Source organism: Oncorhynchus kisutch, linkage group LG9 (assembly GCF_002021735.2).
Source record: "Oncorhynchus kisutch isolate 150728-3 linkage group LG9, Okis_V2, whole genome shotgun sequence".
In the NCBI taxonomy this organism is placed as follows: domain Eukaryota; kingdom Metazoa; phylum Chordata; class Actinopteri; order Salmoniformes; family Salmonidae; genus Oncorhynchus; species Oncorhynchus kisutch.
Window position 1 is genome coordinate 31,340,431 of NC_034182.2, and position 142,478 is coordinate 31,482,908.

Below are 142,478 nucleotides of genomic sequence, written 5' to 3' on the forward strand. Positions count from 1 at the left end.
AAACCAACATGTACATGATTTGATTTGCCCTAAGTGTCTAAACACTGGACTGAATATCCCCATAGACTTCACCAACCAGTGATTCTGTCATAATAGAATGTGCAGACTGTGAAGGTGATCGTGATGCATTTAGGAGGAGTGTTTACACTTCCTCCAGGCTGCAGGAGAGCTCCAGGGGAGATGTGGCATTTGATAGAAACGTGAGGATGGTTCTTCTAGCCCACAAACTTGGTTATGCAGCCCTAAAGAAAATAAGCAAAGTTGCTTCTCAGCTCATATCAGAGACATGACAGGAGAGTGACAGGTAAATAAAAAAAGGGACAGTAGCCCATTACTGTCAGGTGACTTGCTTTGTAGAAATCATATTTCCTTGCTCCATCAAATGTATTCAAAGTTAAACAAAACAGAGTGATAGGAAACCATAGCTATACAACGAGACTGTCACATGGGCCTACAGTGTCATAGGGCTGTAGCCTAATGCGATTAGCGAGAAATTAGCTTCACATAAAGTAAATGCATGCTGATGTGCTAATATTTACATAGTATAACATGCTGATATTTAGTCCTGCAGTTATGTCTGTAATGTCCACAGATATAAGTACTCTCCCCCCACTTTAGTTGCAGAGATTCAGAGAGGGCTACAGTCAATGGTCAAATCTGTCGTTCTGCACCTGAACAGGCAGTTAACCCACTGTTCCGAGGCCGTCATTGAAAATAAGAATTTGTTCTTAACCGACTTGCCTAGTTAAATAAAGGTTATATAAAATAAATAAAATGGAGTGCGCTGCAAAGATAATTAGAAGAGCGTACGCTTATATAGACATATTCATGTATCCTCAGACATATTCATGTATCCTCATAGACATATTCATGTATCCTCATAGACACATTCATGTATCCTCATAGACACATTCATGTATCCTCATAGACACATTCATGTATCCTCATAGACACATTCATGTATCCTCATAGACACATTCATGTATCCTCATAGACACATTCATGTATCCTCATAGACATTCATGTATCCTCATAGACATTCATGTACTCCTCTCTGATTGCTCCAGTGTCACCAAAGTGCTGTCAAGCCATAATTTGTTCATCACATTTGTTATAGCAGTGGCTCCCCCATTGAACATGGCTACTGCCATACTGGCAGCTCCGTCAATTACATCAAAGTTGGATCAGCCTGTAGTGTGGTTTTCCACTTTAATTTTGAGTATGACTCCAAATCCAGACCTCCATGGGTTGATAAATTTGATTTCCATTGATAATTTTTGTGTGATTTTGTTGTCAGCACATTCAACTATGTAATGAAAAAAAGTATTTAATCAGAATATTTCATTCATTCAGATCTAGGATGTGTTATTTTAGTGTTCCCTTTATATTTTGAGCAGTGTATTTTTCCTCAGTCTTCAAAGGACGTACATTCCCATTATTCCACACTCAGGTTTCTTAGGTCTTATAGTCAGACTTTTACATTGGCTTTTTTTATCTTGTGTCGTTTTGATTTTAAGTGTCATTTTATGTGTAAATATATTCAAAATATGCATCCGTCCTACATGAAGTGTTTAAATAATTCCATCAAATGACAATATTTTGAAAAACTGATCTGTATGTCTGACCATTGAGTGTCTTATCACAATAAAACAAAAACATTCTGCCTTGAAGCAATGTGATGAAAAACAGATTCTCAGAATATGCAAATTAGCACATTTTAAGGACGGTTTGCCTCATTTACATATTTTTAAATAAATAAAAGTTGTAATACAATAATATATTGTATTTATGTATACTTTCAGCTGGTAAAGTTTCAGTCTGATGAGAGTAAAGAAAAAAATCCCTATTAGCCCGTGGTGCCTGGCCTTAACTCCCACACTAAGTGAACAGCCAAACTGATGGGCTCAGCAGTGCCGATTCTCTTATGAAACACTCATTCCATCTTGTCTCTATTATCAAACTAGGTTTCCCCAAGGTGACTTTACGACGGCAAGTTCCAAACTGCGGAAGGCAAGTGGGTCCACATTTCAGATGCAGCGCATAAATCATTGAGATACCAGTGTTTGGATATGCTTCCAGGATGTCCTAAAAAGGGTCTGAGGAGGCGGGCCGTCGCCATGAGGAGGCGGGCCGTCGCTTCAAAAGGCAAAGCGGGAGGAAAAAAGGCTCAAGGGGGAAAAAATAAAAGAAAGTGCTTGTGCAGCAGAACTAAAGGCCAAAATCTATTTAAATCACAGAATAAAAGGACAGTTCAAGAAGTGGCAATGTAATATCAACCTGCATAAAAATTCCCCTGCTTCTCCAGGTGACCTGCAGCCGGCGAACATAGAGAATTTATGACACCGAATACATTTTCGCACAAACCCCGTGACCACCAAACTCAACTCACCTCATCCGGTCTAGCAACAGGCCTAGAAATGAATAAAACCTCAACCACACACTGAGCTAAGCCACCTGAACACTCAGAAACCACCGATGGAATTCAGCCCATGTGCCGCAGTGCGCAAAGTGACTGAATAAACAAACCAACTAAACTGATAATTGAGATAAGTAATAACCTGGGAGAAATGAAGGGATGAAGGTCAGTAATTGCGAGGCGGTGGGAGATTGGATGGTGGCGTGTTTCTTTTTTCTGCCGTGGCGGAGAACAGCGACGGGTCTGTGTAAGCGCGTGCGGTGGGCTCCGGGAAGGTGTAGGACTGTAGGAACACCATTGTGCAGAGGTTAAGAAAAGCAATTATTTGGCGGTTGAGATAGTGAAAAAGGAACCTCCCTTTCCAGACACCTCAGTGTGAAGAGAGAAAGGGAGAGAATGTGTTGTACAGACAGAGTGTGTCATCACAGCAGCAAGATTTGCGACCTGTTTCCAGAAGAAAAGGGCAACCAGTGAAGCACAAACACTCTTGGCTACCCTTGCCTACTTCAAGTCATTTGCACATTGTTACACTGTACACTACATAGCCAGTATCAATATTTCAAATGTCTATTCTATTGAAACTTGTGAGTGTAATGGTTATTGTTAATTTCTGATTGATTATATTACATTTGTTTATTATCTATTCCACTTGATTTGGCAATGTAAACATGTTTCCCATGCTAACAAAGCAGCAAGAAAGCTAGAGAACACTTACAGCTCTGTAAGGACAATCAAAAGCTCAAAGGCAGGCCCTCCTTTTCAGGTGAAATTGCCAACACTTCAGATGCACAGTTCAATGATTGGGAGAGCGCCTTCACCTCCTAGTGAGAAAGCAAGCAAGGATTTACCACCTTTTGTTCTGTTACCTTTCATCTCCACGTTCCATACAGTATTACTGCGTAAAATTGCCTGTTTCAAGGTGTCTACATCAGTGGAGGCAGCAGAGGGGAGAACGGCTCATAATGGCTAGAATGGAGCAAATGTAATGTTATCAAAAACATGCCTATCGCTTTGATACCATTCTATTCACTCCATTATTATGAGCCATCCTCCCCTCAACAGCCTCCACTGGTGTACATGTAAGCCAGAATATCTTTAATTATATGAAGTAGAACCTCAGTATTGAGAAGTCAAAATAAAAACAGAGCTTGACCAGTCTTGATTAGTCAGCTTAGGAAGGTCCTGGATCTTTACACATGCTAATCACCCCTTACACCTTGTCTATTATACTCATATCACGCCACAGTTCAGCTCAGCAGGAAATATACTCCAAACATATATTTAATAGGCCTATAACCAAGTTAATATATTTTAAAAACGTATTTATGAGACAACTTTTTTTTAAAGAGTCTATTCATACAATCATCAATTAAAAAGAGCCAATATCAAATCAAACTTCAATTCAAACTTGATTTCATGTGCATTTAAAATAGCAACACACTTAAATCAGAAAGAAAAAACAAGAACTGCAATATAGATCAAATGTAATCAAACAACATAAAAGCATAATTGATTAAAGGCCAAGATAAAAAGGCAAGTTGGCAGATGGGATTTTAACGCCTCAAGCAGTTTGACAGTACAATACAAAGTTTTATATTAAAATATAAAAAATTGATAATAACGTATAAGAAGTATAATACACTTCATCATTGTTTTATTTAACCTTTTTTTAACTAGGCAAGTCAGTGAAGAACAAATTCTTATTTACAATGACGGCCTACCAAAAGGCCGCTTGCGGGGACGGGGGCTAGGATTAAAAATATAGGCCAAAACACACACACAAGAGAGAGACCACAACGCTACATAAAGAGAAACCTAAGACAACATAGCATGGCAGCAACACACGACAACCACATGGTAGCAACAACATAGCAGCAGCACAAAACATGGTACAAACATTGGGAGATTGGGCACAGGCAACAGCACAAAGGGCAAGAAGGTAGAGACAACAATACATCACGCGAAGCAGCCACCACTGTCCGTAAGAGTGTCCATGATTGAGTCTTTGAATGAAGGGATGGAGATTAAACTGTTCAGTTTGAGTGTTTTTTACAGCTCGTTCCAGTCGCTAGCTGCAGCGAACTGAAAAGAGGAGCGACCCAGGGATGTGTGTGCTTTGGGGACCTTCAACAGAATGTGACTGGCAGAACAGGTGTTGTAAATGGAGGATGAGGGCTGCAGTAGGCATCTCAGATAGGGGGGAGTGAGGCCTAAGAGGGTTTTATAAATAAGCATCAACCAGTGGGTCTTGCAACAGGTATACAGAGATGACCAGTTTACAGAGGAGTGTACAGTGCAGTGATGTGTCCTATAAGGAGCATTGGTGGCAAATCTGATGGCCGAATGGTAAAGAACATTAGCCGCTCGAGAGCACCGTTACCTGCCGATCTATAAATTATGTCTTCGTAATCTAGCATGGGTAGGATGGTCATCTGAATCAGGGATATTTTGGCAGCTGGAGTGAAAGAGGAGAAATTAAGATAGAGGAAACCAAGTCTAGATTTAACCTTAGCCTGCAGCTTTGATATGTGCTGAGAGAAGGACAGTGTACAGTCTAGACATACTCCCAAGTACTTGTACGAGGTGACTACCTCAAGCTCTAAACCCTCAGCGGTAGTAATCACACTAGTGGGGAGAGAGGCAATCACACCGTGGGGACTAGGATTGAGCCTTGGGGTACTCCCTTGGTGACAGGCAGTGGCTGAGACAGCAGATGTTCTGACTTTATACACTGCACTCTTTGAGAGAGGTAGTTCGCAAGCCAGGCCAAAGACCCCTCAGAGACACAAATACTCCTTAGCCAGCCCACAAGAATTTAATGGTCTACCGTATCAAAAGCTTTGGACAAGTCAATAAAAAAAACGCAGCACAACATTGCTTAGACCTTTAAGTTTACAGTGACACATCCATAACCTGAGCGGAAACCAGATCGCATAGAATACCATAGACATCAAGAAAGCCAGTCGGTTATTTACACGTTTTTCCAACACTTTTGATAAACAGTGCAAAATAGACATTTGCCTATAACAGTTAGGATCAGCTTGATCTCCCCTTTATTTAAAGGACACCGTGGCTGCCTTCCAAGTAGTGGGAACCTCCCCAGAGAGCCGACACGTTAAAAAAGGTCAGAGATTGGCTTAACGAGGGGCTGCAACCTTAAAGAAGGGTCTAAACCATCTGACACATGTTTTTGGGGGGGGTCAAGTTTAAAGAGCTCCTTTAGCATCTTGGACTCAGTGACCGCCTGTAGGAAGAAACTTTGTAGCGGGGCAGGGGAAAAAGAGGGAGGAGCATCAGGGATAGTTGCATTTGAAGGGGTGGGAGATGAGGAAATGTTGGACAGGCATCAAATAGGAATCCTGACTTAATGAAGTGGTGATTAAAGAGCTCATCAATGAGCTCCTTGTCAGTAACAACCAAATCATTAACACTAAGAGACATGGGCAGCTGTGAGAAGGAGGGTTTATTCTCCAGGTTTTTAAATCTTTTCCCCAGAACATCTTGGGGTTAAAGTCACTAACTTTGGCATTTTGGATAGCCTGAGTGCACTTATTTCTGATTTGTCTAAACGAGAGCCAGTCAGCCTAAGTACGAGCGTGCTGAGCCTTTCGCCAAATGGAATCGAGGTGGAGTAACTGTGCCAGATTCACGGTCGAACCAGGTGCTGAACCCATTTTTAATTCTCATTTTCTTTATGGGGGCGTTTGTTAACAATACCACTGAAAATAAATAAAAAATAAGCTCCAAGTGTCTTTGACAGAGGGGATCAAGCTGATTCTTTACCATTTTACAGAGAAAAAAAAATCTCAAAGGAAGGCTTGCTCACAAATGTTGTTTTTTTGCAAGCATCTATAACAAATCAGGACAGGTCGTTTCACTGAGCAGCCATTACGAACACAGTGATCACTAAAGTCATTACATCAAACACCAGACTGATACCTATCAGGATTATTTGTGAGGATAATCAAAGAGAGTAGCCTTTTCTGGATGTTTGAAGTCGTACCTTGTGGAATTGGTACACATCTGATTCCCATTGATTTAGGACTTGGACAGGTAGTTTAAGAATGTCCCAGTTTAGGTCACTTAGCAAGACAAATTCAGACTTAGTGTAAGGGGCCAGGAGAGAGTTTAGGGCAGGTAGGGTACAGGCCGGTGTTGATGGTGTACGAACACACGAACACACCATAATGCTTAATCAAATTGTTTGGGGACAGACTTGGAGACAACTGAGCACTGGATGTGTTCCTTGGTAAAGATTGCCACTCCACCACCCTTGGAAGATCTGTCTTGCCGAAAAAGGTTATAACCAGAAAGGTTAACATCAGTATTCAAAACACACACGTCCTTAACCATGTCTCAGTAACGACCAACACATCTGGACTGGAGCTGTGAACCCACACCTTCAATTGATACATTTTAGGTAATAAGCTTCTAGTGTTAACGTGCAAAAAACCCAGGCTTTTACGAGAGCATAAATCAGTGAAATAGATAGAGCCCAAGTCAGAATTGGGGCTAGCAACAGTAGATGGGCCAGGGCGTACATGCACATTGACAGCGATCATCAGTATAACTTGAGAGAGTGGGGGGGGGGGGGGGGGGGGGTGAGTACCTGTACAAGACAAGGGGAGACAGGCCAGGGCAAACGGTGAACAGATCGCCAGGTGGAATCCAAGCAGCAGTGCAGCAGGCAACTGGAGTAGGTGTCACACCCGAAAAAAGCTTCTCCCAAGTGGGAGGCAGATTCCTTGTAGAAAATCCTAGCTTGCTAGCTAACAAGTTTCTGTCCACAACGTGCAAAATGAGGTCGTTCGCTAGCTATTGCTCTTTGGTTTTGGTGAATGGTTCTTTACAACGTCCAAACAAAGTTGTCCTGTGGCTGTGTACTTTCGAGATTGTGAGGAGGATATCTTATGATGTGATCAAAGCAACAATATTGTTTCTTATTGAGGTAATTTACAATTGAAATATCCTGGCAGCATTTCAGTTCAAAATGGAGATGAATCCAGGGGTACTGTATTGTAACGACCTCTGCACAGAGAGAGGGGGATTCAAAGGACTCTGCATCGCAGTGTGGGATGCTGTGAAACTCTACTGCCATTGTTGGGCTCAAGGGCTTTGACACCTCTAACTTCACACCTCAGTGCTAATTGAAGTTGCAGGCGGATCTGTTCTATCCTAGCAAGCTTGATAGCCTTAGCATTCAGTCCATATGAAGTAAAATATATAAATTGTAATTTATTTTTCTTCTTGGCTTTAAAGTAGCTCCACTCTAAACATTACCACTCAGGTTGGTGTTTCCAGGTTTCTGTTATACTTATTTTGCTGGTTGTTGCTTTGCCAGAGCATTAGCTGTATATAGTCCTTGGAATTAAGAATCTTTGGTAGTAGGAATCCTTCCTGGTAATTTTGTCCAAAATCAGGTTGTAGGTTTGGAGTTTTGATTTGGAGTGAATGTTATGTCCTGGTGGGTAGTATCCTGTATATGTCCTTGCGGAAAAATCCAAGTTACTCGAACTCTAAATTTATATTTTTGAAAAAACATTCTGAAAAATGCAGGAGCCCATCTACCCATGATATCTCTACTCATTGTTATCTTGAAAAATAAACAAAGAATAAATCAAACTTCTTTTTTTTTTTTACAGCTACAGTGTAAGAACTGTAGCTTTGCTCTCAAATTCCCAGTGCTAGACCCATTGATTTCTCACAGTTTCACCTCCAAGTAGCCTAATGTCTAAAAAGCAGACCTGCTTGAAACTGGTACTACCACAGTTGCGTTCTCTTTAGTCCTGACAAACTGCCCTTCATACTGGCAATATGCACAGCGCTTCATAATTCTCTGAATTGGAATAATCTGTGCCTTTGATACAAATTCCCATGCCTTGCCCCAAACCTTGAAATTATATTGATTCGGATGTTTCTGAAACCAATTTACATGAGCCATGATATGAGTTTAAGGCACACATATGGGGAGTGGAGCACGGCAGAGTTTGAAGGTGAGTAGTCCCATAAAGACAAGGACTGACTAACATAGTTGTACATCATACAATTTAAGGATTTTGATGCAAATAACCATTGCTAATGTACCACTGACTCTTCAGATGCAGCTGCAAATCAGTATTGACTGCAAGAGAGGCATAAATCAGACACCCCAGACAAAGCAAAGGAACCTAAAAAAGTGAATGCGGCATCACCAGAGAAAGGTTGATTTATAAATGTAAACCAATCCCTACATTTTAAATGTCCATATAATCGATACACAGATTTGTTCCACGGGTTTTAGTGTTCTTTTTCAGCTTTGAGATTCCAGTGTTCCAGACCATTTGTTTATTGGGCAGAATAACTTAGCCTCCTGTAATTTCACAGTTGGTCAAAAGAACTGATTTGCAGGGGCAACTGAAGATGTGCCTGATGTGGAGAGGACAAGGCTACATATTTAATAACCTTCCCACCCTGGTGCTCCCCTGAGTTTGAGGACCCGATTGCATCAGCAGACCAGAGAAGAAGGGCCAAGCGCACTTACGGGGAGAAAAAGTTCTGTCAGAACGATAACCAGAGCAACCATCCACATCCGAGGCAGCCCAACCAGAACATCTTTGCAATAGACCACAGAAAATCACCTTAAGAATGTGTGTGAGTCAGTTAAAATAGTTCCTATTTTTACTAGTCTTTATTCCTTAATGATAAAGGTCTTGAAATGTGTATTGCACTATTGAGAGCTTGCAATTTGGGGGGGGTTGTCATTTCATTCATTATTTTTTGGAAGGGGGTTTGGGAATATTTTTTTGACTTATTATTATTTTTATTTTATTTCCTTTATTTTACTAGGCAAGTCAGTTAAGAACAAATTCTTATTTTCAATGACGGCCTAGGAACAGTGTTAACTGCCTGTTCAGGGGCAGAACGACAGATTTGTACCTTGTTAGCTCGGGGATTTGAACTTGCAACCTTCCGGTTACTAGTCCAACTCTCTAACCACTAGGCTACCCTGCCACCCCATGTCTTGGCGTATCTTGTATATTCATTTGTATTATGTTCCATTTGCTTAGAGATGTTATACATGTAATAAATTTGACTTGGAGAAAAAAAAGACAAATAAAAGCATGTTTATATAGTTTACATTTTTTGTGTTTTGAGGTAATACACCTATAGTACAGTGCCTTCAGAAAGTATTCATACTCCTTGACTTATTCCACACTGTGTTACAGCCGGAATTCAAAATGGATTAAATTTCCATTTAGAACTCATACCACGAAGTCCAAAGAACTTTCCAAGGATCTGAGAAAGAACTGTGATGAGGCATAAATCTGGGGAAGGGTTTAACAAATATAGTGTTTTAAGTTTCCAACAGCACAGTGGTCTCCATCATTGGGATTTTTTTTTTTTTTTTTTTTTTTTTTTTAAATGGGCAAGAAGGACCTTGGCCGGAAAAGTGACCAAGAATCCAATGACGGAACTACAGAATTCCTTGGTTGAGATGGGTGAACCTACCAGAAGGCCAACAGTTTCTACAGAACCTCACCAAATCTGGGCTTTATGGGAGTGGCCAGATAAAATAATATATTGAGATAAATGCACGACAGTGCGCCTGAAGTTTACAAAAATGCATGTGAAAGAGAAGGAAAAAGTTGATGAGACAAAAATGTAAAAATTTGGCATGAATGGAGAGGGCTGTCTAGAGAAAACCAGGCACAGCTCATCACCTGTTTAACACCATTCCTAATGGGAAGCGTGGTGGCAGCATCATGCTATGGGGACTGGGAGACTGGTAAGGATCGAGGAAACAATGAATAGAGCCAAATACAGGCAAATCCTTGATGAGAACCTACTTCAGAGTGCAGATGACCTTGGAATGTATATCTTTGCCCCAGTCTAACAGGACAATGACTCCAAGCATACAGCCAAAGCAACCCTGGAATGGCTTCAGAAAAATAATGTGGAAAGTCCGAGGCCCAGCCTAAGCCCAGACTTGAATGCCATTGAAAAACTGGAAAGATTTTAAGATTGCTGTTCACCACCACTCCCCATCTAACTTAACAGAGCATGAAAAAAAATCTGCAAGGAAGAATGGAAGAAAATCTCCATATCCAGATGTGTAAAACTGATACAGACATAGCCAATACGCCTAGAATCTCTAATTACCGCCAAACGTGCTTCTACGAAGTATTGACTCTGGGGTGTTAATAAGTGTGCAAATTAGATATTTCAAATTTAATACATTTCCTTTAAGTTTTAAAAACATGTTTTCAATTTATTATGGGGTAATTTGTGTAGATAGGAGAGTAAATATACAGTTGAAGTCAGAAGATTACATACATCTTATCCAAATACATTTAAACTCAGTTTCTCACAATTCCTGATATTTAATCCTAAAAAAAAAATCCCTGTCTTAGGTCAGTTAGGATCACCACTTTATTTTAAGAATGTGATATGTCAGAATAATAGGAGAGAGAATGATTTATTTCAGCTTTTATTTATTTCATCACATTCCCAGTGGGTCAGAAGTTACCATACACTCAATTAGTATTTGGTAGCATTGCCATTAAATCGTTTAACTTGGGTCAAACATGTCGGGTAGCCTTCCACAAGCTTCCCACAATAAGTTGGGTGAACTCTGGCCCATTCCTCCTGACAGAGTTGGTGTAACTGAGTCAGATGTGTAGGCCTCCTTGCTCGCACACACATTTTCAGTGCTACCCACACATTTTCTATTGGATTTAGGTCAGGGCTTTGTGATGGCCACTCCAATACCTTGACGTTGTTGTCCTTAAGCCATTTTGCCACCAACTTCGGAAGTATGCTTGGGGTCATTGTCCATTTGGAAGATCCATTTGTGACCAAGCTTTCACTTCCTGACTGATGTCTTGAGATGTTGCTTCAATATAACTACATAATTTTCCTGCCTCATGATGCTATTTTGTAGGTGCACCAGTCCCTCCTGCAGCAAAGCACCCCGACAACATGATGCTGCCACACCCGTGCTTCACAGTTGGGATGGTGTTCTTCGGCCTGCAAGACTCCCCTTTTTCCTCCAAACATAACGATGGTCATTATTGCCAAACAGTTGTATTTTTGTTTCATCAGACCAGAGGACAATTCTCCAAAAAGTACGATCTTTGTCCCCTTGCGTGTTGCAAGCCGTAGTCTGGCTTTTTTAATTGTGGTTTTGGAGCAGTGTCTTCTTCTTTGCTGAGCGGCCTTTCAGGTTATGTCGATATAGGACTCGTTTTACTGTGGATATAGATACTTTTGTACCAGTTTCCTACCGGCATCTTCAAAAGGTCCTTTGCTGTTCTGGGATTGATTTGCACTTTTCGCACCAAAGTACGTTCATCTCTGGGAGACAGAACGCGTCTCCGTCCTGAGCGGTATGATGGCTGCGTGGTTCCATGGTGTGTACAGATGAACGTGGTTGCTCCCAAGGATGAACCAGATTTGTGGAGGTCCACATTTTTTTTCTGGGGTCTTCGGAAAATCAAAAGAAATCAGCCATGAGGTTAAGCAAAGAGGCACGGAGTTTGAAGGCAGGCCTTGAAATACATCCACAGGTACACCTCCAATAGACTCACATGATGTCAATTAGCTCATAAGAAGCTTCTAAAGTCATGACATCATTTTCTGGAATTTTCCAAGCTGTTTAAGGGCACAGTCAACTTAGTGTATGAACACTTCTGAGTGAAATAATCTGTCTGTAAACAATTGTTGGAAAAATTAGTTGTGTCATGCACAAAGTAGATGTCCTAACTGACTTGCCAAAACCATAGTTGGTTGACAAGAAATTTGTGGAGTGGTTGAAAAACTAGTTTTAATGACGCCAACCTAGGTGTGTGTAAACTTCCGACTTCAACTGTAGGTACATGACGTAATGACGCCAATATTTTGTACTACACCTGCAACACAGCATTCCTTGACTTAGCCCCCAATGTCTGCTGTGTGGACCGAGCAGCCAAGTCGAGCAGTCATTTGAAAGAGTAAGAACATTTCAGCGAGACTACAAAGGTGAAATCCATTAACACCAAGATAATGGAATTCATTGCCCTTGACAATCAACCGTTCTCTGTCGTGGGTGATGTTGGCTTTCGCGACTGGTCGAGCACCGGTACACACTAACGTTACCAAGTGCGCTATTGTTCAGATGTTGCCCTGCCGGAGTTACAGTAATAGCGTCACTGCTATTAACTTCACGCCATACTATGGAACGCCATTTGGGTCTTTGCGTGTCAAAAAAGATACATGTCAAATAACACTATTTGACGCGTTAAATAAGCGTTTAATTTGACACGCCAAACACAGTTCTATTTTAGAATGTTGTGTGTTCTGAATTTGCACGTGCAAGCGCCATTACTACTATCAGTAGCACTGTCAAAGCTGTACAAAAAAAGTCTGCAAACACCGACCACGAATGATGTGTTTACAATACCGCGTTGGTAATAAAGCATTATTTGTTCGACCGCAACTTCTGGGGTAGCCAGCTAGCTTTAGCGTGATACCTAGCTAGCACCATTACAACCAACCAGCCTGTAAACAATGACTAGTAGAAACTGCAGTCGTTTATATTATTCTTAGCAATGATTTAGGAAGTATTTGCTAGGTAGCCACTTGTTGTTCACGTATTGAAATTGAACTTCAGTTCATGAAAATAAATAGCTAGCCAGCTACTTATCCCTGTTGCCCAAAGCTAAAGTTATAAGCAGCCAGCTAGCTTCACCTTGCTAGTGAGGCTTGACCTGACTGGGTTACGTGTTGTGAAGCTAGCCACAATAAGGATTAGGCATAATAGTTTTGTTGTTTTCCTTCAAAATAAATGTACCTCTTTGAAAGTGATGCAGAAGGTTACAATTGGTGGAATCATGCCATATTTAGACTAGATAATGTTAAACAAGGTTGGAGTGTGAAGCAATGAAATGGGCTATCAGTCTACTCGGTGACACCCACAGAACACAATTGTGAAGAGTTTACGCAAATATTAGCGTTGTAGCTCTTATCGCGGTACTGTGAGAAATCACCTCCCCAGTCAGCCTATTGTGTGTATTGACATTCATATTGCACGGTACAGCTTTACCTAAGGATTGGGGATCAATGATATGGGGTAACAGTCTACTCAATACCCAAGACATGTTTTCCCAACGTCCTCCTCAGAGTTATCAGACTCCCAAACATCCACGCAGTATTGTTTTTCCACGGGTCGTTCAATACACATAGGCTGACAATAAATGCGGATCAATTCACAGTTGTTTCAGAGTCCCACAATAAGAGCTACGATGCTAATGTTCTCTGGGTGTCACTGAGTAGACGGATACCCCATGTCATTGAACCACAATCCATAGGTAAGGCTGTACAGTGAAATAAGTATGCCCCCAATGCAATTCTAAAGTAGTATACATCCAGTGTGATGAACAGATTTGTCAAATTAACAAATGATATTTTGTTGATTTTATATAAAACATTTCAACCTCGTTTAGCATGATTTATTCAATTATGGCAAATGATACTATTTGTATGCATTTGCAACACTGTCAATGACATGCTTTTATTTTGAAGGCTAACCGCAAAGTCCACTATTGTGGCTAATCCTTAATGTGGCTAGCTTCACATAGATGGGTCTGAACACCATTAAATAATAAGAACGGTCTTTTAAATGAGGGTTATTTTAGATAATACCTAGCTATATAGTTAGCTAGCTGACAATAGCTCCTGAAACATGTCATTTTGCTATGTTATTGGAGAAGAACATTGTTGGCATCCATGAGCTAGCTAGCTTTTTTTAATGACCAGCACTGTAGGTGCACGAGAACTTTACCAGCATCATAGCATACGTATCGATGAAGCGTTGTGACATATGAAATACGAGCGCTACTGTAATCAATGTGTAATAACTACAACAACAAAAAATCTAATTGTGTTAAATTGTGATGTGCAGTCATTCAGGTCCTGAATGGTCAACAAGATAATTTGACACATCAAAGTGTTATTTGACACGTTAAATAGTGTTATTTGACATGCAAAGACCCAAACGGTTTTCCATAGAAATCCTGGTTGAGAATGAAACGATTTAACAAATTAACAACGAAACAGCACAGCAAGTGAAAGAAAAAGGTTTTGATTATGTTTTACTGGTAATGGGAACATACGTAAAAGTACAAATTCTTATTTACAATGACGGCCTACCTCGACAAAACCCGCACGACACTGGGCCAATTGTGCGCCGCCCTATGGGACTCCCATTCAAGGCCGGATGTAATACAGCCTGGATTCGAACCAGGGACTGTAATTCTTATTTTCAATGACGGCCTAGGAACAGTGGGTTAACTGCCTGTTCAGGGGCAGAACGACAGATTTGTACCTTGTCAGCTCGGTGGTTTGAGCTTGCAACCTTCCGGTTACTAGTCCAACACTCTAACCACTAGGCTACCCTGCCGCCCCTGGCGTTAGACCGCCGCGTCCATGTGTGTGTGTGTGTGTAACTATACTAGAATGGTTAAAAAGGCCGCAAAATGTTTTGGGTATCGGTTCTTTTGGCAAGGAAAATATCAGATATCGGTCAAAATGTCATATCGGTGCATCACTAAAAACTATGATATCTAGGCTAAATCACAGAAGTAGTATAATAAAAAGTTTGCTGTATACTGAACAAAAATATAAAACGCAACATGTAAGGTGTTGGTCCCATGTTTCATGAGCTGAAATAAAAGAACCCAGAAATTTCACATATGCACAAAAAGCTTATTGTGCTCACTTTGTGAACAAATTTGTTTACATCCCTGTTATTTAGTATTTTGCCTTAGCCAAGATAATCCATCCACCACTGTAAAATGTGCAGTTTTATCACAACACAGTGCCACTGATGTCTCAAGGGAGCGTGCGATTGGCATGCTGACTGCAGGAATGTCCACCAGAGAATATAACGGTTGCCAGAGAATATAATTTTAATTTCTCTACCATAACCTGCCACCAACGTCGTTTAGAGAATTTGGCAGTACGTCCAACCGGCCTCACAACCGCAGACTACATGTATTGCATGTATGGCATAGTGTGGGCGAATGTTTATATTTTTGTTAATACTTTTTACCCCTTTTTCAAATGGGTTGTTACTGTCTTGTATGGACTCGGGATAGGCAAAGGTTCGAGAGCCATGCGTCCTCTGAAAGATGACCCTTCCAAGCCGCACTGCTTCTTGACACACGGCTCTCTTAACCCAAGAAGCCAGCCACACCAATCCATCGAAGGAAACACCCTACAACTGGCGACCGAAGTCAGCGTGTCATTAGAGCGATGGGACAAGGCCATCCCGGCCGGCCAAACCCTCCTTTAACAATGCTGAGCCAATTGTCCGCAGCCCCATGGGTCTCCAGGTGTCGAAGCCTTGGACCTTGGGAGGCCCTTGAGCGGTTTTCTGATGTCAGCATGGTAAACCGAGTGTCCCAAACACAATTGCATTTTATTGAGGGGAATTGAATGCACAGATATACCATGACGAGATCCTGAGGCCCACTGCCATCCCATTCAACCACCACCATCAACTCATGTTCAGCATGATAATCCATGGCCTATGTCGCAAGGATCTGTACACAATTCCTGGAAGCTGAAAATGTCCCAGTTCTTCTATGGCCTGCATACTCACCAGACATGTCATCTATTGAGCACGTTTGGCAGCGTGTTCCAGTTCCTGCCAATATGCAGCAACTTCTCACAGCCATTGTAGAGGAGTGAGACAACATTCCACAGGCCACAATCAACAGCCTGATCAACTCAATGTGAAGGAGATGTGTTGCGCTGCATGATTAGGGCCTAATGAATTCATTTCAACTGACTGATTTCCTTATATTAACTATAGAACTCGTTGAAGTTGTTGCGTTTATATTTTTGTTCAGTATAATTAGAAGTGTGAAAAAGAATTGAATTGTGAGAATCCTGTTGTGATTTCAGAGACCTTGTTAACTCACAAACAGAAAACCCCTTGCTGAAAAATTACCAACAAGTTTGGGAGAGAAAAAAATAAGACAGCATCAAAAAAAAAAAAAAAAATTACAGGCTCCTCTCTTCATTTGATCTTTGCAGACCAATTAAAGCAGCGAAGTTCTTAGCTAGCTTTCGTGTTCTTGTCTGGGTACTGTTGCCAGTATTGTCCGTAATATCTTGTAAAAGATCCTCAGCAATACTTGTTACGCGTTCAGTCAAACAATGCAGCCTACACATAGCGTGATATAAAAAGGCAGGCAAGTCATTTAGCAGGTCAATGTCGAGTATGTAGTGGCACTTTTATGAAGTCTGATTAGATAATTATCCATCCGTATCATGGCAATATGTTGCAAAGTAAACAAGGTTCTCTCATTAAACCACTAACATGCCTTGCTCCTGTTGGCTTATATGACAAGTAAGATGTGGAAACACTATACTTATTGACAGAAATGGGCCTGCTAACTTACAATAATAAGACTTATTCTCAATAAGTGAGAATTATTCACAATAATGAGGGCAAGCAGGTACCATTTGGACAGATAAAGAAAAAAAAGAAGCTTTTTGTGGAAATAAATGTTTTGACTTAAAGGGGCAATCCACAGTGTAGAAATCTGAGGGTTGGGGCTGGAGAAATTCAGACAGAGCTATAGATGCAAGGACTGACCATCAATTATATAAACTATAGTTGTAACCATATTTTAAGGTTATACAGTATTGGTTTAGTTTACCTTTATTTTATTTTCATTAACCCCTCTTCAGGGGACAAAATATATAATATTTTACAGCTTTCATGCTACACACACACATATACACATATATATATATATATATATATATATATACACATACATGGTACTTTTCTATAAAGCAGTCATAACAATAATATATTACCAAACATAAGCCCTTTAATCCCAACCCTCAGCCAATTTCAATTGCGCTGTGAGGTTTTACATGATTTTTTTTAACCTTTCTAATTGTATAGTATCCACAGATGAGCTAAAGATTATATTAGTATTATATATTGACTGACTATGGCTTTCCAAATTGCCCGACAATGCTATTTGTAAGGTTAATTTGAAATGCATGTTGTGATTTTCCTGAACCTATGACCAGAAACAAGCTCCATAGATCATTTATTCTGGTATTGCTCCTATTGATTCTGTCTCTTCACAGCAAAATCTACAGAGCTGAGATTGTTATATGCCCCATATATAGAGCATTCTGTTGGTGGCAAGAATTGTATACTTGGGACACTAAAGAGGCCTTTCTACTGACACTGAAAAACACCAAAAGAAGATGCCCAGGGTCCCTGCTCATCTGCGTGAACGTGCCTTAGGCATGCTGCAAGGAGGCATGAGGACTGCAGATGTGGCCAGGGCAATAAATGTTCGTACTGTGAGATGCCTAAGAGTGCTACAGGGAGACAGGACGGACAGCTGATCATCCTCGCAGTGGCAGACCACGTGTAATAACACCTGCACAGGATATGTACATCCGATCACCACACCTGCAGGACAGGTACAGGATGGCAACAACAACTGCCCGAGTTACGCCAGGAACGCCCAATCCCTTCATCAGTGCTCAGACTGTCCGCAATAGGCTGAGAGAGGCTGGACTGAGGGCTTGTAGGCCTGTTGTAAGGCAGGTCCTCACCGGCAACAACGTCGCCTATGGGCACAAACCCACCGTCGCTGGACCAGACAGGACTGGCAAAAAGTGCTCTTCACAGACAAGTCGCGGTTTTGTCTCACCAGGGGTGATGGTCGGATTCGCGTTTATCGTCAAAGGAATGAGCGTTACACAGAGGCCTGTACTCTGGAGCGGGATCGATTTTGGAGGTGGAGGGTCTGTCATGGTCTGGGGCAGTTTTTAACCGAATCATCGGACTGAGCTTGTTGTCATTGCAGGCAATCTCAATGCTGTGCGTTACAGGGAAGACATCCTCCTCCCTCATGTGGTACCCTTCCTGCAGGCTCATCCTGACATGACCCTCCAGCATGACAATGCCACCAGCCATAGTGTTTGTTTTGTGCGAGACAGGAATGTCAGGGTTCTGCCATGGCCAGCGAAGAGCCCGGATTGTTATGTTCGTACAAATATTTACACATGTTAAGTTTGCTGAAAATAAACGCAGTTGACAGTGAGTGTGTTTATTTTTTTCCGGAGTTTATATAGCTAGGTGTCATCATCTATAAATGACCCTAATTTATAAGACCTTTCTCATATGATTAATGGTGGTGGGACCCATCTATGTAAAGCTAGTCACAATAAGGATAAGACACAATAGTGGAATTTGCGGTTGGCCTTCAAAATAAAAGTATGGCATAATTCTACTATTTGTATTCATTTGCATCACTGTCAATTACATACTTTTATTTTGAAGGCAAACCGCAAATTCTACTATTGTGCCGGTCCGGTCGAACCTCACTAACCAGATGAAGCTAGCTGATGCTAATAACGTTAGCTTTGGGCAACAAGGTTAAGTAGCTGACGAGCTATTTACTTCCATGAACTGAAGTTCAATTTCAATAGCCAAACAACAATACTAACTCACAAGGATACCTATATCATTGCTAGGAATAATGAAAATGACTGTAGTTTCTACTGTTCAGTTTCAGGCTGGATGTATTGGTGCTAGCTACCCCTGAAGTTGCGGTCGAACAAATCATGCTTTATTACCAACACGGGATTGTAAACACATCATTCGTGGCCGGTGTTAGCAGAACTTTTTGTCCATCTTTGACAGTGCTACTATCTTTCTTGACCTGCAAAGAACCAAACGGCATTCCATAGTATGTCGTGAAGCTAATAGCAGTGACTCTATTACTGTGTAACTCCAGTAGGGCAACATCTGAAAAATAACGCACTCGACCAGTCGGCGAAAGCCAACATCACCCACGACAGAGAACGGTTGATTGTCAAGAGCAAGGAATTCCATTATCTTGGCGTAAATGTATTTCTCCTTTGAGTTGTCTCGCTGAAATTCTCTTTCGAATGACTGCTCGACTTGTTGACTGCTTGATCCACACAGCGCACATTGTGGGCTAGGTTAGGAATGCTGCGTTGCATGTGTATATCGCAAAATTTTATGTGCCGTTATTCCGTCATGTACCTACGTTATATTAGGTATGCACGGTAGCTTTGACATTGGTTTTTAACATTGTGTTAAACTAGACGTCGTCCGATACCGATGTTGGCATTTTTAGCTAATATCGTCCAATTCCGATATGTTCATCAATATATCATGCATCCCTAGTTGTAAATTTGGATATTTGATGGATATCAATGAGTTCATTCACAGATCATTAATTTGTCAAAACAAATATTTAGCATTTGTAGATTGCCCCTTTAAAATGCCATGAACTGACAGACTGGAGTAATAAATTCACAGCAGCTTAGCCATTATAGTATATATCAAATAGTTTACATATAAAAGGGTTTGTCTGTCTGTCTTGGTTTGAGGACTTCCAGGATTGAATGAACTTTATGAAAAACAAAATAAACCTAGTGTTCAATCTACCGGCAGTGTTAGCACTATGGAAAATATAATACTGTCAAACATATAGGTACTTTACCATACACTCCCCTGAAAAAACTATTTGATACACGCTACACGGGACAAAAGTATGGTTCTGAACCTTTGCCTGGAGTGAATGAGTTGGCATTTTCATTTAGCTCTTCAGCAGAGTGGCTACGCAACCTGAACCCACCAGTGATAAAATATGCTGAAGGGGAAACTCAGAACCTACTTTTGAGACCGGAGCTGTGGTACTTGCAGCTTTTTGAAGCCTCTGGATGATAGGCCAGAGAGCGCTCGTGCGCTTTGTCGAGACAAACTGAATACATCGCTTTTGAAGAGCGAAGGGGCCAGACAGGGAGCGAGGATGGAATTTCTAAAAAGGCACGCAGCAGAAATGTCTGATGAAACTTTCAGCACCATGGACAGCCGCCTGAAGAACTCCAGCCAGAGGAAAGGCGTGTATGCTGCCTTTCCTTCAAAAAGACAGAGTTAATTTGGTAAATTAAGTGGACATGTCAACCCTTGTTCCTCATCCACCTCAGTGGTCTCCTTGTCTACTCATTTAGAATTAGAAGCAGTCAACCCACCACAGACACACACTAACCCCCGGCAAGATCCAGCGATTCCACAGTTTACCCCCAGCCTCCGTGTCTCAGACTGAATAATGTAGAGCCTTTACCCAGTGCTCAAGCAAGAGTGGATAATCTGGCCACAAGGACAGACTGTGTCAACATTTCCCCTATTATATATTCTGTAGCAGGAGCCGAGAAGCAGAGGCAATGTGTCCATCTCGCCACATGCAGCAGGCCTGGCAGAAGGGATTTTTTATTGGGTATAAGGTTTATAAGAAGCTTTCAGGCCATATCAGCCTCTCTCCAAGAGGGAGTCCAGCAGGCAGCCCATATACTGTAGCAGGCACAAGTCCCTCCCTGGTATTCTGTATAATCTGTATGGTAAATGTGTGAAATTAGGTAGCTCAGAGTTTTTAATTAATTAGATGGCTTAGTTTGTTTCCCCACACATCTGCACATTTTGAGTATAGCTTGGTTTTCTTAAAGTCTTAATGGTGGCAGAATTATAAGGCAATCACAATTACTTATTAATAATGTTTGGGATGATTTTGTTTTTCCTGCCTAAATACAATAGGATTTTGGAGCATTGCCAATTAAAAGCCTGGTTTAAGCACCTAATCCGCTTTAATTCGCAATTGCTTGTAATTCAAAACAGTTCTCCATGCTAAACTGCAAGTGTTTTGTTTCAATGTGCCCTCCTCCAACTGTATTGGACTTTAATACAATTACATAAAAAGACACCTTTCCAGGAAATGTATCCTTAAGCCAGGGGACAGCATCCAAGTAAATTTGCATCAAGAATTCAAGAAAACGTGCCAATACTTTGGCACCAATCATGCGCCATAAGAGGGCTCAAAGCTATTTAGCAAATTAACATTCACAGCAAATACATTCGCTCCCATTCTTGTTATGGAGATTATTATAGCTTTCACGTCCACAAATTAGAATGCTTGGAATTCGATGAAGACAGATTTCATACCTCAACATAAGTGTCTTAAAGCAGAATGCTTTGAACAAAAATAGGAATAAGGTCCTTAACTCCAAACACTATATGGCTGTCCTCTTTTCTGTGAAAGCGGCAGGCCTAGTGCTGCAGGATGAAAACATTCCAATACTGCTCTACATTAGGTAGGTTTCTTGAACATCAAGTTGCTTCACGTCTACAGGCATTGCATACCAGTCATATTAAAACCACTTAATAGGGATGAAAGGGTTACCGGTTTCACGATAAACCACAGTAAAAACCCTGACGATTAGTATTACCGTTTAATCTTTTTAATTATCATTAAAACCATGTTTGATTACCACGGTTTCAAAAACTCACGGTAAATACTGTCCAGCATCAACCGAAGTTAGCAACAGTCTGCAACGTGGGGTTTGTTTTGTGTCAAAACATGGCGGAAGGCAATGACAGCACTCGGGAGATTTTTCAGCCTTCTAAGAGGACCAAATCTGAAGTGTGGTTGTATTTTGGGTTTTACAAGAGTGCTGAGGGAAACATAATCGAAGATGGTCACCCTGTCTGCAGAACACGCAAAAACAATGTATTAAATCACTGCGAAAGGGGGTAACACTTCAAATCTCTTCATGACCACCACCCACTACTTTATAGCGAATGCAAGGTAAGTTAAGTTATCTCAATGCATGATGTGGGGACTTCAGAATGGGGGAAAATGTCATGGTTTGTCTGTAACTTGCTAATAGCGTGTCAATAATGTAAACTGAAGCTTTCAGTGTTACCTACTCCTGTAAAAACACTAGACGTTCTGCTGCTGTATGTGTCGTGTGTCTGCAGACTCTGTTCGCCCATAATAACACGTTATGTAGTGCAGTCACCCAACCAACATATTTTGTTCATTTAAAATCCGGCAGTCGTCGACTTGGTCGTAAAAGTGTTCCTACAGGAAAAAAACTGTAGACTCCTATACAAGACTCCCGTATTTATGTCAATTGTTGGGTTCATTGCAAATACTATCACTGTCTTCATAAGTCTAATTTGTATTCATGCAAATAGTGCATGGGGTCATTGCATATACTCAAATGCAACACAGAAGATAGACTGTGTGAACAATAATAATTATAATTTAACACAACAATACATTTGCTATTCCTTTGTTTACAGAGGGTGTGCAGCAGGCAAACCCAGTGATGCTACTGGTCCCTCATCATCTACAGTTGTGACACAGACACTCCAGCAAACATTTAAAAGGCAGGCTGCTTATGCGCCCACATCAAAAAAATACTCAAGACCTCACTGCAGCCCTATCATATCACATCGCAAAGGACATGATGCCATTTCAAACTGTTGAGAGGCCTGGCTTTCTGAGGCTGATGAAGGTTGCCGTGCCTCACTACAAAGTGAGTGCTGCTAATTGTGTTAGTTGTTTGTTTATTTGATGTGCTTACTTAAGGTTGTGTTCATTTCAACCTGCACTAGGGAAACTTCTCATGGCCACATGGTGCCATCTTTAATGTTAAATGTTATTATTTTAATGTTTATGTACACAAAGTGTATAGTGCTGCTAATTTTATTTTTTGCTTGTTGGTTTTCAATATAAAACTTGGTGAAATTATTTCAGTGTGTGCATCAATACTTTTTGAACATTTCCTGGACATTTTAACAATACCGCAATAATACTGATAACCGTGATAATTTTGGTTACTATAATTGTGGTATGAAATTTTCATACCGTTTCATCTCTACCACCTAATAATATACAATGAGTCCCAAGTCATAACTCACTTATGATTTCAATACAAAATGTAGTCTATGGAGCATCCAGCCAGTGGCTATCAAATATATCAGATTTATGTTCTTTCAAAGCAATGTTATGTTCCTGTTGGTTCTGACTGACTGATTAACATGACTCCTGGCATAAGACTTATTCTCTCTTTTGGCTTAATTCTATGGATACACAACATAAAAAATTAAATAAATTAAAAACTTGAAGCATATCAGAATTCGGCCAATATTAGCTAAAAATGCCAACATCGGCCAGATGTCTAGTTTAACGCCCATGTGTAAAACCGATGTCAAAGCTGACGTGCAAACCTATATAAACGTAGGTACATGACGTAATGACACCACAAAAAATATAGAGCTTGCATTCCTAACCTAGCCCACATCTGCTGTGTGGATCGAGCAGTCAACAAGTCAAGCAGTCATTTGAAAGAGTAAGAAAATTTCAGCGAGACAACTCAAGGCGAAATCCATTAACGCCAAGATAATAGAATTCATTGCCCTTGACAATCAACCGTTCTCTGTCGTGGGTGATGTTGGCTTTCGCCGACTGGTCGAGCACCGGTACACACTACCAAGCAGGCACTATTTTTCAGATGTTGCTCTACCGGAGTTACACGGTATTGTTGTAGCGCACATCCATGAGCTACTTTCTAAGGGCATCATTGCTATTAGCTTCACAGCTGACATTTGGACCAGCGATGTCAGGCCCATGAGCCTGCAGAGTCTGATAGCACAGTGGGTTGACGAGGATTTCATACTGAGGAAAGCCGTATTGCATGCTCAAGAATGTGCTGGTTCTCATAACGCTGCTACCACTTCAATGGCATTTGAGAACATGTTTGAAATATGAACACACTAGCTAACTCCATTCGAACAACTGACTCGAGAAATAAGCTCATCAACGGTGTCTGCAGCAAACGTGATACCCTCTGTCATGGCCTGCTCAACAAAACCCCAGGGTCTGTGTCGGCAGTTAACTTGGAAAAGTACTCTACTAGAGGATGTGGCGAGTTGGTGGCACTCTCTGAGCCTCTTTACGGTGTCGCCACCATGCTCAATGCTAGGTACGAGGACCGCTACTTCGATGCAGACAAGAAACAGGGTTTACGTGAAATGTTACAGATACAGCTGGACAAGATGTAAACAGACACAGTGTCAGTGCGCACCGAGGAAGAGAGGCTACGGACAGACAGAGCTGAAACTTCACTGCTTGACATGTATGATGAAATCCTGGTTGAGAATGAAATGACCGTACAAATGACCGAAATGGCACCAGTAAGTCAAATGTTTTGATTATGTTTAACTTTTAATGGGGACATACGTAAATTCCAACAAAATAACTTTTGGGTCAGTGTGTGTGTCAACAATTTAACTGCTAGAATGCTAAAAAGGCCGCTCATTTTTTAAATATCGGTTAATCCGTTTTTTTTGGCAAGGCAAATATCGTAATCGGCCAATCATTTCATATCGGTGCATCCCTAATTAATTAATTATTGATTTCAGGGGTGTGCAATAGTTTTTTGATCCCTAACTTTAGAATGGTGGCCTATTTGAGTGAGGGGGTAGCTGTTTCCTGGAGAGTAGGCCACTTAGGCAGTGCATTTCCATTCTACCCAGACGCATCTCCAACTAAACATAAAACCTCACAATTCTTCCCAAAAACAATGACAATGTCTCTACCAGTGGCATATGTGCTTTTTAAGTGAGCGCTGATGCCAACTTTGTTAAAAGCAGGGGCTTTCTCAGCACGCCTCTCCAGGGTGCTGTTGGAGGCACTTCACTTTTACATAAAAATAAATTATCTAACATACAGTACCAGTCAAAATGTTGGACACCTACTCATGCAAGGGTTTTTCTTACATTTTTACTCTTTTCAAAATTGTAGAATAATAGTGACGACATCAAAACTAAGAAATATACTATATTTTGAGATTCTTCAAAGTAGCCACCCTTTGCCTTGACAGCTTTGCATACTCTCGGCATTCTCTCAACCAGCTTCATGAGGTAGTGACCGGGAATGAATTTCAATTAACAGGTGTGCCTAGTTAAAAGTTAATTTGTGGAATTTCTTAATGCATTTGAGCCAATCAGTTGTGTTGTGACAAGGTAGGGGAAGTATACAGAAGATATCCCTATTTGGTAAAAGACCAATTCCATATCATGGTATGCTTTTAAAAATATATATATTTATTAGTTTCCAAATAAATGTAATATTTCCATGGAAATACATGGAAATGGTAGCCATGAGAAAGACCCGCCCCTCCCCCCATAGCAATCGACTATCGCTATGGGGCGCAATCGGGCGATGTAGGCTTGTACACAATCGCCTAACCTTAACACACACACACACTCGCTGTGTGTGGGTACAGTAGGCTAACATATGTCAACGGTTTTAGGAACAGCAGTAACATCAGGCAGGATTTAGGCTACCAACTGCCTAGCCAGTTGTAGCTTAATCTTGGGTGCAATGATCACGTTCCCAAACTTCCTGACTGTGTGGAGGCTCATTGATTTAACATTACGTTAGCCTACATGCTACACTAGAAAAGCTATATATAGCTGTCAGCTATATTAGCCAAGACTTACCGTTCTTTATGCAGCTTCAAATGTCAAACAAAGTTGGAGGTTGTTGCGCCTCCGTCTGTAATTTTCTTCCTGCATGTTTAGCAAGTTGCAATCCGTTTTCTTGACTACTTACTGCGTAGTCTTTATATCCGAAAATAATAATTTTGGGTATCATCTTTCCAAGGGCTCCGTCTGAATTCACCCACCGACATTCCTCTGCACTGCCACACACAACTTTTTCTCAGCTGGCACAATTTGATTGGCTGCTGTCCGATTCAAACTGTAATCCATTAAATGAAGAGTTGATGCGCTGCACACTTTTTTTAATAGCATCATTTTTTATATTTGGGCTTGGGGGGGGGGTATCAAGTCAGTTCGAGTCAAAAGGCTCAAGTCCAAGTTAAGTCACGAGTCATTGGTGTTAAAATCAAAGTCGAGTTGCAAGTCATCATATTTGTGACTCGAGTCCACGCCTCTGCTTTTTACATCATGCAGTTCTCTCTGATCAAATAGCCTAACCATTCAAATAAAAAAAATATGCTGACATGTTAACAAACATGTCCTAAAAACAGGACAGGTCAATGTAAAATGGACAATATGGAATGGATATATACATTTTGGTCAATTACAGGAGCAATTAGAGTTTAGTGCCTTGGTCAAGGGCACATTGACCGATTTTTCACTTAGTCAGCTCAGGGATTTGAACCAGCGACCTTTCGATTACTAGTACAACGCTCTTAACCGTCATATCAGACTACTCACAGCTGCTATCCAGGAGTTTCACCCAGTGGGCTAAATTGTCATTATCAGTGGTTTCAAGTTTGTGTCCGTACATTTGTGATGAGCTGATCATAGTGGGAAAAAAAAATACTTCTGCATTTCCCACTGTGTAAACAAATTGAAACTTATGACAAATAGGCTCAGGATAACTCCTGATAAACTTGGGTAACTCCTGATAAACTTGGGTAACTCCTGATAAACTTGGGTAACTCCTGATAAACTTGGGTAACTCCTGATAAACTTGGGTAACTCCTGATAAACTTGGGTAACTCCTGATAAACTTGGGTAACTCCTGATAAACTTGGGTAACTCCTGATAAACTTGGGTAACTCCTGATAAACTTGGGTAACTCCTGATAAACTTGGGTAACTCCTGATAAACTTGGGTAACTCCTGATAAACTTGGGTAACTCCTGATAAACTTGGGTAACTCCTGATAAACTTGGGTAACTCCTGATAAACTTGGGTAACTCCTGATAAACTTGGGTAACTCCTGATAAACTTGGGTAACTCCTGATAAACTTGGGTAACTCCTGATAAACTTGGGTAACTCCTGATAAACTTGGGTAACTCCTGATAAACTTGGGTAACTCCTGATAAACTTGGGTAACTGATATTCAGAGCTAATGCAACTGCCTGTTTTACAAACGGTAGGCCTACAACATGAATAAGCATTCATAAATTTATATTGGCAGCCACGGTAGGCTACAAGCCAGTAAGCACAGACCACTGTCTTTTTTTGGTGTTTTACAAACTGTAGACCTACTACACAGATGGGCATTCATAAAAATGCCATTTCAGGGTGTCACTGTAAGCTACACCCCAGTAAGCACAGCCAGCCCAACGCCCGATGTCTTTAGGACAACAACAAAAAATATTTCTAATTATCATTCAGAAGGAACCGGATTTCAACATCTGGAAAATACGTACTTTCACCTTTCATTCAGAACCTAAAATCAATCTAACTTCTGGTTTTGCGGGGAAGCAATTGGGCAGCAATTTTTGCTTAGGACAGCAGAAAGAATCAAACCCGGTCCTGGCCTATCAGCATATCACAAGTAGCAAACCGAACCAAAAGTTTCAGATGCCAGCAGATGGAAATGTAAAACTATGTTGTTGAGTGGGACAGAGGCAGTATAGGCCTATTAAATTAAACGTTAAATTAGTAAGATAGACTAACTTTGTATTTAAACTATGCACTCAGACCTATACTGCCCTACCAAGCAAAAAGGCAGCAACTGCTCATTTGGTCGAAAATTTGTTAATGTAATATTTGCTTTCTCAGTTCCACACTGAGCAGTTACTGCCTTTTTGCTTGGTAGTGCAGTATAATTTTGCAATCTCATAGTGATATGTATGACAGTTAAAGATATACTTAAGAGTTAGTGCTATCTTGGATCATTGGGACATCCCTACCCTAATCTTCAATAAGGTAGGGACCTATATTGAAGGGGTGATGTCACCTGTCATGATAATACCTTTATTTAGTGGGATGCCCAAGCACTCAGGCTGTTTGCCTGGAAACCCGTTGAATTGCATTGAATTCTACATTGGGCAGAAATGTGAGTCAGGAAAGTTTCCTCTCATGACCTCTATAAACCAGAATGTTAATTAAAATGATATTTGAATGTACTTTAACAGTTGTCCATGCTGTTGTTCCTTTTGGCGGTAGGAATGTGAAACAATATCCACAGGAAAGTATAAATACATCAACTTTTCAAAGAAATGGTATGCATTCAGATATTCTGAAGCATGGACAGAACCATGTAAACACGTGCATGAATTTGGTAAGCATGCATGCTTTTCCTGCATGTACTCTTATCTTGTGCACATGCTTCAAGTGCTCGTAATCTGAACCCAGCACTTTGAAAAGTTGATGTAATTATACTTTCCTACAACCGGTAAAATACCTTAAAATAATATTTTATTCAACACTGTCTTGTAGAGGTTGTGAGTGGAAACTTTACTCATTCAATTATGCCCGCCATATAATCCAATGCAATGCAATTAAACGTCGGGTTTCCAGGCAAACTGACAGTGTAGTGCAGGGGTACTCAACTCTTACCCTACCAAGTCCGGAGCCTGCTGGTTTTCTATTCTACCTGATAATTAAATTACACCCACATGGTGTTACAGGTCTAAAATCAGTCCCTGATTAGAGGGGAACAATTAAAAAAAGGAGTGGATCTTGCTTCGAGGTCCCGAGTTGAGTTTGAGGGGTGTAGTGCAGTAAAGTAGCCTACATGAGGAGACACCGATGCCAGGATCGTAAAAAAAAAAACACGCTTCAACTGAATTGTCGCATTTGCCAAGAGACACGGTTAAATTGCTTTGCACTATTTCCTACCACAACGCATATTAAGTATACATAAGGGCTATTTACTGTGCTTATCAAGGGAATTGGATGAATCCCAAATCATGCACCTGCACGCGGCAAAGGACAGCATTGATACTTTAACTGAGTCGGCGAGGAAGACTGAGGAGTCACATTCCTACCTGCTCGTAGGAATTCTCCCAGGTGAGATTCGGGAGGCAGGAGGAAAACAGCTCATCTTCTGTCAGCGCATAACCGTCCATGGTCTGTTGTGTCGCAACGAGTGAGTATAATATTTGTTCGGAATAGATTTTATTCTTCTCTCGTCGAGTCTTTCTACCCCGCTTGCTTCTCCGGCGCAGTGTATTAAACGACCGACAGCTGTATTGCAGCCTGGCTCCGTCACGTGGCCACCTTCTCCACAACACCGGGATGCCTTCATTGGACCAAGATTATCGTCAAAAAATATATATATTCACCTGCCTGACAGCTCAAATGTAACCTAAGTTTTAAACTTATTTGCAATTGTCGCCTTAGTCAGTTGTTGTGTCGGCGTGAACTTTAACAGGTCGTAAACTTGAGGGCTTTTCTCCATCATGTTACCTTAGAAACTAGGGACACTTAACCACTTCGATAGTGATTTTCTTAGCAGGTTAGGAAAGCGTTTTAGTTTATAATTTTCCTAACGTTAACGTCAGTCTCCTAACCTGCTACGAAAGTCTCTTCAACATCGAAGTAGCTTAATAAAGTTTTTCCCTTTATAAACTAGGCAGTGGGGGCTGCTGAGAGGACGGCTCATATTAATGGCTGGAATATCGTCAATGGAATGGTATCAACCTTCCTCCCCTCAGTAGGCTCCATTGAAACTAGCTTACATCAGCTGCTCTTGACTTTATACAGTGAAATCAAACAAGTCAGTTTCATTGGTTGAGCTTCATCTATACTGAAAAAATATATATAAATGTCAAGTTTTGGTTTCATGAGCTGAAATAAAAGATCAGATATTTTCCATACACAAAAATATTTTCGCTCTAATTTTGTGCACAAATTTGTTTACTTTCCTATTCCTGAGAATTTCACCTATGCCAAAATAATCCATCCACCTGACGGATGTAGCATATCAAGAAGCTGATTAATCAGCATAATCATTACACAGGTGCACCTTGTGCGGGGAACAAAAGGCCGCTCTAAAATGTGCAGTTTTGTCACAACACAGGAGTGCTGATTGGATCAGGTCCCCACAGATGTCTTACATTTTCAGGAAGTGTGCACTTGGCATGCTGACTGCAGGAATGTATAACAGAGCTGTTGCCAGATAATTTAATGTTTATTTCTCTACCATAAGCCGCCTCCAATATTGTTTTAGCGAATTTGGCAGGACATCCAACTAGCCTCACAACCGCAGACCAGGACCTCCACCACCAGCCTCTTCACCTGCGGGATCGTCTGAGAAGAGGGGGGTGGTGTTGAGTATTTCTGTTGAATAAAGCCCTATTGTGTGGAAAAACATCTGATTGGCAGGGCCTGGCTCCCCAGTGGCTGGGCCTATGCCCTATCAGGTCCACCCATGGCTGTGCCCCTACCCAGTCATGTGAAATCCATAAATTAGGGCCAAATGGATTTATTTATATTGACTGATTTCCTTCTATGAACTGTTACTCAGTAAAATCGTTGAAATTGTTGCATGTTGTGTTTTTATATTTTTGTTTAACCTTTTATGTAATCAGGTAGTTGAGAACAAGTTCTCATTTACAACAGGGAACCTGGCCAAGACAAAGCAAAGCAGTGCGGCACAAACAACACAGAGTTACACATGGGATAAACAAACGTACAGTCAATAATACGATATAAAAATCTATATAGAGTGTGTGCAAATGTAGTAAGATTAGGGGGATGAGGCAATAAATAGGCCATAGTGGTGAAATAATTTGAATTTAGCATTAACCCTGGAGTGATAGATGTGCAGAAGATGATGTGATGGTAGAGATACTGGGGTGCAAAGGAGCAAATAAATAAATAACAATATGGGGATGAGGTAGTTGGGTGGGCTATGTACAGGTGCAATGATCTGTGAGCTGCTCTGACAGCTGATGCTTAAAGTTAGTGAGGGAGATATGTCTCCAGCTTCAGTGATTTTTGCAATTCGTTCCAGTCATTGGCAGCAGAGAACTGGAAGGAAAGGTAGCCAAAGGAGGAGTTGGCTTTGGGGATGACCAGTGAAATATACCTGCTGGAGCATGTGCTACAGGTGGGTGTTGTTATGGTGACCAGTAAGCTGAGATAAGGCGGGGCTTTACCTAGCAAAGGCTTATAGATGACCTGGAACCAGTTGGTTTGGCGACAAGTATGAAGCAAGGGCTAGCCAACGAGAGCATACAGGTCGCAGTGGTGGGTAGTATATGGGGCTTTGGTGACAAAACAGATGGCACTGTGACCTATCACATCCAATTTGGTGAGTAGACTGTTGGAGGCTATTTTGTAAATGACATCGCCGAAGTCAAGGATCAAATCAAATCAAATTTTATTTGTCACATACACATGGTTAGCAGATGTTAATGCGAGTGTAGCGAAATGCTTGTGCTTCTAGTTCCGACAATGCAGTAATAACCAACAAGTAATCTAGCTAACAATTCCAAAACTACTACCTTATAGACACAAGTGTAAGGGGATAAAGAATATGTACATAAAGATATATGAGTGAGTGATGGTACAGAGCGGCATAGGCAAGATACAGTAGATGGTATTGAGTGCAGTATATACATATGAGATGAGTATGTAAACAAAGTGGCATAGTTAAAGTGGCTAGTGATACATGTATTACATAAAGATGCAGTAGATGATATAGAGTACAGTATATACATATGAGATGAATAATGTAGGGTATGTAAACATTATATTAGGTAGCATTGTTTAAAGTGGCTAGTGATATATTTTACATCATTTCCCATCAATTCCCATTATTAAAGTGGCTGGAGTTGAGTCAGTGGCATTGACAGTGTGTTGGCAGCAGCCACTCAATGTTAGTGGTGGCTGTTTAACAGTCTGATGGCCTTGAGAGATAGAAGCAGTTTTTCAGTCTCTCGGTCCCAGCTTTGATGCACCTGTACTGACCTCGCCTTCTGGATGATAGCGGGGTGAACAGGCAGTGGCTCGGGTGGTTGATGTCCTTGATGATCTTTATGGCCTTCCTGTGACATCGGGTGGTGTAGGTGTCCTGGAGGGCAGGTAGTTTGCCCCCGGTGATGCGTTGTGCAGACCTCACTACCCTCTGGAGAGCCTTACGGTTGTGGGCGGAGCAGTTGCCGTACCAGGCGGTGATACAGCCCGCCAGGATGCTCTCGATTGTGCATCTGTAGAAGTTTGTGAGTGCTTTTGGTGACAAGCCGAATTTCTTCAGCCTCCTGAGGTTGAAGAGGCGCTGCTGCGCCTTCTTCACGATGCTGTCTGTGTGAGTGGACCAATTCAGTTTGTCTGTGATGTGTATGCCGAGGAACTTAAAACTTGCTACCCTCTCCACTACTGTTCCATCGATGTGGATAGAGGGGGGTGTTCCCTCTGATGTTTCCTGAAGTCCACAATCATCTCCTTAGTTTTGTTGACGTTGAGTGTGAGGTTATTTTCCTGACACCACACTCCGAGGGCCCTCACCTCCTCCCTGTAGGCCGTCTCGTTGTTGTTGGTAATCAAGCCTACCACTGTTGTGTCGTCCGCAAACTTGATGATCGATAGGATAGTCAGCTTTACGAGGGTATGTTTAGCAGCATAAGTGAAGGAGGCTTTGTTGCGAAATAGGAAGCTGATTCTAGATTTAACTTTGGATTGGAGATGCTTAATGTGAGTCTGGAAGGAGAGTTAACTGTCTAACCAGACACCTAGGTATTTGTAGTTGTCCACATATTCTAAGTCAGAACCATCCAGAGTAGTGATGCTAGACGGGCGGGCGTGTGCAGACAGTGAACGGTTGAAGAGCATGCATTTAAGAGCACGTTGAGGCCACGGAAGGAGTGTTGTATGGCATTGAAGCTCATCTGGAGGTTTGTTAACACAGTGTCCAAATAAAGGCCAGAAGTATACAGAATGATGTCGTCTGCGTAGAGGTGGATCAGAGAATCACCAGCAGCAAGAGCAACATCATTGATGTATACAGAGAAGAGAGTCGGCCCGATAATTGAACCCTGTGGCACCCCCATAGAGACTGCCAGAGGATCCGACAACAGGCTTTCCGATTTGACACACTGAACTCTATCTGAGAAATAGTTGGTGAACCAGGCAAGGCAGTCATTTGAGAATTCCAAGGCTGTTGTCTGCCAAAAAGAATGTGGTGATTGACAGAGTCGAAAGCCTTGGCCAGGTTGATGAATACGGCTGCATAGTACTGTCTTTTATCGATGGCGGTTATGATGTCATTTAGGACCTTGAGCGTGGCTAAGGTGCACCCATGACCAGCTCGGAAACCAGATTGCATAGCTGAGAAGGTACGGTGGGATTCGAAATGGTCGGTGATCTGTTTGTTAACTTGGCTTTCGAAGACTTTAGAAAGGCAGGGTAGGATAGATATAGGTCTGTACCAGTTTGGGTCTAAGAGTGTCTCCCCCTTTTGAAGAGGGGGATAACCGCGGCAGCTTTCCAAGCTTTAGGAATCTCAGACTACACAAAAGAGAGGTTGAACAGGCTAGTAATAGGGGATGCAACAATTGCGGCGGATAATTTTAGAAAGAGAGGGTCCAGATTGTCTAGCCCAGCTGATATGTTGGGGTCCAGATTTTGCAGCTCATTCAGAACATCAGCTGTCTGGATTTGGGTGAAGGAGAAGTGGGGAAGGCTTGGGCAAGTTGCTGTGGGGGCTGCAGAGCTGTTGGCCGGGGTAGGGGTAGCCAGGTGAAAAGCATGGCCAGCCGTAGAAAAATGCTTATTGAAATTCTCAATTATAGTGGATTTATCAGTGGTGACAGTGTTTCCTAGCCTCAGAGCAGTGGGCAGCTGGGAGGACGTACTCTTATTCTCCATGGACTTTAGTGTCCCAGAATTTTTTGGAGTTTGTGCTAAAGGATGCAAATTTATCCTTTGCTTGCCTAACTGCCTGTGTATATTGGTTTCTAGCTTCCCTGAAAGTTGCATATCGCGGGGGCTATTCAATACCAATGCTGTACACCACAGGATGTTTTTGTGCTGGTCAAGGGCAGTCAAGTCTAGAGTGATCCAAGGGATATATCTGTTCTTAGTTCAATTTTTTTTTAATGGGGCATGCTTATTTATGTGGCTTTATGTAGTTTGTTTAGGGATGGACTATTTGCGTTGCACTAGCCATGTTGCCCCCCCCCCCCCCCCAAAGGTGTATCAGAACTCTACTGCAAGGCCTGTACCCATAGAATGGCATTCTATTTCTATCTAAGGTACCCATAGCTTAGGGAAGACGGGGGAACAAGGGCTGCGTTTACACAGGCAGGCCTATTGATATCTTTCCACAAATTGGTCTTTTGACCAATCACATCAGATCTTTTTCCAGAATTAAATGAGTGAAAACAAATATTAGAATTGGGCTGCCTGTGTAGAGACGCAGTAACACGGTGCACAAAGTAACGACTAAATAACTAGTAGAAATAACTTAAAGCTGTTAAACCTAGGAAGATTGTTTTTATTATTTTTTTGTACATATTTTTTTATTTCACCTTTTATTTAACCAGGTAGGCCAGTTGAGAACAAGTTCTCCTTTAACCTTTTTTCTTCCTAATTTTGTGATATCCAATTGGTAGTTAGTTTTGTCCCATCACTGCAACTCCCCTACAGAATCGGGAGAGGCGACGGTTGAGAGCCATGCGTCCTCCGAAACACGACCCAGCCAAGCCACACTGCTTCTTGACACAGTGCTCGCTTAACCCGGAAGCCAGCTGCACCAATGTGTCGGAGGAAACACTGTCCGGCTGGCGATATTGGTGGTTGTTGTCTTGTCCCATCGCTGCAACTTCCGTGCATACTCTATACAGTAGAGATTGAAAAGAAAATAGACCCTATGTGGACAGAAACGTTGCATACAAAACATTGTACAGCGACACTGACAAATATTGCACCAAACATCCTAGTCAGATGCAAAATTGTGTGAATAAGATCTCTGCAAAAATGTCAAAATGAATGACAGATTTCTTGATTCATCTTCATCATAAATTGTCAGAATTAAAGGAAGTGTATACTGGCTGGACAAACAGTACTATTGCCTCTAATTTTTCAACCGAAGGTCTGTGTGGACTTGTCTACTACCAAAGAGGATCTGCCCTGGTTCCGGCAGTCACACGAGGCCAAATAAGATTAGATTTTTGGATTGCTGAGATTAAAGGATATCCAATGTTGCTCATCAAACAAGGGTGATTCTCTTGCCTTCATTCTCGACTCACTTCAACAAGAGCTTGTTTATAGGGCTGTCTTTCGCCCTGTTATCATGACGTGTTGCTGAGGGCAACAAAGCAGCCAAAGCCTTTCATTCTCTCTCCATTTCTCTCTTTGCTCTCCTCCTTGTTTGATCTGACATGTGTTCGCCACGCATCAGCTGTAACCTTTAGAATTTTGAGTGGCTCGATGTTGTGTGTTTTGATTTGCACAAATTGTCAGAGATTCACTTCTGACTAGAGTAATGGAAATATGAAATTGACACTGATTGCTCTTTCCTCCCTCATGTTAATAGCATGTTCACTGTAAAGGGTTTTTCATTCAGCATTCAGATTTTAGCATGGTCACTTGGTTTGGAGTAGTGGTCCGACCGATTAAATCGGAATGGCCGATTAATTGGGGCCGATTTTTATTTATATATATATATACAGTGGGGCAAAAAAGTATTTAGTCAGCCACCAATTGTGTAAATTCTCCCACTTAAAAAGATGAGAGAGGCCTGTAATTTTCATCATAGGTACACTTCAACTATAACAGACAAAATTTTAAGAAAAAAAAATCCAGAAAATCACATTGTATGATTTTTTTATTTGCAAATTATGGTGGAAAATAAACTTTTGTTATTGACCAAATACTTATCTCAATACTTTGTTATATACCCTTTGTTGGGTATATAACAAAGAGGTCAAACGGGGTCAAACTTTTTCTGTAAGTCTTCACAAGTTTTTCACACACTGTTGCTGTTTTTTTGGCCCATTCCTCCATGCAGATCTCCTCTAGAGCAGTGATGTTTTGGGGCTTTTGCTGGGCAACACGGACTTTCAACTCCCTCCAAAGATTTTCTATGGGGTTGAGATCTGGAGACTGGCTAGGCCACACCAGGACCTTGAAATGCTTCTTACGAAGCCACTCCTTCGTTGCGGTGTGTTTGGGATCATTGTCATGCTGAAAGACCCAGCCACGTTTCATCTTCAATGCCCTTGCTGATGGAAGGAGGTTTTCACTCCAAATCTCACGATACATGGCCCCATTCATTATTTTCTTTACACGGATCAGTCGTCCTGGTCCCTTTGCAGAAAAACAGCCCCAAAGCATGATGTTTCCACCACCATGCTTCACAGTAGGTATGGTGTTCTTTGGATGCAACTCAGCATTCTTTGTCCTCCAAACACGACGAGTTGAGTTTTTACCAAAAAGTTCTATTTTGGTTTCATCTGACCATATGACATTCTCCCAATCTTCTTCTGGATCATCCAAATGCTCTCTAGCAAACTTCAGACGGGCCTGGACATGTACTGGCTTAAGCAGGGGGACACGTCTGGCACTGCAGGATTTGAGTCCCTGGTGGTGTAGTGTGTTACTTATGGTAGGCTTTGTTACTTTGATCCCAGCTCTCTGCAGGTCATTCACTACGTCCCTCCGTGTGGTTCTGGGATTTTTGCTCACCGTTCCTGTGATCATTTTGACACTACGGGGTGAGATCTTGCGTGGAGCCCCAGACCGAGGGAGATTATCAGTGGTCTTGTATGTCTTCCATTTCCTAATAATTGCTCCCACAGTTGATTTCTTAAAACCAAGCTGCTTACCTATTGCAGATTCAGTCTTCCCAGCCTGGTGCAGATCTACAATTTTGTTTCTGGTGTCCTTTGACAGCTCTTTGGTCTTGGCCATAGTGGAGTTTGGAGTGTGACTGTTTGAGGTTGTGGACAGGTGTCTTTTATACTGATAACAAGTTCAAACAGGTGCCATTAATACAGGTAACGAATGGAGGACAGAGGAGCCTCTTAAAGAAGAAGTTACAGGTCTGTGAGAGCCAGAAATCTTGCTTGTTTGTAGGTGACCAAATACTTATTTTCCACCATAATTTGCAAATAAATTCATTAAAAATCCTACAATGTAATTTTCTGGATTTTTTTTCTCTCATTTTGTCTGTCATAGTTGAAGTGTACCTATGATGAAAATTACAGGCCTCTCTCATCTTTTTAAGTGGGAGAACTTGCACAATTGGTGGCTGACTAAATACTTTTTTGCCCCACTGTATATGTTACCTTTCCTATTTCGGTAATTATTTAGAATTCCAGTGTGGCCTTATAGCATGTTACACACAGTCTAAACCTTGTTTCTGTGGGAAAAAAATATATAAACACAACATGCAAAAACTTCAAAGATTTGACTGAGTTACAGTTCATATAAGGATATTAGGCCCTAATTTATGGATTTCACATGACTGGGAATATACAGTTGAAGTCGGAAGTTTACATACACCTTAGCAAAATACATTTTAAACTCAGTTTTTCACAATTCCTGACATTTAATCCTAGTAAAAATTTCCTGTCTTAGGTCAGTAAGGATCACCACAATTTTAAGAATGTGAAATGTCAGAATAATAGTAGAGAATTATTTATTTATTTCATCATTCCCAGTGGGTCAGAAGTTTACATACTAATTGAGTGTATTTGGTAGCATTGCCTTTAAATTGTTCAACTTGGGTCAAACGTTTTGGGTAGCCTTCCACAAGCTTCCCACAATAAATTGGGTGCATTTTGGCCCATTCCTCTTAACAGAGCTGGTGTAACTGAGTCAGGTTTGTAGGCCTCCTTGCACACACACAATTTTTCATTCCTGCCCACATATTTTCTATAGGATTGAGGTCAGGGCTTTGTGATGGACACTCCAATACCTTAACTTTGTTGTCCTTAAGCCATTTTGCCACAACTTTGGAAGTATACTTGGGGTCATTGTCCATTTTGGAAGACCCATTTGCGACCAAGCTGTAACTGATGTCTTGAGGTGTTGCTTCAATATATCCACGTAATTTTCCTGCCTCATTATGCCATCTATTTTGTGAAGTGCACCAGTGTCTCCTGCGGCAAAGCACCCCCACAACATGATGCTGCCACCACCATGCCTCACAGTTGGGATGGTGTTCTTCGGCTCGCAAGCCTCCCCCTTTTTGCTCCAAACATAACGATGATCATTATGGCCAAACAGTTCTATTTTTGTTTCATCAGACAAGAGGACATTTCTCCAAAAAGTATGATCTTTGTCCCCATGTGCAGTTGCAAACTGTAGTCTGGCTTTTTTATGGCAGTTTTGGAGCAGTGGCTTCTTCCTTGCTGAGCGGCCTTTCAGGTTATGTTGTTCTGGGATTGATTTGCACTTTTCGCACCAAAGCACCTTCAACTCTAGGAGACAGAACTCCTAGAGTCTCCTTCCTGAGTGGTATGATGGCTGCGTGGTCCCATGATGTTTATACTTGCGTACTATTGTTTGTACAGATGAACGTGGTACCTTCAGGTGTTTGGAAATTGCTCCCAAGGATGAACCAGACTTGTGGAGGTCTACCATTTTTTTCTGAGTTCTTGGCTGATTTCTTTTGATTTTCCTATGATGTCAAGCAAAGAGGCACTGAGTTTGAAGGTAGGCCTTGAAATTCATCCACAGGTACACCTTCAATTGACTCAAATGATGTCAATTAGCCTATCAGAAGCTACTAAAGCCATGACATTGTTTTCTGGAATTGTCCAAGTTGTTTAAAGGCAGTCAACTTAATGTATATAAACTTCTGACCCACTGGAATTGTGATACAGTGAAATAATCTGTCTTTAAATATTTTTTGGAAAGATTACTTGTGTCATGCACAACGTAGATGTCCGAACCGACTTGCCAAAACTCTAGTTTGTTAACAAGAAATTAATGGAGTTTTAATGGCTCCAACATAGGTGTATGTAAACTTCTGACAACTATGTGTATCTCTTTTTTTTTTTATTGGGGCGTGGATCAGAAAGCCAGTCAGTATCTGGTGTGACCATTTGCCTCATGCAGCGTGACACATCTCCTTTGCATAGAGTTGATCAGGTTGTTGATTTTGTCCTGGGAATATTGTCCCACTCTTTCTCAATCGCTGTGCGACATTGCTGGATATTGGCGGGAACTGGAACACGCTGTCATACACGTCGATCCAGATCATCCCAAACATGAGGTGATGGCGGTGGATGAATGGCACGACAATGGTCCTCAGGATCTCTTCACAGTATCTGTGCATTCAAATTGCAATCGATTTAAAACTTCAATTGTGTTTGATGTCCGTAGCTGATGCCTGCCCATACCATAACCCCACCGCCACCATGGGGCACTCTGCTCACAACGGTGACATCAACAAATTGCTCACCCACACAACGCCATACACATGGTCTGCGGGTGTGAGGCCGGTTGGATGTACTGCCAAATTCTCAAAAATTACGTTGGAGGTGGCTTATGGTAGAGAAAGGAGCATTCAATTCTCTGGCAACCGCTTATTGGACATTCCTGCAGTCAACATGCCAGTTGCACGCTCCCTCAACTTGGGACATCAGTGGCATTGTGTTGTGTGACAAAACTGCACATTTTAGAGTGGCCTGTTATTGTCCCCTGCACAAGGTGAGCCTGTGTAATGATCATGCTGTGTAATCATCTTCTTAATATGCCACACCTGTCAGGTGGATGGATTATCTTGGCAAAGGAGAAATGGTCACTAACAGGGATGTAAACAAATTTGTGCACAACATTTGAGAGAAGCTTTTTGTGCATTTGGAAAAATCATTTATTTTTGATCAGTGTAGTTTGTTAACCAATTCAGTGGGAAAAGGTTATACGGACACTCCTGACCGGCAAACCAATATTTCATTTCAGAATTTGTTAAAATTAGGTTATGGTAAGGGTGAAGGATTGGTTAGGGTCAGTTTTAGATTTTGGTTAGTTGTTTTGCAGGTCCGCAGTGTCTATCCCAATTCAGTGTCTTAGAAGTGAAGAGGCCTCGATGAAAGAAGAGATGGGTAAAAAGAGTGATGTAAGCGAAATTAACACCGGGGGGAGCGTGGTATGTTCTTTAGCTCTGTCTCAATCTCAATCATGATCTGTCCTCTACTGTAGATTAATTTAAAGATTGCGGAGCACCGTGCATTTGCACGAAACAGGGGAGCTGCACAGCGAGGGAAATCAGGATAGTCTGAGCAAGCTTTTTCAAAACAAATGGTGTCCTATACCACTCAGGGTCCATTGGTATACTGAATATTTGCTTTCTGTGATCTGTCTAATTGTAGGGACATATTTGTTTCTCAGAGAATCGTATTGACAGGTAGTAATCCACTGTGTCAATGTAGCGATCATATGCGTTTTCAATAATTCCCATGGTTTTTCCATAAGTGGATCACACCTGTGAACAAGCGTAGATATCCTGATATCACCTATCTACTGAGGAAATAAAAAATATATATATTTTCCTGCCAGCACAGATCTTTCTGCACAGATCCCTCTGTGAACATACTTTGGATGGTGTATCAATACACACAGTCACTACAAAGATACAGGCGCCCTTCCTAACTCAGTTGCTGGAGAGGAAGGAAACCTGTAAATTACAGTGAAAAAAAGGAATCCTGTGCAGAATATAAAAAAATATTCCAAAACATGCATCCTGTTTAAGGCACTAAAGGAATAATGCTACATATGTGGCAAAGATAAAACTTTTTGTCCTGAATACATGCAGGTAGCCTCGTGGTTAGAGTGTTGGGCCAGTAACCAAAACGTTGCTGGATCGAATCCCCAAGCTGACAAGGGAAAAAGTTAACCCACTGTTCCCCAGTAGGCCATCATTGTAAATAAGAATTTGTTCTTAACTGACTTACCTAGTTAAATAAAGGGTACATTTATTTGGGGGGAAAATCCAACAACACATCACGGAGTACCACTCTTCATATTTTCAAGCATGGCGGTAGCTGCATCATATTATGCGTATGCTTGTCATCGGCAATGACAATGGAGTTTTTAGGATAAAAAGAAACAGAATAGAGCTAAGCACAAGAAAAATCATAGAAGAAAACTTGGTTCAGTCTGCTTTCCAACAGACTCTGGGAGACACTCACCTTTCAGCAGGACAATTATCTAAAACACAAGGCCAAATATACACTGGAGTTGCTTACTAAGACGACAGCGAATGCTCCCGAGTGGCCTAGTTACAGATTTGACTTATATCGGCTTGAAAATCTGTGGCAAGACTTGAATGTCTGTCTAGCAATGATCAACAACCAACTTGAGAGCTTAAAGATATTTTTAAAGAATGTACAAATATTGTACAATCCAGGTGTGCAAAGCTCTTAGACTTTACCCAGAAAGAGCTGTAATCGCTGCCAAAGGTGATTCTAACATCTATTGACTCAGCGGTGTGTATACTTATCTAATCAAAACATATTACTGTTTTCCATTAATAAAAGTTAGATTTTTTTCTACTTTGACAGTATTTTGTGTAGATCATTGACAAGGAATGACAAAAAAAAGTCAAGAGGTGTGAATACTTTCTGAAGACACTGTAGCCTGTATCTCAGGCCTAACACAGTGGTTCATACGTATATATATATATATGTGTGTGTGTGTGTATATATATATATATCACAGAAAAGGCTGGCAAGCGACTGTCAGATGGCATGATTGAATTGTTCCGTCTCACTGTCACCAGAGAGGCTATTACTTCAAATTAGCATACACATTCAAACCAGAACAGATGGATTTGTCACATTCCAGTCGCCATCTTCCTGTGAGATTGGCTGCTCTTGTGCTGCGTGATGGAGATAAGACACCTGTCTGGGTTTGGATCGGGAGGAAAGGCTAGTGGAAAATACCCCTCCCAGCCCCGCCCAACGCCCGACCTGATGAGGCCTCCATCCAGCGCCCCATGGGAGGTCCAGAAAAGCAGTCGTTCCAATACAAAGTGGTGATTTGTGTGCCGATTGGCTAGTGGGGAACAAAGCCATTCCATCAGTATGTTTGTCTCAGAGTTTGTGATTTTGGGAAGTTATGTTTGAAGACAGCTCTTGAACGGTGCCTGTCCTCTGTCACATTCAAAAGGGGGCACATCAGCAAAGGCTGAGAATGACTGTGTCAGCAGGTGAGGGTTGGGTGAACAGTGATGCCCAGGCAATCTCTTTCCTCTACATAATAATGCATCCATGGCTTCTTATCACCCAAGACTCAAGGTTAAGCCTCTAAAAAATGCATTTGCTGAAATTATACAACTCCTTTTCTATTGAAACATGAGATTACTGAACTTCGATCATGCATAAATGCCTAGGCATAAATGTGTGATTTAATTTATTTATTTTTTAAAGTGAAAATATAAGCTAGTACGTGGACCGGCCGTGTTGTCATGCAATTACAATTCAGACACAATCAAAGAAAACACCTGTGTTTACCTAAAACATATTTCACCATTGGAATGAACTGTACACACCATTGTCTTCCGATTTGATGGCGTCACTCTAGCGCAACAAACGTCTGACTGACGTAAGACAATGCTGTACACACTAGAAAAAGGAGATACAGTGGATGGGTCTAAAAAGGAAATTGGTTAAATATATACATTTTGCTTTCACTGTGATTCATTAGCCACTCACTAATAAAATGATTTTTTTCGATTTTTCTTTTGTAATTATGTATGACAGAATGGATCAATTGGAAATATTGAGAATGAAAAATGCTCTTAGCTACCCGAGGATCAATACCATATAATTTCCAGATCAGCTTAAACTAATGGGTTTTCTATTGGCTTCAGTTAAGGGTGATAATCTCCCTGGCACCATTTTCATGGTTACATTTACATTCCTTTGCAAAAAGCAGTCAATTTAAAAACTGAACCGCTTGCCTCCTAACAGTCTGAAAATATCAAAATAAACATGCTAATCTCCTGCCTTGCATATTGCGCAAGCCATAGCAACTCCTCCCTCAGTCGTACATAGGAAGCCATATTCCTCTCCTCTCGCTAATAAAGACAGCTCAGAGAACACTTCAATTGCTCCTCCCCACTTAGTTGACTTCGCTTTGAAATGTCAAATCGGGGCAAATGTTAAGGGCCGCTTATGAAGTTCCCATGTCCTTCTCAGTCATGCCTCATCGTACAAGACTCATCCCTTCTCGGGCACGCATGGCCGAGATATATATTATGCCATAGGTGGTCCTCATCTACGATTAATGGATCAACACAGAGTTAAAACAAAAAGACCCCCAGGGTGCCCTGGAAAATCGTGTTCTCTTACAGTCCGCTGCATAAACATCAACTGTGACTCTGCAAACGCTTATGTTTTGGCCCAGCAACAAGACACAAAGGCAGACTTTTTTCTTTTTTTTAAACAAATGGACAAAGTAACTGAAATGGCAGAGGTGAGCCGGTGGAAACTAGACCACCTACGCAGACCAACTGAGAATATGCAATGAGGGACAGGAAGATAAATGTCACAAGCGAAATGTCCCGCAACGGCCAGAGTGCATAAAGCACCATATTTGGAAATAAGCACTAAGTTTCAAAGACCAAATCCACAACCATTGACATTTTTCTTAAAGCATAATCCACCATGGGGAGACAAAAACGCTAAAGTTCATATAACTGTCAGGAGGCTTTAACTCTGAATAATACTGAGATTTTATGGAAGTCAACGAGCTCAGACAGAGCCAGTCGAAGCTGCCTTGAACACACGCTGTGAAACGTCCCTAACCCAAAGCAACCATGAGGGAGCCTTCAGGGGTGAAAGGACCCAAGATGCTCTCCCAGTTGGGCTAGCCTTATTTGGGACTTGGGCTGACCTCAGCCTGTGGGACAACCCCGGCTTCATGGCTGTCTTCTTTGAGGAGTCCTTCTGACGCCCAATTCCTTGTGGCTTTATGCTCTGCCTCACACTGCAGTGTGCTTTATTTAGGCTCCTGACCCATAGGACGACAGGGGAGCTCTCGAAGAAACTTCTCCAGGGCTCATCCAACTTCCTTGGATAGGGAAGTAAAGAAATGTTTGGTTCATTTCTGTTCAAAGTTTGATCATAAGAACTAGTTGTCCAATCCTGATGACAAATCCTGAAGAATGTTTAGGGAATGTTTATGGGTCATACTACAGCTCGCGGCTGGGCTTCCCTTTGTAGTCTGTAATAGTTTGCAAGCCCTGCCACATCTGACAAGCGTCAGAGCCGGTGTAGGATGATTCAATCTTAGCCCTGTATTGACGCTTTTCTGTTCAAAGTTTGATCATAAGAACTAGTTGTACAATCCTGATGACAAATCCTGAAGAATGTTTAGGGAATGTTTATGGGTCCTGTTTTTAATGATTATGCAGCCTCGTCAGTGGCTTGCCAAAAACGTGAAAAATGTTATGCACCCTATGATCCTACCACTCCGAGAGAGAAATACATTTTCATATCGATTTTGCTTTCAAACATTTTTAATTAACCCGACTTTCAAACTAACAACGATCAAATCAAAGTTTGTCACGTGCGCCGAATACAACAGCTGTCAACCTTACAGTGAAATGCTTACTTACAGGCTCTAACCAATGGTGCCAAAAAAAAGTTTGTGTGTGTGTGTGTCGGTAAGTAAATGAAACAACAGTGAAAAGACATTTGAAAAAAGAGTAGCAAGGCTATATACAGACACCTGTTAGTCAGGCTTATTGAGGTAGTATGAACATGTAGGTATTGTTAAAGTGACTGTGCATATATGATGAACAGAGAGTAGCAGAAGCGTAAAAAGAGGGGTTGCGGGTGGTGGGACACAATGCAGATATCCCAGTTAGCCACTGTGCGGGAGCACTGGTTGGTCGGGCCAATTTAGGTAGTATGAACATGAATGTATAGTTAAAGTGACGAAGCATATAAGATAAACAGAGAGTAGCAGCAGTGTAAAAGAGGGATTGGGGGGACACACAATGCAAATAGTCTTATGGCTTGGGGGTAAAAACTGTTGAAGCCTTTTTGTCCTAGACTTGGCACTCCGGTACCGCTTGCCATGCGGTAGTAGAGAGACCAGGTCTATGGTTGGGGTCTTTGACCATTTTTAGGGCCTTCCTCTGACACCGCCTGGTGTAGAGGTCCTGGATGGCAGGCAGCTTTGCCCCAGTAATGTACTGGGCCGTACGCACTATCCTCTGAAGTGTCTTGTGGTCGGAGGCCGAGCAATTGCCATACCAGGCAGTGATGCAACCGGTCAGGATGCTCTCGATGTTGCAGCTGTAGAACCTTTTGAGGATCTCAGGACCCATCCCAAATCCTTTTTAGTTTCCTGAGGGGGAACAGGCTTTGTCGTGCCCTCTTCACGACTGTCTTGGTGTGTTTGGACCAATCTAGTTGATGTGGACACCAAGGAATTTGAAGTTCTCAAACTGCTCCACTACAGCCCCATCGATGAGAATGGGGACGTGCTCGGTGCTCCTCAGGATCCAGTTGCAGAGGGAGGTGTTTAGTCCCAGGATCCTTAGCTTGGTGATGAGCTTTGAGGGTACTATGTTGTTGAAAGCTGAGCTGTAGTCAATGAACAGCATTCTCACATAGGTGTTCCTTTTGTCCAGTTGGGAAAGGGCAGTGTGGAGTGCAATAGAGATTGCATAATCTGTGGATCTATTTGGGCGGTATGCAAATTAGAGTGGGTCTAGGTTTTCTGGGATAATGGTGTGGATGTGAGCCATTACCAACCTTTCAAAGCACTTCATGGCTATGGACATGAGTGCTACAGGTCTGTAGTCATTTAGGCAGGTTGCCTTTGTGGCCTTGGGCACAGGGACTATGGTGGTCTGCTTGAAGCATGTGTTACAGACTCAATCAGGGACATGTTGAAAATATCAGTGAAGACACCTGCCAGTTGGTCAGCACATGCCCGGAGCACACGTCCTGGTAATCCATCTGGCCCCGCAGCCTTGTGTATGTTGACCTGTTTAAAGGTCTTACTCACATCGGCTACGGAGAGCATGATCACACAGTAGTCCGGAACAGCTGATGCTCTCATGCATGCCTCAGTGTTGCTTGCCTCGGAGCGAGCATAGAAGTGATTTAGCTCGTCTGGTAGGCTCGTGTCAATGGGAAGCTCGCGGCTGGGCTTCCCTTTGTAGTCTGTAATAGTTTGCAAGCCCTGCCACATCCGACGAGCGTCAGAGCTGGTGTAGTATGATTTAATCTTAGCCCTGTATTGACGCTTTGCCTGTTTGATGGTTCGTCGCAGGGCATAGCGGGATTTCTTGTCAGCTTCCGGGTTAGAGTCCCGCACCTTGAAAGTGGCAGCTCTACCCTTTAGCTCAGTGCAAATGTTGCCTGTAATCCATGGCTTCTGGTTGGGGTATGTACGTTCAGTCACTGTGGGGACGACGTCCTCAATGCACTTATTGATAAAGCCAGTGACTGATGTGGTGTATTCCTCAATGTCATAGGAAGAATCTCGGAACATGTTCCAGTCTGTGATAGCAAAGCAGTCCTGTAGTTTTGCATCTGCTTCATCTGACCATTTTTTTTTACTTTCACTGGTGCTTCATGCTTTAATTAGTGGTCGGATTTACCAAATGGAGGGCGAGGGAGAGCTTTGTACGCGTCTCTGTGTGTGGAGTACAGGTGATGTAGAATTTTTTTCTCTCTGGTTGCACATTTAACATGTTAATAGAGATTTGGTAGAACTGATTTAAGTTTCCCTGCATTAAAGTCTCCGGCCACTAGGAGCGCCACCTCTGGATGAGTGGTTTCCTGTTTGCTTATTTCCTTATACAGCTGGCTGAGTGCGGTCTTAGTGCCAGCATCTGTCTGTGGTGGTAAATAAACAGCCACGAAAAGTATAGCTGAGATCTCTCTAGGCAAGTAGTGTGGCCTGCAGTTTATCACAATATACTCTACTTCAGGCGAGCAAAATCTAGACTTCATTAGATTTCGTGCACCAGCTGTTGTTTACAAATATGCACAGACCGCCCCTCCTCATCTTACCGGAGTGTGCTGTTCTATCCTGCCCGTGCAGCGTGTATCCCGCTAGCTGAATATCCATGTTGTCATTCAGCCACGATTCCGTGAAGCATAGGATATTACATTTTTTTATGTCCCGTTGGTAGGATATTCGTGATCTCGTCTAGTTTATTGTCCAATGATTGCACGTTGGCGAGTAATATTGACGGTAACGGCAGCTTTCCTAGTTGTCTTCTGTGGGTCCGGACGAGGCATCCGGCTCTTCATCCTCTGCGTCGCTTCCTTTTGCCAATAATTGGGATGTCTGCCCTGTGGGTTGTTTGGAGAATATCATGTGAGTCCTGCTTGCTGCTGTTGTTGTTGAAAAAATCTTTGTCTGATCCGAGGTGAGTGATCACTGTCCTGATGTCCAGAAGCTCTTTTCTGCCGTAAGATACGGTTGCAGAAACATTATGTACAAAATCATTTACAAGTATTGTGAAGAAAAAAACACATAATAGCACAATTGGTTAGGAGACCGTAAAACGGCGGCCATCTTCTCCGGCGCCATCTTGTGTGTGATATCTGGAATTATCTGAAAAAAATCTCATAATCATATTCTTGTTATTCATTAGGGATAATGTCTTAGCCAGATAATTAAATTAAAACAAAAATGTGTAATTTTGGTATATCATTCTGAAAGTTTTGTTTGTACAAATCCAGGGATATGCATGTTCTTGGAACCATTTGAAAGGAAAAACTTAAGTTTGTGGAACTGTGAAAGGAATGTAGGAGAATAACACAATAGATCTGGTAAAAAGATAATAATTACCATCTTTGAAATGTAAGAGAAAAGCCATAATGTATTATTCCAGCCCAGGTGCAATATACATTTCGGTGGCAGCAATGTATGTGGAAAGTTTTAGACTGATCCAATGGACTATTGCATTTCTGTTCAAAGTTTTGTATCAAGACTGCCCAAACAGGCCTAATTTGTTTATTAATAACTTATGTTCAAAATTGTGCACTCTCCTCAAACAATAGCATGGTATTATTTCACTGTAATAGCTACTGTAAATTAGACAGTGCAGTTAGATTAACAAGAATTTAAGCTTTATGCCAAAATCAGATACAGTTGATGTCGAAAGTTTACATACACCTTAGCCAAATACATTTAAACTCAGTTTTTCACAATACCTGACATTTAATCCTAGTAAAAATTCCCTGTCTTAGGTCAGTTAGGATCACCACTATTTCAAGAATGTGAAATTATTTATTGCAGCTATAATTTCTTTCATCACATTCCCAGTGGGTCAGAAGTTTACATACACACGATTAGTATTTGGTAGCATTGCCTTTACATTTTTTTAAACTTGAGTGAAACATTTTGGGTAGCCTTCCACAAGCTTCCCACAATAAGTTGGGTGAATTTTGGCCCATTCCTCCTGACAGAGCTGGTGTAACGCTGTCAGGTTTTTAGGCCTCCTTGCTCGCACACACTTTTTCAGTTGTGCCCACAAATTTTCTATAGGATTGAGGTCAGGGCTTTGTGATGGCCACTCCAATACCTTGACTTGTTGTCCTTAAGCCATTTTGCCACAACTTTGGAAGTATGCTTGGGGTCATTGTCCATTTGGAAGACCCATTTGCAACCAAGCTTTAACCTCCTGATGTCTTGAGAGGTTGCTTCAATATATCCACATAATTTTCCATCCTCATGACGCCATCTATTTTGTGAAGTGCACCAATCCCTCCTGCAGCAAAACACCCCCACAACATGATGCTGCCACCCCATGCTTCATGGTTGGGATGGTGTTCTTCAGCTTGCAAGCCTCCCCCTTTTTCCTCCAAACATAACGATGGTCATAATAGTTATATTTTTGTTTCATCAGACCAGAGGACATTTTTCCAAAAAGTACGATCTTTGTCCCCATTTGCAGTTGCAAACCGTAGTCTGGCTTTTTTATGGCGGTTTTGGAGCAGTGTCTTCCTTGCTGAGCGGCCTTTCAGGTTATGTCGATATAGGACTTGTTTTACTGTGGATATAGATACTTTTGTACCTGTTTCCTCCAGCATCTTCACAAGGTCCTTTGCTGTTGTTCTGGGATTGATTTTCACTTTTCACACAAAAGTACGTTCATCTCAAGGGGACAGAACGCGTCTCCTTCCTGAGCGGTATGATGGCTGAGTGGTCCCATGGTGTTTATACTTGCGTACTATTGCTTTTACAAATGAACGTGGTACCTTCAGGCGTTTGGAAATTGCTTCCAAGGATGAAGCAGACTTGGAGGTCTACAAAAAAAAATGTTTTGGCTATTTCTTTTGATTTTCCCATGACATCAAGCAAAGAGGCACTGAGTTTGAAGGTAGGCCTTGAAATACATCCACAGGTACACCTCCAATTGACTCAAATGATGTCAATTAGCCTATCAGAAGCTTCTAAAGCCATGACATCATTTTCTGGAATTGTCCAAGCTGTTTAAAGGCACAGTCAACTTAGTCTATGTAAACATCTGACCCACTGGAATTGTGATACAGTGAATAAGTGAAATCATCTGTCTATAAACAATTGTTGGAAAACTCACTTGTGTTATGCACAAAGTAGATGTCCTAACTAACTTGCCAAAACTCTAGTTTGTTAACAAGACATTTGTGGAGTGGTTGAAAAACGAGTTTTAATGACTCCAACCTAACTGTATGTAAACCTCCGACTTCAACTGTATCTCTATGTCCTGGGAAATTTCCCATGGAAGGGACACTGATCCTGAAGAAGATAAAGTATTTGGCAACAAGAATAAATAAAAATCACAATTTCAATGGTCTTGTTATTTCAATAGTAACATCCTTCATGTCAAAAAAAACATAGGTAGTGTTCATAATGCTAAATAAGTATTCTGCAAGGTTTTTCCAAAATTCTAACACAAATTTACATTCAAAGAACAAGTGAAAACGCATATCATCAATAGCCATAAATTTAGACAACATTAGATATCAATGTAATTCTATGTATAAATTTAAAGTACACTTCCTTAAATTAGTTTGATTTAGAATATTTGTAAGGCCTTAACCAAGCTTTTTTCCAGACAGTGTCAGGAATAAGCATGTTCCCGAAAATGTTTCCTCGAGGCATAAGCTGGTTCCGTGAATGGAGAATTTGTTTTATATATTACAACAAGATTTCTCAACTAAGCCCACGCCTTCCAAACAAAGTTCTGGTTAAGCTTTGTGATCATCACCAAAGCTAAGATGAGTTTTCATTAGTGTAGTTAGACCACTGGGAATGGCTTTGATCACAGAAATAAACTCTCTGAAAGGTATTGGAAACTCATTAAATGTTATAAATTGTTCATATGTATGAATTTCACCCCTGTTGTCAAAAACCTCAAGAACAAAGTCAAAATTCCTCTCAAGATAGATTGGGTAGAACAATGACTTATTCCTTAGAGTTATGTCTGAATTATTCCACAAAAGAGCTTTCATTTTCCAGGCCATTAAAGCTTGTTGGTGAAACCTAGCCAATTTTGCAGGTAATCTTTCAGGAATATAATTACATTACAGTACAAATCTAAGACCTCCCAATTTACTAAACACATTATTTGGAATGAAATACCATATTGATCAAACATCTTTTCAACCAGTTGATCTTGAAAGTGTTATTTTATGTCAACAAAATCCAACACTTCCAGACCGAGTCTTGTTGATCTCTTTACAAGTAGAATGATTTACAAAAAAGATAATGAGGGGTACACAAAGCGAGACAGTCCCTCTGCCTTGGACAGAAGTACTCTTCCAAGTATAGAAAGATCCCGTTGTAGCCAATTATTATTAAATATATTTTTGGTTTTCTTAATTTTAGGAGAGAAATTCATATGTTGTCTAAGTGTTTTTTTGACAGAAGTATTCCTAAATATTTAACACAGTCCTTTATAGGTATATATTCTATTTCATCAGGCTCAAACTCAGCAAAAAAAGAAACATCCTCTGTCAACTGCGTTTATTTTCAGCAAACTTAACATGTGTAAATATCTGTATGAACATAAGAGTCAACAACTAAGATATAAACTGAACAAGTTCCAGAGACATGTGACTAACAGAAATTGAATAATGTGTCCCTGAACAAAGGAGGGGGGGGGGGGGGGGGGGGGTTGTTCTAAATCAAAAGTAACAGTCAGTATCTAGTGTGGCCACCAGTTGCATTAAGTACTGCAGTGCATCTCCTCCTCATGGACTGCACCAGATTTGCCAGTTCTTGCTGTGAGACGTTACTCCACTCTTCCAGCACCTGCAAGTTCCTGGACATTTCTGGGGGGAATGGCCCTAGCCCTCACCCTCCGATCCAACAGGTCCCAGACGTGCTCAATGGGATTGAGATCCGGGCTCTTCGCTGGCCATGGCAGAACTTTGACATTCCTGTCTTGCAGGAAATCATGCACAGAACGATCAGTATGGCTGGTGGGATTGTCACACTGGAGGGTCATGTTAGGATGAGCCTGCAGGAGGATGTCTTCCCTGTAACAGACAGCATTAAGATTGCCTGCAAACAAGCTCAGTCCGATGATGCTGTGACACACCGCCCCAGACCATGATGGACCCTCCACCTCCAAATCGATCCCACTAACTCTCATTCCTTTGACGATAAACGCGAATCCAACCATCACCCCTGGTTAGACGAAACTGCGTCAGTGAAGAGCACTTTCTGTCAGTCCTGTCTGGTCCAGCGACGGTGGGTTTGTGCCCATAGGTGACGTTGTTGCCGGTGATGTCTGGTGAGGACCTGCCTTACAACAGGCCTACAAGCCCTCAGTCCAGCCTCTCTCAGCCGATTGCAGACAGTCTGAGATGGAGGGATTGTGCGTTCCTGGTGTAACTCGGGCAGTTGTTGTTGCTATCCTGTACCTGCACCGCAGGTGTGATGTTCTGATGTACCAATTCTATGCAGGTGTTGTTACACGTGGTCTGCCACTGCGAGGATGATCAGCTGTCCTTCCTGTCTCACAGTACGGACATTGAAATGTATTGCCCTGGCCACATCTGCAGTCATCATGCCTCCTTGCAGCATGCCTAAGGCACATTCATGCAGATGAGCAGGGACCCTGGGCATCTTTCTTTTGGTGTTTTCAGAGTCAGTAGAAAGGACTCTTTAGTGTCCTAAGTTTTCATAACTGTGACCTTAATTGCTTACCTTCTGTAAGCTGTTAGTGTCTTAAGGACACTAACAAGTGCATGTTCATTAATTATGGTTCTTTGAACAAGCATGGGAAACCAGTGTTTAAACCCTTTACAATGAAGATCTGTGTAGTTATTTGGATTTTCAAATTATCTTTGAAAGACGGTCCTGAAAAGGGGACGTTTCTTTTTCCCCCTGAGTGTATAAACACAAGATTTCACATATAGAAGCATTCATATCATTAAGGGCATGGGCGACCTGGTCTTTGTCTATTAAAAAAGAGCAGTATCATCAGGCAGTTGGGAAATGTTGATTTCTTTGTTAAAAATGGTTATGCCATGCAGATTTGCATTATTCAGAATATCTAGAGATTGAAGTTCCACAACCAAAATGAATTAAAATGGCGAAATTGGGCATCCCTGTCGTACACTTCTGTTGATATTGAATCTTTTGGATGTATTAAGGTTTAGTAACACAAAACTATTTATATATGTGTAAAACATGCAAATTACTTTGATAAACCTTTTGGTTTCGGTGAATTATAAGTGACCTAAAGAGAAATTCATGTTCAATTGTGTCAGGCTTTACACAAGTCCAAAAATAAGACAACCACATCTGAATCAATTGCATCTGAATAATCTAGAAGGTCCAAAACTAAATGAATGTTAAAGGTTATGTGATGGCCCTTCATAAATCCCGTTTGAGTCTAATTTATAATGGTATCTATTCCATTCTTTAATCTTTTGGCATAAACAAGAGCAGTCGATTTGTAGTCAGTATTTAATCAAGTAATTGGTCTCCAATTGTCAGAGAAGGGGCTTTATTGGGCTTTGGAATCACTGCAATAATAAGGCCCTGTTTCATAGTGGAGACCAAAAAAGCAATCTTGAAACATATAAATTCAGAGCCTCTTTCTTCAATTGACACAGGTGAATGGCAAACTGAGTGGAAATCATCAATTACAGGGACATAATTCTGAATGTGGCAAATGTAGCTTTCACAACCATCTTCCTGAAATTGTGAGTTGTAAAGGTTTTCATAAAAGGAATTGAAAAATGTTGATTGTAATGGGGTCTTTGCATTACGCATCCTTCATTTTGAGTGCAGTTAGACTTTCTTTTGTAGCTTCTCTTTTCAAGTACAAAAAAGTAACTAGTGTTTCTTCCCTCTTCAATCCATTTTGTTCTTGATCTGACAAAGGCATCCTTTGCCAGATCTGTGTAAAGCTGTTCTAATTCTAGTTGTAAAGATTTAAATACAGACTCTTCTTCTTGAGATAGATTGTCTTGCTTTAGAAAACTGGCAAGTGTGCTCATCAACTCTTTTTCTCAAAGTGCAACAGCTCTTTGGCACATTTAATGGCTACAACTCAGACTTTATATTTCAACATTTCCCAAGTCTTTTCTTGCAACAATATCTTTGGCTAACGATGTGATGTTTCCAATAAGAATAGGATCTTTAAGAAGTGTGTTGTTTAATTTCCAATATCCTCAAGTACCTTTTTTTTTTAAATAAATTTACTAGCTTGTAAATTCAGGGATATCAAGTGATGATCAGAAAAGGGAGCCAACTGGTGATCTATAACTGAAGCAGTTCATCCCCTAAAGTCTCGCTGCGCGACTTACGTCATAAACTTTGGTCACCAGGCGTGTCCGTGTTGCCTCTCCCTTGCGGAAACAAGCAAGATGTTGTAGCAAAGTCTTTTGTAGCAAAGTCTTTGGTTGCCTAGGCAACACCTCCCACAATGCAGCAGTAGCATACATTGAAATAGAATGGCTTGGAACCTCTAACCCTGACAATTTGACTGGTAAACTCATGGGTACACTCGCAATCATTTCCATGGTAATGTAGAAGGTTCCTTTAAAATATGCTAACTGCTGCCGCTCAAGCAATGGACGGTGCGGTTGAAAATTCACTCCGATTTCAGAGCACTCTCGCCTGAGTGTAGAATAACTGATTCATGAATTTACGAACGCTCAACACCGGTTGAATATGGCCAGTGTCAGTAAACATCGACAAAAAAGTGTAAATAAATTGTTGCCAGCAGCAGTTAGTCACCAAGGATCTGGATAACATAAAAACAGCCTAACCAGCTCTGCTAGGGCAGGTAAAATGGTCAGTCAGCTGTTCTCTAATTTGTGTCTGGGAGTAGCTAGCCAACATTAGCCAGTTAGCGCTAGTCAAGCACTCAAGCTGAGGTCAGAACACTCGGATCAACCCTACTCCACGCCCAGAGTGTCCAGTGTGCGTTCTGAATTTACCAACGGGCAATCTGCAAAGCTCTGAATTTAAGAACGCCCAGAGCGCACTCTCTGGCACTCCAGATTAAATTTACAAACACACCTGGAATGTATTTTTTGTAATGTCATTTGAGTTGAATCATACGATCACAGCCGATATTGATGGGTACACTTCCTTCTTTTACTTCCTGCTTTGCTGCTATTAAAATACATGTAATATTTCAACCTTCTGAGCTCACCCCCCCACCCAATACCAAAGTTTGGTAGCTGTCTGAACAAGCAAGAGGGTAGGTTCTAAACCGTCAAAGCTGAGATGTATTTTTTTCCATTAATTGAAGTCAAAGTTTGTTCAATGAATTAGCATGGACATTCTGTACCTAAGTACATTTTGGTAAGAGTTGACACGTTCTAAAAAGGAAAGTCAACATCTACATAAATGGTTATGCTTTAACATGGTCAATGACGGTAATGGTGTTGACCGCTCACTCCCAACCCGGATCAACCGCAATGCCAACCACCTGTTAATCACAATGACCACAGGTGGTAAAAAATAAACAAAATTCAAGGCTCAGATGAAGAGTTCAGAGTTCCTTAGTGCTGGTGGTGATGGTATTGTTCTCGTGCACACTACAGTGTTAGTACAGAGTATTCCTTGGTTGAGAGTTTAGCGACGATGCGCTACAACTGTCTCTTGGCTTCACAGTTGGGGAAGTTATCCATCTCTTAGTACTGCGGGGCGATTTTCACCAGCCTGGGAAAGGAGACAAGTAAACATATTAGTCATGACGTGTGTGTGTGTGTGTGTGTGTGTGTGTGTGTGTGTGTGTGTGTGTGTGTGTGTGTGTGTGTGTGTGTGTGTGTGTGTGAGAGAGAGAGAAGGCTTTCTCTCCCGCATTCGCACACAGAGATTGCCGCAGACACTTCATCCGACACATAAATGTGCAAGCACACACAGACAGATGAACAAACACCCACGTAATCCAACAATGTGCACACGGTCTCTCTCACACGCGCGCACACACACACACACACACACACACACACACACACACACACACACACACACAAGGAGCAAGCTGACTGCTTGTCTAGAGGAATATCGGAGCAGGCGGGTTGACTGCAGGCAAGCACATAGACACACACCTAGCAGAATGTAGGAGAGGACTGACTATAGGCCTGCACACTCACTAGACAAGATGGATATAGGGCTAGGCAGCCAGTAAGCTGCTGACAGCTTACCAAATCTAATTTTATTGGTCACATACACATATATTTTACAGAAAGGTGCAGTGAAATGCTTGTTTCCAACAGTGCAGTATACCTAACAATGCAAACAATACACATTTGTTTTCTAAATACCACTCTGGTTTGATGTCGGTGCAGGTGAGGATGTAGTTCTTGGTGGTCAGCACAAACTCATTGTATATCGCACACAGGACTGGTGCAGCTGGACCACCTGGTTGTCCTTCACCATCAGGTACTGGCCTGTGTGCTCCAAATGGGCTACCTGGTAGACACACAGACAGACAAGAAAAAGTAGGCTAGATATTAGCCAGACAGGGCACACAAGACAAACTACAGTACATGTCAAAATCAATTCCACAGACCTGTATTATCAAAATCCAACCCATACAGTATCATAAAGTCCATACGCATTTAACACGTTTCCTGACCCAGTGCTCCTCTTATGTAGGTTTGTTTTCTAGCCTGGAGTGATGCAACAATCGAACAGTTATTACCATGTAGGATACTTGATGCCAAATGGGACTAGTATGGTTGAACAACACTGACCTCATGGAATGTAGTGCCTTCCTTAATGTACAATGAACATCAATTCCACAGAAAAGGGGTGGGGAAGCGGCAGCTCTGGGCATTGGCGATTTTAAACTTCGCCAAGTTATGAGGGCGGTGACTTTTGTTTCCTTTCATGGTACTTTAATATGCAGACGACGGCTGTTGCGATTAACCAGGGCAATCAGTCTCAATAAAGACCTCTCCGAACAAAGAGGTGCGTTCAAACGCCCCTAAACTGCAACATGAGCTACAAATTTGTCTTTGTGATAAAGGTTAATGTTGACAAATATTTAAATATTAATGTCGTAATTCAACTTGTCAGGTCGCATGTTTTCAGGTTCCCTCCGGAAATGGACTTTCAACAAAATGTCATTTATTTTCCCTGAGTGGGCAGCAAATTGACTTGATTTCTTATTATGTGTTTAACTGGTAGCGCCTGTGTGTGCACACCTAGGGGAGGCTATCCATTACAATAAGTATCTTGACTTGTTGTGTTTCAACGACTGACATGCATTTTTTTTGCAGGCTGATACCGATTTTAAAATAAAGAAATTGGGGGGGGGGTCAAGGAGGCCGATGTCGGTCTGATATTTTATGCCGATATTCAATATCATTACATTAGAACATTTTGATAAATTGGTCCAGAGATTTTTTTTTTTTAAATAAACCAAATGTAACTTTGTCTTACCTAATCTAACAACATAATGGTAATAATTAGATTTCAATGGTAAATCTCTATTGATAGACACTGTACATCCTGATTTACCAAGTTTAAGGAAAGTATTCAGACCACCTTAACTTTTTCCACATTTTGTTACGTTACAAAATAGCTTTTTCCCTCAATCTACACACAATACCCCATAATAACATAGCAAAAACAGGTTTTAAAATGTTTTGCTAATTTATTAAAAATAAAACTCATGTCACATTTACATAAGCATTTAGACCCTTTATTCAGTACTTTGTTGAAGCACCTTTGGCAGCGATTACAGCCTCGAGTCTTCTTGGGAATGTGGCTACAAGCTTGGCACACCTGTGTTTGGGGAGTTTCTCCAATTCTTCTCTGCAGATCCTCTCAAGCTCTGTCAGGTTGTTTGGGGAGCGTTGCGGCACAGCAATTTTCAGGGCTCTCCAGAGATGTTTGATCGTGTTCAAGTCCGGGCTCTGGCTGGGCCACTCATTGGACATTCGGACACTTGTCCCGTAGGCCACTCCTGCATAGTCTTGGCTGTGTGCTCAGGGTCATTGTGCTGTTGGAAGGTGAACCTTCGCCCCGGTCTGAGGCCCTGAGCGCTCTGGAGCTCTCTGTACTTTGCTCCGTTCATCTTTCCCTCGATCTTGACTAGTCTCCCGGTCCCTACTGCTGAAGAACATCCCCACAGCATTATGCTACCACCACCATACTTCACCGTAGGTGTAACCGATGTGAAATGGCTAGCTAGTTAGCGGTGGTGCGCGCTAATAGCGTTTTAAATCGGTGACGTCACTCGCTCTGAGACCTTGAAGTAGTTGTTCCCCTTGCTCTGCAAGGGGCGCGGCTTTTGTGGCGCAATGGTTAACGATGCTTCGTGGGTGTCAGTTGTTGATGTGTGCAGAGGGTCCCTGGTTCGAGCCCAGGTAGGGGCGAGGAGAGGGACGGAAGCTATACTGTTACATAGGGATAGAGCCAGGTTTCCTCCAGACGTGATACTTGGCTTTCAGGCCAAGGAGTTCAATCTTGATTTCATCAGACCAGATAATCTACACTAAGTTTCTCATTGTTTGAGCGTCTTTAGGTGCCTTTTGGCAAACTCCAATTGGGTGGTCATGTGCCTTACTGAGGAGTGGCATCTGTCTAGCCACTACCATAAAGGCCTGATTGGTGGGATGCTGCAGAGATGGTTGTCCTTCTGGAAGGTTCTCTCATCTCCACAGATTAACTCTAGAGCTTTGTCAGAGTGACCATCAGGCACTTGGTCACCTCCCTGACTAAGGCTCTTCTCCCCCGATTGCTCAGTTTGGCCGGGCGGCCAGCTCTAGGAAGAGTCTTGGTGGTTCCAAACTTCTTCCATTTAAGAATGATGGAGGCCACTGTGTTCTTGGACCCTCAAAGCTGCAGAAATGTTTTGCCACCCTTTCCCAGATCTGTGCCTCGACACAATCCTGTCTCGGGAACTCGACGAACAATTCCTTCGACCTTATGGCTTGGTTTTTGCTCTGACATTCACTGTCAACTGTGGGACCTTTATAGACAGGTGTGTGACTTAACAAATCATGTCCAATCATTCACCATAGTCACCATAGGTGGACTCCAATCAAGGTGTAGATACAGCTTGTCTCATAGCAAAGGACCTGAATACTTATGTAAATAAGATTTTAATATTTAATAGATTTGCAGAAATTTCTAAACCTGTTTTCAATTTGTCAATATGGGATATTGTGTGTATATTTCTTTAAGACTGTGTCATGACGTTGCCCTCTTTGGGTGTGGCGAGCCCCCCCCCCCCCCCCCCTCTGCCTCCCCCTTTCCTCCTTCAACTAGACTGCTGTGGTCAGAGACGTCGTACATTCCTGATGATCTCCTCATGGACACACAGTATAGAGAGAGTAAATTTTCATAGAGCACAAAGGAATTTCTTCCACCTCACAGAACTTGAGGTACGAACAAATTTCATGTTCCGGAGAAAGTATAAAAGATCGGTGAAGAATCCAGCTACGAAATGGTCCATTTGTTACAACTTGGGGAAGCTCATAGGAGACGGTGTGGCCACATTACCATAACGCTGTTTATATAATAGCCTCAGATATGAGGTTTACATCTAATTGTTGTATAAGATGAATGAGTGAGTATGATACTGTTTACACAATTTTACAATGTGATTTTGGATTGTTTAACGAAGGAAAACTCAAAAAGGGAATTGGAGTTAACTAAATCAGAGGACCGCCCTTGAGCCCAGTTAGGGTCAGGCACCCTGGGACAGCCCCTTTTCTGTAATTCCGAATAAAACCCAACTTTGAGAAATGATCATCAGACCATGTTTTTCTCCATTAGGAGAGGACAAAGGTTGTAGACCATTGCTGAATCTTTTAACCATACCACGTGGTTAATTAAACTCTTAAGACTATCGATACCGACAGAATAAGAACAAGTCTTTGATATTAATTACTAGTCTGCAGCTAGGAATTCGGTATCATTGAACACGAAGAACAACCACCGCCGACACATCCATTCCAAAACGAAAATTATGAATTGTCACTCTGAACTATTCACTATAACCATGACACAATTCTACAAAAGAAACAAACTTTTCACCAGCGATCAAGACAAGACACACTGAGCGTAAATATATATATATTGATTGCAATTGTTCCCGAATGAGTGAGCGTTCATGTGCAAATGATTAGCATTTAAATTGTTATAATTATCACTTTGTAGTGACTTCTTAGTCGACCCCCACTTCCCCTTTTTGTCTAACAAGCCGCCATGCCGGTTTAGCCCACTAGGGCACATTCTCCTATCATTTCTTGTAACCATATTTACTGTTTGTTTATGCATTTCTGTGAATTACTTAGTTAGTAATAAATCACACGCATTGGTTTGTCAAGAAAGTGAGATACCAGTCATGGAACCCAGTTAACGTTTTTGCAGCCAATCAGCATACTTTGCGTTATGGTTTGCATTAAACAAAAGGTTTTAGGGTGACGTGATAAGCCAGCTAGCAAAGTTAGCTTTCTGTGACTGAATGTAACCTATTTAACTTACTTCATACTGGATGCAAATACATAAAAATGGTATCCGTGAGTTCATCTGACTCTGGGGAAGTAGATAAAGGGCTTTATTGCCAAAATTCCAAAGTATCCGGTATCTTGTTTTGTTAAGTGCTATAGCCTGTGTATGGGCATTTTTGTTTTTCACCAAACAGTACAGTTAATAAACACTGTCTATTTCTACATGGTGTGTTATTATTCAGCTGTTCATAAGCTTAACTAGACGCACCAGCTAGTTTATTAGATTCACTACACCGTTCACGAAAATGGATCACTTATACAGTCAGTGAGTCATGTGGACATGGCTTGCTACATAAAGCTGGCAGACTGGCATCGAGGCATTCAGTTACAGTTCGATTGAACATTAAACTGGACAAAAAGAGTGACCTAAGTGACTTTGAGCGTGGTTTGATCGTCGGGACAATTTGAGGAGTGGAAAAATATCGCCTGACATCGAGGTCAGTTTACTTGGGTGGCCTGCGCAGTCCCCAGACCTCAACCCAATAGAGCATCTTTGGGATGAGATGGAACAGGCTGTTCACAGCATGAATGTACCGCCGTCCAATCTGCAGCAACTGCATGATGCCATCCCGTCAGCATGGACCAACATCCCTGTGGAACGTTTCCGACACCTTGTTAAATGCCCTGAAGAACTCCGGCTGTTCTGGAGGCAAAGGGGGGACTGACCCGGTACCTAGACAGGTGTACCCAATAAACTGAGTGCGTATCTAACAAGATGCAGTCTCCAGCCAGAGGTTCCTCATCAGCTTGCAACAGTTTGTGACAAGAGGCAAGGGCACTCGTACTACAAGTTGTCGAAAGCATTCCAAAGGGATATTGGCCCATGTTGGATGGATGTCTTTTGGGGTGTGGACCATTCTTGATACAAAGGAAACTGTTGAACGTGAAAAACCCAGCAGCTTTGCAGTTCTCGACACACTCAAACCAGTGTGCCTAGCACCTATTATAACCATTCAAAGGAACTTTTATCTTTTTTCTTGTCCATTCACCCTCTGAATGGCACACATAAACAATCCATGTCTCAATTGTCTCAAGGCTTAAAAATGCTTATTTACAGACAGGTGTCTCCTCCCCTTCATCTACACTGATTTGAAGTGGATTTAACTAGTGACATCAACAAGGGATCGTAGCTTTCACCTGGATTCACTTGGTCAGTCTGCAATGGAAATCACGTGTTTTGCACACTCATTGACTAGGGCTGTGTTCGAATACCCAGACTAACATACTACATACTTAATGAGTTTATACAGTATCTACTATATACTATTAGTTAATTTTAGTATATTGTAAACAAACTATCAATTCAGTTGAGCATACTAGCGCTATGCTTGCCTACCGGAACTTGATTATGTTGCTATGCAACCTCTTGTGAGCATAACAAATTACTAGCTAGACATTTTTGTGTTCATAAATTCAACCCTGAGTGTCAGAGTGTGCTCTGGGCATTCTTAAATTCAGAGCTTTGTCAGATTGTCCATTCGTAAATTCAGAGCGTTTCCCCTTTCAGAGCGTTCAGTGCGCACACTGGCCGAGGAGTAGGGTTGAGCCGAGCGTTCTGACCATCACAACTGCACTGAAGTCAAGCACACAAGCTAACTGGCTAGCTACTTTCAGACACAAATCAGAAAATACCTCACTTTGACCATTTTACTCACCATAGCAGATCTGGTTAGGCTGTTTCCACATTATCCAGAGCGTTGGTCACTGTAACTGTGCTGCTGGCAACAATTTAATAACTTTTTTTTTTTGCTGACGTTTACTGACACCGGCCATATTAAACGGGTGTTTGTAATAACCGACGAGCGTTTGTTCGTCGGTTATTCTGCGCTCTGGCACAGTCAGACGAGAGTGCTCTGAAATCGGAGTAGATAGCCAGAGCAAATTTATGTCCATTGAACGCACAACGACTATACCACTGAGCTAAGAATGACATGAATATTCAAGTCAATAAAAGTTGGATAGCTAGTTAGATAGCATATAGTTAATATACTGGCAAGTTCAATGTATTAGTAGCCAACTAACGAGGTAGCTAGCTAACATACCAGTAGTACCTACTGCTGTAATGATATGCTATACGGTTTGTAAGGATAGCGTAGCCAACACATTGTCAGCCAACATAACGTGAAGCGTAACTTATTTGAAAGGAAATACTTTATTACATTTCTTAACATTTGTCATAATTAGTTAAAGCAATTAATTTATGTACATTTTTATTTTATTTTACTAGGCAAGTCAGTTAAGAACAAATTCTTATTTTCAATGTCTGCCTAGGAACAGTGGGTTAACTGCCTGTTCAGGGGCAGAACGACAGATTTGTACCTTGTCAGCTCGGGGATTCGAACTTGCAACCTTTCGGTTACTAGTCCAACCCTCTAACCACTAGGCTACCCTGTTGCCCCATATCTCTTCATCTTTGGCTGCATATTTCTTCAAATGTGGAAATATTGTGAAGCTGTGCCCATTTCTTGAAGAATTGCATTATGGGCCCTAAAAGTACAGAAATAGTGTCCACTGCGTGTATACTTCATATTTTGGTGAATTTAGTACGACATCCGGGAACATTTGGCATACAAAATCGATCCATACTATGACCAATAAGCATACTCAATTTAAGTCACAAATAGTATGGCTAGTATGGTTAGTATGAGTATTTGAACACAGCTATGATGTAGCTGACTAATCTACATACTCCACTCTGGTCGGTGATGTTTTAGGAACAAGGGACGTCTGCCTAAAGGTCAAAACCAAGTGCTGTGTTGTTTGGGAACATAATGGCACCGTCGAGCATGATGACACATACTGAGACAGAACCCTCTGGGCACTTTCTCTGTTTGACCGGTGAACACTGACCTGCATGAAGAATCCGGCAGGGCAGGTTGAAGAGGTCCATGATCCGGGACAGCTGCTGGTGCACGTTGTCAGCGACCGGTAGTTCACAAAGTTGTCGTAGCACCACTGCGCCAACTCGTGGTCTGTGAGAGTCGAGATTTATGTTAGGTGACATTAAGGTTGGTTTACCGGAGACAGATTTAGTCTAGTCCTGGGTCACAAAGCATGCTTGATGGACATTTTAGTGAAGGACACATACTCTGTTTGAAGGTGTGATAGACGTTGAGGAGGGTCAGGTGATTTCCATCAATGTGGGTGAACCTTATCTTGGACTTCTCGGCCGTCTTCCTTGCCTCCGTGGGTCACACGAAACACTGTGGGACTAAACGAGGTTGGTATGTACTCCAACACAGCCACCCATAGGTATGATTTAATCAATTCCCATAGAGAGGAAGAAGGTCAGAGAGCACTTCACAGGGCATACATGTGCATATTGGAACAGGAGGTGAAGGGAGGTGGGAGAGTGTGAAGGAGGGATGGCTTTCTCCTGCTTTGCGCAGGACTGAGTTTGGCTATTTGATGAGCTGTGTACTGCATAACCGAAACTCCCCCCCCCCCCCCCCCCCCACAAAAAAAAGTATATTTACTCAGTTGTTGGCAAAAGGACATCTATGAAACTAGCCTGCATCTGACTGAACCTCTTTAAGCGGTGGTGCAGAAAGAGACCAAAGGCAAAGTGTCCTCCTAACCACTCAATCTGCGCCTGAGCAGTTAAGAGAGGGAAAACCCTGATCTTGCACCCAAGCGGAAAAGCACTCGTACATCAAGATTGCATCAAACACCTCCCGCAACTTGCTAGGAGCCGCCTCACGTCAAAGCATGCTCCGTCATGGACTTAACCGGTGAAAGCTGAGTGTTTAACGAACCCCTGCACTTGGTTGCCTGTGCGACGCTAGGCCTAGGTTACACTGCTGACTCAGTAGTGAACTCAGCAGAAAACTGGGTTCCCTGACACACCCGTTATAAATGTGTGGTGTGTCCAAACAGCTAGCTAGTTAAATTCCCTTTCCCCCCATTCAAAAGTATCGGATTAATCTCAATGAGGAGCATTCTGCTTTGGCAAGCCTAAAGTGCAATTACTGCCAGAGCACATTGGTCCTGCTGAGACTAGCCTATAAACTCATTAATTTACTGTAGACACAAATGTTTCCTGCCTGACAAATATTAACTGACTGACACCTCTAGCTCCTTTTGCTATCCCTCTTTTCAATATAGTGCCTTGCAAAAGTATTCACCCCCCTTGGCGTTTTTCCTATTTTGTTGCATTACAGCCTGTAATTTAAATAGATTTTTATTTGGATTTAATGTAATGGACATACACAAAATAGTCCAAATTGGTGAAATTGAAATGGAGAAAAAAAATCATGATTTTAAAAAATGTATTAAAAAACAGAAAAGTGGTGTGTACATATGTATTCACCCCCTTTGCTATGAAGCCCCTAAATCAGATCTGGTGCAACCAATTACCTTCAGATTATTCTCCCAATAATTAGTTAAAGTCCACCTGTGTGCAATATAAGTGTCACATGATCTCAGTGTATATATATACACATGTTCTGAAAGGTCCCAGAGTCTGCAACACCACTAAGCAAGAGGAACCACCAAGCAAGCGGCACCATGAAGACCAAGGAGCTCTCCAAACAGGTCAGGGACAAAGTTGTGGAGAAGTACAGATCAGGGTTGGGTTATAAAAATATCCAAAACTTTAAACATCCCACGGAGCACCATTAAATCTGTTATTAAAAATGGAAAGAATATGGCACCACAACAAACCTGCCAAGAGAGGGCCGCCCACCAAAACTCACGGACCAGGCAAGGGGGGCATTTAATCAGAGATGCAACAAAGAGACCAAAGATAACCCCGAAGGAGCTGGAAAAATCCAAAGGACCACTTTAAGCCGTACACTCCACAGAGCTGGGCTTTACGGAAGAGTGGACAGAAAAAAGCCATTGTTTAAAGAAACAAATATGCAAACACGTTTGGTGTTCGCCAAAAGGCATGTGGGAGACTCCCCAAACATATGGAAGAAGGTACTGAGATGAGACTAAAATGTAGCTTTTTGGCCATCAAGGAAAACGCTATGTCTGGCACAAACCCAACACATCACCCTGAGAACACCATCCGTACAGTGAACCATGGTGGTTGCAGCATCATGCTGTGGGGATGTTTTTCATTGGCAGGGACTGGAAACTGGTCAGAATTGATGGATGTCGCTAAATAGAGGGAAATCCTTGAGGGAAACCTGTTTCAGTCTTCCAGAGATTTGAGACTGGGACGGAGGTTCACCTTCCAGCATGACAATGACCCTAAGCATGCTGCTAAAGCAACACTTGAGTGGTTTAAGGGGAAACATTTAAATGTCTTGGAATGGCCTAATCAAAGCCCAGACCTCAATCCAATTGAGAATCTGTGGTATGACAAATATTGCAGTGCAACAGCAGGAACGCATCCAACTTGAAGGAGCTAGAGTAGTTTTGCCTTGAATGGGCAAAAAATCCCAGTGGCTTGATGTGCCAAGCTTATAGAGACATATCACAAGAGACTTGCAGCTGTAATTGCTTCAAAAGGTGTCTTGTTTATTTCACAAATATTTAGCATCTTCAAAGAGTTAGGCATGTTATGTAAATCAAATGATACAAACCCCCAAACTATTTGAATTCCAGGTTGAAAGGCAACAGAATAGGAAAAATGCCAAAGGGGGTGAATACTTTCGCAAGGCACTGTACATCACTGTGCCCAGTGGGGTCGTGGGCGAACCTTCATGCCCTCTCCCTTCTACATGCAGGGAGCAAAGACTAGTCTGTCTGTAGTAGGCAGATCTAAAGCACCATGAGATTACATTTGCTATCAGCTGCAGTCAAATCACATTCATCAACATCGTTACTGAGATTACACCTCCTTTAAACCGCTCTTGTTGGCGCTCATTGTAGTCTCAGTGCTAGAGAGATGGTATTGCTACACTGACAAAGAGGCATGGTTTTCCGATCTTTCCCAGACAAATATATGTTTTTCTAATGAAACAACTGGTGTGAAATGGACCAGCTCTAGACACCATACAAACAAATTGAGTGTCAACAAATGTTGTTTGCAAACCTAAGCACATCAAAATATTAGGTTTCAGGAGAAGTTCATTACTTGAACATTCTAAATTATCTCCAAAAACTGTCTGGTCAAATAGACTAAACAAGAAAGGGGTCAAGGTTGAAAGGGAGCATCATCTGGATAACTAAGGGGAAAAGTAGCAACAGGTGCAGTTCACTGAATCTATATTTTGTGGGGGATGGAGGGCAAATTTGCCATGAATATACAACTTTTCACAAGACAGTGTATCGCTTACAATAGTGACGGACGGAGGCTTGTGATTGGCATAGCGCACTTTTCTCCCTGACCATTACCGGACAGCATGGCTGTGATGGACAGGATCTCATTGGAGCAGTTGAATACATTTTGAAATTGGAGAATAAGGAAGAAGGAAGAATAAGGGATGGCAGAGAAGGTAAAGAAGAACAGAAGGAAAGCACCTCTGTGTGTGTATATGATGGCCGTTACCCTGGATGCCAATTTTGTAACCGTGGCGGGGAGGCTCATTTTTAATCCTCCGCTCCCCCGATTCAAAACAACTAATGCAATTACAGGGGAACGCTTAACTTAATGCATCAACACAAGGCTCCCAATGTTTGGTTAAAAGATTTTTCCCCAAGATGCAATTATTGACCTTTGGCTCGGGAGAATTGAAGCCTAATGACCAGTTGCATGTTAACTGAAAATTAGCTTCAGCTGAGGGCCATGTTGTTCCCTTTCATCTCTCTCAAATAAGGAAGAAAAAAGCCTCTTTCAAAATGCAAGGGGGTATATTCTTATGATGAACAAATATTGATTTGGGGCATCAACCCTACTTTTTATACTAAAGGTGAGAGCTAGCTGCATCACTGGGCACAGACGTCAATTCAACGTTGGTTCAATTTAATTGCTTTTGTCAGTTAAGAACAAATTCTTATTTACAATAATGGCCTACCGGCCAAACCCGGACGACGCTGGGCCAATTGTGTGCCTCCCTATCACAGCCGGATGTGATGCAGCCTGGATTTGAACCAGGCCTCTTGCAGTGAGATGCAGTGTCTTAGACCACTGCGCCACTCGGGAGCCAATGTGAGTTTAATGATGTTGATTCAACCATGTTGATGCCAGTGTGTTACTACACCAATGGCTTGTGGCTCACCCACTCCTTGTCGACGAAAATCAGATTTTACAGATTGTGTGGAAATGCAATCTATGGCTCACCTCATCAGAAAGAAACTATTGACCGCCTCAATACACGAGAATCCAATATATTAACCAAGGGCCAAATCAATGGGACTAAAGGCTAAAAGGTACATTAAACTCACATAGGCTTTGAAATGTACTACTCTGCAAATGTCACGAAGCAAATGAATCCCACCCAGGGCTGGTCCTTCCTGTAAATAGCTACTGATTTCTCTTAGATTTTCCATATGGGTTCACGCCACGGTACTTTTTGAGTGTGGCGCGAGGCAGGTCAACAGAGAAATAGACAGGCCGTTCATGTGCTCCCTGGTTACAACGAGGAAACTAAATTCCACCCTAAGATTCAGGCCGAACTCCAATCTAGCCTAACACAGACTAAAGGCCAATGGCCTTCATGCCTGGGTTCTTTGATAACCCTTGATAATCCTAGCCCACTTCTAGGTATCAGCCTGCCTGTTCCGTTTCATGAAATACAGCCACAATGGACAGCAGCTCCATAACAATATTCCCACTTTGTCTTAATAACAGTAGCACAAACCCAAGTCATAATTAAATCCTTTTAATGTGCCCAAATGAATGACAAATTAAAACAAAAGGCTAATGTGAAGCATCCCCCACACCATTATCGAGCAACCAAGGTTTTCAATTGTCTCAAGGAAGCATTTCTTCTCTCAAGCCCTTTGTTGAGCAGACGCTTTGTTTTGTGCGCGTGTGTGTGTGTGTTCCCATTCCCATTCCCATTCTAATGAAGCGAACACCTGGACAATCAAACAGGCTAAGGAGAAAAACATGTTCCAATCATGCCCCTCTACCTGGAGATCCAATTCCATGGCTCTCTTTAACCAGGTCCAGAGATACACTTGGCTGAACCCACAACTCTGGCGTAGCCTTTCAGGGAGTGGTTCTTCTGCACCGCATGTCAAATTGACCTGTGTGCCAGCGAGATACAAAGGCTTTTCTTGGAGAAGCTTTGCAGTGCGTTGGAGCGATGGCACAGCCTCCTCCGGCTCTTTATCTTTCTATTCCAATCAGCTTGTGTACCCGGGGCGCTGAGCAGCTAGTTAGACAGACCCAGCGCCTCCACTGACAGCGTGTACAACTTCCATATATTCCATAATATAAACGCAACGTGGAAAGTGTTGGTTTCATGAGCTGAAATAAAAAAATCCCAGACATTATCCATATGCACAAAAAGGCTTATTTCTGAGGACTATGTGTGTCTGTAAAAAATCACTGATTGGCTGGGCCTGGCTCCCCAGTGGGTGGGCCTAAGCCCTCCAATAGCAAGTCATGTGAAATCAATAGATTAGGGCCTAATGAATTTATTTCAATTGACTGATTTGCTTTTATGAACTGTAAAGAGTTTTATGAACTCTGTAAAAAAAATATTTAAAAAAATGTTGCGTTTTATATATATTTTTCAGTATAGATGAATAAGGTCATCATTCCTTCCCCTCATTTCCAATTAGACTTAATGGACAGGGCTTGAGTGGGCCGGCGGGGGGCTAAAGCTTGCGTGCTGGGAGACGTATAGCGGTGGGTGAGGGGGGTGGGTGGCGGAGGTAGGGAGAGTAGGTCAGTCACGTTTCATTGGCGGAATATAAAGAGAAGGCAATAGCCAAGGTGATACCGGGGCTATTGATGTAACCAATTTCATTCTCAAAATGGCGTTTGCCGCAGCGGATGGGAAGAGATGGGTTTAATCTCGGAGGGGAGATGAAAACTGTATTAAGGTGGAGAGAGAGGGGGAGTGTGTGTGGGCTTAAGGCTAGGTAGAGAGAGACCGAGGGAAGGTGGGTTCTCCTTGGGGAGAGTAAGAGAACACACGGCGCATTGGCTCTAGGGCTGCTGGGAAGGGAAGGAAGTTAGTGGCCTGGCTTAGTGTCTCTCGAGTGTGACATTGGGATGAGACAAAGTGCCTCTGTGTGTTCTGTCCAGGCTCTGGCCCAGTACGGATGAACTGGGGGAGCGCCTGGAGAAGCGGTAGCCCAAACACACTGACCGACCAACCACAAACTACACCATGTACCCACAAAGAGGATAGAAACAGACTTCTTTTGACAGTGGAGTTTAACCACCTATTCTGACAAAAGAGCAAAGAACCACAAGGTCCAATCCCACCACTCTGCTCAACTTTCAAGACTTCTAAATTATAATTTATTTATTATTATCTACTCCAGAATGTGATTTATTTTTTTATTTTTTAAGATTTAAGCTCTCAAGTGACCTAGCTGATCCAGATTGCGTGTCATACATCAAACATCTACAGCTAAACAAAAGGTTCTGTGGACATCAGAGCAACAGTTTCTACCGGTCTATGTCTGTTCATTGGACCTTAACAGATGGTTCTGTGGACATCAGAGCAACAGTTTCTACCGGTCTATGTCTGTTCATTGGACCTTAACAGATGGTTCTGTGGACATCAGAGCAACAGTTTCTACCGGTCTATGTCTGTTCATTGGACCTTAACAGATGGTTCTGTGGACATCAGAGCAACAGTTTCTACCGGTCTATGTCTGTTCATTGGACCTTAACAGATGGTTCTGTGATCAGTGAGACAAATTCACCATGATGTCATTTATCAAAGCCCACAATATACAACTTCGGGCCAATTCAATCAATCTCCGTAACAGGGTTTCCAGGATGAGTCAAGAACATTCACCTTTTTTTCTGTGAAAGAAATGCATGTTTGGCTTTGTGATTTCCACTGTGAAACAAACTGTCAGCAACGTATGCAATCACACTGTATACACGCAATGCACAACAAGAATGTTCATTTAGCGTCGACTGAGATTGACTGGATAGGGCCCCTAGTATCACAAAAACAAAATGGATCCCTTTAGTCTAAATGCAATATAAGACCTCTTACCTGGTGGGTCCATAAAGTCGAAATGTACCAAGTCGTCGGTACCTAGCTTCTTGAGCTGCAGCACGACCGAATCCAGGTTGGACCTCAAAATATCTGGATACGTTTTGTCCTGTCATAGAGTAAGAAGCGGGGAAACCGGAGGGGAGGGGTTCAAATCAAAACGAATTAGTCAGGGTGCCGATTATCTCGTACGTCAAAGTGAACAGAAAATGGAAGTCTGGGGCTGTTTTGAAGGGCTATTTAACTTGTTTTCAAATCCCTCTGCCAGTCGGTGTGACGTGAAAGAATTACCCTGTTAAAGTGGAGGACTGGGTCTTTCACGTGTTAATTTGTCACAGGGGGGGGGGGGGGGGGTCCGTGTCACTGGCGCAGGTTATTAAAAAAGGCTGTGGGTGATTGGTGGGGAAACCAGTTCTCAGAGTGAAAAGGGCTGAAAAAAGAAAAAGGCGACTTTTAGTTCTGGGTGGAAATACTGGATAACTGGGAATGGAGATATTTCTATGTACATAGGCTTTTTCTCTGTATAGCCTAGAGGTACAAGTGCACTACGCTTATATGAATCACGGATGTGAGTCAGCGATAAATTAAAACTCTGGAAATAATGTATGATGTAGGTATGGCTAAACCACCGGATATTAGCATTCCTATGCCCTAAGCTTTGAAGAATCAATCGGTTGTAGACATCAATTCATCTGGGAACAATGTGATTCTTCTGGCCGTGCCACGACGAACCTGCATCTCAGTCTTGTAGGCCTTTTCTGTGTTGGGCCGATGCTTTGCTGATGGCCCTCACCAGGAGGGACTCCACTCCGATATGAGGATTATACACCTGGCAGAAACAGCAAGGCAGACAGGTGCGGCATAGACTGGATTCAAATCACTCTTTCATAAACAAACACAGGTAGAGAGGGTAGCAGAAATCTGGGAACTTTTAAAAAGTTCCCTGGTTTAACAGAAATCCTGGTTGGATAATTCCGGATTTTCTGCTTATTCCCTCCTGATTCGAGGAATTCTCCAACAGGGATTTTGGGGAAAATCAGGGAATCTTTTTGCAACCCAAAACACAGGTACACTAACATCTAGAAACGGGATGCGGCATAGGGAGCATCAAGGTTACGAGGTGGAGAAATAGACCAGCGTTTGTGTGCAGGATACAGGGGGATTTGAGTTTCACACACAAACACACATTCCCAAATCACACACGCACAAACACGTACACAAACACACAATCTGCCGGGTGCATATATCAACTCTGATTGAGCCACATGTATGACTTGGCTCCGTGCTGGAGAAATGTCAGCGGAATTAATAACTGGCTTCTCTATCTCTGCCGCTGTCAGGTGCAGCGCTGCTCTGTTTATCTGGGGATTTTCAGGCAACAGAGGCAGACGATCGGAGGAGATTAGGCTGGGGAGGGTGGATGGAGAAGGGGGGGGGGCAAATCCGAGATCAATAACAAACACCACGCCGTCGATGGTCAGGGAAGTCTCTGTGATGTTTGTCGACACCACGTCCTGCGGAAATGAGCACAGCTGGGTGTAGTCAGTCGTTAGGGGAGGGGTTGTGGAAGAGAGTGTAACTTGGGTTGAGGCCCTGCAATGTAATGGCACTATTCACTCATACAGTATCTTATGAGATGGAGAGAGCAAAAAAATTTTTTTATAAAAGGAAGAAGGATCATTTGTGGCCCTATACATCCTTTAGTGGATAGGTGACTTGAAGCACTGCTCAACACTCACTAGACACTACACTTCCGTAACGAGCAAGCTGCAACATCAAAATTAATTAAGTCCTGCAGATACAGCTGTGGTCTATCGCAGGCTCACTGTTTAATAGATCCAACAGGAGAGTACCGTAACAGTTGCTGCAATCAAGTCGAATGAGGCGTCTGCAAACTGTGGCAGGCTGCCTCGCCGCGGAGTGTCCCTTCCGCATGCATTAGCGCTGCCCGTTTTTGAGGGGGTGCCGCTGTCGACTCGCAGCATGCTATCCGTCTCCACGAGATGTCATCCTCTCTCTTCTAAAAAGCCCTTCCCACAGGTCTTCGAAATTAGAACAAATCATTTATGTAATAGTTCCTTTTCCAGCAGGTGGTCTGCATTTAAAGTGCAGTCCTTTCAGAATCACTGTGTGCGTTCATCCTCCGTGATGATAGTTTGACAAGACTGGAGGAATTTGTTTTAGGTGAAAAAAATGAAAGGAAATTCAATTCTGCTTCGCTTGTGAGTAACCGTGCCTGTCGACTTCGACAAACAAAGCAAAACACGCGGATGATTCATGCGCCCCAAGGTGCAGGCATCGTGTGTCAGCGCGAGAGCGCCCACCAAATTAAAATCCCTGACAGAGTGCTCCAAACCCACCTCGAAATAGGAGTTAAGTTGCATTAAAATTAATAAGCTTGGAGGATTGCTGCAATTATGTTTTGAGTCACAATAAAATGAGTCACGACAAATGAGGCTCTAAACTAGAGCGGATGATGCGAGCAGAGGGTTTGTTTTCAACTGCCTCAAAGACAAGGAGGAGACTTGTTTCCTACATCTTTTTCTATGAATCACCATTTCCGAGTATAATTTTGGAAACATTACGACTGGGTTTGCCAGTAGTTCTGAAAGTAGCACTCACAAGCCAAAAGTGGTCCCTGTACCGCGTCACATAATGTGCAGATGTGTGTGTCTGTCTCTCTCTCTCTCTCTCTCTCTCTATTGGATAACACTGGGCAGGCCTCTTGCTGTCACTCAAATGCAAGGGGCTGAAGCTCATTGGCTAGAACTCTAATTGCTAAGGGGCTGGCCCACGTCGGGGGAAATGTCAGGAAAATGGCCCGGCACAGCTTAAAGAAAACAGTCGCTTACAAACTAGGGATTTCGTGGCTAATTTAGGCACTTCTGCTCATAGATTATACATGTATGAACTACACATTGACACATTGTGGGAGGTTTAAAAAAAGACTTTCTTAGTTGCCAAAGTACCAGAGCATGTCTTTAAGAGGCAGCACATAGTAATACAGAGCTGAGAAGAAGAAAAAAAACCACTCCTCAGCTGTCAGAAAGGTGCGTCGGTCGATCAAAGCATCATGGCCGGCTGCAACATTCATTCTTTCTCAAATGTAATAGGGCCTAGACAAATACTGCATAAGGGATGAGAGAGGGGGAAAACACTGAAATTAAAAGCTGTTTGGGTTGTGGGAGAGACGTGAGCCGCGAAGCTGCTGTGGAGTCGCGCGTCTCCCAGTCCCATATCTTTTTCTATTACAATTATCCCCTGTAGCAAGGCTGTCTATGAGAAATGACAGCTGAATCAGAGCACCCGAAATAATAAAATGAGTCATATCACCCTATGGGTCTCTGTCAGCGTTTACACAAACGGGGGAGAGGGAGGAAGACAGATCTGCAGCTGCTCTCAAGCGAGCCTTGACCGCCGCGGGGGGGGGTTCTCGTTATGTAACGGCGGAGCCTGATTGGCCCCAGAAAGCATCGGAGTATGTTGTGCACCATGACACTGTCGGACAGTCTGAATCCTACTGTAGTGGGAACTTCCACTCCAATGTCTCAGCATAATGTAAAGGGGTGTTAATAAAACTGCCTCGTCACTGTCCCTTACATATATAGAAAAGCAAGACCAATACAACTGCAAGCACAGGAAAAATGCAAATGAAGGTAGGTATTTGTATTATATCTGCAAAAGCGTTGAACAGACACTTCCTTGCAAAGGAAGGATAGGCGTGAAAAAATGTCTCCAAAGAACAAAAAAAAAAAGAGTATCCCTTTTCTCTAAACAAAGTGATCACAAAAGTGATAGTATTTTTCCTTGGGAAAAATATGCAAAATTCACACACACAAAATTCACATCTCTTGATCAAAACACTTCTCTGTGAGTCGTCATCCATCGATACATGTCCAGAACAGATTCATAGCTCGGTTTCTATTGGCTGTCTAAAGCTGTGAGCCTCAAAGGCTTTTTAAAATCCTACCTTTTTAAGTGTGGATTTCTCTCCAGCCAGAAAATACCTGACTGTTTTTTAGTTATTAATGCCTTGGGAGTTTTATTTCTGCTCAGCCCTTGGCCTTGTGTAATTCTGCCGTCAGATGTAGAACCATTCTGTTTTGTATTCACGCTGAGGAGCGAGGCAGCAGTCAAAGACGGCCCATTTCAAACCTGTCAACAGGCAGCCTGCTCAAGCCAATGGTCGCTTTGATTATAGGGCCGGGACGACACCAGTATCGCAGTATATATTTTTTTTCCATAGCAAAAATGAAAACACGAAGCAGACCAAACTCTTTGTTCCTTTGAAAACCTACTGTATATAAAATATTGTGTGCTATAGCTTGTATCGCGGTACTGGTAACGTCCCGGACCTAATTGATTTGTTTACACCTCCCCCACAGGAGGGATGTACATCTTGATCTGAGTGAACACTAGAGGTGTCATCCAATAATATGTTTGAGTGGATCTCTTTGAACTAAGAGAATCAATCTACTATTACAAATGTACAAATGTAAACGCTGAAGACCAAAGCCAATTGCTTGGCAAAGTGTTCAAGACATTAAGAATGCTCAGCCACACTCAGTGTCCCGTAGGTGTTTCTGGAACAAAGACGGCTAGCCTAGCAGATACAGGCAGCTTGGGCCATCGCTCAGAAAATGTCTGCCAACATTTTCCCCAAGAGGAACGGTTGGCAAGGAGCAGCTCCCTGTTCAATGGGACAACCCAGCTCCCTGTTCAAAGGGAGCTGGGAAAGGTTCAATGGGGTGAGTCTTAGTGATGGGGGCAATATTATTTTGGGACCCAATAATATATCAATACTTTGACTCCAAGTAAAACATTTGTTTTTGCTAGGTAGCGTTAGCATGCGCCAGTCGGATATACCCGATGCTAAAATGCAGGTATTTGTCATCCTATAGCTTGTTTTCCATCTTTTTAAATAGCAGAGCCAACGTGTTTTCAGCACCTTTTTTTTTATTTCCATGACTGATCAAAGCAAATGTTCTCATTCTCTCTCGCCTCTCTGCAGCAGACATGGTGATCAATATGTTTGGAACATTATCACAATAAAATCACAGTATCGAATCCTAATACATATAGAATCGTGAGAATCACAATACATATCATGAGGTCACTGGCGATTCCCAGGCAATAACCTGTATGTCAGGATTCAGCCAGTGTCCTAGCAGCTGCCAGAGTAGCTAGCCTGCCTCCTCACACGTCATAACCATATAGGAGGGCCTCTCATTGACTGCATTGATTCAGAATGTGTCTGGAGGCTGGGACCCAGTTGAGCGCAGGCCCGGCTCCTTCCTGTCTGTCTGCCGGCTGTATAGAGCTTTCCAGACTTTTCATCAGAGATATCATTAGAGCATCATCTCTGCACATTATTTCTGGGTTATTAACCTGCAGGGGGTGAGCACTGTGGCTAACACAGGCCATATTTCACGCCAACCCTCTGGGAGGAGCTGCCTGTTGACAAATAAAGCATTCCTCTGATTGGTAGAAATGGAGGGCACCTCGACCAATTTGGGCCCGGCCACATCAGCGGCTCACTGCTATGTTCAAGACCCTTGGCCAATCGAGCTTAGCGAGGGACCAGAATTGATGGTATTCATGAACCTGGCCATTGAGTAAAGGCAAGCCATATGGGGTTCAAGGATCGTTGTGACCAACAGGGTCATTCTAGCCTCAACTCCCTGTTTGTAATGTAGGGTTGAGACACCGACACCTCAAGCTCACCTCCTGAGACAACTGGGTTAAATGCAAAAGACACATTTCAGTTGAATGCATTCAGTTGTACAACTGACTAGGTATCCCCCTTTCCCTTCTCTCTTTTCAGGCCAGGCAGACGGACAAGAAAAACAGGCTACATGAGAGGTAGCATGCCATTCAGACACAGTCTGCAATCACCAGATAGGAGAGAGCTAGCACGTTGGGGAGAGGTCCAGTGTTAGGACTTCAGAGAATTGTTGGATGCAAATTTATAGCCGCTTACCGGTCCTCTCAACCACGCAAAACACCCTGTCACAATCTATCAAGATGTGGAGGTGACATCTGCTGGGACCAGGCGGTGTCCAAACAGCTCCCTGTGATACCCGTGCCCCTCTTTCATGTCAACATCCCTTTGAACAGCGAGAGCAAACATGGGGATCATGTTTGAACTTTGGAAAAGATCCCCGGCCCGGCTTAGGCTAATCAAACTGTTGAGAATGTTGAGCCTCCTTTAAACACTCACTCACACACCACACACAGCGTTGGAGGAGAGAGATGAAATGCTGCCAGACTGGGAGAGAGAGGGAGGGAGGGAGGCCGGAGTGAGCAGTTCACCCGCCTCGTCACGTACCACAGGAAAAGAGGGGCCTGTCAAAACGCTGTGGATCAAACCACAGTGGTAAAAAGAAGGTTGAGGCAGCAGCCTGGCTTGACTAGGCATTAAACATTGTGAAAAAAAAATATATATATATTAAAAAAAATAACTCTCGGGCTGTGACTTCATTATTCCAAATAAGTCATCAATAATCTTTCTGGGCTCCATAGAGGCAGCACACGATGAGTCATTCATCAAATCCCTGTCAGATGTTGAGGCAAATGTTTGCAAATTTACTGGCGGTGTGACGGGGTTTTGATATTCCGTCAGATTCCTTGCCAACGCCGTGGCCATCCAGGTGGTTCCACTGCTGTGATTATAGTGCGCCTGTTTGAACGCCGAGCTATAAACAAAACGCTGGACGCGTTTGCGGTCCGCATTAATAACAGAAACAGTACATTGCTGTGTGGGACCAGTTCAGGACAAGGGAACAAGAGGAGAGGAATGTTCACACATTCTATAGACAGGTTGGTTGTTTAGCAATAAAACCGACGCTTGTGCAACTACGGAGCAGAACCGACCAGGTTGGCTTAAATCAGTGTTTCCCAACTCCGGTCCTCAAGTACCCCCAACAGTAAATATTTTTATTGTGGCACCAGGTAAGCACACCTGATTCTACTTGTCAACTAATCATCAGGCCCTTGACAAGTTGAATCATGTTTTTTTTTCTCTGTGTCTACAACAAAAATGTGTTCTGTTGGGGATACTAGCTGACCGGAGTTGGGAAACGCTGGCTTACATTGTTGACATGTCAACTATATTTAGTCTCTAAATGTTTATTGAAAACAAATACAGTTGAAGTCAGAAGTTTACATACACTTAGGTTGCAGTCATTAAAACTCGTTTTTCAACCACTCCACAAATTTCTTGTTAACAAGCTATAGTTTTGGCAAGTCGGTTAGGACAAATCTGACTTTGTTACACCAGCTTTGTCACGAGTTATTGTGGGAAGGTTGTGGAAGGCTACACGAAACGTTTGACCCAAGTTAAACAATTTAAAGGCAATGCTACCAAATACTAATTGAGTGTAAGTAAACTTCTGACCCACTGGGTATGTGATGAAAGAAATACTTCTCTCTCCTATTATTCTGACATTTCACATTCTTACAATAAAGTGGTGATCCTAACTGACCTAAGACAGGGAATTTTACTCGGATTAAATGTCAGGAATTGTGAAAAACTGAGTTTAAATGTATTTGGCTAAGGTGTATGTACACTTCCAACTTCAACTGTAAATTGGTAGATATTTTTGCCATATTAGCATAGACGTGATGGTCAAAACATCTCAAAACAGACATGGTATGAAGAAGATTTTGAAAAACTAGCTAAAACGAGTCACCTATGATTCCCCACATGGCAGCTTCTTGTCATTATTGCTAGCTAGCTATCTGGCCATCCAGAATCACAACAAGTAAAGGATACACATCGTTTTCATGACGTTGTCCGCTAACCCATCTATTGTAGCTGAGCAATGAATTTTTCCCCCCTGCTCTGGTAGAGCATGCTGCCTTACCCTGGCACTGAGAAGACCAGATGACTAAGCGCGAGAGAGGCTGTGCCAACCAATAGAGGGGAAGAGGTGAAAAGACAGTGGTGCCGGTGCCTTATGCGCGAAGGGCATGAGTAATATCCACACCAGTTATAATTTAGAGCAGGGAATCGTATGCTGACAAAAGCAGCATATGGTGTGTGAGTCAGTCCTGCACCAAAGCTGGGAAAACAACAACTTTTTCTAACCCCCCCAACCCTCTCCATATCCATCCACCCCTCCCAAACCTCTCCATATCCACCCCCCAACCCTCTCCATATCCACCCCTCAACTGTCTCCATATCCACCCCCCAACCCTCTCCATACCCACCCCCCAACCCTCTCCATACCCACCCCCCAACCCTCTCCATACCCACCCCCCAACCCTCTCCATACCCACCCCCCAACCCTCTCCATATCCAACCCTCTCCATACCCTGTCAAGTCTCTCTGCATCTCTCCATTTCTCGCTTTCTTTAGCCCTCTTGCTTTCTAACTCTCACTCTCTCCTTCTCTGAAAGGGAGCTATTGAGTTGCTGGGATGCTCTGTGCTTCTGAGGAGTGATTGGGCGGCATTTACCTTCCTCCCAATAGCTCCGTTGGGCTTGTGTGGGTGGGGGCGGCTCAAAGAACCTCTGCTGATGCTGGGGCAGCAGCGTTGAGTACAGCGGGATGATTTTGATGTCCCCCACATCGGGTCCCAGGTCGTCGATTTCCTGAAAGATGAAGCGGAACCATTCAAAAGGGGCAGGCAGGTGATGGAAGGCTGCCGAGCAGCAGCGTTTGGGCGCACAGTCAGTCACCTGGGGCTTGGTCTGAATAACACCAGGAGAGAATCGGGAGAAGAACGTCTGAAGAGTAGAGTGGAGGGGTAGAAAGGAGAAAGGGCCAGGGAGATGGTGGTTCCCGCCACAGTACATTTGTTCTGCCTATCACTCCATCTGACTGAGGAAATTAAACCTGGACTGCCGCGTGCTTGGGTGAGCTCCCCATGGCTCCGTTGTCAAATGCAGCAATCAGGAAAACACACACACACACACACAGTTCATTATTCCATACTGCAATATTGTAGGAGAAATGTGAAATGAGGATGCTGCACTGATGCATAAACCAGAGGCAAATCATGGCAGATCAGTTTAGTGGAGCTGAACATTATAGAGCCAGTGGGCTCTCAGACAGAGGAGAGGAGGACCTGAGCAGCCAGGGAAATATGAAAACATGACAGTAGACAAGGCTAGGTCTCCGACTGAACTAGCCAGCCTGAACATAACGGACTACCATAATGTGACATTTGCAAATGCTACATATCAACTCGGTAAACGGCCCATGTATATTTAAGACAATTACATTGCTATCAACCATGTCCATGGGACCCCTAAGTGACTAGTCTACATTCTAGCCTGATAATAGTCTCGAATTCCTGGAATCTCTACACTAAATGACCACGCTTGACTTTTTTTCATCTCCAGACATTGGACAATGTTAGCTATGACAAGACCAGAAAAGGTACTGAAGCGATAACCGCTGCCTGATTAAGTCCATGTTTATGTCCTACTTAAACAAGTAGCCTAAGCCAACTTGTAAAAGGCCACAGCCTATGTTGTTGCACCACCTTCAGGCCCAAGTGAGCAATGCAGCTCCTTCGATAGATTGGCTGAGTGTCACGTGACACATACATGTACACTCAAACTCATTCCATGGAGGGCTGAGTGTCTGTGAGTTTTTGGTTTTTCCTTTCAATTTAAGACCTAGACCAAGAGGAGAGCACTTTACAAATGAGTGACCTTAATTCAATCAATCAAGGAAGGAGCAAAAACCCAGACAGTGACTTACAGCTTAAAATCATGTTTTATTGGAGTGCGAAGGGGGCTGGGACAGAAAGGGGTATTGGCTTGGCCTATTCTGAAATGAAGGGAACCATTTTTGATACGGTCATGTCAAGGGCACAATGTGACACCGACTGCAACCTACAGCTCCCCAGCAGAACGACTGCCCTCCTTTGTCCCAGAGCGTTTCCTCTTGACGTGGTATTTACTTTACTCAGGGTAAGAATTGGCAAGGCTTTGCCTTAGTTGAATACAGCACAAAAACAATGGCAACCTCTGTGTGTGTTTGCAGACAGTAATGTATTCCCAGACCAATATTTTTCCTGCTGTGTTCACTCAGTGCACATGTCAAATCCATTCCACCGATGGCTATGTACCTCATAATCAACACATTGACAAGTTAGAGTGGAAAATAGAAAATATGAATGGATTGATAAAATTAGCCTGGTTATTAATAGACCATCAACCCTCTGGATACAGCAGCTGTCATGAAAAATGGACGTCGTTGCCAAGGTGAGCTGGTGCGCCTGCGTCTGAAGGGAAATGGAGCACGTGCACAGCGGGGCAGGCGGCCAATGGGGGGAACCTGTCCACCAGCCGGTCCCCGCGACCCCAGGAGTGATGCGGTTGGGTGCCAGGCACCTAACCAGATGCAATGAGGCACTCGCCTCGGTCCACTTAATTAGCTGAGGCCTGGGCGTTTTGAAGTGAACCGCTGAAGGGCAGCTTAAATGGTAAGGCTTATCAGGGCGAGGCAGCGGTGATAAGCCTTGCCTCTCTTTTATGGGGAGTTTGTGTCTGTTTGTTTTTAATGGTTTGTGGCAGGAAAATATCCCCCAAATACTTGAGGGAGGGAGGGAAAGAATCCCACCCCCTTCGCTTTTCATTTGTCATGAATTAAAAACGGCTTAATCTCAAAGCCATATAAAAATGGGCCGTGCTTCGCAGCAGATCTGCGTCCCCGATCATTAGTCGACAATCAAAGTTGCGGGGACACTAGAGAGGTTAAGATACGCTCCTTTGAACGCTCATCTCCTCCAGACCAACCTCACATTAACTTCTTTAAACCAATTAGGAGTGTTAATGAAGTCGCCCTGGGAGTGTTCTCTGACTGTACTGTTTTGCCTCGGCAGCTTGACATTCAGAATTATCGAACTGGGAGGTGAGAAGGGAGGGGCATGCTCATCAAATGACGTCCACCTCCAAACAATGTTTAACACAAGAGGTGAACGTTGTTCCCTGGCCGTCAGTGCCTGGAAGGAGACCACTTCAAATACAATGCTCCTCTGGGACTTCATCCCTTCCCGAACCAGCCGGGCATCAGCGAATGAAAACAGATGTAAGTGCGCGGTAGCGCCGTCCCACCCGGCCGCTGAATGATGAATGACCACCGTTAATGAATAGGCTAATTGGGTGGGTGTTTGACGGATCTGATTTTGAAGATGGCTATGCTGCATGGCGACTCGGCTCTAACGCGAGGGAGAAGCGCGTTGACCCTATGAAATAAAAAAATCTGGACCAAAATCCATGCATTCCAAATGAAAAGCTCCAGGCACATTAACAGTCAAGCTCGGTCTTAAACTCAGTCTGGGGTTGCGTTCATAGTTCCCATGGCACAACCGTAAACTACACAAACTGTTAAATAGGGAGAGAATGGTGAGAATAGTAGTGTGGCGCTGCAGCAGTGCTGAGTCAGGAGACCGGCTGCCTCTCCCACTCATGATCTGAGGCCGACAGACGTTTCTGGGGGAAGGCAGGCAGAAGTGTGCCGCCCAGCTGTGATTAACCTAAGGTTGATGTCCGTGCCCCCGCGTATTCTAATTAGCATAATACTAAAATCCCCATCTATATCATTCAGATTAAGCGAGCGAGATCTTTTGCATTGTATACGTCTCAATACACCGCATCTGTCGATGTCGCACTTCCGCGTCTGCAGTGAAAGGTGCCAGCTAGAGCGGTGCTTGTCAGATCACGAGACATCCCGAAAACCGGCCTTCTCACCTGTCGTGTCTGAACGGTTTGGCCTACAAACTATTGTTTGTGGAAAGATGAGACGAACACGAAGGTGTTCTCCGTTGTGCTCTACGACCTCCACAAGTAAAGTTGATCTGCCAAATTCTGTCTGTAGTGTCCAAACCGTTTGGGCTACACACTAATACCCCTCTGTGCAAAAGTGAGACTCTCATGAACATGTACAGTACCCGTAAAAAGTTTGGACACACCTACTCATTCCTAATTTATTTGTACTATTTTCTACATTGTAGAATAATAGTGAAGACATAAAAACTATGAAATAACATATGGAATCATGAAGTAACCAACCATGTGTTAAACAAATCAAAATAGATTTTATATTTGAGATTCTTTCAATTAACAAGGTACACCTTGTTAATTGAAGTGAATTCCAGGTGACTTCCTCATGAAGCTGGTTGAGAGAATGCCAAGAGTGTGCAAAGCTGTCATCAAGGCAAAGGGTGGCTACTTTGAAGAATCTCAAATATATAAAATATATTTGGATTTGTTTAACACTTTTTTTAGTTACTACATGATTCCTTATGTGTTATTTCATAGTTTTGATGTCTTCATTATTATTTTACAATGTAGAAAACTCTTGAATGAGTAGGTGTGTCCAAACTTTTGACTGGTACTGTACATGTCGGATGTTTTGCTCAAGGACGCTCACAGGTCTCACAAGAATCATCTGAAGGTCTCTCGTACCAGTTAAAAATATTTATGGAAGTATATATGGAGACTGTTTAATGCCAAAAATATGGGGTTAAATACATGTTTTAAAATAATACAAAAATCCTGATCTTTCTTATATCTCCCAGATATAGGATGGACACTTCAGAACAAACTTCATTTTTTGATATATTTTGGGGACTATCTGTTCCATGTAGTGAATCTGTTATTTAATGCGTTTGTATGGGTTAATTGCAGGCCCAAAATAGTTTATCAAATATTTATTTTAGATTTTTTTGTCAAGGTCATTCCAAGGATAATTTAGCTTTCTTAAAACAATTCCAGATAGCTTAGTAGAACCCCTCCCCTCGGTTAGACAGGGTTTAGACTCTGATGGGTTAAATTAATCATTTTGAGCATGAACCTCGCCCTCCATTACACATCAGTGGACAATATTTGCAGGATCGAAACAAATAATAAATTACTTAATTTCAGGGATTCATGAGGGCAGAATCTGGGTCACTGTCTTTTTTCCCCTCCAACCTGGTAGGTTCCAAAAAGGCAAGCCCACATGCATGAAATATCTATTAATCTAAGCATTGATCGTCTTGGTCGTGTGTGTGTGTGTGTCTCTTTGGAAATCTGGAATAGTGACAATGAGTACAATGTGTGAGTACAACACAATGGGACAAGATGGGTGAGTGTGTGTGTGAGAGACTGTGTGTGTGTGTGCACGTCATTAGCACTACACACGTTTATATGCATTTGTATAGTACTGCTACCCAACGGTATTCCGTATATCAGCGTTCCGTACACTTGACCTAATTTTAGCACCAAAAAAATGTACTACTTCCAGGTCAACTGTAATATTAATACCATTGTAAAGCACAAGCGAAGGCTACTGAGCAATAGTGAAAGGGGCAGATATGTCGTGTGGGGAAACAGCTTTTATCACCTCTAAAATGTCAATAAAACACTATAAAGAGTTTATATTATGTCTCATTACATACCTATTTGAAGGTGGGTGTCAAATATGAATATGGGAGTTAGGGAGGTGCTAAAGTTAACTGTGGCTGTCACGGCTTTTGAGAGTCATGACGACTCGCAGTGACGACGCGAAAAATTAACTATTGGTTAACTCACAAGTAATTCACTTTACACTCACCATTGATAATGTCTTAATAAATAAATATTGTTCAATATATGAGTTCCACAAAGTAGGGAACTTTTTATTTTCAGAGTCGAAGGATGTGATTCTGTTCAAAGTGAGAGATGAAGGACAATGTTAATGAGATTGATTAGGGTTAATATTATAACTTCCAACAGCACAAGATGAATACTTAACATTACTATATAAAGCAACAATGTTAATATATTTTTTTTAATCGAACAGTTGTAACAACAACTCACCTCTTGTCCTCTCACTCTATCATATAGTGTGTGTACATGAACAACTGCTCTTTCCATGAAATATACAATAATGTCATGTTGAATTACACAGAAATCATATCCACATTGGTGAGTGCATTTCCTGGGAACTATCTTAAAATGTTACATACTTTTTTTAAATGTAATATAATAATTGAATTATGACAGGAAAATGTCTGGGAAGGGAAAGACCCAACGAGAGCCCAAGAAACGGCGCCTCCACACCTGTGAACAGCGGCAGGCTGCTAACGAGGAGGTGAATGCAGGGAGGAGCCTGAGGGAGGTGGCTCGTGCATCCTGTCAGTAGTTGTTTACAGGGAAACCAAAATGGTCCAAAAACATTCCACATAGTTCCTAACTATTGCAGTTTGGTTACAAGCTGTCTTTTAGGGAGTCCTGTTCATTTTCTTAACCTGGGCACAATCAAGAGCAGTAAGAGAGGCACGCAGGAATGTTGCGTCTCAGTTTGCGTTAGAGCATGTTTTTTGCAAACAAGTTGAATAGATATCCTACATTTCTTACGTGTGCTATACATTATTGGCATATGTTATTGTAACACAGCGATGTATTATTCACAGAGCTCTCGTGAATCGGGTTGGCACGGCAAAACAAAAGCTCTGTCAGCAGGTGACGGGTTTGCTTGTTTAAATGCAGATCAGAGGATGGCGCAGTGGTTTTCTTTTTAAGATTCTGCACATCAAAGTCTTATGCAATTCATTATTGATTGATTCAGTGTTTGTTATTGATGACCACATTGCTATTAGCACCCAACTCATGAAAAATGTGTTTAATATTAGCCATAATAATACTAATACTAATGCTCGTTTAAATGAAAATCATGAATAATTAAGGTTTCTTACAAGTGTATTTGGTTAAGTATGTTTTTTATCTGCGAGAGAAGCACTACCCCTGATGGGAAGACGCTGTACGGCCACAATGAGTTGCATAATGCTTGCCGTATGGTACGTCGTGACACGCCACGGTGTAACGTACAGTGTCGGAGGGGTGCGTTTTTTCATATTTTCTCGAATACTATTGGTCTAGTAAATCAAATTTTATTTGTCACATGCGCCGAATACAACAGGTGAAATGCTTACTTACTTAAATGCTTACAGTGAAATGCTTACTTACAAGCCCTTAACCAACAATGCAGTTTTAAGAAATTGCCTAATAAAAGTAATAGATAAGAGAATAACAAATAATTAAACAGCAGCAGTAAATAACAAAAGCGGGCTATATACAGGGGGTACTAGTACAGAGTCAATGTGGAGGCTATATACAGGGGGTACTGGTACAGAGTCAATGTGGAGGCTATATACAGGGGGTACTAGTACAGAGTCAATGTGGAGGCTATATACAGGGGGTACTGGTACAGAGTCAATGTGGAGGCTATATACAGGGGGTACTGGTACAGAGTCAATGTGGAGGCTATATACAGGGGGTACTAGTACAGAGTCAATGTGGAGGCTATATACAGGGGGTACTAGTACAGAGTCAATGTGGAGGCTATATACAGGGGGTACTAGTACAGAGTCAATGTGGAGGCTATATACAGGGGGTACTGGTACAGAGTCAATGTGGAGGCTATATACAGGGGGTACTGGTACAGAGTCAATGTGGAGGCTATATACAGGGGGTACTAGTACAGAGTCAATGTGGAGGCTATATACAGGGGGTACTAGTACAGAGTCAATGTGGAGGCTATATACAGGGGGTACTGGTACAGAGTCAATGTGGAGGCTATATACAGGGGGTACTAGTACAGAGTCAATGTGGAGGCTATATACAGGGGGTACTAGTACAGAGTCAATGTGGAGGCTATATACAGGGGGTACTGGTACAGAGTCAATGTGGAGGCTATATACAGGGGGTACTAGTACAGAGTCAATGTGGAGGCTATATACAGGGGGTACTAGTACAGAGTCAATGTGGAGGCTATATACAGGGGGGTACTAGTACAGAGTCAATGTGGAGGCTATATACAGGGGGTACTGGTACAGAGTCAATGTGGAGGCTATATACAGGGGGGTACTAGTACAGAGTCAATGTGGAGGCTATATACAGGGGGTACTGGTACAGAGTCAATGTGGAGGCTATATACAGGGGGTACTAGTACAGAGTCAATGTGGAGGCTATATACAGGGGGTACTAGTACAGAGTCAATGTGGAGGCTATATACAGGGGGTACTAGTACAGAGTCAATGTGGAGGCTATATACAGGGGGTACCGGTACAGAGTCAATGTGGAGGCTATATACAGGGGGTACTAGTACAGAGTCAATGTGGAGGCTATATACAGGGGGTACCGGTACAGAGTCAATGTGGAGGCTATATACAGGGGGGCACCGGTACAGAGTCAATGTGGAGGCTATATACAGGGGGTACTGGTACAGAGTCAATGTGGAGGCTATATACAGGGGGTACCGGTACAGAGTCAATGTGGAGGCTATATACAGGGGGTACCGGTACTGAGTCAATGTGGAGGCTATATACAGGGGGTACCGGTACAGAGTCAATGTGGAGGCTATATACAGGGGGGTGCCGGTACAGAGTCAATGTGGAGGCTATATACAGGGGGTACCGGTACTGAGTCAATGTGGAGGCTATATACAGGGGGTACCGGTACAGAGTCAATGTGGAGGCTATATACAGGGGGTACTGGTACAGAGTCAATGTGGAGGCTATATACAGGGGGGTACCGGTACAGAGTCAATGTGGAGGCTATATACAGGGGGTACTGGTACAGAGTCAATGTGGAGGCTATATACAGGGGGTACTGGTACAGAGTCAATGTGGAGGCTATATACAGGGGGTACCGGTACAGAGTCAATGTGGAGGCTATATACAGGGGGTACCGGTACAGAGTCAATGTGGAGGCTATATACAGGGGGTACCGGTACAGAGTCAATGTGGAGGCTATATACAGGGGGTACTGGTACAGAGTCAATGTGGAGGCTATATACAGGGGGTACTGGTACAGAGTCAATGTGGAGGCTATATACAGGGGGGTACCGGTACAGAGTCAATGTGGAGGCTATATACAGGGGGTACTAGTACAGAGTCAATGTGGAGGCTATATACAGGGGGTACCGGTACAGAGTCAATGTGGAGGCTATATACAGGGGGGCACCGGTACAGAGTCAATGTGGAGGCTATATACAGGGGGTACTGGTACAGAGTCAATGTGGAGGCTATATACAGGGGGTACCGGTACAGAGTCAATGTGGAGGCTATATACAGGGGGTACCGGTACTGAGTCAATGTGGAGGCTATATACAGGGGGTACCGGTACAGAGTCAATGTGGAGGCTATATACAGGGGGGTGCCGGTACAGAGTCAATGTGGAGGCTATATACAGGGGGTACCGGTACTGAGTCAATGTGGAGGCTATATACAGGGGGTACCGGTACAGAGTCAATGTGGAGGCTATATACAGGGGGTACTGGTACAGAGTCAATGTGGAGGCTATATACAGGGGGTACCGGTACAGAGTCAATGTGGAGGCTATATACAGGGGGTACTGGTACAGAGTCAATGTGGAGGCTATATACAGGGGGTACTGGTACAGAGTCAATGTGGAGGCTATATACAGGGGGTACCGGTACAGAGTCAATGTGGAGGCTATATACAGGGGGTACCGGTACAGAGTCAATGTGGAGGCTATATACAGGGGGGTACCGGTACAGAGTCAATGTGGAGGCTATATACAGGGGGTACTGGTACAGAGTCAATGTGGAGGCTATATACAGGGGGTACTGGTACAGAGTCAATGTGGAGGCTATATACAGGGGGTACCGGTACAGAGTCAATGTGGAGGCTATATACAGGGGGTACCGGTACAGAGTCAATGTGGAGGCTATATACAGGGGGTACCGGTACAGAGTCAATGTGGAGGCTATATACAGGGGGTACTGGTACAGAGTCAATGTGGAGGCTATATACGGGGGGCACCGGTACAGAGTCAATGTGGAGGCTATATACAGGGGGTACTGGTACAGAGTCAATGTGGAGGCTATATACAGGGGGCACCGGTACAGAGTCAATGTGGAGGCTATATACGGGGGCACCGGTACAGAGTCAATGTGGAGGCTATATACAGGGGGTACCGGTACAGAGTCAATGTGGAGGCTATATACAGGGGGCACCGGTACAGAGTCAATGTGGAGGCTATATACAGGGGGTACCAGTACAGAGTCACTGTGGAGGCTATATACAGGGGGTACCAGTACAGAGTCAATGTGGAGGCTATATACAGGGGGTACCAGTACAGAGTCACTGTGGAGGCTATATACAGGGGGTACCAGTACAGAGTCAATGTGGAGGCTATATACAGGGGGTATCGGTACTGAGTCAATGTGGAGGCTATATACAGGGGGGTACCGGTACTGAGTCAATGTGGAGGCTATATACAGGGGGTACCGGTACAGAGTCAATGTGGAGGCTATATACAGGGGGTACTGGTACAGAGTCAATGTGGAGGCTATATACAGGGGGTACTGGTACAGAGTCAATGTGGAGGCTATATACAGGGGGTACCGGTACAGAGTCAATGTGGAGGCTATATACAGGGGGTACCGGTACAGAGTCAATGTGGAGGCTATATACAGGGGGTACCGGTACAGAGTCAATGTGGAGGCTATATACAGGGGGTACTGGTACAGAGTCAATGTGGAGGCTATATACAGGGGGTACTGGTACAGAGTCAATGTGGAGGCTATATACAGGGGGGTACCGGTACAGAGTCAATGTGGAGGCTATATACAGGGGGTACCGGTACAGAGTCAATGTGGAGGCTATATACAGGGGGTACCGGTACAGAGTCAATGTGGAGGCTATATACAGGGGGTACTGGTACAGAGTCAATGTGGAGGCTATATACGGGGGGCACCGGTACAGAGTCAATGTGGAGGCTATATACAGGGGGTACTGGTACAGAGTCAATGTGGAGGCTATATACAGGGGGCACCGGTACAGAGTCAATGTGGAGGCTATATACGGGGGGCACCGGTACAGAGTCAATGTGGAGGCTATATACAGGGGGTACCGGTACAGAGTCAATGTGGAGGCTATATACAGGGGCACCGGTACAGAGTCAATGTGGAGGCTATATACAGGGGGTACCGGTACAGAGTCAATGTGGAGGCTATATACGGGGGGCACCGGTACAGAGTCAATGTGGAGGCTATATACAGGGGGTACCGGTACAGAGTCAATGTGGAGGCTATATACAGGGGGGCACCGGTACTGAGTCAATGTGGAGGCTATATACAGGGGGGTACCGGTACAGAGTCAATGTGGAGGCTATATACAGGGGGTACCGGTACAGAGTCAATGTGGAGGCTATATACAGGGGGGCACCGGTACTGAGTCAATGTGGAGGCTATATACAGGGGGGCACCGGTACTGAGTCAATGTGGAGGCTATATACAGGGGGGTGCTGGTACAGAGTCAATGTGGAGGCTATATACGGGGGGGCACCGGTACTGAGTCAATGTGGAGGCTATATACAGGGGCTACTGGTACAGAGTCAATGTGGAGGCTATATACAGGGGGGTGCTGGTACAGAGTCAATGTGGAGGCTATATACGGGGGGGCACCGGTACTGAGTCAATGTGGAGGCTATATACAGGGGGGTGCTGGTACAGAGTCAATGTGGAGGCTATATACGGGGGGCACCGGTACAGAGTCAATGTGGAGGCTATATACAGGGGGGTGCTGGTACAGAATCAATGTGGAGGCTATATACGGGGGGGCACCGGTACTGAGTCAATGTGGAGGCTATATACAGGGGCTACTGGTACAGAGTCAATGTGGAGGCTATATACAGGGGGGTGCTGGTACAGAGTCAATGTGGAGGCTATATACGGGGGGGCACCGGTACTGAGTCAATGTGGAGGCTATATACAGGGGCTACTGGTACAGAGTCAATGTGGAGGCTATATACAGGGGGTACCGGTACTGAGTCAATGTGGAGGCTATATACAGGGGCTACTGGTACAGAGTCAATGTGGAGGCTATATACAGGGGGTACCGGTACTGAGTCAATGTGGAGGCTATATACAGGGGGGTGCTGGTACAGAGTCAATGTGGAGGCTATATACGGGGGGGCACCGGTACTGAGTCAATGTGGAGGCTATATACAGGGGGGTGCTGGTACAGAGTCAATGTGGAGGCTATATACGGGGGGGCACCGGTACTGAGTCAATGTGGAGGCTATATACAGGGGGGTGCTGGTACAGAGTCAATGTGGAGGCTATATACGGGGGGGGCACCGGTACTGAGTCAATAGTGAGGCTATATACAGGGGGTACCGGTACAGAGTCAATGTGGAGGCTATATACAGGGGGGTACGGTACAGAGTCAATGTGGAGGCTATATACAGGGGTTACCGGTACAGAGTCAATGTGGAGGCTATATACAGGGTGGGGGTACGGTACAGAGTCAATGTGGAGGCTATATACAGGGGTAACGGTACAGAGTCAATGTGGAGGCTATATACAGGGGGTACTGGTACAGAGTCAATGTGGAGGCTATTACAGGGGGGGTGGGGGGTACCGGTACAGAGTCAATGTGGAGGCTATATACAGGGGGGGGTACCGGTACAGAGTCAATGTGGAGGCTATATACGGGGGTACCGGCACAGAGTCAATGTGGAGGCTATATACAGGGGGTACCGGTACGGTACAGAGTCAATGTGGAGGCTATATACAGGGGGGGTACCGGTACAGAGTCAATGTGGAGGCTATATACGGGGTACCGGTACAGAGTCAATGTGGAGGCTATATACAGGGGGGGGGGTACCGGTACAGAGTCAATGTGGAGGCTATATACAGGGGGGTACCGGTACAGAGTCAATGTGGAGGCTATATACAGGGGGTACCGGTACAGAGTCAATGTGGAGGCTATATACAGGGGGGTACCGGTACAGAGTCAATGTGGAGGCTATATACAGGGGTGGGGGTACCGGTACAGAGTCAATGTGGAGGCTATATACAGGGGGTACGGTACAGAGTCAATGTGGAGGCTATATACAGGGGGGTACCGGTACAGAGTCAATGTGGAGGCTATATACAGGGTGGTACCGGTACAGAGTCAATGTGGAGGCTATATACAGGGTGTTACGGTACAGAGTCAATGTGGAGGCTATATACAGGGGGTGGTGGGGGTACCGGTACAGAGTCAATGTGGAGGCTATATACAGGGGGTACCGGTACAGAGTCAATGTGGAGGCTATATACAGGGGGGGGTACCGGTACAGAGTCAATGTGGAGGCTATATACAGGGGGTACCGGTACAGAGTCAATGTGGAGGCTATATACAGGGGGTACCGGTACAGAGTCAATGTGGAGGCTAATACAGGGGGGGGGTACCGGTACAGAGTCAATGTGGAGGCTATATACAGGGGTACCGGTACAGAGTCAATGTGGAGGCTATATACAGGGGTACGGTACAGAGTCAATGTGGAGGCTATATACAGGGGGTACCGGTACAGAGTCAATGTGGAGGCTATATACAGGGGGTACCGGTACAGAGTCAATGTGGAGGCTATATACAGGGGGTGGGGGGTACCGGTACAGAGTCAATGTGGAGGCTATATACAGGGGGGTACCGGTACAGAGTCAATGTGGAGGCTATATACAGGGGGGTACCGGTACAGAGTCAATGTGGAGGCTATATACAGGTGGGGGGTACCGGTACAGAGTCAATGTGGAGGCTATATACAGGGGGGTACGGTACAGAGTCAATGTGGAGGCTATATACAGGGGGTACCGGTACAGAGTCAATGTGGAGGCTATATACAGGTATTACGGTACAGAGTCAATGGGGAGGCTATATACAGGGGGGTACCGGTACAGAGTCAATGTGGAGGCTATATACAGGGGGGCGGGGGTGGGGGTACCGGTACAGAGTCAATGTGGAGGCTATATACAGGGGGGGTACCGGTACAGAGTCAATGTGGAGGCTATATACAGGGGTACCGGTACAGAGTCAATGTGGAGGCTATATACAGGGGGGTACCGGTACAGAGTCAATGTGGAGGCTATATACAGGGGGGCCGGTACAGAGTCAATGTGGAGGCTATATACAGGGGGTACCGGTACAGAGTCAATGTGGAGGCTATATACAGGGGGGTACGGTACAGAGTCAATGTGGAGGCTATATACAGGGGGGGTACGGTACAGAGTCAATGTGGAGGCTATATACAGGGGGGGTACCGGTACAGAGTCAATGTGGAGGCTATATACAGGGGGTACGGTACAGAGTCAATGTGGAGGCTATATACAGGGGGGGTACCGTACAGAGTCAATGTGGAGGCTATATACAGGGGGGTGGTACGGTACAGAGTCAATGTGGAGGCTATATACAGGGGGTACCGGTACAGAGTCAATGTGGAGGCTATATACAGGGTGTTACGGTACAGAGTCAATGTGGAGGCTATATACAGGGGGGTACGGTACAGAGTCAATGTGGAGGCTATATACAGGGGGTACCGGTACAGAGTCAATGTGGAGGCTATATACAGGGGGTACCGGTACAGAGTCAATGTGGAGGCTATATACAGGGGGGGGGGTACGGTACAGAGTCAATGTGGAGGCTATATACAGGGGGTACCGGTACAGAGTCAATGTGGAGGCTATATACAGGGGGGGTACCGGTACAGAGTCAATGTGGAGGCTATATACAGGGGGGTACCGGTACAGAGTCAATGATGGAGGCTATATACAGGGGGGTACCGGTACAGAGTCAATGTGGAGGCTATATACAGGGGGGTACGGTACAGAGTCAATGTGGAGGCTATATACAGGGGGGTACCGGTACAGAGTCAATGTGGAGGCTATATACAGGGGGTACCGGTACAGAGTCAATGTGGAGGCTATATACAGGGGGGTACGGTACAGAGTCAATGTGGAGGCTATATACAGGGGGTACCGGTACAGAGTCAATGTGGAGGCTATATACAGGGGGGGGGGGTACCGGTACAGAGTCAATGTGGAGGCTATATACAGGGGGTACCGGTACAGAGTCAATGTGGAGGCTATATACAGGGGGTACGGTACAGAGTCAATGTGGAGGCTATATACAGGGGTTGGTGGGTTGAGGGGGGGGTACCGGTCGGTACAGAGTCAATGTGGAGGCTATATACAGGGGGGCCGGTACAGAGTCAATGTGGAGGCTATATACAGGGGGGGGGCGGTACGTACAGAGTCAATGTGGAGGCTATATACAGGGGGGTACCGGTACAGAGTCAATGTGGAGGCTATATACAGGGGGGTACCGGTACAGAGTCAATGTGGAGGCTATATACAGGGGGGTACCGGTACAGAGTCAATGTGGAGGCTATATACAGGGGGGGTACCGGTACAGAGTCAATGTGGAGGCTATATACAGGGGGGGTACCGGTACAGAGTCAATGTGGAGGCTATATACAGGGGGGTACCGGTACAGAGTCAATGTGGAGGCTATATACAGGGGGGGTACCGGTACAGAGTCAATGTGGAGGCTATATACAGGGGGTACCGGTACAGAGTCAATGTGGAGGCTATATACAGGGGGGTACCGGTACAGAGTCAATGTGGAGGCTATATACAGGGGGGGGGGTACCGGTACAGAGTCAATGTGGAGGCTATATACAGGGGGTACGGTACAGAGTCAATGTGGAGGCTATATACAGGGGGGTACCGGTACAGAGTCAATGTGGAGGCTATATACAGGGGGTACCGGTACAGAGTCAATGTGGAGGCTATATACAGGGGGGGTGGGGGGGGAGGGGGGTACCGGTACAGAGTCAATGTGGAGGCTATATACACAGGGGGGGTACCGGTACAGAGTCAATGTGGAGGCTATATACAGGGGGTACCGGTACAGAGTCAATGTGGAGGCTATATACAGGGGGGGGGGTACCGGTACAGAGTCAATGTGGAGGCTATATACAGGGGGGGTACCGGTACAGAGTCAATGTGGAGGCTATATACAGGGGGTACCGGTACAGAGTCAATGTGGAGGATATACAGGGGGGTGGGGTACCGGTACAGAGTCAATGTGGAGGCTATATACAGGGGGGTACCGGTACAGAGTCAATGTGGAGGCTATATACAGGGGGGGTACCGGTACAGAGTCAATGTGGAGGCTATATACAGGGGGTACCGGTACAGAGTCAATGTGGAGGCTATATATACAGGGGGTACCGGTACAGAGTCAATGTGGAGGCTATATACAGGGGGGGTACCGGTACAGAGTCAATGTGGAGGCTATATACAGGGGGTACCGGTACAGAGTCAATGTGGAGGCTATATACAGGGGTGGGGGGTGGGGTACAGAGTCAATGTGGAGGCTATATACAGGGGGTACCGGTACAGAGTCAATGTGGAGGCTATATACAGGGGGTACGGTACAGAGTCAATGTGGAGGCTATATACAGGGGGGGTACCGGTATGCGACAGAGGTAATGGTAGGGTAGGTATACAGGGAGGGAGGGGGGGGGGGTACCGGTACAGAGTCAATGTGGAGGCTATATACAGGGTATTACGGTACAGAGTCAATGTGGAGGCTATATACAGGGGGTACCGGTACAGAGTCAATGTGGAGGCTATATACAGGGGGGTACGGTACAGAGTCAATGTGGAGGCTATATACAGGGGGGGGTACCGGTACAGAGTCAATGTGGAGGCTATATACAGGGTATTACGGTACAGAGTCAATGTGGAGGCTATATACAGGGGGTACCGGTACAGAGTCAATGTGGAGGCTATATACAGGGGGTACCGGTACAGAGTCAATGTGGAGGCTATATACAGGGTATTACGGTACAGAGTCAATGTGGAGGCTATATACAGGGGGTACCGGTACAGAGTCAATGTGGAGGCTATATACAGGGGGTACCGGTACAGAGTCAATGTGGAGGCTATATACAGGGGGTACCGGTACAGAGTCAATGTGGAGGCTATATACAGGGGGTACCGGTACAGAGTCAATGTGGAGGCTATATACAGGGGGTACCGGTACAGAGTCAATGTGGAGGCTATATACAGGGGGTACCGGTACAGAGTCAATGTGGAGGCTATATACAGGGGGGGGGGGGTACCGGTACAGAGTCAATGTGGAGGCTATATACAGGGGGTACGGTACAGAGTCAATGTGGAGGCTATATACAGGGGGTACCGGTACAGAGTCAATGTGGAGGCTATATACAGGGGGTACCGGTACAGAGTCAATGTGGAGGCTATATACAGGGGGGTACTGGTACAGAGTCAATGTGGAGGCTATATACAGGGGGTACCGGTACAGAGTCAATGTGGAGGCTATATACAGGGGGGTACCGGTACAGAGTCAATGTGGAGGCTATATACAGGGGGTACCGGTACAGAGTCAATGTGGAGGCTATATACAGGGGGTGTGGGGGAGGGGGTACCGGTACAGAGTCAATGTGGAGGCTATATACAGGGGGGGGGGTACCGGTACAGAGTCAATGTGGAGGCTATATACAGGGGGGTACCGGTACAGAGTCAATGTGGAGGCTATATACAGGGGGTACGGTACAGAGTCAATGTGGAGGCTATATACAGGGTGGTACGGTACAGAGTCAATGTGGAGGCTATATACAGGGGGTACCGGTACAGAGTCAATGTGGAGGCTATATACAGGGGGTACCGGTACAGAGTCAATGTGGAGGCTATATACAGGGGGGGCCGGTACGTACAGAGTCAATGTGGAGGCTATATACAGGGGGGGTACCGGTACAGAGTCAATGTGGAGGCTATATACAGGGGGTGGTACGGTACAGAGTCAATGTGGAGGCTATATACAGGGGTACCGGTACAGAGTCAATGTGGAGGCTATATACAGGGGGTACCGGTACAGAGTCAATGTGGAGGCTATATACAGGGTATTACGGTACAGAGTCAATGTGGAGGCTATATACAGGGGTACCGGTACAGAGTCAATGTGGAGGCTATATACAGGGTGTTACGGTACAGAGTCAATGTGGAGGCTATATACAGGGGTACCGGTACAGAGTCAATGTGGAGGCTATATACAGGGTGGGGGTACCGGTACAGAGTCAATGTGGAGGCTATATACAGGGGGTACCGGTACAGAGTCAATGTGGAGGCTATATACAGGGGGGGTACGGTACAGAGTCAATGTGGAGGCTATATACAGGGGGGGGTGGGGGTACCGGTACAGAGTCAATGTGGAGGCTATATACAGGGGGGGTACCGGTACAGAGTCAATGTGGAGGCTATATACAGGGGGTACCGGTACAGAGTCAATGTGGAGGCTATATACAGGGGGGGTACCGGTACAGAGTCAATGTGGAGGCTATATACAGGGGGTGGGGGTACCGGTACAGAGTCAATGTGGAGGCTATATACAGGGGGGGTACCGGTACAGAGTCAATGTGGAGGCTATATACAGGGGGTACCGGTACAGAGTCAATGTGGAGGCTATATACAGGGGGTACCGGTACAGAGTCAATGTGGAGGCTATATACAGGGGGTACCGGTACAGAGTCAATGTGGAGGCTATATACAGGGGGTACGGTACAGAGTCAATGTGGAGGCTATATACAGGGGGGTACCGGTACAGAGTCAATGTGGAGGCTATATACAGGGGTTACGGTACAGAGTCAATGTGGAGGCTATATACAGGGGGGTACGGTACAGAGTCAATGTGGAGGCTATATACAGGGGGGTACCGGTACAGAGTCAATGTGGAGGCTATATAGGGGGGGTACGGTACAGAGTCAATGTGGAGGCTATACAGGTGGGGGGGGGGGTACAGAGTCAATGTGGAGGCTATATACAGGGGGTACCGGTACAGAGTCAATGTGGAGGCTATATACAGGGGGGTACGGTACAGAGTCAATGTGGAGGCTATATACAGGGGGTATACGGTACAGAGTCAATGTGGAGGCTATATACAGGGGGGTACCGGTACAGAGTCAATGTGGAGGCTATATACAGGGGGGTACCGGTACAGAGTCAATGTGGAGGCTATATACAGGGGGGGGTACCGGTACAGAGTCAATGTGGAGGCTATATACAGGGTATTACGGTACAGAGTCAATGTGGAGGCTATATACAGGGGGGGTACCGGTACAGAGTCAATGTGGAGGCTATATACAGGGGGTACCGGTACAGAGTCAATGTGGAGGCTATATACAGGGGGTACCGGTACAGAGTCAATGTGGAGGCTATATACAGGGGGGTGGGGGTACGGTACAGAGTCAATGTGGAGGCTATATACGGGTATACGGTACAGAGTCAATGTGGAGGCTATATACAGGGGGGTACGGTACAGAGTCAATGTGGAGGCTATATACAGGGGGTACCGGTACAGAGTCAATGTGGAGGCTATATACAGGGGTTACGGTACAGAGTCAATGTGGAGGCTATATACAGGGGGTACCGGTACAGAGTCAATGTGGAGGCTATATACAGGGGGTACCGGTACAGAGTCAATGTGGAGGCTATATACAGGGGGTACCGGTACAGAGTCAATGTGGAGGCTATATACAGGGGGTACCGGTACAGAGTCAATGTGGAGGGATATACAGGGGGGGGGGTACAGTACAGAGTCAATGTGGAGGCTATATACAGGGGGGGGTACGGTACAGAGTCAATGTGGAGGCTATATACAGGGGGTACCGGTACAGAGTCAATGTGGAGGCTATATACAGGAGGGGGGTACCGGTACAGAGTCAATGTGGAGGCTATATACAGGGGGTACCGGTACAGAGTCAATGTGGAGGCTATATACAGGGGGTACCGGTACAGAGTCAATGTGGAGGCTATATACAGGGGGTACCGGTACAGAGTCAATGTGGAGGCTATATACAGGGGGTACCGGTACAGAGTCAATGTGGAGGCTATATACAGGGTGTTACGGTACAGAGTCAATGTGGAGGCTATATACAGGGGGGGGTACCGGTACAGAGTCAATGTGGAGGCTATATACAGGGGGGGGTACCGGTACAGAGTCAATGTGGAGGCTATATACAGGGGGGGGGGGTACGGTACAGAGTCAATGTGGAGGCTATATACAGGGGGTACGGTACAGAGTCAATGTGGAGGCTATATACAGGGGGTACCGTACAGAGTCAATGTGGAGGCTATATACAGGGGTACCGGTACAGAGTCAATGTGGAGGCTATATACAGGGGGGTACCGGTACAGAGTCAATGTGGAGGCTATATACAGGGGGTACCGGTACAGAGTCAATGTGGAGGCTATATACAGGGGGGTACCGGTACAGAGTCAATGTGGAGGCTATATACAGGGGGTACCGGTACAGAGTCAATGTGGAGGCTATATACAGGGGGTACGGTACAGAGTCAATGTGGAGGCTATATACAGGGGGTACCGGTACAGAGTCAATGTGGAGGCTATATACAGGGGTTACGGTACAGAGTCAATGTGGAGGCTATATACAGGGGGGGGTACCGGTACAGAGTCAATGTGGAGGCTATATACGGGGTACCGGTACAGAGTCAATGTGGAGGCTATATACAGGGGGTACCGGTACAGAGTCAATGTGGAGGCTATATACAGGGGGGTACCGGTACAGAGTCAATGTGGAGGCTATATACAGGGGGTGGTACCGGTACAGAGTCAATGTGGAGGCTATATACAGGGGGGTACCGGTACAGAGTCAATGTGGAGGCTATATACAGGGGGGTACCGGTACAGAGTCAATGTGGAGGCTATATACGGGGGGTACCGGTACAGAGTCAATGTGGAGGCTATATTACAGGGGTGCCGGCTACAGAGTCAATGTGGAGCTATATACAGGGGTTACCGGTACAGAGTCAATGTGGAGGCTATATACAGGGGGTACCGGTAACAGAGTCAATGTGGAGGCTATATACAGGGGTGGTGCCGGTACCAGAGTCAATGTGGAGGCTATATACAGGGGGGTATCCGGTACCAGAGTCAATGTGGAGGCTATATACAGGGGCTACCGGGACAGAGTCAATGTGGAGGCTAATATACAGGGGGTACGGTACAGAGTCAATGTGGAGGCTATATACAGGGGGCACCGGTACTGAGTCCAATGTGGAGGACTATATACAGGGGGTCTCGGTACAGAGTCAATGTGGGAGGCTATATACAGGGGGTACGGTACAGAGTCAATGTGGAGGCTATATACAGGGGGGTATCCGGTACAGAGTCAATGTGGAGGCTATATACAGGGGGTACGGTTACAGAGTCAAGGTGGAGGCTATTACAGGGGGTACCGGTACGAGTCAATGTGGAGGCTATATACAGGGGGTACCGGTACAGAGTCAATGTGGAGGCTATATACAGGGGGTACTCGGTACAGAGTCAATGTGGAGGCTATTATACAGGGGTACGGTACAGAGTCAATGTGGAGGCTATAACAGGGGGTCACCGGTACTGAGGTCAATGTGGAGGCTATATACAGGGGGTACCGGTACAGAGTCAATGTGGAGGCTATATACAGGGGAGTACCGGTACCAGAGTCAATGTGGAGGCTATATACAGGGGGTACGGTACAGAGTCAATGTGGAGGCTATATACAGGGGGTACCGGTACAGAGTCAATGTGGAGGCTATATACAGGGGGTACGGTACAGAGTCAATGTGGAGCTATATAAGGGGGTACCGGTACAGAGTCAATGTGGAGGGCTATATACAGGGGCCGGTACAGAGTCAATGTGGAGGCTATATACAGGGGGGTACCGGACAGAGTCATGTGGAGGCTATATACAGGGGGTACCGGTACAGAGTCAATGTGGAGGCTATATACAGGGGGTACCGGTACAGAGTCAATGTGGAGGCTATATACAGGGGGGTACCGGTACAGAGTCAATGTGGAGGCTATAGTACCAGGGGGTACCGGTACAGAGTCCAATGTGGAGGCTATATACGGGGGTACCGGTACATGAGTCAATGTGGAGGCTATATACAGGGGGCTATAGGTACAGAGTCAATGTGGAGGCTAATATACAGGGAGTACCAGGTACAGAGTCAATGTGGAAGGCTATATAAGGGGGTACTGGTACAGAGTCAATGTGGAGGCTATATACAGGGGGTAGACTGGTACATGAGTCACATGTGGGAGGCTATATACAGGGGGTAACGGTAACAGAGTCATTGAGCTATCAGGGTAGCGGTACAGAGTCAATGTGGAGGCTATATACAGGGGTACCGGTACTGAGTCAATGTGGAGGCTATATACAGGGGGTACCGGTACAGAGTCAATGGGGAGGCTATATACAGGGGGATCCGGTACAGAGTCAATGTGGAGGCTATATACAGGGGGTACGGTACAGAGTCAATGTGGAGGCTATATACAGGGGGTACCGGTACGAGTCAATGTGGAGGCTATATACAGGGGGTACCGGTACAGAGTCAATGTGGAGGCTATATACAGGGTATTACGGTACAGAGTCAATGTGGAGGCTATATACAGGGGGTACCGGTACAGAGTCAATGTGGAGGCTATATACAGGGGGGGTACCGGTACAGAGTCAATGTGGAGGCTATATACAGGGGGGGGGTAGGTACAGAGTCAATGTGGAGGCTATATACAGGGGGGGTACCGGTACAGAGTCAATGTGGAGGCTATATACAGGGGGTACCGGTACAGAGTCAATGTGGAGGCTATATACAGGGGGGTACGGTACAGAGTCAATGTGGAGGCTATACAGGGGGTACCGGTACAGAGTCAATGTGGAGGCTAGGCTATACACAGGGGGGGGGGGTACGGTACAGAGTCAATGTGGAGGCTATATACAGGGGGGTACCGGTACAGAGTCAATGTGGAGGCTATATACAGGGGTTACCGGTAGGTACAGAGTCAATGTGGAGGCTATATACAGGGGGTACCGGTACAGAGTCAATGTGGAGGCTATATACAGGGGGTACCGGTACAGAGTCAATGTGGAGGCTATATACAGGGGGTACCGGTACAGAGTCAATGTGGAGGCTATATACAGGGGGTACCGGTACAGAGTCAATGTGGAGGCTATATACAGGGGTACCGGTACAGAGTCAATGTGGAGGCTATATACAGGGGGTACCGGTACAGAGTCAATGTGGAGGCTATATACAGGGGGTACCGGTACAGAGTCAATGTACCAGTGTTGAGGTATTTGTGGTAATATGTACATGTAGGTAGAGTTATTAAAGTGACTATGCATAGATAATAAACAGGGAGTAGCAGCAGCGTAGAGGGGGGGGAAATAGTCTGGGTAGCCTTTTGATTAGATGCTCAGGACTTTTATGGCTTGAGGGTAGAAACTGTTTAGAAGCCTCTTGGACCTAGACTTAGCTCCGGTACCGCTTGCCGTGCGGTAGCAGAGAGAACAGTCTGTGACTGGGGTGACTGGAGTCTTTGACAATTTTTAGGGCCTTCCTCTAACACCGCCTGGTATAGAGGTCCTGGATGGCAGGAAGTTTGGCCCCAGTGATGTACTGGGCCGTACGCACTACCCTCTGTAGTGCCTTGCGGTCGGAGGCTGAGCAGTTGCCATACCAGGCAGTGATGCAACCCGCCAGGACGCTCTCGATGGTGCAGCTATACCATGTCAACGTTGCTAACACCCCGGATTTTGATGCCAACACAGTCGCTACATTCCCATTCGTTTTCATTGCAGCTTCATTTAAATGCTCCAGTTACGCAAAATGTGTACGGAACACCGTTAGGTAGCAGTAGAAACACACTTACTTTTCATCATGATTCCTGCTAATTACAAACTAATTGTGAAAAGTGTCAAATCGGCCTACCTCGTTTGTTGAGGAAGAGATCTGGATGACCGTGCTGATGGCTGCCTCCAGGTAGTCCCTCTCAGGCTGGTCAGCAGCAGACAGCTGTCTAAGTACACCTAGAACTTGCCGGCGTCCAGCGTGACTCTCATGACGATGACCTGACCAGACGAGACGAGGGAACAAAGAGAGAAGACAGTGAGACGTGGACTGGGAAGAGAAAATGGCTGCCGATGGGGTTATAGGATAAAGTCGCCCCTAAACACTGATCTGAGTTCTAGATTGTAGTTCGCTCCTAGTGGTTCAGGTAAGGATTAGCTTTATCTTAGATCGGTGCCTAAGGGCCAATCAGAAACAGCAGCTCAGAGCAGGAGGGAAGAGCTGACAGACAGGCATGGGAGAGTGACGTTAGTATAGTGCAAGTAGATAAGAGGTATTTAGAAGTTGGAGAATGGTATGGTCTGGTGTACTCTCACCACAGGGTTGTTCAGAGTGACAGCCGATGCAGGTGACAGATGAAATAAATCATTATAAACTGGGTGGTTCGAGCCCTGAATGCTGATTGGCTGACAGCCATGGTATATCATTAATATATCATGTGTTTTTACTACTCTAATGACGTTGGTAACCAGTTTATAACAGCAATAAGGCACCTTGGGGGTTCGTGGTATATGGCCAATATACCACGGCTAAGGGCTGTATCCAGGCACTCCGCGTTGCGTCGTGCTTAAGAACAGCCCTTAGCCGTGGTATATTGGTCACATACCACACCTCCTCGGGCCTTATTGCTGTTATAAACTGGTTAGCAACGTAATTAGAGCAGTAAAAATACATGTTTTGTCATACCCATGGAACAGATCATAGACAGCATGAGCCAGAAAGAGGGTGTAGATTGGACACAGGCCAAGTGAGAGGAGCCAAGATGGTGGATATATCACAGGAGGACAGAACCCCTGACACATGAGGATCATGGCGCTCAACGTCCGAATAAGTCTGGGCACACCATGTTCTCCCCAGGGCCCATTAGATCAGAAGCACATTAGGATTCTGATGGGAGGCGGCACGCCTCTCTGCTCTTCCATTTTCGCTCAAATAGTTCGGCCCAGCGTCTCGCCACCATTTCGCTTTATGCACTGCGAGACATAATTGCTCTTAATCAAGGCAAATTAAACTTCAAATTTGGGAGAGGGGGGGCAGGGGGACATGAGCGGGGTCGGGCCAGGAGGATGGATGCCAGTAACCTAGACCTTATTTAACAGTCCCTTATCTCTTGTATAACCTTCGATGCCATTCCTGACAACAACTAGTCATTACCCATCTGCTTTATGAGAATTGTGTCCGGCACATTCGGCCTATAAAAAACTGCATGCCTCTGGTCTCCTCCCACTCCCAACCCCCTCCCATCCTTGGCTGATTACCTCAGAATGGGCTGACCCGGGGAGCAATCTCGGTGCTGCTGCAGAGGGGACTCGCTGTGCATTTCTGAGCTGAATGGCTGCCGTTTGTCTTTTCCTCAATAGACACTCCGCTGTCAGCCCGTGGAGAGACTGTCAGCAAAAGGTGAAAAGATGAGGAGGAAAAAATGGGGAGGGAAACTAACACTGTCTGCCACCAAAGATTTTTTTAGAGGGGAGTGGGAGTGTGTGTGTGTGTACTCACGCAAGTAGGAATGTGCACACAGAGAAGCAGACTCTCGTATAGGATAGAGCAGGAGTACCTAGTGGAAGGTAGTAATTGAGTCTAGGAGAGTGGACAAAGGAAAGATGCGCTGGTATGGTAACATGTAGCAAAGGCAGGAGAGAAGCCAGTAGGATCAGACAGTACAGACAGAAGCAGTAAAGAACACCGTATGACTCTATGAGATGATGTGGAATGTAGACTGGCGAGTGGGAACTGTTGGCAAGGCCAGGGTTCCATTCAGCAAGCACACGCGTGAAAGCCCAGATCGCTTTCAGTGGGGCACAAAGTTAACGAAACGTTCAGATAGAACTGACATGTTCCTCTGACAATTAGAAATCAGGTCTGCTCTATTCAGGACATTTGTACCCACACCACTCAGTACATTGCACCCGGGGGTATGGAGGTTTGACATGTACCTTGAGGTCGGACTTCTGCGGACCCACCTCTTTGAGGACGCCCATGAGGGTGTCTGTGGCCCGTGTTCATGAGGGTGTCTGTGGCCCGTGTTCATGAGGGTGTCTGTGGCCCGTGTTCATGAGGGTGTCTGTGGCCCGTGTTCATGAGGGTGTCTGTGGCCCGTGTTCATGAGGGTGTCTGTGGCCCGTGTTCATGAGGGTGTCTGTGGCCCGTGTTCATGAGGGTGTCTGTGGCCCGTGTTCATGAGGATGTCTGTGGCCCGTGTTCATGAGGATGTCTGTGGCCCGTGTTCATGAGGATGTCTGTGGCCCGTGTTCATGAGGATGTCTGTGGCCCGTGTTCATGAGGATGTCTGTGGCCCGTGTTCATGAGGATGTCTGTGGCCCGTGTTCTCTCGTGGGCCTCGTCCCGGATGACGCCGTAGCGCGCCAGCAGGGGGTCGTTCACGGCCTCCCGCAGCAACATACCATCTGTCATGTGCATGCACCGAGGGAGAAAACACAACACAAAGTGGACATTTTAATCAAACAACTGAAATACTGTGTCCTGCTATGTTAACCAGGTCTATCTTGTTAAAGATATTTAGAATTTGACTTTTTGGCTAACAGAGAGACAAGACAGGGAGGTGCTTTCTGAACTTCTCCAATAAGAATGCTCATTTTGGTTTTCCGTTGAAAATGGTTATTGCTACGATGTGCCCCCACTGAACAACCCCAGTTTTTGGCTTCAGTAGACTAGCTCTTACTTGAGGAATGTCTTGGCCGAGCTGCAGTCCTTAAATCTAATTGAGTAACCCACCTCCTTGCCACCCCCTGGGCCACGCTCATGGCTTCCTCCCTAATGGGCTGGGTACAGGTCACTGCCTTCTTAGGGCCGCCCAAGAACTTCACCTTCTGAGGAGGGGGGAGAGGGACAAAAGGAGATGGAGAGAGGAAGAGGTCATTCAAGCACCCTCATTTGTACTCTTTACCTTCCCCACCTTCCACAAATCAGGAGCCAAACCAATACCATTCAAAAGCACTTTACAAAATGATACTGACGATAGCTTTGAGTAAGAAACACAGACGTTTTGATAGCACAGATGTTTTGAAGAGCAAAGCATTAATAAACTACCATTTACTGTCTGTAAACCCCATGGCAGCATCCCCGATTGCCCACCCCCCTCTCCTATAAAATAGACAGCGAGCTCCAGAGATGCTGCGATGATAGCTTGTATTAGACAGAGTCTGACAGCTCTCTACTGATGTGCACGCCCGGTGGGGATCCCCCTACTTGCTGTTCAAAACACGAGGAGACCTAAAGTTAGAAACTGTTCCTTCCGCTGGATAGCCTTGGGCTCGGATGAGTTCCCGTTAGTAGCAACCAACCTCTTTGCCACGGTTAGGGAAAACACACACTCTGCATTTAACATGTCAACAAATCAAGATGGGGGGGGGAAGGAGATGGGTTTCAGCGGCAGGATGAGTCTGCAGTAAATAAAGAGTGGGAGAGTGTGAGGACACCCAGGCATCTCATTATTGAGTTATCAGTTGGCTTTTCTTAGCTGTGGACACGATTTGGAAAGGCACACACCTGTCTATAAGGTCCCACAGTTGACAGTGCATGTCAGAGCAAAAACCAAGCCATTAGGTTGAAGGAATTGTCCGTAGAGCTCTGAGACAGGATTGTGTCGAGGCACAGATCTGGGGAAGGGTACCAAAACATATCTGCAGCATTGAGGTCCCGAAGAACACAGTAGCCTCCATCATTCTCTAATGGAAAAAGTTTGGAACCACCAAGACTCTTCCTAGAGCTGGCCAACCAGCCAAACTGAGCAATCGGGGGAGGAGGGCCTTTGTCAGTGTCACACTGTATAATGATAGGAGACAGGCGCAGTAATATGTTTTTTATTTCTCCACCCAAAATAAAGTACATCATGAAAACTATGGGGACGAAGACCAAAACAAACACTTATAAACACTACCATTCAAAAGTTTGGGGTCACTTAGAAATGTCCTTGTTTTTGAAAGAAAATCACTTTTTCAAATTGATCAGAAATACAGTGTAGACATTGTTAATGTTGTAAATGACTCTCGTACCTGGAAATGGCATAGTTTTTTATGGAATATCTACATAGGCATACAGAGGCCCATTATCAGCAACCATCACTGTGTTCCAATTGCACTTTGTGTTAGCTAATCCAAGTTTCTAATTTTAAAAGACTAATTGATCATTAGAAAACCCTTTGCAATTATGTTAGCACAGCTTAAAACTGTTGTCCTGACTAAAGAAGCAATAAAACTGGCATTCTTTAGATTAGTTGAGTATTTGGAGCATCAGCATTTGTTTGTTCGATTACAGGCTCAAAATGGCCAGAAACAAAGAACTTTCTTCTGAAACTCGTCAGTCTATTCTTGTTCTGAGAAAGTAAGGCTATTCCATGCGAGAAATTGCCAATAAACTGAAGATCTCGTACAACGCTGTGTACTTCTCCCTTCACAGAACAGCGCAAACTGTCTTTACCCAGAATAGAAAGAGGAGTGGAAGGCCCCGGTGCGCAACTGTGCAAGAGGACAAGTGCATTAGAGTGTCTAGTTTGAGAAACATACACCTCACAAGACCTTAACTGGCAGCTTCATTAAATAGTACCCACAAAACACCAGTCTCAACATCAACAGTGAAGAGGGCGACTTGGGGATGCTGGCCTTCTAGGCACCAAATACAGGTGTATTTATTTATCGGTACGTTACTACACTAAAGATCACTGACAAGGGATTGAATTTGAAATATTTTTTTATTAATAGCAAGGCAAGATTACAGAATTGTACATTAAATTTAGCTAATTTTAGCTAATCAGCTGGCTTGTTAAAGATGCACTATGTAGAAATCGTTTCGCCATTTCCTGGTTTCTAAAATTCTAAGAGTTTGCATAATTTCAGTTTATGTGACAAAACAAGCAATTATAGTGTAGAGACACAGGCACCTTAATTGGGGATTACGAGCTCATAGTAATAGCTGGAGCGGAATCAGTGGAATGGTATAAAATACATGGTTTCCATTCTATTCGCGCCGTTCTAGCCATTATTATGAACCATCCTCCCCTCAGCAGCCTCCACTGGTAGAGAATCATTGTACCATGTAAACCACTGAAATATATTTTCCATAACCAAAGATATAGTATTTTCAGCTGTTTGAAGCTGGTGTACAAAACCCAAAGTAAAAGATGCAAAAACAAAACTTAACGGGAAGCATAGAAATAGTGATCTACTGCTTCTTAAGACTTGCTTTCATTGAGAATGACAGATCTATAACTCACATTTCTATGTGAATTTGGTCAGGTCGCCCAAAAAGTTACTTATTGCAGCTTTTAAATAGCAACTTTCGTAAATTTACATTTTGACCCAAAAATATGCAGAATATTTTTTTTCTCTAGCTACAATAACTAACATATTCCTCTTAACTGTACTTTTTTTTGCATGATTCATTATGAAGTTCTAATTACTTACAATTGCTTACATCCTAGTATTTTTGGTAGAAATCTTTCTGAAGCAATTTGGGTCGCCAAGCTTTATGGGAGTTTTGATAACCACTCGATAGGAAGTCTGCATGTCTAGGGCCAACTAGAGGGCTGAAATTGAACTACCCCACGTTCAGAGTTGAATTGGAACACCACTTCTGATGCAGGATCGTGCAAAATGGAGGGTGAGGGTTACAACTCATTTCATTTTATTTGAAGGGGGGGGCGGGGGGGGGTATTAGGATTGAGCCTTAGTAAGTAACTAAGTAAAAGACTGTGTGTGTGTGTACCCCCATGCACGAGTCTACCCCTTTCCCTGCTTACCTGTGTGGTCTTGCCCGAGCCTGTTTCTCTGATGAAAATGTAGCTCTAGTGGCATGCCAGGACTTGTTTGAATTGATCCTTGTACTCCCACATGGGCAGCTGCAGACTCTTCTTCAGGATCTCATAGTAGCATGCCGTGTGGGCCAGGTTGGTGAACGAGTTGATCTGCTGCTGTATGGCTGTCTGCTTGATGGAGAGAAGGACCGCACTGCTGCCGCAGACAGCTGGGTTCAGGGCCATGCCAAAGTGCTTGACGTCCCGGTCGGTCTCAGTCCCTGTCCTTCGACAGCTAGTCTCGGTCCCTGTCACGGTCTCACCTGTGGTGGAGGTTACATGTTAGTAGTGTGTCAGACAAGCTTTTTTACATCAGCCAGGCCCCATTCCCATCTCCTACGTCTTACATGCTAAGGGCTAGAGTAAGGGGTATGGAACAAAATAGAATGACGCCAACACAGAAATAGAACTCCGATCCGAGAGGGTAAAAGTGCACCGCGGTTCGGCTATGACGTGTCCTTTTCCTCAAATAACATGAAAAGGTTACTGCGCATTTCCCTTTCACGCTACAGAAGAACGTAATCAAGTGTAGCATTCAAAGGTCACATTAATGAAGAAATTAAGTCTAAAATATCACAAGTCAAATGGTTAACACTTTCCTTTCACAAATGGGCGACATCTTTATTTCCTTTTTATCATGCTACAATGCATGTCTGGCCCCAAGAAGTCTTGAATTTCCTTCTTTGACAAAACCAATGTTGAAAACAGAGTGATGCTGACACTCAGATGTGTTCCTTTAGAATGTATGCCAAAAAATATAAAAAATGACTGCAAACCATACAAATTTGTTCAAAAACACATTTATTGAAGAACAGTGCAAATGCAGTTTGGTAACAGAATGATGGGTTGAGCTGTTTGTTCCCATTTTGTTACCAAACTTTGCATCTGCACTGTTCTTCAAGCAAATGTGTTTTTGTAAAAACACGTTCAGTGTAAATTGTTAAAAGTAGTCCTTGTTCAGAGTGAAACGGTTTGTTAACTTGGCAATCATTGGTTTTTGCTTGAAATACATTTTAAAGGAGAAACATCTGAGTCACGCTGTTAAAATGGAATTGCCCCCAATGTAGCCTATGTCATGTCTCTTGAGCAATGCACTATTTCCTATAGCTACTGAATTGTAAAGGGAAATATGATGCTCCAATACAGTTTAGCTAGTGTAAAGCCTCAGAAGAGATTTCTGAACTAACTTGTTCTTGGCTGACCTTCTTCGTTCTCGATTTGGAAGAAAAGTGTATCTTAGGGGGGATTTGATTTGAACTTTCTGAATATTCTCTGGTTTTCGGTGAACCACCTGCAACTGGACAATTATAAGATACACTTATTCGGAATCGAGAACAAAGAACGTGTCACGAAGAACAGGTTAGTTGAAATATTCCTTCTAAGGCTTTACACTAACATAGCTCAACTGTAACGGATAATGGAGCATCACATATCCCGTTACTGCAGCTAACTAGTTATATTTCCTATGAACATCAGCAGACCATCGTGTTGTCTTGGGTACACCACCTCAGAACTCATGTCCTTATGGGCCTGGAATGTTGGCATGACACTCGGTACCCAATTCCACGGAAGGATTTCAAGAATGTCTGTTCTGCCAACAAAGTTGGCCATGTAGTTTTGACGTCCACTGACTGAATCATTGGGTGACATGCAAATGAGACATCTTGGTTATTGGTTTGGTTATTTTCCTTTTCAGTTGCAGAACGTTAATGACAACGCTGTGATTTAGCTAGCTATCGGGCCAAATAGTTCGCTAACTAGCTCGTAGTATCTACAGAACAGAGCCAGCTTCAGATAGTTTCAATGAACTAGTAATGAGCTAGCTAGCTAGCATGCTAACGTTAGTTGCAGCTAAAAATCTCCTGCGCTGTAGTGCCGACAAAACACAAATCCAAAGGATCCTCTCTCCATATTATTCCATATACATAACCATTAGAAGACGTTATCGTTTAACTCGATGAATCATCATCTCCCAAATCCAACCAATATCGTTTAGACATATCTTTTTTTTACACGTACATAACTATCCAAAATAAGGAACAAAAGTAGGTTGATTATGATTTATGCCATGCAATGTATGCACAGTGCTGCTAAGCACCACAAATATGGCGACCGGAAGCACTTACCTCAATCATTGTTAGATATATTCAGTATTTGTGCCACCTGAAACTGTAAAGGACAGCTGCTGCCGTGGAGTCGGTGGTTGCCTGTCTTGGGGATGTTCTGGCTGACCAAATGCAGCCTCCCCCTAATAAAAAAAGAGGGTCCATGTGTAATACCAAATTGGCCTATGGTGATAACATAGAAAAGATAAACAGAGTTGTAGAATCCATCCCAAAGCCAAAAATGTGAGAACTCACATTTGTTTATAAATAACATGTATATGATAAATATGTATTTGAAGAGGGCTGTCCTTTTTTTTGTTATGCCAAAATGTGGATGTCAGTGATTATTTCAAACCATGTCAATCTTTCAAGAACATATGAAAAACCCCATCCACATGAGACATTTTCAGTGCATAGATCTCTTCCAAGAGATTTCTTGAATGTTTCAACCTATAATCAAATCAAATCAAATCTAATTTTATTTGTCACATACACATGGTTAGCAGATGTTAATGCGAGTGTAGCGAAATGCTTATGCTTCTAGTTCCGACAATGCAGTAATAACGAACAAGTAATCTAACTAACAATTCCCCCCCCAAAAAAACTACTGTCTTATACACAGTGTAAGGGGATAAGGAATATGTACATAAGGATATATGAATGAGTGATGGTACAGAGCAGCATAGGCAAGACACAGTAGATGATATCGAGTACAGTATAACATATGAGATGAGTATGTAAACAAAGTGGCATAGTTAAAGTGGCTAGTGATACATGTATTACATAAGGATGCAGTCGATGATATAGAGTCCAGTATATACGTATGCATATGAGATGAATAATGTAGGGTAAGTAACATTATATAAGGTAGCATTGTTTAAAGTGGCTAGTGATATAAGAGTGATATAAGATTATGTAGTGATGAATCAGCTGACACTGGAAACAATAATTTTCATCGACAGAGGTAATTACAAGCTAACAAGCATCATCATGGCAAATGGCTCATTGCTTGTAACCAGGGATTGATGGTGATGGGGAAGGAGAGGTCAACGTTACAACAAAGCCTCGCTAATGCTCTATATCCAAGGCGAATTTAAAATACCAGGCTGTTTTCTCCCTTTCTTTCACAGGCAATTAAATAACAGTCCAATTGTGTGTGAAATAGGCCTGCCAAGCAGAGCTGCTGACAGACATAGAGAAGACCAATACCATACTGACACAGGAGAGGAATAGCCCTTTTATCTAACTGTGAAAAGGGACAATAGCCTGCTACCTGAATGGAAAATCCTCTCGATAATATCAAGATGTCAGGATTGCAGGGCTGCACTCTAAACATCAAGTAACTGTATAACAATTGACAATAAAACTGGTATTGTTCAAAATAGTTATTTCAACAGATGTGCAAGATCTAGAGTGTATTTTAATTTATTTTGCACCTCAGCTGTTCAAGTCACCAAAATGAACATTGACATCTTAGAGTAGAATCAATAGAACGTAAGTGGACGAGGTATTGAATGCATGTTTATCTGGTTCTAAATATAGATTATTATTGTTGTTGTTATCATTGTGTCTGTAAAAATGACAGAAGATAGCATCAAGCCAGTTACAGAAATCTATTTACAAACTATTCCTTAATCTAATGCTGGTCTCAGGAGACAACTGGTCTCCTGCTGGTCTCGTGTTTGCCTGCTGTGTCATCGGAGTGAGCAGTCCTACTCTTTGGGATAAGACAGTCGAGCCGGAATGGGAAAAGCCCATTAACTGCAATCGATCCCTAACAGAGAGTCAACTACAGACAATGAGAAGTGTTGGATCATGATACGGCATGAACGTTTGAATGATGTAGTAGGGAATCACTTAACTCATTCTTACCTTACACAATTTATGTGATTTCATGACAAAAGTTGCTGCTTTTAAGGAAATTGATGTCTTTTGATATTTTGAAATAGATTCTACAAACACTGAGATCTGTGAAAATGTAAAAGCTGCAAATAAATGATTGAAATAAACATGTATTTAATGTAAACATATAGTATTTTTTGATGTATAGTCCTGATATGTTTGTTTAGTATCTGAATGCATTCATACACTCTTAAGAAACAACAAAATATCAGCATAATATACAATTAAATAACAAGAACATTATCACAATATCACAGTACCACTGAAGGAGACAGACATCTTTGGGAAACAACTCACAGATCACAGTTTAAACTGCATGCCTTGTGAGCTACTCACTTTACAATAAATGGATGTATTGTACCTAGGGTTAGTTAAAGCACTTCTTTAGCCAATCATAAGTTATAAACATTTAATAAGTCCAATCACTGTGGAAAATAAGTCACAGTTTGCCCATACACGAAATACACCATTATTTGACAAAGTGGCAGCGATATTTAGAGCCATGGTTTAATCACAAAGTTAGACACGTGGAATGTTAAAGGTCAGTGCTGATGACCATCTTAGATGGGGAAAGCACAGAAATTTCCAAACTGTCAATTAGCATTTTTCACCCCTTATCCTTTCAGATCTAGATAGAACAGGTTTTTATATGCTGGTGTCCCGACTCCCCTCATAATTATAGACACACACATTGTTGATGCTATAAGTGAGCTAAAGCTGGTTGACTCATATACATTCACTGTTTCTCTCTCTCGGCAACTGTGTGGTCTGGAATGATGTGGTCGCTCAATGTGTCGCCCCCTAACCTGCTTTTAAAGGCTTAATGCTCATGCAGGTGTGTCATTTCAATCAACAGAAATAGCTCAACCATTACCCACGGTTGAAAAATAATATTTTCCCTGTAACATTTAGCTTAAGCTTTAGTTATCCAAGTCTTTTTTCCCCCTATGGGATAACAAAGCGAGTGACTAACCAGGTTGTTGGATGGCTCATTTTGCCTGAGTGAGACAGCGGTGCATTGATCAAGAGGGAGTGTGTGGGAGTTGGAGATGACAAAGCTGGCAGTTTCTAAAGATGGTTGTCACACACTGGAGTAATGGGGACCCTACAGGTAGTGATGCCCTGAGGTGATGCACTGGAGCAGCCAACTCCAACTTGAAACGCTCTTGACGACAATTTGCATGATGGGGCTTCTCCCAGCAAGGAGAGGCACACAAACAAGCACAATTCACCATTTCAATAGTTACGCCCAAGATTGAGTAGGAGTGTTGGAGGATGCTCCATCTAACAACACGTCAATTGACTATCATGCAAACACTCCAAACATTTGAGTAAATGCTTTTAACTGAAGACGACCTCATTACTATCCAGACCTGGGTCGAATGCATATTGTGTGCTTGATTTAGCTTGTCAGGCACAATGGAACCAATAGAATAGTCCCAAAACTGCATACTCCGGGAGAGCATAATCAACATGCCAGGTGAGCTAAATCAAGAGCACTTTAAGTATTTGAAAGAAAAGAAAATACGTATTTGACCCAAGTCTGTTACCATCCAGGAGAGGACAACTTTACCCAAGGTACAAGCCTGTCCAGAACAGTAATGTCTATCCCCTTACTGCATATATCAGTGGCTCCTGTCTCTTCTTATCTCTCCGGCCCACCCTGTTATCTTAATAGAGATCACACTGTACACCTCGACAGTGTGCTGACCCCCGGCGTGGCCTCTCTGCTTATCGGCCCACCACAACTCTCCATCCCTCCCTCCACAACATCATCTGACGCCGGCTTCACAAGGGGGCCTCGGGAGCCATTTTGGTGCAGCGGTAGATTGTTTCCTCAAAGGAAAAGCGGAATCTGTGAGATACACTCTTAGGAAAAAAAAGGTGCTATCTTGAACCTAAAAGGGTTCTTCAGCTGTCTCCATAGGAGAACCCTTTGAAGAACCATTTTGAGTTACATGTAGAACCCTTTACACAGAGGGAGCCTAAAGAGTTCTACCTGTAACCAAAAAGGGTCCTCCTATGGAGACAGCCGAATAACCTTTTTGGAATCCTTTTTTCTAAGAGTGTAGGTCACAACGGACAAAGAACCATCAACAAAGTGGAATAGTGAACCGGATGTAGGTGTCTGAACTCGACTCAACGCGAGTAGCTACTCAACTTGGGTGATTTTACACAAAGTATTTGCATGACTGCCCACGGATTCTCCACCTCAATTCCCTGTGCATAAACAAATCAAATGGAATATAAATAAGGCCATAAAAAGCAACAACCCGAGTGGTTCCGCATGTTGTTTCCCCCGTGACTTTGCCCTTGTGGGGAAGCACAACACGTAATTGGACGTAGTAAATAACAGTGAAGAGATGTAACTCTACCATATATCTAGGGCCTTTGTGGAGAGGAGAGGTTGTTTGATTGTTTGCTGTTGGGTTCAGGTGATTGATACTAACGCTAATGCTAGCGGGCGGCAGCTTTATTTGCTTCTTTAATCAAAGATAGCATCATCAAAAACATTGCACTGACATATGGGGATCTGAACGTATAGACACAATGCAATAATCACAGCATCATTCAATAAGCAGACGCTCGCACAAGGGTGGGAACGAGTTGAATGGCTCATCCATGAGTGGGTGTCAAACAAACAGGAAACACGATATCCGACAAGACATTTCACACAGTTTTTTTTTTACCCTCCCCATCAGAGATAATGACAGACCTGTCACCCACTGAACAGAAAGTTACACTTTCAAATCACAACACCAGGCAACGACCCCGTGGGCTCGCTCGGTGCACTCTGATTGGCTCTCTCGCCCAGGGATTGCTGATAGAAGTCAGGTAACGTAAAGAAGAGAGAACTGAATGAGACGTGGGACACAGACACACTGCCATTGGCCATCGGTGGCCAGGACACCTGGCTGGTAAAGTAATTAACCCCGCCGAGTGGTTGGCATGGAAACCGCTGACTCCAAGTGTCCCCCCCCACCCTCTGCTCTCCCCCTAGTTCCCTGGCGATGATGGAGTGTCAAATCCCACCACATCCAGCTGCCTCCTGCCTCCTCCAATCACACCTATTAGAGCTGGCAGGCTCCGTGGTGACCCGGCTGGGCCACTGTGTCTGTTTTTCCAGGGTAGTGTGTGTGACGGTGTGTGTGTGTCTGTCCAGGGTAGGAGATGAGGGGGGGCTAGGCTGAAGTGTTTGGAGCAAAGCATCTCACTGTCGCTCCCTATGTGAGAATGTGATTAGATTGTAGTGCTGCCAAAATCCCCACACTTGATCTCAAAACAAATTTACTGACAGGTACATATAATAAGGCACAACTGTACACACACACACACACTCACAGTTTTTAACATATAGTATTTTAAACAAAACTACGTAACTATTCTAAACAAATTCATACTTACTAAAGAACCCAGGCAGACTCACAAACTGACACCCACACATGAACACACACATCCACACACACTCCCTTTCACACTCTCTTGCACACACACACAGAGTGGGGTAGTGGAGGGTATACGCAGGTTTACGCCATATACCCACATGTTTTTCAGTGGGCATTGCCTATACTCACTTCTTAATCCCCAGGATGCGTATCAAAGTAGTGTAATGGAGGTATCCTCCATATCAATTAATAAGGCTGATGGAACAGATCAGAATGCTTAAAATAAGCTATTGATAAGCTATTATTTCTTCACATTCTAGGCACAGCAATGTGCCCATGGCGGTAGGACTACGCGTGAATGTTCAAAAATGCAATTAGCTGGAAAACACCTTTCTAAAATGCATATCGCACATGTAAGCGGTTTTATGGACAGAGATGGAAATATCTGTTGGAAATGTGGAAAGAAAGGAGCTCTAAAGATGCAACAACTATCGTGGGTTGCTAATATAATTAGTATAATGTCTTTGGCTGCTGGACCATGAAAGAAAGAAAACCAATCGAACAGGAGAATGCACATGAAGAAGTCTTTGTAAAACAACTGCCTCCACGTTTCTATGGTGAGATTTTGGCTATAGGCTACTTTGAAGCAAGGTAAGATATGGTCATAATATGAAGGAAAATGTCCAGCTTTCAAACATTTAAGGAACTGGAAAAATATAGCCATGCTAATGACTGGCCTAACCATACTCTGGTAGATGGAAAGGCTTTCCCAAAAACCTTCTCAATTAAATGTTAACTAGCTACAAAGTAGACTATGCCTGCCTGGCAGAATGATATCATGATTATTTGCATCAATCCAGTGGCCATCTGTAAAGCAAACTCCATCTCATGTACAACAGAAACACCCCTAACCAATCAACAGTACTAGGTGTCTGTACTACAGAAACACCCCTAACCAATCAACAGTACTAGGTGTCTGTACTACAGAAACACCCCTAACCAATCAACAGTACTAGGTGTCTGTACTACAGAAACACCCCTAACCAATCAACAGTACTAGGTGTCTGTACTACAGAAACACCCTTAACCAATCAACAGTACTAGGTGTCTGTACTACAGAAACACCCTTAACCAATCAACAGTACTAGGTGTCTGTACTACAGAAACACCCCTAACCAATCAACAGTACTAGGTGCCTGTACTACAGAAACACCCCTAACCAATCAACAGTACTAGGTGCCTGTACTACAGAAACACCCCTAACCAATCAACTGTACTAGGTGCCTGTACTACAGAAACACCCCTAACCAATCAACAGTACTAGGTGCATGTGCACTTGAATTATGGGTAACTACATTTCTGAGACAAAGTTGTCTCCTGATGTGGTTTAAGTGTTGTTATGGACTTAGAACATCCAATGTTATTTTTCTATTAAAAAAGCAAAAACCTGAAAAATATTGGGAAAATTAGAAACCTGTGAATTTCTGACTCAGTTGACAGCCTAATTTATCTGTTTCAATAGTAAGCCTACTATTAGACTAGTTGCACAGTACAGCTTGGGTTGGTCTGACTGAAAGACCAATATGGGATTTAGAATTTTAGGTCATTCAGAGTGTGTCACTGTTTCTCATAGACTTTTTCCCACAGGGAGCCTTTTCCTTAGCCGGGGCGGGCTGCTTGGAAAATTATTGGCAACATTAGAGTATACCCACTTCTCCAGGCACCACTACACCACTAAAGCGCACTGCACCACTACACCGCCTCATCACTACACCGCACCGCACCACTACACCGCACCGCTACACCGCACCGCACCACTACACCACTGCACCGCACCGCATTGCACCACTACACCACTACACCGCACCACTACCCCACTGCACCACTACCCCACTGCACCACTACACTGCACCACTACACCGCACCACTATACCACTGCACCACTACACCACTGAACCACTACACCGCACCACTACACCACTGAACCACTACACTGCACCACTACACCACTACACTGCACCACTACACTACTACACCGCACCACTACACCACTGAACCACTACACCGCACCACTACACCACTGAACCACTACACCAATGCACCACTACACCACTACACTGCACCACTACACCACTGAACCACTACACCACTGAACCACTACACCGCACCACTACACCACTGAACCACTACACCACTGAACCACTACACCACTGAACCACTACACCGCACCACTACACCACTGAACCACTGCACCACTACACCACTGCACACACACACACATTTTTTTTTTGCTGGCTGGCTGGCTGGCTGGCGATTGGGTCGTGGATGTCTCTGTCAGAGATGTGGGGCTGAGATTAGTTTTGGCAGTGGTGACCATGGCCTCATTTTACAACATGCCCATTCACAGGGGGCAATATCAAACTAGCCTGGTAGCTCTCTGCTCTGAGACCACCACCTGGCAACCACCTGACAACTAATGGGAGTCTCCTAGGTAATTCTGTCACAGAGAGTGGAGGAAGAAGAACATGTCATTGGCCAGCAGGTTTTTGCTCTAACATACCTGATTTAGCTGCAGAACATTGATTAGCTAAATCAGGTGTGTAAAAGCAGGGCTGGAGCAAAAGCCTGCATACCGGTTAGCTTATTTACATTAACGTATCTGTCAGAAGGGGGAATGGGGATGGCAAAGAAAGTGAAATGTCACCAATCCATGTCAACTCAAGCAACCCCATGAGAGCTGCTGACATTGCTCACTTCTTCCCAATGCCCAGCCGGCTGGGCACAGACACCAATTCAACATATATTCCACGTTGGGTCAATGTAATTTCATTTAATTACGTGGAAACAACGTTTATTCAACAAGTGTGTGCCCAGATGGAGGTCTCTCTGAGCGGCAGTCAGTTTGGTTGACTACCAAAGGGCAAGGCTCACATTGTAGGCTCCCATCTCACTTCTAGAACAAGACAACAATCAACTCTACACCACTGCCCTGAATTGAACAAAAATGCTAGTTTCAACTTTTTTTCTGTCCATTTGTTCATTTCAAACATAGAAAAAGTCCAAATAGGCGAGACACCTGAGGATGTCATTAATACACCCCCTTATCGTGGTGAACTGGCACGCTGTTCGGGCGTTTTGCTAAAGCCCAAGGCGCCACGTCGCTTCACAATTTCATTAGCGACAAATCCCATCTGCTTTATAAAGTCATCAGACTCCTCGAAACACCTCGCCAATATTCCAAATCAGCTGGCTGGCAGCGGGCCTACACTCTGTGTGTACGTGTGTGTGTGTGTGTGTACGTGTGTGTGTGTGCACGCCAATGCTTCTATTTTACACCAAAGATTTAAAAATAGCAAGCAGCCTTCTGCAGAATAAGCACTTCATGGATTCTGGCTTTGATGGTATGCTTGCATGGAGAGGCCAGCTGCCACCTGAATGTGGAGAGAACTGAATCAGAATACCGTAGCAGGGTCTGGACTTTTGTTTTAAGACAAGCGAATGTGTGTGTGTGTGTGTGTGTGGTTATGCAGCCAGTATACAAAGCTTGTATAAGAATAGACAACTATGATAATCAGTTAATTGTGAAAACAAGGACTTTGACATTCCTCGTGCAGCACTGATGCCCATTTTAATCACAAGTCTATGCTCCTACGCAACAAGTTGGACACGTGACATTGAAAGATAGTCATGCAGGTTCATTCAAACAACTATCGCAAAAAAAATATACAGCATATCACGTGTTGGTGTGTAAGGTGCATGCAGTCACAGGTCATTTTCTATTTGTCGATTAGACAAAATGATGTGTAAATGGCACCAAAGCTGATCTGTGACTGGAACCATCATCTATATACATAAACATATATCAATACAGAACAAATGCATTCTTCTGTGTTTCCAAACTCTGGAACAATATCTTTCGCAGATTTCCGTACAAATCTAATATATTCATCACATTGGGGCTCCTCTATGTGGGAACGGTAAAAACAACCAGCTCTCATTTTACTAGCAACCCTTAGGAATAAGCAGGACGCAAACAAATGGGATTATCGTATGATGGGAGATGGTTTGGGGGGGGCTTTGTTATCTTCATTATTTTCTGTAGGGCATTAGGCTTGCAACTGGATTGATTTCAAGATTGTCTGCTCTTTTCAGAGCAACAGCACTGTTTAGATGCTCTGACTGTGAATGGGAAGCTGAGGGAGAGTTCTCTCTATCCGTTCTATAGACTCACGCAGATAACGGTTGGGAACACAAACGGGGGTGTGGTCTACGTTGCAGAAACGTCGCTAGTGAGTAGTAAAGCAACTGCCAAGATAAACATCACTTTTCAATGACTGAATTGACTCTCAATGAATCTTCTGAATTGCAATGAATGTAGGGTCAACCCTTGTACCTGACTATGCCAAGCTATCGCCATGGCCTGATTGACAGTGCAGGTCCCACCCCTCTCTGACGCCCCAGTTTTGGTTCTTGAAAACGGAAGCTGGCTTAGAGGCATCTTCTGTCTCAGTTCGAATGACCTGCCTCAAGGGTGTGGTCTATGGTAGCTGTGGAAGGTTAACCAAGTGTGAGTCCTCCTCTAAGGGTGGGGTGTTAAGTGCCCAGTACATCCTCCTCCACCACTTCCACCTCATGCCCCTCATCCTCCACAACCCCCCCCAGACGCAGTTAGGCCCCGCCTCTTTGTTGAACCCGGGGGCGCCCTCCCCGCTGCTGCCATCTGCGCCAAAGGTTGCCGCCAGCTGTGGCCCGTTCCCACGACGACGCTCCTGAACTTCCCGTTCTGTCATCTGGTCACATTGGGAGAAGAGGTCATGGTGAGAGTGCACTTATAATTAAGTTGTAACTCCCTCTAAACCTCTGGAGTGGTCAACCGTCCTTCTGAAGAGCTACTTGGTGTGCAGGTTTTTACTCAAATACATTTGTATTCATACTCCTGCTCTGCTCTAACACAGCTGATTCAGCTAATCAAGGTTCTGATGAGCAGCCGAGGAATAGTCTAATCATAAGAATAATTGAATCAGGTGTGTTCGAGCAGGGCTGTAACAAAAGTTCCCCAAAGCCCATTGGTGAACTAGGTTGAGCTGTTCCTACTGCAGTACCTATACCTGAACAGTCTCAGGCAGCTAGTGGTTACTTTTGTACAGGGTAAATGTCCAACTGATATTTGTATGTCGCAGGCAGCAATGCTTAATAGTGGTCAAAGACTCTGGCTCTTTCTCAATTTATCTTTCTGCAATCTCCTCGCCTCCTTTCAATTGTATTGGAGGAGAAAGTCCAAGGTCCCTCCCCTCAGACCTTCTCATCCAATGCCTTTTGAGAAAGAGGTGAGGGTAAAGGATGGGAGGAATCGGGAAAAATGACTTGAGAAAGAGCCTATGAGTCATGACCCAACCAAACTCCTGTTGATCGTTAAGCCACATGCTACATCCAAAACAGTCTCGGTGCATGTAGTGCTGTGTAAACAGATAACGTATCAGTGTAAGCTTTGAAAATCACTCAAGAAAAGTGAGTGAGTCAATTTGAACGCTACAGACATTCAAAACACAACTCCACATCATATCATTCTCTCTGAGCGTCTGTAACAGTTCCTTGCTTAAATCCTCACTTTCAATTGAGAGAATGAAGATGACATTAGGGCTTTGCGTAACTAACTATTTCTCTTTGGAGTTGGGGGGCGGTGTCAATTGACAAAGTTATTTTGATTACTTATGTGAATGAAGCACTTCCATGGCAACAGGCAAAAACTAGTGTGGCGGTGATGAGCGCCCAGACAGGGGACAGGGAAGCGTGAAGCCCCACTATCCCAGCGATGGCAACAGCTTAGTTCTGCCACCTCTCCAAAATATGCTCCCATTCCGCGGATTACTGACCCATATTTGTGAATGTTCATCTAAAAAGGTTAGAGACAGCACACAGAGTACACCTGCCCCACCCAAAATAGGAAAATAACATTCACACTGGCATCCATATTTATGGGGCCCCTCCTTCCAAAAACACGCCCCAACTTTTTGAATGTTAGCAGGCGAGAATCGTGCACGCATTTCCAAAATGCCATGGCATTTGAGGAGCATTGGGTTCTTATTTGTCAGCACCAATGAGAGGCCAGGGCTGAGGGAGAGGCGGGAAAGGGGTCAAATATAGAGGGGTGTGGGGGGGGAGGAGCTAATTACAGCGTTTTAGCTGCTGGCCAAGGGAGCTGTTTAACAAACAGTGAAACCCAGTTACATGATTACATACTTCCCTTTGGGTGGCTGTGTTGTGGCGTGAACGTGGGGCTGAGGCAGGCACGATGTGGCAGTGGGCGAAAGGAGCTCGGGTCGCTGGCTCTCGCCCAGCATAATGGGGTATTTTTCTTCTTAACCAACAACTCCATTGGGAAGAAGAGTTACCTTCCACTAAGTTTTCCCCACAAAGTCACAAAATACAAAATACCCAACAGACACAGAAGCTAAAAACAGAATGACACGAGGGGGGGTTTTCAGGTGTAAGCAGGTAAGGACGGAGTGTTCTCCTACACACAGATAAAGTCATATTTATCCAAATGCGTGCGCACACACACGCAGAACTGTGCTCACAGGAAGCGGCTGCAGTTCCCTGTCATCCGTCTTCATTAGTGATGGCTGCACGCCTCCTGGGCTGACGCCATATGCTACTCATAGGGGACCGTGCACCGTATACCAGACATCACACACGCACACACATTGATGCGCAGACAAACACACACAATCACTGGACGCAAGACAAAAACCACTTCTAGGTGCACTGAAGTGTGAAACACAAACAAAAACAGAAGAATGGAAAAAAGGATGATGACACGTTTCAATATCATGTTTCAGTATCAAGTTTCAGTGGCACCTTTCAATATCATGTTTCAATGGCACATTTCAATATCATGTTTCAGTGGCACGTTTCAATATCATGTTTCAATATTATGTTTCATGAAGGGCAACCAAACAGTTATGTTATGAATGCAGGGCACTGCTCATCTTTATCAGGGGTTGGAGTCAATTCCACTTCAAATCAATCTGCTGTATGGCAATGGTTGCAGACAGTCCCTCGAATTTCTTGTACAGTTTACCCTTTTTCTTTCCTCTAAAGATGTTTATAGACGAAGACTCACCGCAATCCCTTTTCTGTACTCATTTCTTATGTTAGCATATTGAAACACCCATTGGGATCCTTGCAATGGCAAGGCATATCCTACATTTGACATTTATAAAGAAAAGGAATTTAGCAGACGTGCTTATCATTAGCGACAGAGTAGAGAGTACATACATTTTCAGACTTTTTCATACTGGTCCCCTGTGGGAATTGAACCCACAACCCTGGTGTTGCAAGCACCATGCTCTACCAACTGAACCACGTGCTAAAAACACCTCAGCATTACTTCAAACTTTTCTTGTGACAATATCCATTATACTGTCTGAGAGATTTTCTCTCTCTGAGTTGAAAGGGCCTTTGGTGACTTGTAAGTTGTTCAGGATGCTTTTTAAATCAGTAATAAGGTGGTTATTATGTATGCAGAGCAGAGCCCGGGCTGAGCACAGCAGGTCTTCAGCACACGCCGTGCTCAGGAGGAGGTGTGGAGGATTGGCTTTATACCCTCCTGACAGCTGCCCATCCATCCGTCCATTCCTCCTCACACACACACACTCACACACACACTCACACACACACACACACACACACACACACACACACACACACACACACACACACACACACACACACACACACACACACACACACACACACACACACACAGGCAGGCAGATACCCACACACTCTCGCATCTCATACACACACACACACACACAGGCACACACACACACACACACACACACACACACACACACACACACACACACACACACACACACACACACACACACACACACACACACACACACACACACACACACACACACACACACACACACACACACAATCATATACACAAACACACCAGGCATGCAGGGACACACTGAGACAGATATCCCACCAGTACGCACTATGCATCCAGATATGAATGTACACGCTCACAAAGTCGAGTGTCTACACTGACACCGCATCCTGCTTCTGCCCAAACATATCCTACAGCTCAAACAGGGATCTGTAAACACCCAGAGGCACCTTCTCCTGATACTGTATACAAACACATTCTAAAAGAAAGACAGCAGAGAGGTAAGTACCACCTCCACAAATAGCCATGTATCCACCTTTGAACTGACAACCAAATGATAAAACCCCATACTGTACGCCTATATCCCTCTTATTTTGACAAGGTGGCAGGTCTGTCACAACCGAGACACCGTCTTCACGAGACGCCGGCCCGCACCATCCCTGACGTTGATCCGCGGAGAGGTCGGCAGCAGCGACGGGGCAGAGAGAGGGAGCTCGGTTCAAATAGACCCTGGTAATGATATGTCGATCTATCAGGGCATTGGACCCTGTATCTTCTTCTCCAGTGTGGTCGGCTATGAGTCTCGCCCCGTTTTGCCGTCGAGTCTGGCTGATGCGCCCTGACAGGCTTTCAGTGTGTATTCCAGCGCTCCTTCAACAGGGGATCGCTCCCAGGGGGGTTTTGGGTAGTCGAGTCAATCACGAGTCTATTTGAGTGAGTCGCAGTGTTTCTTTCCTCCCTTTTTACTTGTCGTTCGGAAACAACGCACTGCACCTCTAATGTTTTGACTCAGGGCGTGCCCCCAATCGGCACCTCTAATGTTTTGACTCAGGGCGTGCCCCCAATCGGCACCTCTAATGTTTTGACTCAGGGCGTGCCCCCAATCGGCACCTCTAATGTTTTGACTCAGGGCGTGCCCCCAATCGGCACCTCTAATGTTTTGACTCAGGGCGTGCCCCCAATCGGCACCTCTAATGTTTTGACTCAGGGCGTGCCCCCAATCGGCACCTCTAATGTTTTGACTCAGGGCGTGCCCCCAATCGGCACCTCTAATGTTTTGACTCAGGGCGTGCCCCCAATCGGCACCTCTAATGTTTTGACTCAGGGCATGCCCCCAATCGGCACCTCTAATGTTTTGACTCAGGGCGTGCCCCCAATCGGCACCTCTTTCGTTTTTTATTTTCGCCCTGTCGTCTGTCCATCTTGACACGGCCACTCTCTCTTTTCCTCTCTCTCTCTCTCTTTATCTCTCTCGCCATCTCTCCCTCCCTCTGCCCCACGCCGACTGTGGTGGTGGACAGAGTCATGTGGCACTTTGGGCCTCGTCTCCAAATTCCCTAATAACAGCACATTCCCCTAAATGTGTTTGTAATGTGGGCAATCATTTTCAGTAATGGATGCTTGTCAGTTTTATGGCGGGGAGAATGACAGTCTCATGACAGGCGAGCTTCATCGAGCCGCTGCTCGCCACCTAAATCTTGCCAGTGGCACTTTAAATACAGACCAACACCCCCCTCTGGTGCATGCTGGACGTACTGTCTCATAATCTCAGGTCTGGCTGCCTTATCTCTTAATGGCACTATGTATTCCTGACTTGAGAACAGTTGTGTTAAACTAGTTCAGGTAGTAATCATGTTATTAAGAATTAATGTTATTAAGAATTAAGCTGTTGGTATTTGAAATATTTAATGAGCAGCGGGAACGACCCCTTCGACAGCCCTGACTTGATGCTGTTATGGGACGCGTCCTTACGGGGGAAATATCTCCCCAAATTACCTTTGCAATTCATCACAGGTAGTTTTGGGAACGCATCCCAAAGTTACCCTAATGCATGAGACACGGACAAATGCAGAGTTCCACAGACCATCCATCCTTCCCATATAAGTGAATGGATCTAGAAATATCCTGTGTAAATCCTAACACACTGAAACACCTGTTGCTAGAGGCTAATCTGACATTCAATGATCATCGACACTGCTCTAGCCGGGCGGCAGGTAGCATAGCGGTTAGGAGCATTGGACCAGTAACTGAAAGGCCACTGGTTCAAATCTCAGAGTCGACTCGTTGAAACATCTGCCGATGTGCCCTTGAGCAAAGCACTTAACCCTAACTGTTCTAGGGTCGCCATCAATAATGGCTGATCCCTGGCTCTGACCCAACTCTCAGGGGGAGTGGGATATGCAAAAAATGTACAATTCCAATTAGGACGTGTGACATAGATAATTAGGTGGGTGCTTCCATTTGTCCTATCTCAGCATATGGATCTGACTCATCCCAGTATTGGAGACTGTATTTGTACTAACATTGAAATATACACAAAGATGGATTCCCCCTCTAATTTTGATAAAAGGGAGCAGTAAGTAGACTCTCTCGACAAACTGTTAACACAAATGTTATGTATTGAGTAGCCAAATTGAGTAGGTGGACAGTGGGCATGATGTTGTTGCTCTGGGTTCAAAAGTTAAGCAAGTGACTACATACAGCCGGTGAGAAGATCCCAACAGTTGAGGTGAATACACAAGGTGTGAGCTGGCATCAGGACGGTGGGTATGAGCTGGCATCAGGATGGTGGGTGTGAGCTGGCATCAGGACGGTGGGTGTGAGCTGGCATCAAGACGGTGGGTGTGAGCTGGCATCAAGGCGGTGGGTATGAGCTGGCATCAAGGCGGTGGGTGTGAGCTGGCATCAAGGTGGTGGGTGTGAGCTGGCATCAAGGCGGTGGGTGTGAGCTGGCATCAAGACGGTGGGTATGAGCTGGCATCAGGACGGTGGGTATGAACTAGCATCAGGACGGTGGGTGTGAGCTGGCATCAGGACGGTGGGTATGAGCTGGCATCAGGACAGTGGGTATGAGCTGGCATCAGGACGGTGGGTATGAGCTGGCATCAAGACGGTGGGTGTGAGCTGGCATCAAGACGGTGGGTATGAGCTGGCATCAGGACGGTGGGTATGAGCTGGCATCAAGACGGTGGGTGTGAGCTGGCATCAAGGCGGTGGGTGTGAGCTGGCATCAGGACGGTGGGTATGAGCTGGCATCAAGACGGTGGGTGTGAGCTGGCATCAGGACGGTGGGTGTGAGCTGGCATCAGGACGGTGGGTGTGAGCTGGCATCAGGACGGTGGGTGTGAGCTGGCATCAAGGCGGTGGGTGTGAGCTGGCATCAAGACGGTGGGTATGAGCTGGCATCAAGGCGGTGGGTGTGAGCTGGCATCAAGGCGGTGGGTGTGAGCTGGCATCAAGGCGGTGGGTGTGAGCTGGCATCAGGACGGTGGGTGTGAGCTGGCATCAGGACGGTGGGTATGAGCTGGCATCAGGACGGTGGGTATGAGCTGGCATCAAGACGGTGGGTATGAGCTGGCATCAAGACGGTGGGTGTGAGCTGGCATCAAGATGGTGGGTATGAGCTGGCATCAGGACGGTGGGTATGAGCTGGCATCAAGACGGTGGGTGTGAGCTGGCATCAAGGCGGTGGGTGTGAGCTGGCATCAGGACGGCGGGTATGAGCTGGCATCAAGACGGTGGGTGTGAGCTGGCATCAGGACGGTGGGTGTGAGCTGGCATCAAGACGGTGGGTATGAGCTGGCATCAAGGCGGTGGGTGTGAGCTGGCATCAGGACGGTGGGTATGAGCTGGCATCAAGACGGTGGGTATGAGCTGGCATCAAGACGGTGGGTGTGAGCTGGCATCAAGACGGTGGGTATGAGCTGGCATCAGGACGGTGGGTATGAGCTGGCATCAAGACGGTGGGTGTGAGCTGGCATCAAGGCGGTGGGTGTGAGCTGGCATCAGGACGGTGGGTATGAGCTGGCATCAAGACGGTGGGTGTGAGCTGGCATCAGGACGGTGGGTATGAGCTGGCATCAGGACGGTGGGTATGAGCTGGCATCAAGACGGTGGGTGTGAGCTGGCATCAAGGCGGTGGGTGTGAGCTGGCATCAGGACGGTGGGTATGAGCTGGCATCAAGATGGTGGGTATGAGCTGGCATCAAGACAGTGGGTATGAGGTGGCATCAAGACGGTGGGTATGAGCTGGCATCAGGATGGTGGGTATGAGCTGGCATCAGGACGGTGGGTGTGAGCTGGCATCAGGACGGTGGGTGTGAGCTGGCATCAAGGCGGTGGGTGTGAGCTGGCATCAAGACGGTGGGTGTGAGCTGGCATCAAGGCGGTGGGTGTGAGCTGGCATCAAGGCGGTGGGTGTGAGCTGGCATCAAGGCGGTGGGTGTGAGCTGGCATCAGGACGGTGGGTGTGAGCTGGCATCAGGACGGTGGGTATGAGCTGGCATCAGGACGGTGGGTATGAGCTGGCATCAAGATGGTGGGTATGAGCTGGCATCAAGACGGTGGGTGTGAGCTGGCATCAAGGCGGTGGGTGTGAGCTGGCATCAAGACGGTGGGTGTGAGCTGGCATCAAGACGGTGGGTGTGAGCTGGCATCAAGACGGTGGGTATGAGGTGGCATCAAGACGGTGGGTATGAGGTGGCATCAAGACGGTGGGTATGAGGTGGCATCAAGACGGTGGGTATGAGGTGGCATCAGGACGGTGGGTATGAGGTGGCATCAAGACGGTGGGTATGAGGTGGCATCAAGACGGTGGGTGTGAGCTGGCATCAAGGCGGTGGGTGTGAGCTGGCATCAGGACGGTGGGTATGAGGTGGCATTAATGAAATTAAATAAAAATGTATTTGTCACATGCTCTGAATACAACAGGTGTAGACTTTCCCGTGAAATGCTTGCTTAAAAGCCCTTAAGTAACAATGCAGTTCAAGAAAGAGAGTTAAGAGAATATTTACTAAATAAAATAAAAATAGTAAAATAAAAAGTAACATAATAAAAATAACAATAACAAGGCAGGCATGTCAATGTAAATAGTCTTGGTGGTCATTTGATTAATTGTTCAGCAGTCTTATGATTTGGGAGTGGACGCTGTTAAGGAGCCTTGTGGTTCTAGACTTGGCGCTCCGGTACCACTTGCTGTGCGGTAGCAGAGAGAACAGTCTATGTTAATGGGGCCTGTTCCAGCTGCCTTTTCCTGTAGATGAGCCAATCAGAAAGAAAAGGACATAGTAACACAATAAAATAACAATAAGACTATATACAAGGAGTACCGGTACCAAGTCAATATGCAGAGGTATGAGGTAGCTGAGGTAATATGTACAGTATTACATGTAGGTAGAGGTAAAAGTGACCAGGCAATCAGGATAGGTAATAAACAGTAGCAGCAGCGTATGTGAAAGTGTGAGTGTGTGTGTGGCGTCAATATGCATGTGTGTGTGTGTGTTGTGTGTTTGTGTGAGCGTATGTAGTGTGTGTGTGTGTGTGTGTGTTTGGGTAGAGTCCAGTGAGTGTGCATAGAATCAGTGCAAGAACGTCAGTGCAAAAAAAAATCATAAGGGGTCAATGCAAATAGTCAGGGTGGCCATTTGATTAACTGTTCAGAAGTCTTATGGCTTGGGGGTAGAAAGAAGCTGTTCAGGAGCCTTTTGCTACCAGAATTGGCGCTCCGGTACCGCTTTCCGTGCGGTAACAGAGAGAACAGTCTACGACTTGGGTGGCTGAACAATTTTTAGGGCCTTCCTCTGACACCGCCTGGTATAGAGGTCCTGTATGGCAGGGAGCTTGGCCCCAGTGATGTACTGGGCCGTACGCACTACCCTCTGTAGCGCCTTGCGGTCAGATGCCAAACAGTTACCATACCAAGCGATGATGCAGTCAGTCAAGATGCTCTCAATGGAGCAGCTGTTTAACTTTTTGAGCATCCAAGGGCCCATGCCATATCTTTTCAGCCTCCTTAGGGGGAAGAGGCATTGTCGTGCCCTCTTCATGACTGCGTTGGTGTGTTTGGACCATAATAGGTCCTTAGTGATGTGGACAACGAGGAACTTCAAGCGCTCAACGTGCTTTACTACAGCCCCGTTGATGTGAATGGGGGCGTTCTCAGCCCTCCATTTCCTGGAGTCCACGATCAGCTCCTTTGTCTTACTCACATTGAGGGAGAGGTTATTGTCCTGGCACTACCTTTCCAGGTCTCCTCCCTCCTCCCTGTAGGCTGTCTCATCATCGTTGGTTATCAGGCCTACCACCGTCGTGTCGTCAGCAAACTTAGTGATGGTGTTGGAGTCGTGCGCAGCCCCGCAGTCGTGGGCGAACAGGGATTACAGGAGGGGACTAAGGGCACACCCCTGTGGGGCCCCCGTGTTGAGGGTCAGCGAGGCGGATGTGTAGTTATACTCTCACCACCTGGGGTGGCCAGTCAGGAAGTCCCGGATCCAGTTGCAGAGGGAGGTGTTTAATCCCATGGTCCCGTGATGATTGGAGGGCACTATGGTGTTGAATGCTGAGCTGTAGTCAATGAACAGCATTCTCACGTAGGTGTTCCTTTTGTCCAAGTGGGAAAGGGCAGTGTGGAGTGCAATAGAGATTGCGTCGTCTGTGGATCTGGTGGGGCGGTATGCAAATTGGAGTTTAAAAAGTGCTTTGTAAATGAATTTGATTGACTAAGTGGGTCCAGAGTGTCTGGGATGATGGTGTTGACATGAGCCATGCCCAGCCTTTCAAAGCATTTCATGGTTACAGATGTGAGTGCTACGGGGCGAGAGTCATTTAGGCAGATTACCTTTGCATTCTTGGGCACAGGGATTATGGAGGTCTGCTTGAAACATGTAGGTATTACAGACTGGGTCAGGGAGAGGATGAAAATGTCAGTGAGTCCAGCTGGTCAGCGCCAGGACAGTGGATATGAGGTGGCATCAGGACAGTGGATATGAGGTGGCATCAGGATGGTGGGTATGAGGTGGCATCAGGACGGTGGGTATGAGGTGGCATCAGGACAGTGGATATGAGGTGGCAGTTTTGGGAGAATACTCAGGTTTGTACTAGCATGACACAATGGTAGGTAATATGGGTTAAGGGCGCAATACACAACACATACTCCCTATTCCCAGAGACCAGCGGTAGGTCAAGCATCCGCAGCCAGGGAGGGGATACACCAAGTTAATAAAACTGCATTTCATTGGTCAGTTCATTGGTTAGTTGAAGTGTGTACACTTCAACTAACCAATGTACAGTCCTATTGTCGCTGGCATTACAGTTGTTTCCAATTGCTAACACACTAAAATGACATGCACAGCACAATTATTTAAACTGACGCACAGAGAGCAAAACCTCTTCTCAAGTCTCCAAAAGTCTAAACACATTTTCTGCTTTACACACATTTTGCAATTCAAAATGGCACTTTTTAAATGCACTGCACACGGCTCTCTGCATAAGACACAACAATCTGACATAAAGTCACATGTTTGCCATTTCAAAACACTGCCATTCAAAATGACACTTCATGAGCTAATTGGCCAATACATGTGCCACCTGGCCAAACACCTCTGGTTAAATGTTACCACTTCAATCAGGAAGTAAGCACTATGAAAAGACCACAGTTTTACAACAAGAGTGGAAGCCGTTGCAGAGAGAGGAAGAGGGAGGGTGAGAATGAGAGGGGGAGGAAGAGTGAGAGGTAGGGGTAGAGCTGGTAGAAGAGTTCATGGCTAAAGGAGACAACAACTTTCAAATGAAATCAGAGCAACCTTAGTTGATCATGTCATCAACCATGGACTGACAATGCGAGAGGCTGGACAGAGAGTGCAGCCCAACTTGAGCCGTTTTACTGTCGCCTGTGTCATCCGGACATTTAGACTGGAGTACAGGTATGTAACCAACATTTCTTTCACACTATGTAGTACACCCCATGTCATAGTGTATCAGTTGGGTGACACCTGTTTACTTCATGAATGGCTGATGTCATACACTAACTGCACAAATTTCCTGTAGAATTTACTCTACTGTGGGGGAAATATCTTTAGGCTGCATTGTCCAAGCCCTATATTTTTGTTTTATTGGGCTGAGAGAAGCAACCATGGTGGAGGAAGGGGCCAAATGTTCACCGGGGTACAGGAAGCTGCCATTGTAAACTTGGTTTTGGAAAATAATTAAATCAGATGACGAGAAATTCAAAGCCACATCATCCAAGACAACACCATATTCAACAACATTCAACGAGTCAGTCTGTCCACATTGGCTCGCATTCTCAAGCGAAACCAAATCAGAATGAAACAACTTTATAAGGTGCCTTTTGAGAGAAACTCTCAAAGAAACCAAGAGGTCAGACGAGCATATGTGGATGTAAGTACAATATTGACTGCAGTACACTACACTCAACATTGTTTCCCAGTGTACTGGATAACACCATATTGACTGCAGTACACTACACTCAACATTGTTTCCCAGTGTACTGGATAACACCATATTGACTGCAGTACACTACACACAACATTGTTTCCCAGTGTACTGGATAACACCATATTGACTGCAGTGCACTACACACAACATTGTTTCCCAGTGTACTGGATAACACCATATTGACTGCAGTACACTATACACAACATTGTTTACCAGTGTACTGGATAACACCATATTGACTGCTTTTGTTCTTTGTTTTCAGGGAGTACTGGAAATGGATGCTCATGCAATCCCACATGAGTTGATCTTTATAGATGAGGCTGGGTTCAACCTAGCAGAGACCAGAAGAAGGGGGTGAAACGTCATTGGCCACAGAGCCATTATAGATGTTCCTGGCCAACGTGGTGGGAACATCACAATGTGCGCTGCCATCTCCAATACGCATGGTTTCCTCCACCATCATGCCAACCTTGGACCATACAACACAGCCCATATTCTCACATTTCTGGACAGACTCCACAACATTCTCATACCACCAGAGCGTATCAATGATGCAGACCATCAAAGAACCCGGTACGTTGTAGTATGGGACAGCGTGAGCTTTCATCGTGCAGCTCCAGTCCAAAACTGGTTTGCTGACCACCCACCATTTCTCGTGCAATACCTCCCATCATACTCACCATTTCTGAACCCCATAGAAGAGTTATTTTCGGCACAGCGGTGGAAGGTATACGACCCCTTTGTGCGCAGGCCTCTTGTGCAGGCTATGGAAGAGGCATGTGATGAGATTGATGTGGGTGCGATTCAGGGATGGATAAGGCACTCAAGGCACTTCTTCCCTCGATGTCTGGTAAGGGAAGATATTGCCTGTGATGTGGACGAGGCGTTGTGGCCAGACCCAGCTGTGCGGCAAGATGCTGCCTAATTATTTTTCTTGCCTCTTTTTTTCTATATATTTTTTCTGCAATTTTCTTTTTCAGTTTACAGTTTTTTTGTGAGCATATTTTTGTTCAGTCCAATGTAAATATATCTGATGTGAATATGTTGCACTGACTTGTTTGGAGAAAAATAAAATGTTTCAACAGCATGTGTGTGTGTCTGCAAATATTTCTGTGCATCTGAAGAATTTTCTATAATTTGAACTATTTTAGTATTATGGCAAAAGCAGACTAAAGATGAGAATGCTTTTCATTATTTATGTATTTATTTATTTAACCTTTATTTTACTAGGCAAGTCAGTTAAGAACAAATTCTTATTTTCAATGACGGCCTAGGAACAGTGGGTTAACTGCCTGTTCAGGGGCAGAATGAAAGATTTGTACCTTGTCAGCTCAGGGATTTGAACTTGCAACCTTCCGGTTACTAGTCCAACGCTCTTGGCTACCCTGTCTACCCTGCCGCCCCAACAGTGTGTAGTTGGTTAGACAAAAATCAGGTAATATGAATGAAGTTTCTGCCATTTCGTGCAAACGTTTGATTTTGATAATGCTATCTGTAGTTTTGGTTGCAGTGCTTCATGTTGCAGGATATATGAGGTATTTTGCAGTTTGGGGGTGTGGTTTTGGTTGCAGTGCTTCATGTTGCAGGATATATGAGGTATTTTGCAGTTTGGGTGTGTAGTTTTGGTTGCAGTGCTTCATGTTGCAGGATATATGAGGTATTTTGCCGTTTGGGTGTGTAGTTTTGGTTGCAGTGCTTCATGTTGCAGGATATATGAGGTATTTTGCCGTTTGGGTGTGTGGTTTTGTGAATTGTGTTAAGTATTTTGATAAAAACCAGCCAGAATTGACTGTAACTGGGCATTTGCATATAAATGTTGGTAGACACAGTGTGTTTGCTCATGGTGTGGTGCTGTGTTCTCTGTAGAGTTAGCTAGCTGCTAGATCTAGTACTATCAAACCAGGCAGAAGCCCAATGTCATGATTTAAACTCATTATTGCAACCAACTAGGAGGAGGGGAGGACATTGTGTGGCGTGGTATATGAACTTGTGTTTGGACTGTGGTGGAGTGTGTGTCTAGGCCGCTGTGTACTATAGACGTGTGTGTGTGCCTGTCGTTGCGTCTCTGGTGCTGTGGCCAGAGACTTGAGGTCAGAAATGGACTGGGGCGTGGCCAGGAGACTGCAGGCCTGATCCTCAGACAACCACTCCTGCACTGCAGACAGAGAGAAAGACAGACACAGAGAAACAAAGAGAGAGAGAGACAGAGACAAAAAGAGAGAGACATAGCGACAGAAAGACAAAGAGAGAGAGAGACAGACAAAAAGAGAGAGACAGAGAGGCAAAGAGAGAGAGAGACAGACAAAAAGAGAGAGAGACAGAGAGACAGAGACAGAGAGGCAAAGAGAGAGAGAGAGACAGAGATAAGCTAAAGAAGGGGGATAGGAACATAGAGAGAGAGACAAGGGGTAAAGAAACCAAGGTAGAGAGAGGGAGGAAAGGAGTGAATGGGAGAAAGTCGCCAGGGCAAAGATACAAGAGGAAGGAGGTCAAATAGAGGAGAGGGGGAATAAGAGGGAGATAAAGAGACAGAAGTGTAAAAGAGTGAGGAGGAAGAGGTATAGAACAAGGGAGACCAAACAGATCGCAAGAAAGCAACAAATATTATAGGAGAAACAGTATATAGACAGGAGTGACACACAGGTCTGAAAAAGAAAGCAAGAAAGCAAAAGCGAGAGAGTGAGTGAGTGAGTGAGTGAGTGAGTGAGTGACAGAGAGATAGAAACAGCTGTCTGTACAATATACTACCTCACTGCTCCCTCTAGCTTTAACTGCTGCCCTATTCTGCTGGCTCCCCCGACACCTGTCAATCAAGACCTCTGATTTGTCTCACTGCCAGAACTCAGAATACAAATTAGGACGAGGATCAGGTGTTATTTTTTTTCAAAAGTTAGGCACCGGAGTCTTAACATAACTCTAATGAAGAATGTCTGCTTAATTAAGACAGAATAGGGATTACAGGTGCTTTCATGTATGAAACTGGAATCCTGGTCTGGTTGAAAAAATAGGATTTGCCTTCACAAGAGCTGAAAATAAATTGAGGGTGCCCTTAGAATGGTATGACATCTATACAACATCAGCATGCTATTGTAGACTGTAATGCAACCTGCACTACCACACTACAATACCTCCTATACAGGTCCTCGAATAGATCCTTCAGGTATCAGGGAAGGTGACATCATCGCAACTCAGTAGCCGTGTTTATACTCACTGTTATATGCATCACCTAGCTGCAATGAAAGACGGACAGAGGAGATCACTTAGATAACTCCTCATTTCTGTTCTGGGATCCGTTGCTCTGACCAGCCTCCTTATCTTATTCACCGCAGAGCAAGCTGCCAGTCTGAATTGGGACCTGCCATGTGGTCGCTGGATGTATCTGTATGTGAGGGTGGTGTACCTTGTCTGGCAGAGATGACTCCTGTTAGAGCACTGCTGTTGGACTTCACAGACACTTTGGATTTCTTCCTCGTCTCCGACACAGTCTGCAAAACAAACCCCCCCCCCCCCCCCCCCCCCTTATCAGCTGTCACCTCTATCAACTCTAACTCTCTTTGGGACTGTCAAGAGACACTGGCTAGAATTCAATGTAATTGCAATGCAATGTTGACACAGCACCATTGTTTACTGCCTACACACACACACACACACACACACACACACATACACACACACACAAACAAACAAACAAAGTATTGAACCATGAGGGAGTCTACCTGATGGTAAAAAAAAGTTACTTGTTACTGCAATGCGGGTTGGATCGAATTGAGTCCACTGTCACAGACAGACAGGATGATAGACAGGATGACAGACAGGATGACAGACAGGATGACACCTCTACCTTGTATTTCATGATATTGGACTTGTACAAACAGTTTCATACACTGCGAGGTTGGCACTACTTTAGTGTCATTCTATTCCAGCTAGGGTGTTCTGTGTGTGTTTGAAGTTGAAGAATTGTTTCTTGTTGTGGTTAGCTGAAAAGATGAAGGCTATTTTAGCCCTTTGTCAGATATTTACATGAGAGGTTCAACCAAGTCCAAAAGGAGGTCACACACAACACCCTATGGATAGCTGGAATAGCATGATATTGAAGCAGTGCCAACCTTGCAGTGTATGAAAATGTCTCATTTTATAGTGTACAGTAGTTACATTGTTTGTCTGCTGGGGCTCATTTCATTCTGTTTAATACTGTGTTGTGACATTGTATTAGTTAATGTGACTGTTGTTCATCGAATGATTAAAAGTTTCTAATTGCGTGATTAACTGAATCAAGCCATTATTAACTCATTAACCTGGGGCACCATGGGAAAACTAGTTTTTATTGAGTTTCTATTTCCCAAATTAACTCAAAGAATATCAGAATATCGATTTTACAACAGCCGCTAATTAACCAGTTACCTCTACAATCTCGTTCTGAAAGATGTCAGTGTCCTTTTGGCTTAGGAGTCTGTTCCCTCACCCTTTGCTCTGGAAGGGGTCTTTTGAGGACAGACAGCTCTGTAGCTCAGAGCTCACAGCATAGGAATGAAACGTTTTAGATACCATGATTCACTGAGATTGGATGCTATGGGGTCTGGCTTGAATTCACCCGCTTAGACACAGCTACTCATCTGTAGTTTGGGTAGAAAAATATTTCTTTGTCTTCAAACTTGTGTTGCATTCTGAGTTCGTTTACTTTTTAGACCTTGGCTGCAGCTTGGGTCACGTCGTCTAATCTGTAAATTCTTTACTCACAGGTTTTATACCCTTGGGTCAGAAGTGGGCGTAACCGCCTTTAGGGCAATTCTCTGGGCGTACCAAGTTAAGAGCAAGGTCTAGGTTTTTCTCAAATCCAATTTTAGACAACTAACTTAACATTTCATCTTTACCAAAACATTCCCTTTGATTTGGACATTTTCCACACAACGTACAATGTATAAATATCAAACATATACTAGGAAAACTCTTCACGTTACAATGTTTTCGTAATAACGTCCTCTATTAACCTTTAATAACAAAACAAAAATGACATACATTTTCATATTCAATCTATCGTCATGACCACCATTGTGGCTGACAGAAACCATTGTTCCAAAGTCCCTTTATTTCATGTTTAATGTTCTGAGGCTTGTTCTTCATAGTAACAGGACAAAGGAATTTATCTGTGGCCTGAGATTTACCAGGGGCATGAAGGGTCATAAAAAACCCACATTTTCAGACCCCTAGATCTCTCCTCCTCTGTTGGGGTTGAGAGATAATCTGTAGGGTTGTGGTCTCCTGTAACCTGACCTGATCATGACAGTCATGACAACTGTGTGATATGTGGCATGCTGTTGTTTTTACCTACCTTAGTTGAATGCACTGATTGTAAGTCGCTCTGAACAGGAGTGTCTGCTAAATGAATCAACTGTAATGTCAAATGTAATAATAGCAGAGAAGAGTCCACCACCTTTGACCCCCTCACCTGTTCTCCATACAGAGGGCGTCCACGGCAATGATGCGCGTCTCGTGGCCACCCAGGATGTGGTTCAGCTCCAGGTTGAGCCGTTCGGCCTCTGCTGTGCTCCGCCTTAACATCCTGCAACTCGTCAGTCAGCGCCGTAACACTGTACTCCAGCTCCTCCATCTGAACACACAGACAGAAAGAGAGAGAGAAGAGAGAGAGAGATAGAGAGAGAGAGAGAGACAGGAAGACAAGAGGAGAGAGAGAGACAGACGAGGTTACAGTACATGCAGCGGAGGCCTCTCCTTATCAGCCTTCTCAAAGTGCTGATGAAGGAGAGGCACTGGGTCGTGTTCATCAGGGCACGATTTAGCATAAAGTTTTGAAAACGGAATATGAAAAAGAGCAGTCTCATTGGACAAGGTCCCATCCCCCCTGTAACCTTGCCTTCTCCAGTTGATGGACCAGGTTCTCTCTCTCATAGGCTGGGAAGTGGTGTGCCCCCACCTCCGCATCCCCCAGCCTCTGTCTGGTGATGGTCATCCTCAGCAGCTGTGGACCAGGGAGAGACGGGTGAAACAGAGGAAGGAACAAGGGACAGATTCACTTACAAGTTTGAGTTCGCCTGAGAGAGAGATGCATGTTTGTGTGAGAGTGTGTATTGTGTGTGTATATGTATGTGTGTGTGTGTGTGTGTGTGTGTGTGTGTGTGTGTGTGTGTGTGTGTGTGTGTGTGTGTGTGTGTGTGTGTGTGTGTGTGTGTGTGTGTGTGTGTGATGCCCCACCTTGTTATCCCCCTGGGCATCGGCCATTCTCTGATGCAGCTCCTTCCCTCGCGTCTCTCAACAGCTGAGCCAAGTTTACCTGGGGAGAGGAGGGAGAGATACACATACAGTGTATACATACATACATACAATCCCATCCCTTTTTCCACATTTTGCAGCCTTATTGTAAAATCTATCAAATTATTTATTTTTCTCATGAATCTAAACACAATACCTCATAATGACAAAAACAGGTTTTGCAAATGTATATAAAAAAGAAATAACTTGTTTACATAAGTATTCAGACCATTTGCTAAGAAACTTGAAATTCGGGGGAGAAGGGCCTTGGTCAGGACGGTGACCAAGAACCTCTGTGGAAATGGGAGAACCTTCCAGAAGGACAACCATCTCTGCAGTACTCCACCAATCAGGCCTTTATGGTAGAGTGGCCAGACGGAAGCCACTCCTCAGTAAAAGGCACATGACAGCATGCTTGTATTTGGCCAAATGGCACCTAAAGGACTCTAAGACCATGAGAAACAAGATCCTCTGGTCTGACGAAACCAAGATTGAACTCTTTGGCCTGAATGACAAGTGTCACATCTGGAGGAAACATGGCACTCTCCCTACGGTGAAGCATGTTCGTGGCAGCATCATGCTGTGGGGATGGTTTACAGCGGCAGGGAGTGGGAGACTAGTCAGGATCAAGGAAAAGATGAACGGCGCAAAGTACTTGATGAAAACCTGCTCCAGAGCACTCAGGACCTCAGACTGGGGTGAAGGTTCACCTTCAAACAGGACAAAGACCCTAAGTACACAGCCAAGACAACACAGGAGTGGCTTTGGGACAAGTCTCTGAATGTCCTTGAGTGGCCCAGCCAGAGTCCGGACTTGAACCCTTCTAACATCTCTGGAGAGACCTGAAAATAGCTGTGGAGCTACGCTCCCCATCCCTGACAGAGCTTGAGAGGATCTGTAAAGAAGAATGGGAGAAACTCCCCAAATACAGGTGTGCCAAGCTTGTAGCGTCATACTCAAGAAGACTCAAGGCTGTAATCGCTGCCTAGGTGCTTCAACAAAGTAGTTAGTAAAGGGTCTGAATACTTATGTAAATGTGATATTAGATTTTTTTTTTTGTATTATACATTTCCTCAAATTTCTAACAATCTGTTTGTGCTTTGTCATTGTGGGGTATTGTGTGTAGATTGATGAGGGGGAAAAAAACAATTTCATCCATTTTAGAATAAGGTTGTAACGTAACAAATGTGGAAAACGTCAAGGGGTCTGAATGCACTGTACATACAAAAGTATGTGGACACCCCTAAAAATGTGTGTATAAAATCGAGCGCACATCCATGCAATCTCCATAGACAAACATTGGCAGTAGAATGGCTTTACTGAAGAGCTCAGTGACTTTCAACGTGGCATCCTATCATAGGATACCACCTTTCCAACAAGTCAGTTCATCAAATTTCTGCTCTGCTAGAGCTGCCCCGGGAAACTTTAAGGGCTGTTATTGTGAAGTGGAAACATCTAGGAGCAAAAACGGCCACACAAGCTCACAGAACTGGACCGCCAGGTGCTGAGGTGCGTAACACGTAAAAATCATCTGTCCTCGGTTGCAACACTCACTATAGAATTCCTAACTACCTCTGGACACAACGTCAGCACAAGAACTGTTTCAACATGACAATGCCCCCATGCACAAAGTGAAGTCCATACAGAAATGGTTTGTCGAGATTGGTATAGAAGAAATTGACTGGCCTGCACAGAGCCCTGACCTCAACCCTATCGAACACCTTTGGGATGAATTGGAACGCCGACTGCGAGCCAGGCCTAATCGCCCAACATCAGTGCCGACCTCACTAATGGTCTTGTGGCTAAATGGAAGCAAGTCACCACAGCAATGTTCCAACATCTAGTGGAAAGCCTTCCCAGAAGGCTGTTGTAGCAGCAAAGGGGGGACCAATTCCATATTAATGCACATGATTTTGGAATGAGATGTTCGACAAGCCGGTGTCCACATACTTTTGGTCATGTTGTGTAGTTCACCTGAGGAGAGGAGGAAGAGATAGAGGGAGAGATAGAGGAAGAGATAGAGGGAGATAAATAGGGAGAGATGGAGGGAGAGATAGAGGAAGAGATAGAGGGAGATAAATAGGGAGAGATGGAGGGAGAGATAGAGGAAGAGATAGAGGGAGATAAATAGGGAGAGATGGAGGGAGAGATAGAGGAAGAGATAGAGGGAGAGAAATAGGGATAGATGGAGAACAAAAAGAGATGGAAGTGAAAGAGTGGGAGAGTCACAGATGCAAAAAAAAGCCTGGCTTTAAGGCTGAACTGGCAAAGCTTCAGATGAGCCTTGTCCATCATCATTGTGATAAAGTGACAAGAGTTTTAAGAATATGTATTTAATGGCCAACAGCAGCACAATGTACCTGATTGCGTTTTCTGGTGGTAAAGACGGATCTCCATCCCAAAACAGAACACACATTTAAGAACTAATAGAAATAATACAAATGCAAAGATTTACTGCAAGGTGATTTAGGCTTGCGATTGAAATCATGCTAACAGGGGTCCCATTGTTTTGCACTCAATAATACTAATGCTAAGCTCTAGCAAATCAAATAAAAAACATTCATGGGTCACTGACTTTCCAGGTCCTTAGACCCTTTTCATACAGTATATCCATAAAACAAAGTCAAGTTTGTCATTTGGACGAACTATCACTTTAAGGCAAAACGTGGCAGAAAAGGAGTACTGTATTCAAATATAAATCCTTTAGGCAGACTCACAATGAACTCTCTGTATTTCTTCTTGAGTCCCTGGTGGTGTTCTCGCAGCTGGTTGGCCATCAGCTTGTACTGGTCTCTCTCCTCTTGACCGGTGTCCAGCTCTTTGGACAGGATCAGGAGGGCCTCCTTACTCTCCAGCTTATGCTTCAACACCAGGAACAATGGAACAACATATAGGATGGTACAGAAAGGGACATAACACCGGTTACACTTACACACCAGGAACTACAGTGCCTATAGAAAACCTACACCCCCTTGAACTTTTTTTTCACATTTTGCTGCCTTGAAAAAAAATAATCTAAAGAGGGATTAAATTCAAATAAATCCTACAGATCTAGATCAAATAATCCACATTTTCAAAGTGAAAGAAAGATATTTTCCAAATTGAGAAAAAACAACAACCAAAATAATTGGATATGTCTCCACCCCCCCAGAGTTAATACTTGATGGAAGCCCCTTTGGCAGCCATTACAGCTGTAAATCATTCTCATTAAGATTCTACCTACTTTTCACAACATACTGTCTATTGTTTTGGATGGACCAGGTGGTAGACTGCCAATCGCTTTCTGTTAAAATACGTCGTGTGGGGTATATGCACACAAACAACCCTAGAATCCATAGACTTGGCTTCATAATCGTAACAAAAGATGTATATTGAGACTTTAATTTCTCCTTCCATATGGCAACCGTAGTTCTATTCGCTAATCATCACTGATGGCTCACGCAACCGATTGTCACAGGATTTTTTTAGCGCACTCACCTCACTGACCAGGCCTTGCCAATCACTTTCACTCCTTTTCAAACTATTCATATTTTCTTGGCGTCTTCCCTACACGCAGATGTCACGGTTTTTCCTGCGTTAATCGGTTAAATCTACAATTGTGTTCTTTCAGCAAGGTGAATTGAGATTCTCTGCTGGCTGCTATGTTTAGGTCTAACGTCAGCTAGACCTGCCCTTGGTGGGCAGGGATGTCAGAGGGTGGACATGTTCACAATAAAATGATATTTTATCCTAGGTGTATTGAGAGAGGTGCTCAGGGACTTGTCATGTATGATTCGAGTAGCTTCAGAACAGAACAGTTTCTCAAAGAGAATATGAGGAGGTCCTTTTAAAGGTATTTGACTTACTTTTGCCTTTGGGGTTGCTCTTGAGGCAAAAGGGGTCCCCTATATGGTCAAAAATATTGCCTAGAAATGACCTAATTTGACAGAAAAGGGCACATGAGTTATGCTGTATAATATGTTATATGAACCATACAGGCAACCCTCAAGCCTTACATGGAGCCTAAATAGTTCATTGTGTTGAACTCTGTAGGGAGACCAAGCATTGACCACTGGAATATCAAGTAAAAGCTTAGAGTTCAGACAGACAGGCTGTAAAATTCAATTTCTTTATAGGGATGAATTAATAGTATAACAAGCTTTTAATAAAACAACCATGGCTGTTACATTACAGTAACATTTTCTGCCATGATCAGGACAACAACAAGGGCAGAACGTTCTGTCAACCAAACCGTTACAGCGTGTCATTTGCCCCAAAATAACCATACAATTTCAATAGGCGGGATTACGTTGGGAATTATGCAACAATTTAACATTTATTTTTGAAGAAAGTATTTAATGGCTCCAGCATCAAACATTTTCTTACATGAACAATCATACAGTTGTGACTAAATACCCTAGTAGGCAACAGTTAAAAGTGTTCCTCCATAAAATCTCCCACTCAGAATGCATGACAATCACTGGGCCTGCTTACAACTGCAGGCTAAAATAGAATAATGAGTAGCAAACCCTTTTTATACACTGCTGGCCTATGTACCATATAATATATTTTTTGTGACAATCTAATAGAAAGTTTTCCTGAAAATATTATACTGAAATCAACCATTTTCCTTCAAAACATAGTGTCAAATTTGCTCTAATCTATTTACTCTGAAGAATGGTTGATATATATAAACATAAATATATTGAATTTCAACAGCATCTTCCAAATGAAAAAAGTCTGTGTTTACACAGCCCTATTCTGATATTTTTGGTCTTTTGAGCAATCAGATCAGCTCTATTGCCAATAATTGCCAATAATTGGGCAATAAAAAAACTGAATTGGACTGTAAACACATACTGTGGGGCAAAAACGTATTTAGTCAGAGAGAGGCATCTACAAACTTTATCGAAAGCTAACTACCTTTACACTTGGCTTATAATTTGTTTAACAGATTACATTTGCTTGAATGCATTAATACATTTGAATAATATGAATTATTGTAATTATGCACATAGAGTAATATAATTGTGTCACCGTGTCAATCATGTAATTGTAACTAGAATTGAGTTGTATCTCCATGTTTATTATTATTTTCATTATTACCTATTATACACAAAGACATACTAATAAAACAACTTTTCAAGTGACAAATAAGGATTTTCACCTCTGTGGTTTCCAGAAGAGGGGATGATTCAGGGTCTCCTCCACTGTAGGTCTCCCAGCAGGGTCTTCATTGATCATCCACT

The 142,478-nt window shown here is 44.1% G+C and overlaps 1 long non-coding RNA gene across 3 annotated transcripts; it reads right to left on the reverse strand.

The window, feature by feature from the left end:
• Positions 1-54,459: 54,459 nt before the first annotated feature.
• LOC109896458 (uncharacterized) lies at positions 54,460-109,677 on the reverse strand. Of its 3 annotated transcripts, none has more exons than XR_004211061.1 (11): positions 109,579-109,677; positions 107,399-107,715; positions 104,377-104,471; positions 103,141-104,048; positions 102,900-103,028; positions 101,503-101,642; positions 78,399-78,534; positions 63,006-63,120; positions 62,768-62,889; positions 55,715-55,862; positions 54,460-55,106 (listed from the first exon to the last, which is right to left on the reverse strand). It is a non-coding gene; the product is annotated as an uncharacterized LOC109896458 (long non-coding RNA). The 3 variants fall into 3 exon arrangements; XR_004211060.1 differs by lacking the exon at positions 109,579-109,677 and adding an exon at positions 108,959-109,506; XR_004211062.1 differs by lacking the exons at positions 102,900-103,028; positions 109,579-109,677 and adding an exon at positions 108,959-109,506 and having other exon boundaries at positions 103,605-104,048.
• Positions 109,678-142,478: the final 32,801 nt, after the last annotated feature.